This window comes from Coenobita brevimanus, chromosome 46 (genome assembly GCF_032717465.1).
Source record: "Coenobita brevimanus isolate Jiangsu-jjx chromosome 46, ASM3271746v2, whole genome shotgun sequence".
Taxonomy (NCBI): domain Eukaryota; kingdom Metazoa; phylum Arthropoda; class Malacostraca; order Decapoda; family Coenobitidae; genus Coenobita; species Coenobita brevimanus.
Window position 1 is genome coordinate 29062135 of NC_136999.1, and position 144179 is coordinate 29206313.

The following is a 144179-nucleotide window of genomic DNA, read 5'->3' on the forward strand; positions in this document are numbered from 1 at the left end:
CCTGAGCAGACGGTATAACCTCTTCTGGTGGTATTGGTCTATTAAGAACTGTCTCAAAATGCTCTTTCCATCTATTATTAATATCTCCATCTTTGGTCAATAAATTTCCTTCCCTGTCTCTAACTGGTATTTCCTTGCGTTTACCTGCATTACTACTCAGTTCTCTAATCGATTCATATGCTATTCTTTGACCCTGCCCATCATTTTTGTTTATTAAGATTTCAGTCTCTGCAACCTTTTCATCCACACATCTTCTTTTATCTCTCCTAGCTAACCTTCTTACTTCTGAATTCAAACTCCAGTACGCAGCTCTTGCTAATTCAATCTCTCGTTCATCAACGCATTGCATCTCACTCCTCAATTTAGCCTCACCTCTCTTTTTTATCATATCCCACGTTTCCTCTGATATCCATTTCTTTCTCCTGAATCTATGTCTCCTTCCAATCGTACATTCAGCAGTCTCATGCAAAACTTTGTTCACATCCTCCCACATCTCATCTACACTTCTCTCCCCCTCTTCCAACATTTCCAACACCAAAAACCTATGTCTGCATTCTAATCTGAATTCCTCCTTTTCTTCTCCTTCCCTTCTAAGCTTAACAATATCGTATCTACCAACACCAGATTTTTCCTTCTTCTGATTTTTAAGTTTAAACCTTATTTTTGCAATGCTGAGTTGATGGTCACTACCAATATCCGCTTCCCGTTTAATATGAACATCTAGCAGAGAACTTCTATGCCTCCTACTGATAGTGATGTGATCAATCTGATTTTTATATTTTCCACACGGCGACACCCAAGTTGTCTTGTGTAAGAGTGTGCCCCCGATGACTAATTCATTTGCTAGACAGAAGCTTCCAAACCTCACTCCGTTTTCACTCATCCTACTACCAACTCCCATCTTACCCATACATGTCTCAAATCCCTCATTTGAACAGCCCATTACTGCATTAAAGTCTCCAACGCAGATCAAAACATCATATCTAGGTACCCTTCCTACTCCTTCTTGCAACTTTTCATAAAATGTGTCTTTCCTTTCATCGAGTGCACCATTAGTAGGTGCATAACACACAAACAGACTGATGTTGCCATGATTTGATTTAAACCGTGCGTATAACAATCGCTCATCTATAGGATCCCACTCACATAAAGCCTTATTTGCCTTACAACCCAGCAACAATCCTACTCCCTGATAATGCATTCCGTCCTGTCGGCCAGATATCAATAAACGTATACCATCCTCCAAATCCAACTTATCGACTCCAGTTAATCTAGTTTCTGTCAGAGCACAAATATCAAGTCCGTAATTTTGAAAAACATTCACTAACTCATCGATTTTACCGTCATGATTTAGCGTTCTCACATTCCAGTTACCAATTTTAATTGTATTTTTTGCATTAACAAAGGAATTAGATTGTAATTGAGGCAACCGTGAGATTCTTAGCAACCCCTGCCCATTTAAGGGCTGCACGGGACTGGGGGCCATTGTTGTTCTTTCAGAGTCCATCAAGGTTTCTTTGGCTAACTTCCTGAACACCTCGCCATTGTGTTGCAGTCGCAGTAGGCAGCTAACTTGCCTGATTGCCCACACCTGAAAGACCCAGCTATGCTGTAGCCAGTCACGTGCCGGCATGCTTCCCAGCCATTTCACTCTCAAGGAGTTCCTCTGCCTGAGAAAGCAACCACCCCCCTGCTCCCAAGGGCTTTTGATCTGTGTAGGTAGAGGGCGATCACTCCCTCACTAGCCATATACAGTGTATATACAGTTATAATTAATTTTTATTTTGTTATTTTATTAATGTTCTTGTTTTATTCTAGTTTTTCGGCGCCATATAACATTGTTGCGGCGCCAAGTTACGTTCGGAACAATCAATCAATCAATCACTAAGAAGTGCTGTGGCAAGGACGTACTAGATTTGTTTCTCACTGCAACTAAAGAATGTGACTTAAACTGAAGAAAGGACGAATATCTTAACCAAGTTAAGGCAAAAGAAGTATAGCAATGTCAATAACTACAGTTTAACTGCTGATTGTAATTATAATGGTGTGATACTTACCTTAAAAAATGTCATTTGTGGGACGTAAGCAGTGAGAAGTATTTTGATATTAGGATCGTCAGTGACATCTCTGAGGGTCTGGTAGGGATGACTGATGTGTCTGACAGCCAGGTGGGACATCAGGTTACCAACGTAGCTTTGTGTTAACACCAATATCATCAGCATCCATACCCCTTGCACCACACGTTCCCACCACCACCACCCAGACGTCTTAGACATGTCTGTTTAGAACAAAAGCATTTAATATACTAACATCTAAAGCCGACACATTGAAAAAGGACAACTATCAGTTAGATCATTCAAGTTACCCGGTACCTTCTTGAAGGAAGATGCGAATACAGTTGAATATGTTGGTCTCTTGTCTGGGTGGGTGGTTAGTGTTTGGCGGAAGGCAAGAAGGAAGTAATAGCATGACAGTGATGACAGCCAGCAGTGCCGCCCCCACAGCCATCCACACAAGTGGTGACAAAGGCAGCAGGAAGCCCCACGGGTCCACTTCAGGGTGACCACGGGCAGCGAAAATTTTATACGGCGTCATAAACACACAAGGACTGCAGTGCAAGTACTTTTTGGTGAAGTCTCTGATGGCGTATGGCCCACCACTGATATCAGCCTCCTGAAACAGTAATGTTATTGCAGTAACTTGTAGCTAGTTGAACATGTGAGCTTGTCGATGCATAATACTCCACTTCCACTCAGTGGGATGATAATTCGTGGGTTGTGGGGATGACCTATTGAGCATTATCAGTATATACCCTGCATCATTTATTAATTTCCTACTCCTGCTACCACAACTGCACCCACACTAGCCGATTGAGTCGTTCCCGCAACACATAAGAACTGCCTCGTGAGTATAGTGAAGCATTATTTCTGGGTCACTTGGCGTTTTACTGAAATATTCACATTTTTAAAATGAAACGGTCAGGTGTGAACAAACATAAACTCTAAAACATCATCATTAGTAAATACTCTGTTTATCAGGAACTGAAACTAAAATGTACAGTTTTATTTTGTGTATACTGTAGAGCGCTGTATAAGCCATGATATTTTTATGTGTTATGCTGACGGGTATAGAAAACTTATTAATTTGGTAAGTGTGCATTTGAATTAAAGAAGACTGGATATTTGGTTAAAATGATAGTGAAAACAGTGTCACTTTCATATTCGTACACTCGGGAACAAAAGTCCTGTCACCTCTCCTGCTGCTCTCTCCATGGGCCTTAATAATCAGTCTGGTGCTTTTATAGCAACTGACACCGTTTACTTTATTTCGGGATACATCACTGTTATCGGTGTAATTTGCTTCAGATTAAAGGGACTAATTTTCAAAGACCATAGGCATAGAAACAAGAAAGATGACACTGCATTACTTGGAAATGGTATTCTGTTGTACATTCTTCAAGGAAACAATTAGCTCAGTTTCTCGGTATACCAACTGTCCATACATAGTTGTTGGGAGAGTTACATGGACTTCCTTATGTACATGTCTGTCTTTGAACAACCTGCCAGACACACCAGTCATACAAGAAAGAACGCTAAAAGAATAATATACACACGGCCATCAGCTGGTCTGTGGGCTGATTATATCAATTTGCCCTGTGATCTTAACATTCCAAAAATTTCTCTCAGAATCGAATAACTTCATTCTTGCCTAATCATCAACCCTTCCAGTAACTTTGGCTCAGATCAGAACAAGGCTGTTTCAGCTGTCTTTGCCCAGTGACCTTTCCCTTTGACTTTACCTTTGTTTTAAAAATAATCTCTTTGTCCTTAACCTCATCCCTGCCACAAACTTTAACACACATCAGATGAAAACTGTAAGTTAACTTTGACATGTAACCATGACCTTGAACCTATTTATCTAAATGAAAAAATAAAGGTTTCTCTAGGGTGATTCTCAACTCATCCACCAAGTTTGATCCAAATCAGATAAAAATTGTTTTTATTAGTTTCTTGACACACACACCCACACACCCACACTAGATGTGAGAGTGAGATGACGTGCCTGCACCTCGCTCCGCACCCGGCCAATCTTGGCCCTCAAATGGCTATACCTAAAAAGTATCTTTATATGAGTCAAGCTCTGTACTAGGTCCAATTACACAGTGTTCTAATATAAAAGAGGAAGGTTAAGTAAAAGTGTTGTTCCAATAACACAATACAAGGAAGTAGGCAGAAGTGCTGAACATGCAAATCAGCTGTTTCAGTGTTGACTGTTTCGCCTGCGACGGAGAGAAATGTAAAACTGTAAGTGGAAGCTTTCTGTTAGTGCCAGAAGATGATCACCATCTTTAGCAACACAACTTTGGAAAGAGTTAAGAAAAGGGACAAAGGTAGAAAGCAGGATGATGATTTCTATTAAGAACTGGTGGAAATGGAGATGCATAATAAGCTGGTAGAACGAATGTACAGATTAGAGAAGGCATTTCAGAGTGAAATTAAGAAGCAATTGCACATGCAGAAGGAAGAAAGTGAGAATTTAGTAAATGAGATTAGTGAGAAAGACACAACAATAGATGAATTATCAGCTTAGGTGGGTACACTTAGAAGGAAGATTAGTGAAATAGCAAGCACAGTTGTCAACCATGAGAGTATTATGGAAGAGTTCAGAAGTGATATAGAGACAATAAGGCAGGCAAGCACTCGGACAGATCATAGCAGTGATACTGGGGAGAAGATAACCCAGGTGAATGAAGTGATGCAAAGCTACAAAAATGATGTGGAAACCACATATGCTGAAATGGTGAAAGTAAAGAAAGACTTAGAAACAAGAGTTGAGGAAAAGAGCATTAAAAAGGAAGTGAAGAAAATAATCCAAAACAATACAAAATCGGTCAAAGATTCAGCAGACATTAACAAATCTATACTAATCATTGGTATAGAGGAGGAAGAAATAAAAAAACAAGATTTCGAGAGACAAAAAGGAGATGGCAAATGTAATGAACATACTGCGGGAAGTGTCAGAGGAAATCTGTAGTAAAGATATTGAGGAACACAAAAGGCTAGGGAAGTATGAGAGAAATAAATCAAAAGCCCCTGAACGTAACCTTCCAGAGTCTAAACACTGTGGAGGACATACTGAAAAATGCAAACAAACTTATGGAAAAGAGGATTTCAAAAATGTATGGATTAAAAGATGCCTAACTCAAGAGGAACTTGGATTACTAAAAAAGAAGAGGGAGGAGAAAAGAACAAAGAATGAGGGAAGATTAAAGGAAGAGAACACATTTTTTTTACAAAGAAATTTGATTGCAGGTTTGAAAGTGGTACATAAACAGGAGGGAATAAAAAGGAGAAAGGTAGTAGACCCAAGTCATGACAAGTATGTAAACATGATGATTAAGTTGATGTTTCTAAGGCAGATGAAATGGTATCTAAATTACTAGAGATGAATGATTACATCAAAGAAAAGTAACCACATATTGTGTGCCTAACTGAAAAAAATTTTACACCACGGATATCAAACGATTCACTAAACCTACAGGAATAAATTATATGGAGAAGAGATAGGAACTTAAAAAAAGGAGGAGGAATTATAATATTAACAAAGAAATATCCACAAGCCAAAGAAATAGAACTAGTTGTACCCTCACAGGTAGAACTGATCGCAGTAGAGATTAATGCGTCTGAAGGGAAAGTAATTGTTGCAAATTTATACAAGCCACCCAGATCAAACATTTGGGAAAAAGGCGAATATGAAGACCTGGCAGAGAAAACAATTCAAAGTTTAAGAGCATTACTACATACAATGGAGGAGCATTTTGAAAGAATTATACTAACTGGAGGTTTCAGTTCAATTATAAATTGGAATTCTCTAGATATAAAATGCCAGGAAAGCTTTTGGGACCAAAAGCTCCTGGACCTTGTGCAGGAGTTTTTCCTAACACAACATGAAAAAGAAAGCACCAGAAAAAGAGGACTTGACATACCATCAGTACTAGATCTTACATTTACTAGGAAAGAAATTGATATTGACAGTATAATGTATCACCCTCCATTCGGCAAGTGACCACGCAGTATTAAATTACAACTTGAGGATTGCATATGACGTAGTTAATAGTAATGAAAGTTACAGAAAGAGCCTTAACTACGAAAGGGGCAACTATCACGACCTAAAGAAATACTTCTTAGACACAGATTGGGAAAAAGAGTTTAGAGGACAAGATTTAAATGTTATATATAGAAAATTCAGTGAACTTTATGAAATAGGAGTCCAGAAGTATATCCCACAGCACAAAGAAACAAAAAAGAAAATAAAAAAATTGTTTAATACAGAATGTCAAAAATCAAAAGAAAAAATAGATTTGTTGTGGAACAGATACAGAAGACACAACAGTGACAGGGAATATAACAACTATAAACAGGCAAGAAATGATTATACAAGAATACGGAGGGAAGCCCAAATCCAGTTTGAGGAGGATGCCATAAATAAAAGTAGTGATCAACCGAAGCTATTTTACAGCTACATCCGAAGCAAAACCAAAATAAAAGATAAAATACAATCTTACAGATTAGGGGATCACCTTTACACAAGAAAAGGATATTTGTGAAGCACTAAATAAAAGAATTTCCAATCAGTTTTTACAGAAGGAAATAATTTTGAGATGGATGATATGGAACATGCATGCCCACACTACTACCAGCTCTACAAATATCAGAAAAGGTGAAGTCAGTGAATGTACAGCGAGGTTGGATGGTGAGGAATTGGAAAATGTGAGTACGTTTAAGTACTTGGGTAGTGTGATGAGTAAGGATGGAGGTTTGGAGGGTGAAGTGCTTGAAAGGGTACAGCAGGGAAGAAAGGTTGCTGGTTCTTTGAAAGCAATGATAAGAAACAGGGAAGTGAGCATGGAAGTGAAAAAGTTACTACATGACAGTATTGTGATACCAACTCTAACGTATGGAAGTGAAGCTTGGACGTTGTTGGAAGGACACAAGTCAAAAGTGAGAGCAGTGGAAATGCGTTATTTAAGAGGAGCCTGTGGAGTCACATGGAAAGACAGGCTGACGAATGAGGATAAAAAGGAGTGTTGTGGTGTGGATGTGGATGTGATAGGAAGCCTTATGAGGAACACACTGAGGTGGTTTGGCCATGTAGAGAGGATGGAGGGTGAAAGACTGGCGAAGAGAGTGTATGTGAGTGAGGTGGAGGGGGGAAGAGGGAGGGGGAGGCCGAGAATGAAATGGAGGAATGGGGTGGAGAGATATATGAGAGAGGGGTGTGTGAGTTGGGAGCAGGGCAGTGAAATGGCGGGGGACAGGGCGACGTGGAGGCGATTTGTTTGTGGCCACCCCAAACGGGATTGAGGCGTCTGGCACTAGATAGATAGATAGATAGATAGTAATACTGAAGTTTAGTAAATTAGACAAAGGAAAAGCAAATGGTCCTAATGAAACTTCATGTTGAGTGCTATATGAATGTGCAAAGGAGTTAAGTAAACCATTATTTTTGATTTTCAAGGAATCCTTGGGACAAGGTAAACTACCTGATATTTGGAAGAAAGTGAATATTTGTTTTCTTATTCAAGAAAGGGAATAGACAAAATCCACTCAGCTACCGAGCAGTATCACTAACCAGTGTTGTAAGCAAGGTATTAGAAAAGCTTATATGAAAACTTTGGGTAAAACATTTAGTAGAACACAATATGATAAAGGAAAGACAGTTTGGTTTCAGAAAGGGAAACTCATGTGTTACTAATTTGTTGAGCTACTATGATAGAGTGACAGAAACATTACAGAATAGAGAAGGATGGGTGGACAGTATCTATTTAGATTTCAAGAAAGCATTTGACACAGTACTGCACCAAAGACTTTTATGGAAACTGTACCATCAAGGAGGAATCCGAGGGAAACTGTATTGATGGATGCAAGACTTTCTCATAAAAATAGAAATGAGAACAGTACTAAGAGGAAATTGCTCATCATGGAGGGAAGTGACTAGCGGAGTTCCACAGGGCTTAGTGCTGGCACCAATTATAATTTTAGTGTATATAAATGATACAGACAGTAACACTAGAAATGAAAGCTAGCTAATTATGTTTGCTGCTGATGCAATAATACAAAGGAGAATTACTAACACAAACTCTTGTAAAGAGATACAAGAAGAATTAAATAAACTTCATGAATGGAGCAATACATGGCAAATGGAATTCAGTGTGGAGGAGTGTCATGTAATCAAGTTTGGTAAAAGTGGAAAAAGACCTGACTGGGACAAGAAGTTAGGAAGTAAAACCCTACACACATCAGAACGAGAGAAGGACCTAGATGTATCAATAACAGACTATCTCCGGCTGTCCACATCGGTGAGAAGGTACGTAACATGTATACACTGCTTGCAAATATGATAATAGCATTCACATACATAAATGAAGACAAGCTAAGAAAGATAGTAACATCATTCATCAAACCAACCCTGGAGTATGCATCAGTAGTCTGGAGTCCTTATCTCAAAAAACACATAGATAAGATTGAGAAAGTTCAAAGGGCTGCTACAAGATGGGTACCAAGCTTAAGGGATCTAAGCTACGAAGAAAGACTAGAAAAACTGAATCTACCTACACTCCAGGAGAGAAGGAAAAGAGGAGACATGATTATGCTATATAAATGCATATCGGGGAAGGAGATAATAGACATAAATGATTACATAACCTATCGGGATGCATCAGCAAGAGGACACTGCAAAAAAACTGAATAAAAAGAGAGGCGATAAAGACTTGGGAAATTTAGTTTCCCAAATAGGGGAGTTGATGAGTGGAATGCACTACCGCATGAAATAGTGTATGCCAAAACAATTCAGAAATTTAAGGATATGTACGATAAAAATGATTTAAGACACAGGACAGTACGAGCCTGACTCATTCCTGTAAAGATACAATTAGATAAGAACAATTGGGTAAGAACACACACACACACACACACACTCACACACACAAAATGAGGGAAGATCGTAAGAGGAGAAGAAGTTTTTTTTTACAAAGTAATAGGATTGCAGGTACGAAAGTGGTACACAAACAGGATGGAATAAAAAGGAGGAAGGTAGTAGAACCATGTCATGACAAGTATATAAACAAGAAGATAAAGTTGATGTACTCAAATGTGGATGGAATGGTATCTAAATTACTAGAGATGAATGATTATGTCAGAGAAAATGAACCACAAATAATATGCCTAACTGAAACAAAATTAACACCAGGATATCCAATGACATACTAAACTTAGAGGAATACAATATATGGAGAAGAGACAGAAATTTAAAAAAAGGAGGAGGAATTATAATATTAACTAAGAAAAATCTAAAAGTCAATGAAATAAAACTAGATAATATACCATCACAAGTAGAACTGATTGCAGTAGAGATCAACACATCTGAAGGTAAAGTAATTGTAGCCAATTTGTACATGCCACCCAGATCAAACACATGGGAAAGAGATGAATATGAGGACCTGGCAGAGAGTACAATTCAGAGTTTAAGATCATTACTACATAAAATGGAAGAGAAATCAGAAAGAATTATACTAACTGGGGATTTCAATACAAATATAAATTGGAATACTCTAGATATAATTAGCCAAGAAAGCTGTTGGGACCAAAAGCTCCTGGATCTCGTACAAGAGTTCTTCCTAACACAACATGTGAGGGAAACCACCAGAAAAAGAGGACTTGATGTACCTTCAGTGCTAGATCTAATATTTACTAGGCAAGAAAATGATATTGACAGTTTAATATATCACCCTCCACTCGGCAAAAGCGATCATGCAGTACTAAATTATAACTTCAGGATAGCATATGACATAGTAAACAGCAATGACAGTTACAAAAAGAGCCTAAACTATAAAAAGGGAAATTATCAAGACCTAAAGAAGTATTTCTTAGAAGTTGATTGGGAAAATGAGCTTAGAGGACAAGATTTAAATGCTGTGTATAAAAAATTCTGTGAATTTTATGAAATAGGAGTCCAGAAGTACATCCCACAGCACAAAGAAGCAGATAAGAAAATACAGAAATGGTTCAATACAGAATGTAAAAAATCAAAAGAAAGAAGAGATTTGTTGTGGAATAGATACAGAAGACATAATAGTGAAAGGGCGTATAATTATTACAAACAGGCAAGAAACGATAATACAAGAAGAAGGAGGGAAGCCCAAAAACAGTTTGAGGAGGATATAATAAATGAAAGTAGTGATCAACCAAAGCTGTTTTACAGCTATATCAGAAGCAAAACCAAAGTAAAAGATATGATACAATCAATTACGGACGAGGGAATCACTTATACACAAGAGAAGGATATTTGTGAAGCACTAAATAAGAATTTCCAATTAGTTTTTACAGAAGAAAAAAATTTTGAGAGGGACTATGTGGAACATACATGTCCACACATACTACCAGATATATAAATAGCAGAAAAAGTAATACAGGAGGAGTTAAGTAGATTAGACAGAGGAAAAGCAAGTGGTCCTGATGAAATTTCATGTTGGGTACTACGAGAATATGCAAAGGAGTTAAGTAAACCATTATTTTTAATTTTCAAGAAATCCTTGAGTCAAGGTAAACTACCTGATATTTGGAAAAAAGCAAATATTGTCCCCTTATTCAAGAAAGGAAATAGGCAAAATCCACTCAACTACCGACCAGTATCACTGACCAGTGTTGTAAGCAAGGTATTAGAAAAGCTTATAAGAAAATCTTGGGTAAACCATCTAGCAGAACACAATATGATAACAGAAAGACAGTTTGGTTTCAGAAAAGGAAAATCATGTGTTACTAATCTGCTGAGCTACTATGACAGAGTAACAAACACAATACAGGAAAGGGAAGAATGGGTGGACAGTATCTATTTAGATTTCAAGAAAGCCTTTGACACAGTACCACACCAAAGACTTTTATGGAAACTGTACCATCAAGGAGGAATTCGAGGCAAACTGTTTTGTTGGATGCAAGACTTTCTCATAAAAAGAGAAATGAGAACAGTACTAAGAGGAAACTACTCATCATGGAAAGAAGTGACTAGTGGAGTACCACAGGGTTCAGTGCTGGCACCAATCATGTTTTTAGTGTATATAAATGATATAAATAGCAACACTGGAAATGAGAGCTATCTGAATATGTTTGCAGATGATGCAAAAATACAAAGGAGAATTACTAACACAGTCTCTTGTAAAGAGCTACAAGAAGAATTAAATAAACTTCATGAATGGAGTAGCACATGGCAAATGGAATTCAATGTGGACAAGTGTCATGTAATCAAGTTTGGTAAAAGTGGAAAAAGACCTGATTGGGATTATAAGTTAGGAAATAAAACCCTATACACATCAGAAAGAGAGAAAGACCTAGGTGTGATTATCAATAACAGACTATCTCCGGCTGACCACATCAGCGAGAAGGTACGGAACATGTATACACTGCTTGCAAATATGAGAATAGCATTCACATACATAAATGAAGACATGCTAAGAAGGATAATAACATCATTCATTAGACCAACCCTGGAATATGCATCAGTAGTCTGGAGTCCTCATCTCAAAAAGCACATAGACAAGATTGAAAAAGTTTCAAATGGCCGCTACAAGATGGATACCAAGCTTAAGGGACCTAAGCTACGAAGAAAGACTAAATAAACTGAATCTACCAACACTACAGGAGCGAAGGAAAAGAGGTGACATGATAATGCTATATAAGTGCATATCAGGGAAGGAGAAAATAGACATAAATGATTACTTAACACATGGAGAAGCATCAGCAAGAGGACACTGCAAAAAACTGCATAAGAAGAGAGGTGATAAAGACGTAAGGAAATTCAGTTTCCCAAACAGAGCAATTGACCAATGGAATGCACTACCGAATGAAATAGTGTGTGCCAAAGCAATTCACAAGTTTAAGGATATGTACGATAAATATGGTTTAAGACACGGGACAGTACGAGCTTGACTCATTCCTGTAAAGATACAATTAGGTAAGAACAATTAGGTAAGGTAAGAACACACACACACACCAGTGCTGTAGTCAAGACCAGACACCTCGAGACCAAGACCAGACCCTCCGAGACCAAGACCAAGACCAGATCCTCCGAGACCAAGACCAGACCCTCCAAGACCAAGACCAAGAATTTATGTGTCTGCTGAATGAATGAAAAGTAGCTGCAGCCTGCAGGTGCTGCACAGCTTGTCAGTTTTTATGTGCGTCTCGGCCCCTTGAGTGAGTGCACTATAATTGTGGCGTGTGATTCTGAGGTTGTTTTTATCGTGCCCTGGCAACCTACCATTCAAAAGTGCTGCTGATTTCGTGTGTAATATGTTCATGCATAATAATATGATTCGTGTATAATATGAAAAGAAATCGGACGCACATTTTGAATGATAGGTTTCCAGGGTACGATAATGACAACCTCAGAGTCATGTGCTGTGACTATAGTACCCCAATCATCCAGTTGCAGATTATGTATCGATGTGATACTCAACACCTTTGAAACGGATTTAAGTTGATAATCGCACATGAGTTGAATGAGGTCGAGGAGTTTCTGGGAAGACAATTACCAAGAAGAATGAAAGAGGGAAGAGGGCAATGGGGATAATTCCAGGGACCAAAACTCAAGAGTATGGAGGGGGCCAGGGCCCACACCAGGACTGTGACAGTTTTGCTTCTTTTTCTGGTTAGTGTCAAACGTTTTCCAGGCACCCCAGGGCGCAGTCATAGCTCTCTATGGCCCTGAACACCGATGTTACGGCTTTTGAAAGTTTTTTAAGTTTTTAAACTTTTGAAAGTATGGCTCTGAAGTTATAATGTATGGTGTTACATACTTTGTCAGTGTCATCGTACTGATGAATAGCTGTATCTTCCACTTGTGAAAGGTGGTTTTCGGAAGACTAATTTTCGCACTTCTCACTTAGCTTTACCCATGCCCAAACGTTCCATAAACAACATATTCACTTTCGTTTCTCGTGAACAGTCGAGGATGACTACTCGTACCTATTTTTCAGGATAATTACACAAGAGACTGAAGGGGTTTAGGGATACAGAGGTAGAAAGCAAAAAATTTTCATAAATATACAGTAAAATATATGTTTTACTTCCATAAGTGCTCCAAATACTTTTTACGGTCGTACCCACCAACTGTTTAAGAGAACAGTTTTCGCTAACTTTCCCTCTTGAAAGAGGCCCTCAATCGAGTCTGCTCACTGTCCTTCTTGCTACTACAGATGATTTATCGGCCCCCAGGTGGCCACTCCCGACTTTAGTGGGGCTAGAAACGCCACTGGGCCACATGGCTATGGACCCCCGCTCATAGGTGAATAAGTTGTATGAAATATGAGAGTGGCTGTGAAACACCAGAAAATATTCTGATTTCTTCTGAAAAGGTCACAGAAGTCACTGCAGGCCTCCATGATAGCCATTTGGAAGCTCTAAAGCAGGGGTCGGCAACCTTTCCAGTGCGAGGGCCAGAGAAAGCTTCTAGGAGTAGCCTGCGGGCCGGAGTGCCAAAGAGAACCCAAAAGTGACAGTGTACAAAAATTTTATAGAAAGGCAAACCAGTGACTAGATTACAAGAATTTTATTGAAAAACATGCAAATCGTTGACTGCCGAAAACAGTTTGTGACAATATACAAAAAAAATATAGAAAAGCAGGCAAACCAGTGACTAGATTACAAGAAATTTATTGAAATACATGCAAATCAGTGACTGCAGAAAACAGTTTGTGACTATATACAAAAATTTTGTAGAAAAGCAAGCAAACCAGTGATTAGATTACTAGAAATTTATTGAAAAACATGCAAATCAGTGACTGCAGAAAACAGTTTATCAAGAGACATGCAAATTAGTGGGACAGTTGGTGCTGTTTGCCATGGAGAAGTGATTCAATTAGTTGGCTAGGCTGTTGCGGGCCGGATTGTTATATAAATATCAAGCAGGGTGACGGGCCATGAGTTCGGACTCTGCGGGCCGGATCTGACCCGAGGGCCGGAGGTTGCCGACCCCTGCTCTAAAGGGTCATATCTCGAAAGGTTGGAAGCCACTAATGTCTGACTTGGCCACCATCACTCCAAAATCCTGGTTACGCTTCTCTAAGGGAGGAAATATATATGTGCAAAATTTAATAAATGTGAGCAATGGAACATCTCGGTAAAATATTACTGCTTTCATTGCTTCATTGGCATGAAGACACAAACATAGGAAAACAGAAATTTTTGTGGTTACGTTGTCTGAGCGAACTAGCTAAACCCGTGGTGTATGTGTATGAAGGGTGCAGGGATTGCATACACCAAACAAGTATATGAAGTACACGGAGGTGAACAGAGCTGCAGACCTGCATACATGCAAACTAAGATTATCATTGCGAGAATGGCCACGTAATGCATGCTCTCTTGACTCACACGCACCCTATTGGTGCTTGCAGGGCTCACCTCATGCATCATTACCGTAGTGCTAGCCTGGCAGTATCTATAGACAGTACAACGCTGTATGGCACACCCTGAATCGAATCAGCCATGATTTTTCTCCATGTATGATCATAAATTCCTACCTTCCCCACGCCACGATCCACTTGGTAATGCTGGTCTCGATCTGGTTTCGAGCCAAAACTCCTAGACCAAGATCAAGACCAAAATCACATCAAGCAAGACCAAGATCAAGATCAAGACCGGTCTTGAGACCTACAACACTGACACACACACACACACACACACACACACACACACACACATGCACGCACGCGTAAATTGAACTTTCACTCTGTCCCGTGGCATTGACCTTTGACCGATTATAATCATAACTTGATCCCTTCGTTCATGCCAACAAATTTGGTTCAAATAAGATCAGCAATGTTTGAGTTTACCTTGCCTTGTCACCTTGGCATTTGACTGTTTCTTGTGACTTTGATCTTTGACTGATTGTTCTCAAAATCGAATATTTTTAATTTTCCCTTATCTTCAGTCCTTTTTAGTTTTTTAAAATAACAGAATGGAAGAAGAAAAAACAATTGAATAAAAGAAAAATAATTCATACACCAGATTACTGGTGTCCTCTTTTCATAAAATCTGTAACAGTTGGACTTGAACAGCTGTAGGTTGAAGTTTGCAGGGAAACAGCTCTGGGGAAGTGAGTTCCAGAGAGATGCAGTTCTGGGAATAAAAGAATTCTCATAGGAAGAAGTTCTGCAATATGGATGTGTGACATTCCAGTCATGAGCGCAACCAGATGCCCGTGTAGCACGAGGGAAGGCATAGAGAGGTGGCACAATGAATGCTACTTCATCTTACCATTTGCTATGAAAATATCTGTTTAATAATTCAAGGGAGGCAATATTCCTTCTTACTCGTAGGGGAGGTAGTTTATTTATAATAGCAGGGTTATTAATAATTCCAACAGCTTTATTGTAAATTTTGTCTAGTCGTTTTAATGCAACCTCTCCACATCTATTCCACGAGGATGAGTAATATTCAAGCTGAGACAGCACACGACTCTTATAAATTATAGGTAAGTGCTCCTCAGTGAAGAAGTTACGGACTCAGTACAATAATGCAAGTTTCTTTAAGGCGGTTTTAGCAAGTAATCTGACATGAGAGGTCCAGCTGAGGGGATTGTTAACCTGGAGCGAGCCAGTGCCGTTTTCAAACGGTCTGACATAATTCCGTGGCCAGTGCCACTGCCGTTTTAAAATGGTTGAATATAAAAAACTTCACTTTGACCGCATTTTTCAAGATATGCAGGTAAAAATTGGCAGGCATGTAAGGTAATTGGTCCTCTACCATCCCCAAGGATGTCAAGGCAATACACTCACTCGCTCCCCCCCTCCTGCTCGCTCTGCCTCACTCTACCTGTGTGCCTCACTCAGTGCTGTACATAGAGAAGGTATTTTGTAAATATTTTCATGTAAGTGTAAACTGTAAATATTTTCTTGTAAGTGTAAGGACTATATAGTGAAGTCAAGTTGTAAATACCTTCTTGTAAGTGCCAGAACTGTACGTAATGATGTCAGGTTGTACCTATCTTCAAGTAAGTGTAAGATAATGCGTTCACAGTGGACACTCAAATTGTGATAGATGCTGAAGTAATAAGTAATCAGGAAAGTGTACTGAACATTGCTATACCACCCCAGCATAAATACCTGAGTATACCTTACATAGAAAACGGCTTTCTCACGTAAGTGGTCAGCATAAGAGAGCGCTACACCTGTACACGAGTATGCAGGACTCAATAAAACTCATTTCCGAGCCTCGGTGAGCATTTTAATGGCGAAATTCGTTGTTTCCACATCAAAATCTATCATTTTAGGAAAAAAAAATCTAAAAATGGCTGGCACTGGGATGACCCATAGGGCTAAAAATAGCCAGCATGCAGCAGGTTAAGTGAGACACCGAGAATTTCAATACTTTTGGAGATGGGAGTATTAGTAGCACTGAAAATTGTATATGAATCTGGCAATATCTGTCTATTAGTAAATTGTATATATATGGTTTTACTAGCATGATATGAGAGAATGTTGTTTTGTCCCCATTTGTTGATTGTAGGTAAGTCTTGATTTATGGAAATGACTGTACTGAGCTGAGAGTTAGAGATATTAGACTTTGTAAATGGGTGTTTGAGCGTGAATGAACTGTGAAGTGTTGGGTCATCTGCATATGAATGGATGAGATTGTAGGTGACAGATAAGAGATCATTACCCCTTTAACCGCGGGCATTGTTTTGACCCGACTGGCCTCTCCCGCGGGGTTTCCACCAAAATGTAAACAAACCTTTAAACCTTTATAACTCTGCACAGAATAAGGCTAGAGCAAAAAAATAAGGTACCATTAGAAAGTACTAACCTTCAGCTTTGCAGTGACGTAGGTTTCATGACTTCGTGGGCTTTCACTGGATGGGCAGTGGCATTAGAAGTGACCGATCTAAAACCACTATTTTTCGCCCCACACACCAGTACCAAATGCCAACCACACTCTGATAATAATACTATAAACATATACAAACACTGCACATATGATAAACACCCACTCTGTGTTCACTGAGGTAGGTTAAAGGCACTTTAATAGCCAGCACTTCACTGCCGTGTCACACGCTCACTGACGTTTGGTTAAAGGCGATGTTTTCGTTATTTCTAACTTATATTACTATGTTACATATAATCTGGGCAATATACATTATATTTACACTGCACTTATTACTATATTGCGTCAATGTCGCATCACAGAATCACAGCAGTGCCACAGATTTTCTTATTACCATATCACTTATATACTGGCCAAATTTACATTATTTTCTAGGTAAAATATCCCTTATTACTACATTATACACTTATTGGTAAAGCACGTCACTGTCTCATCACAGAATCACACCAGTGCCGCAGAGTTTCTTATTACCAAATCACTTGTATACTGGCCAATATTTACATTATTTTCTAGGTAAAATATCCCTTATTACTACATTATACAATTATTGGTAAAGCACATCACTGTCGCATCACAGAATCACAGCAGTGCCGCAGATTTTCTAATTACCATATTACTTATTATACTGGCCAATATTTACATTGTTTTCTAGGTAAAATATCCCTTATTACCACATTATCCCTTATACAATTATTGGTAAAGCATGTCACTGTTGCATCACTGTATATCACTGCCATTGTCAGTATTTACTCAGAGAGTGGTACTCGGCAAAGCAGGGAGTCACACAGAGAGTGACTTGGCATTCCTGGCACTGGTGTGTGCTAATTTTTCTCGCCCGAGGCCTCCATGTGGTGTTATGACACACTCTGCAGCAGCCCTGTGACAACCTGCCGGCCGCGGTGAAAGGAAGTTTCACAAGTTGGTGCCAGGTCATGTACTTGCAGCACACAAGACGGTTAGGTTATGTATCAGAGTGTCGCCTCGGGGCCAATGCCGTCAATTGACCAAATCTTGCAAGCAGCTGCTGCACAACAGTCTTGGAGAACTGTCTTAGGGATGGTTGCCTTATGCCCCCGACTTATGTCTTGTAGAGGAGGAAGGCGTTGAGCATGCACATATCGAGCATATGGAAGCAAGCCTTCCTGTACCATCGGGTGTTTCTCTTGAGACAGTCTATCTCACTGATCATCATGTCAGACTTATCAACAAGTCTCATGTTGATATTATAGTCAGTGATGGCATCTGGCTTCATGATTGGCTCTCCTGTCCTGTAGCTGATCTTCCCAGTTCTCTGCAATTCCTCAATGTGGATAGTGCTGACCATATTCACGTCCTTCTTGTCATGCTACCTGATCGCCAGGAGCTTGTCAGACTTCTTCAGGTGCACATCTCCCTTGGATGAAGATGATGCTTCAGGGAAACTTGGCCACTCTTTCCTGTGGCTCTGAACAGTGCCGATGCTGTGTTCAGCCAGGTATTTGGCGAGTTTCGGTGCTGTATAGTAATTGTCATGTACAGCACATGATTCCCACCAAAATACTTCTCCATCAGCAACTTTACTACGGAGCCAGAGAAGCCAAGAGGGTCATTCCTGTCCACCCTGATTGTGCTAGCAGAGTAGATTATGAAGTCAGGGATATACCCCGTCTCACAGTCACACAGCACAAAGAACTTTATTCCAGAGTGGTGGCGTTAGCTGGGGATGTATTGCATGAATTTGAGACATCCTCTGAACAATACAAGGGATTCATCTATGACGACTTTTTGCATTGGACGGAAAAATCGCACAAATCGATCGTTGATCTTGTTGAGGAAATCCCTCACTTTCCACAAAGGGTCAGTTTGGGAACGGGTTTTCATTGTCAGCGAAGTGCAGATATCCTAGTAGCTGTCGGAACCGATCTCGTGATATGTACTTCCCGAATGTTGGGGTTGAAGTAATATCATCGACCAGCCAGTACTCCTCCAACTCATGTTTCTTGACATGGGGCATCAAGAACATGAGAGCAAAGAACACATACAGCTCTCTGATCCCTACAGGCAACAAAGACACCTGCTTTGGTGAGCCAATAGGTCCAAGCCCTTCTGTAGCACACTGAGCTGCATGCCTATTGGTCTCATCGCTGACAAATTGCATAATTTCGTCATCCATGAAGGCCAAGAAGTAGTCCACAAAGTCATCTCCGTTGTTGCATGGAAAGGCAGGCTGTATACCGGCGTTCGTCATGTCAAATGGTGGATTGTGTGGCTGAAAATCAGCACCAACAGACCACACAAATGCATCCACTTTCCCAGTTCATGGTTCAGTGGCAGTGTCAGGTAGAGTTGCACTCTTTTCCCGGTGAGAAGGAGTTGAGATGGAGGCAGTGGGTGAGGCAGGAGGTGAGGCAGGGGGTGAGCGGGAGGGGGGTGAGTGGACAGGAGCTGGACGGTGGGCAGGCAGGTGGGTTACTGACCTGGTGCGAGATGAAGCCTGACCTCGCTTTGTTCCCTGTTTATCACCCCGCTCTGCACTCTGGCTGCCATGCATCCCCTTTGTTCTAACTCGGCATGCCCTGCCTAACCTGCCTGCCCGGCCTGCCTTCCTTCGCTGTTCAGGCTCTGGCAATGCATATTCCTCCGATTATGTTGACTGAGAAGAGGGCACGGCAAAAGATGAAGCTGATGTGAGGGCAATAGGGCTAGGGGGACGGGAAAGTGGTGGGAAATGCTTGCTAGGGCCGGGTTTAGGAGACGTAGCTCTCCGCTTCACTCCCTTCCCACATGCTACACCCATTTTCCCCATGGGCACCTTCCCTTTTCCTGAGTAAGTTGTGGGCGGTGGGGGGGGAGACCTGAAAAATTTCATCACTGTCACTGCCCAATTGCTCACCCATAACAGGTTCCCCAGCAATAAGAGCATACTCATCACTGCTTGCAGTGATGGTATCACTCTCACTGCCACAATCCATTGTCGTACTCACAGTTTTATCGAGCTCCTTCCTAATTTCTGGGGTGCTCAACCACTTCTGCCTCGCCGTCAGGAGTTCCTTCTTCGGTGTAGAGGTCGAAGGCACACTAGCACCAGGATTTTCCAAGGACGAAGTGAGAGATGAGGACTCAGCACCATTATCACGCACAGAGCTGGACAGATACTGACTGATGCGTGTCTGGGCAGGGATGGGGTGGGCCCCAGGGGGTGGGAGGAGGGAGGTGGGGGAGGGCTGGAGTGAAAGAACTTGATAGCTACTCTTGCGTGAAACAATTGGCGTGTGGAAAAATTGCGCGGTATTCAAAATGTTCACGAACATTCCAGAATGGCACCTGCGGTTTGGTCCAGGTTTTTCAATGTCATTCTGGAATGACACCCGTGGTTAAAGGGTTAATATGAACCAGGAACAAGGTTGGCACCAAAACTGATCCCTGTGGCATATCCGTGTTAACTGAGTGAAAATCGGAATATACATCATCTATTTTTACTCTAATTTTTCTGTCAATGATATATGAGGAAAGCATAGGAACAAAAGACGTTAGTCCATAGGAAGAGAGTTTGGACAGCCACACTCTGTCAAAAGCTTTAGAAATATCAAGGGCTACTGCATTAGTTTCTCCATGTTAGTCAATTGACTGATGGATGATATGGGTCAGGAGATTACGTATGTCAACGGTGGATTCTTCGTGGTGTAAACCGTATTGTCTATCACTAATTAAGTTGTTGGATTCAAGACGTTTATCCATGTGCTTATTAATTAAAATTACAAATACTTTACCAAGAGAAAATGTGACTGCTATTGGCCTGTAATCAGAGGGCAGAGGAACTTCCTTTGGAAATGAGTGGATATTGGCTTCTTTTCCTGAAGCAGGAAATGAAGAGGTACGTATGCATAGTCTGAATAATTTAGTTAGAAGAGAGGCAAGTTCTGGGGAACGCTTTTTCAAGACAATTGGAGGAATTCCATCTGGGCCTGGAACTCTGTTGGTTGGTAAATTGTCTAGAATGGATTTTATGTATCTAGTCTGGATTGTAATTGGAACGATTTCGGGAGAGTCAAGTTCAAGTACTGGGACGTTCTGGCTGAGTTCCTGTATGGTAGAATTTCTGGCAAATGTCCTGGCAAGGATAATTCGCTTTTCCACGAGGGTCATTTGTAATGTTGCCATCTGAAGATTTAAGTGGGGAAATGGACGATGACTTTTTAAAGTTATCACTGAAAGAATTGAGAGTTGACCAGACGATTCTATTGCCATTAGGGTTGTTAAGTAGTTTTTGATGCTTGGTTTTGAAGAATGTTTGATTTAGTGAGATATAATGCAGCTTTTGCATGGTAAATTGAGAAAGTGATTCAGATATTTTTTATTTTAAGAAAGAGCGAATGACTTTTGGGCTGCTACTCTGGCATAGTTGCTATTAAACCATTTTGGAGAGTTCAGTCTTTTAGTGAAATGTTGACTTGATATGAATAAATCCATACCAGCTAGTATTAAGTCATGTGGGACAAGGTAGAATTGACATCACTAGAAAAGAAAGACTGCCATGGAATGTCAGCAAGATAATTTCTAAATCCATCCCAGTTTGCCCTGTCAAAGTGCCATCGGGTCACCCTGAGAGGTTCAGAACGTGGAAGGTGGGGAGGCTATCTGATGAGGCTTTTATGAGATTGTGGTCAGATGATCCAACTGGTGACAGTACTTCCACCCTGTATTGATCTGGATTATTTGTCTTGAATAGATCGAAGAGATGGGCATTATAGTCAGGATTATTGGTATTCTGGTTGGTTGCTTTACCAGCTACGTGCGATTAAACAATTCTGCAAACAGCTCATACTCTATACCAGCATCGTCAGTCCTGGCAGAATGCAATTACCATCCAACATTATGTATGTTAAAACTAACCAAAATGGTAATTTCGGTGCTATGGGCAATGTGAAAGTTACTCAACTTTCTGGATATGGAGTCAAATACACCGGGTTCTGAAGAAGCATTGGGGAAGTGATAGACTACATAGATATATTTGGTGATATGTAGATAAATTAGTTTATGCAGTGAGTAATCAAAATTAGCTGAAATAAAGTTTAAATGAGTATCAACTGCATATTCAGATTTTACAATGTTTGGTCAAAATCAGGGAACTGTTTAATTTGGACTTGTCCTGTGACCTCAGGCTTTGACTCAATGGATTTACTCCTTGTCTACCCCACTGAGGGGCGGTCATCTTGACGTGATGGTGGGGCTTGAAGCACGGCCGCCAGTGCCACCTACTCTGGGGGCCTGTCTGTCTTTGCAAGGTTCGGCATTTGTTGGCCTCATGGACCAAGCGCTCCCCTACATCATTGGTAGAGGAGACCTACAGGAGTTGATGCACATCTCTGCCCATTTTCCACATGAATGCCGTGTATGGCGTCCTGTGATGCTGTGTTCTGAGGTTTGAGCGATAGCAACATACATCATTAGTTCCCTGCTCTGGCTGGACAGGCGGCCTGGTTGAGCCCTACTAGGTCAATTGGCTGGTCCCTGCTAGGGTCAAGTGGGCACTGGGAGGCCTGGTGGCTCCTGTCATCCTGGAGTCACCCATGTCTGGGTCCTCCAGTGATTACCTGCATACACTTCCTCACTAGCTCTGGGGTTACCAGTGGCATATGTCCCTGGCATATGACCTCCCCTCGGTGGGTGGCAGGGTGGGGCAGTGAAGCATTCTTGTTGCTACGTATGGCTTTTGTAAATATAAATACTGTTGAAGGTGCTGCATCTGTCATCAGAAATTTTTCAGATTTTTCCTCCCTTACTGCCCCTCTGAAGGGGGGTCACCTTGACTCAGTGGTGGGGCTTGAAGCGTGGCTGGCAGCGCCACACACTCTGGAGGCATTCCTGCCTTTCTAGGGTTTAGCCTGTTAGCCTCTGGACCAAGCAACCCCAACATCACTGGTGGAGCAGGCCTGCTAGTAATGTTAGTCCCTGTCCATTTGCCATCTAGGACAGGACTGTTGCCTCCCCATGTGTTTGCCGTGTGTGGTGTCCTGTAACACTGGGAGATGGGAGTCCTGGAGGTTGAGTGATGCTCCACAGTGCACCCTGCAGCTAACAATACACCCCTTTTTTCCCTTATTCTGGCTAGATGGGCAGCCTAGTTGGGCCCTACCAGGTCACTTTGCTGGTCATGCATTGGCTAGGGTCAAGTGGACACTGGGGGGTGTGGTGGCTCTTATCATCCTGGAGTCACCCTTGTTCACCCATGTCCAGGTCCCCTGGTGGTTACCCGCATATACTCTCCTTTTACATCTGAGGTTGCTAGTGGTGTTGTCCCTGGCATAATACTTCCCCTTGTTGGGCTCCATGGTGGGTGGACGGGTGGGGGAATTTTTTTTTTTTTTTTTTTTTTTTTTTTTTTTTTAGTCATGCAAATTTTTGACAGCATTCGGTTGATGGCTCTGTCCCTGACCACTCTTCAATTGCATCTCTAGAGCCTTGCTAGGTCACTGGTGAGTATCCTCCTATGGTGCAGCATTCAGCTGGGACTAGGAGGCGTTCAGGTAGGTTGGTATGGCTCCAGGTTTGAGGGCAGACAAAACGGTGCTGGCGTCATATGCCAGATATATAGTCCTTAAACTCTACGTGGGAGGGTCAGTGCTAGATATTGACAATATTGAGTTACTCCATACCATAGAGTCAGCTTGTGGAAGGGAGCCTAAGATCTCTTCCCAGGGCAATGGGAGCTTATTTATTGAAGCATCCTTCTCTGAAGAGAGCTCCTGTTTACTAGCTGTGACCTGTGTCTCTGATGCAGCCATTTCATGTGTTCCTCATGACAGTTTTAACCATTGTAAAGGTGTCATATTATCCTGTGACCTGCTCCAATACCCAGATGCATGGCCGTTGGAGGAACTGTGGTCATCTGGTGTGGTGAAGATTGAGCACCTTCAGAAGAAAATTGATGGAATTTTGACCCTGACCTTGACCTTAACCTTTTTTTTTTTTTGACAATTGACAAATTAACTTTGACTACATCTGTGAAACTGGCATGGCTATCACTTCCTGTGAAACTGTATGTGCCAACCCTAGAGGGCTGCATCATCTGCCAGGGGTATGGACATGTTAGCCAATTTTGCCGCCATCTGCAGGCTGGCCTTCCTGGAGTCTGTATCTCCTGTGGCAGATCAATTCATACCAGTGACTGCCCAGGACCTCTCAAATGCTACCACTGTGTGGGTCCTCATGCTACAGTATATCTTCTAAAAACTGTCCTCACTACTGCCTGGAAAAGATTTTGTCAATTCGAGCACTTGAGAATTCTCAGGTTTCATTTCCAGAGACTAAGAGAGCCCAGACTCGCATCTCCCAGGCCAGGGTTACTTATGCTGTTTGTTGTCCTTTCTGGAATGCCAGTGCTCTGCCCTATGTCTCAGAGACAGCCTCGACCCACTCCAATGCCCACTTCATCAACTACTGCTTTGCGGGATGCTGTCCCTGTGGTTTGTACTGTTTGTGAAACTGATGTTCGCCCGTTCGCTACTCTGACTTTTTCTGCCCCCACTTCGGTGGCTGACGGTTTGTGCACTTCCATGATGGTGGCAGATGTACATGTTGACGTGACTCCTTCTTCCACCTTGTCCAGTATGTCCAAGGCTCCATCTGTATCCGTCAAATGTCACTGTGGTTCTTCAGAGTCCTCTGAGTCTGAAGACTGGCCACCTAAGGTCTCTGTTGTCGAATCTTATGACGACCTCTCTCCTGCTCCCTGTGCCCTGGAGGCTGAGGAGTATAGCCAGATGGAAGCTGCAGCTGATGGTTTGGTCTCCATTGTCGAGCATTGTGTCGACCTCTCTCCTGTTCCCTCAGCCCCAGAGGCTGTGAGGTCTAGCCAGATGGAAGCTGCAGCTGATGGTTTGCCTGTAGTCAGGTCCCCACCTAGGGATGGTGTTGGACAGACCATTGGTGCTTCAGTTCTGAAACATACAGTATCATCCTCACAGGGTTCTTATCCTGTGGACAATCCTTCCACTTCTGGGGCTTCTGATATTGGCACTGGCCATCCCACATCACCCAGGGCGGCCTTCAATCCACTTTCCCAGCAAAACGTTATTCCACCTCAGAGGAAGAGTGCTGTAAAAATTTTCTCTTCCTCATCCTCATGTATGCCCACAGATATAAAACATATGGTTGTGGGTTCCTGGTGCTGGGCAGTCTCTTCCCAAGGGCAAATACAGTGCAACTAAATGCATACATGAATACAATCAGTTGCAAACCCAAGGGATGCAATGGTGATAGTTGCATCCCCAGGCTCATCTGAACGTGAACTCGGTGGACTGTAGACTTGAACTGCCCTCCTGCTGTCCATCCTCCTCCTCTCTAGGGAATGGAGGTAGTTAAGGGACGTTTGTATAACCAGGCAGCTCCACCGCCCAGTCATATCGGTGCCACCACATGAAGGCATCCCTCTCCAGATCATGAAGGATGGTAAATCTCAGTTCACCAAAGCTCTGTACCATCACTCACTTGCCATTCAGAGGCAGGATGAAGTGCAACCCATGCCCAGGCAGGATTTATATAGCTTCGAACCTAGTTGCAAGATGGTGGCCACGAGAAGGCAATACATGCTTCAGAAAACAGAAAAACACACTTCTTCGTGACTAGCGGTGCTGGGTGGATGTAAACAGACCGTGCTTCATCTTTGGATTGCAATTGCTGTGAATCTGAGGACTCTTATGGCTTACCAATGCTGTGGCTGGTTATTGAAGGTACTGTGGGCATAAAAAAGTGATCGACAGACGAAGTGAACATTTGCAAACAGTCGTAGATTGAATGAAATAAAATACCTTCCCCTGGTCAGAGCCCTACAAGTTCCTGCCTGGTTCGAGCATGCACGGTTCGAGCAGAGAAGCAGAAAACGCCGGTAACTTTAAGGAGAAACTTAAGAAAAAATTTATACATCACACCATGTCACTGGATGAAATTCAGCGGTTGATGAAAGTCCAAAGTGATGTATTTAAAGATGGTTTGGACGTGTTTGCAAGGGAGAATAGTAGGCGTTATGAGAAACTTGAGAAGATATGCAGTGAGTTGAAGGCAAAATATGATGAAGTGGTACGTAGCCTGGAGTTTAGTCAGAAGGAACTTGAAGATCAGCAGCAGCTTGTGAAGGTATTGGAGAAGGAGAAGAAAGAAATGGAGAAGACAATTAAAACATTCGAGGATAAGTGCAATTACATGGAGGATTCCAGTTGGCGAAACACCCTACACTTCGATGGCATCCATGACACTCTTGGGGAAATCTGTGAACAGTCTGCAGCTAAAGTCACCAAGTTGCTGGAAGAGAAGATGGAGATGCCAGGTGTAGAATTTGAGAGTGCATCGAATGGGGACCTACAATGCCGAGTTACCGAAACCCAGAACCATTGTTGCCAGATTGCTCAGCTATGGTGACAGGGAGAGGGTTTTGAGGAATGCAGCCATGCTTAAAGGCACCAATGTATATGTAACTAAGACTTATGTGAAACTTCTCGCCAGAAAAGAATGGAACAATTACCAGCCCTCAAAGAAGCCAGAGCTGAAGGTATGGTGACATATTTCAATTACACCACACTTGTAATAAAGCACAGAACATCTCTTCTCTCTAGTACAGGACACCAATCCTCTCATGCCACCTTGCCTCCCTCAACTGATCCTTCCCATTTGGTGGTGTCCACATCCTTCTGTCCACCCTAAGACGAGTCCTCCAGGATCGCTTCACTCGCCCTCAGGCAAGTAATGATCAGTAAAACTTGTGCATCTTTATCATGGATGTGGATTATCTAGTAAATATATTCCCATTCTTATCAGTTGAGGACTTAAAATCTTTGTTTTCTGACATCATTGTAAACAACGTATCTATTGATATTTTAGATAACATTTGTTATGATCCTCTACCTAGTGATGATATTAGAGATATAGATGATAATAATCCAAGTATTTTTTATAAACAATTTGAGGAACATAAGTATCCCACAATCTATATATGTTAATGATACTGAACTTCAAGTACCTAATTATGACGGAATAAGTATGCTTCCATTTAATATAAGAAGTGTTCCAAGTAATTTTGACTCATTTATGGAAATGTATTATAGGTCAAAATTGTTTTTTGATGTCCTAGGACTTTCTGAAACACGATTGACAAAGGATATATCTCATATGTATTCTATACCCAACTTTTGTATGTATAATCAATATAGGAATAGGGAAGGAGGAGGAGTTGCTCTCTATGTGAACAAGAGCCTATATCCGTGTATATTCCCTGATGTATGTTATTCACAAGATTATTTTGAGTGTGTTGCAGCTGAGGTCAATGATGGCAAGGAAAAACATTTTATTGCTTCAATTTATAGACCCCCAAAAGGTAATGTGAATTTATTTATATCTACAATCGATGAATTACTCACTGTTGTTCACCAAAAAAGATGTAAATCTGTATACTTGTTAGGGGGCTTTATTATTGATTTACCAAGGTGTAATGATAACAGTGTATCTTTGCTTATTAATGTAATGTCTTCTTAATTTTGTTTTTCTGTAACAACTAAAGCTACTCGAGTTTATAATCAATCCTTTTCTTTGATAGACCATATATGGACATCCAATATTGAGAGAAACCTCGGAAATTATATATTAACTGATGACATCATTGATCACTTTCCAGTACTTTCTTACTTTAATTGGGAAATCAAATCAAATAATTCAGCCTATTCTACAGTACTGTAAATAAAAAAAAGATTTTTTAATAACAACAATAAATCCCAGTTTATGAATGATCTGATCAACGCTGATTTTAGTCCAGTCTATAATCAACATAATATCGATGATGCGTATGAAATATTCGTTAGAGCATTTATTGAGGTGTATGAGAAACATTTTCCTGTGAGATCAGTTAGTGTTAAAACTTCAAATGTTTGTCTGTATATTACTTTAGGTATTAAGAACAGTTTAAGAGAAAAAAACATTTGCATCGCTTGGCTCTAAAATGGCCTCATTCATACAAAGACAGAGATTGACAATATAGAAAATTTTTAAATAAAATGTTAAAGAATGCAAGATAGAAATACTATTTAGATTTATTAACATCTAGTCAAGGGAATCCCAGAGCCATATGGAATATTATTAACAATACACTTAGCCGTATAAAATATTTTAAAGATGATGTTAATATTGTATGCCCTGGATTTTATGGTTCTGAAGCAAATTATATAAACAATTATTGTTGATATCGTAGATAAAATAAAGCAAAAATGTCAGTCTTCACACCGGAACTTTTTAAAGAAATTTCTAGAAAACGCGACCTCTTTCTCTTTGTATTTAAAACCATTTGATGAACATGAAATCAGAGCTAATATTTTATCTATTAAAACTAATGCTTGTGGTTTTGATGATCTTTCTCCTGTTATCATTAAGTTAGGTACTGACCATATTACCAAACCATTGACATGGATGGTTAACATGTCTTTTAAGACTGGGAGATTCCCAAAGAGACTTGAAGTGTCAAAAGTCATGCCAGTTCACAAGTCTGGAGATAAAACAAATGTGATGAATAGAAGGCCAATATCGGTATTAAATGTGAAGAGCAAAGTTTTTGAAAGAGCACTTTTTATCAGGTTGTCAAAATATTTTCAAAATTTTAAGTTAATAAAAAATCAACATGGCTTTCTTGCAATTCACTCCACTGAGTCAGCAATAATTCAATTTGTAAATAATATTTACAACACGTTAAACAACAAAGAGGTCGGTCTAGGAATCTTCCTCGACTTTAGTAATGCATTTGATTGCACTGAACATAAAATTTTAATTACCAAACTTGAAAATTGTGGCATAAGAGGTCCTGCTCTGAGTTTAATTGAAAGCTATTTAGTAGATAGAATTCAGTACGAGTTTTATAATGGTATTTATTCTGGTCCTATAAATGTCCGGTATGGTGTTCCTCAAGGGAGTATCTTAGGTCCATTATTGTTTTGCATTTATATTAATGATATTGTAAATTCTAGTCAAGCCTTAAAGTTTAATTTATATATAGATGACACCAGTGCATTCATATCAAACACAAATATTGATTCTTTAGTAATATCAGTAAATAAAGAATTAGCAAAAGTACACGAGTGGATAGTATGTAACAAATTATCACTTAATGCAACTAAAACTACATATATGTTGTTTTCTTGTGGGACCTCGCAAGATATGCTATGGCCTGTAAGAATTGGAAATATTCTAATTCCTCGAGTTCATCATACGAAATTTCTTGGACTTGTTTTCGATGAGAAATTGAAATGGCATGTGCATATCCAACAGATAACTGCTAGAATTTCTAAAATATGTGGTATATTATTTTAGTTACAAATTATTTAAATAAAGAAGCTCTCTTATGTATTTATTACTCTTTGGTATATAATCATTTAATATATTGTGTTACTCTCTGGGGTGGGAAATAGAATGTTCATCTTAATCCAGTAATAATGGGTCAGAAGCGGGTTATATGATGCATTTCATTTGCTAAGAAATATGATCATACACAGCCTCTTTTTGATTAATTACAATTACTAAAATTTGAATTCGTATATAATTTCTTCTGTTGTTTGTTAGTTCATAAATGTATGCACTTTAGTTATTTAGAAGTTTTTTTTAGTTATGTTACCCATGCCTATAACACCGGGCATTCTCCTATGGATTTAAAACTTCCCCTCTCCAGACTTTCTCTTCTACAAACAATTGTAATTTATAAAGCACCCACCATATGGAACACTCTTCCACATAATATTAAATGTCTCCAAACTGTTCCCATTTTTAAAAGAACACTGAAAATTTTCCTTTTAGAAGCCCCCCAAACAATGTAAAATGTTCATTTTGTTTTATTTTGAAATGATCATAGGTTGTAACACGAAAGTTGGTGATTACCTTTTATTTATTGTATATATGATCATTGGTGTTTGATGTCACATGATATGATCGTGGTCTGTTGTGCTACCAGTCAGTAATGCCTTAAACTCTTGTATGTATCACTCTGTCTACCACAACTTGGTAGGCTTGGTCAAGTATTGTTTAGTTTATATGTTGTAAATCTTTGTATTCTCTTACGGCAATAAATTACTGAATCTGAAAAAAAAAAAAAATCTGAAAAAAGGGCCTTCCTTAACATCAATCCAAACCTGCTTGCTTATCAGATGTACAGTCCCGCATTTAATCATCATCCATTCAGTATGGATCCTATCATCCATTGGAACTGTTGGGGTTTACAGACTACCTATGAGGAACTGTATCATCTTGTTTCTCAGTTTACTCCTCTATGCATGAGCATCCAGGAGACCATGGTAGGTGATGCTGTTCTTTCCGGTCCTTCTGGCTCCCATGTCTTATATTCTGATCCTCTGCTGGGCCAAGGTTGTCATGGAGGTGCTTCTATCTTCCTTCGCCAGGATATTCCATACAGTCATGTGGACATATCCACTCTCAGCAGGTTGTTGCTGTCCGGATGTTTTTACATTGGCAGCATACAGTTTGCTGTTTTTTATCTTCCTCCTAGTGCTATTGTTGAAAAGGTAGATCATGAATGCCTTATTCGTGGTCTTCCTTCTCCCTTTATGTTAGGAGATATGAATGGTCACCATCCATTAAAGAGTAACAGTAAGGCTGACCCTTGGGATGTTATGCTGGCCTCTTCAGTGGAAGATGTGTTGAACATTTTAAACTCCATTAAGATGATATATTTCCATAGCCAGATTGGACCTGTTACTGCCATTGATTTGTCCTTATGCTCACCTGATGGTGTTTTAGATAATTATTACCTGGGATGTGTTGGCAGACCTGTTTGGCAGCAGCCTTTCTCCAATACTCTTAACTGCTAGTGCATGTGGATCTCAGTCTCGTCTTCCTCGCTGGCTTCTGGACATGGCTGACTGGCCACTTTTCAGATAATTAACTTCCATTTCCCTTTCTGTCAGTGCGGCTGTCTTACGGAGGAGTTGACTTATTTCACTGACGTGTTGCACGCTGCAGCCCTATTGTCTATTCCAAGAACGAGGGGTCAGTTTCCTCAATGACTGGTTTCTTGGTGGAACTCTGAGTGCAGTTCTGCAGTGAGAGCCAAACGAGTCACCTTGTCTCGACTTCGTCATCACCATTAGGATCCTCAATATTTCATGGCGTATCAGAGGACACTAGCTCATATGAGGCGAGTTTTAACGACCAGGCATTCATCGTGGAAAGGTTATGTTTCCTCCCTCAATTTGATGACTTCCCTCACTCAGTTGTGGAACTGAGTAAGGAAAATTCCACGAAAATTTACTCTTCCCTCCCCTTCTGTTTTATCTACAGCAGGTGGAAGTGTGGCTGATCCTTCGTTCTTGCAGAGTTGCTTGTTGATCATTTTGCCACTGTGTCATGGAAGGATGCAGATTCGTTTTGGCTTTTCATCATCGGCGCCTAGAGTCTCGTGGTCTCAGTTTTGCCTCTTCTAGGGGAGAGCCTTATAATGTCCTCTTTTCCATTTCTGAACTCTAGGCAGCTGTGTCGTAGTGCCATGAGACTTCTCCTGACTGTGATGATATTCATTATGCCTTTGTACATCACCTCTCTGATGAGTCTCTTTCGTTTTTGCTGTCATTATTTAACAAGATCTGGTGTTCTGGTGAGTTTCCGCCTTGATGGGGTGTAGCTGTAGTTATCCCAATCTCAAAGTCAGGTAAGGACCAGCTACAGGTGATGGATTATTGACCCATGTCTCTGACTTCTTGTGTATGGAAGGTTCTGGAGAAGTTGGTCAATGTTAGGCTTGTGTGGTTTTTTGAGAGAGGTGACTTCATATCCCCTCTCCAATATGGTTTTCGTAAACTGCAATCTACCTCTGATGTGCTGCTGTTCTTCGAATCTTCTGTGTGTGAGGCTTTCTCCACTAACCAGCACCAGGTCACGGTCTTCTTCGATCTGGAGAAGGCACATGACACTGCCTCGTGTCATGGCATTTTACTTTCTCTTCATGAGTTTGGTCTTCATGGGTGCTTGTCTATTTTTATTCATCAGTTTTTAATAAACTGTTTTTTAAGGGTCTGAGTGGGAGGAATGCTTTCTAATGCCTGTGCACTTGAAGATGGAGTACCACAGACAAATATCCTTAGTGTTACTCTCTTTGCTGTGGCCATCAACAGTGTAATCAGTGTACTTTCTGATAGTGTATGAGACTCACTATATGAAGATGAAGTCTCAATTTTTTTTCACTGCATGTAAAATGTCTTTGACAGAGAGGAAGTTGCAGCTGGCTATTAACAAAATTTCGGAAGGGGCTGAGTCTCGTGGCTTCCATTTTCCTTTAACAAAGACAATGACTATGCATTTTTGTCATCTTCTGGGGGTGCATCCAGACCCTGACTTGTATCTTCATGATCGCATAATATCCTGTGTGGACGAAACGCGGTTTCTGGGTCTTCTGTTTGATAGACAGCTAACTTGGGTTCCTCATGTTTGTTATGATAAAGCTCCTTCTATTACAGCTTTGAGTCTTCTGAGGGTTTGGGTTCATATCTTTTGTAGTGCTGATTGTCAGACTCTCCTCCTCTTGCACATGTCTCTTATCCTTCCTAAACTTGAATATGGGTGTGAGATCTACTCCTCTGCAACAAATAGCCGTCTCCGGTTGTTAAATTCTGTGCGTCAAGCTGGTGTACGTCTGGCAACTAGGGCATTCAGGTCAACCTCGATTTCGAGTTTGTTAATGGATGCTGGTGTCCTTCCTTTGGATTTGTCGCCAGTCATTGATGATGAAGTGTTGGTATCATCTCCACCGCATTCCGGACTCAATTTCTTGTACCATCATCTCCCAGGATTGCCAATAATCTGTTTATGACACTCGTCGTAGTTTCCTGAAGCCCTTTGGTTAAAGGGTCCTCTCTGTTTTGTTTGCCCTCTCTGTACCAGGATGGCAGATTGTCCACATTGGATCCTGAGGGTGGGCTTTTAGGCTACTCCCCAGTGGGACATTCTGTAGGTCTGTTGTTAGTAAAAAGGACTCGCTTCCATCTCAAGTGAGGAGTAGACGGTAGCACCAGTCGAACAGGACAGTACTCCCAAGGTGGATGGCAAGCTGATGATAGGGCGAGCTGGAGCTCCCGTTTCACCAACCCTCAGGACTTGATCCTGACCATCTCCCTTTGCTGAACATTTTCGGTGCTCTCATTTACACCGAGTAGGCCAGCATTCTCTCTTAATACCTCTACCTTCAACTGTCTACACCACACTACATGCACATAGGATATTACACCTTTTATTCCCACTCCCTTTAGCACTGGCTGCTGCATTATTACTGTCAAATGAGGTGGTACCTTGGATTTCCACCACCGGCAGTGTAGGGCTGGGGGCACAGGGTCCTCCTGGTCGCCATCAAGCGACTATTGCAATTTCCAGTCATGCTCGTCAGCAGAGAAATGAAGGTGTGACCTTTTTCTTTACCAATATTCGTGGCCTTAGCACCAACCGAAATTCAGTTCATTTTTTCCTACAGTCCATATCCCCTCTGGCCCTATTCCTCATAGAACCCCCTCTGGCCATATTCCTCACAGAACCACAAATCTTATCCTTTACAGAAATATCCTCATTTTGCTTTCCTGGTTACCACCTCCTCACAAATTTCCATAGCAAGGATGGCACCTGTTGTTATATCGAATCTCAATATGCAGTTGACACTGTTTTAAACTTCACTTCATCCAGTTTTGATTACTCATTGTATAAACTAAATTGTCTAAATACTACCAATTATATCTGTGTACTCTATCGTTCCCCCAATGATTCCTGAGAACCCAGTGTATTTGACTCCATATCCACACAGTTGAGTAGCCTTAACCTTGCCCTCAGCACCGAAATTACCATTTTGGGTGATTCGAACGTACATAACGTTGAATGGTTATTGTCTTCTGCTAGGACTGGCGATGCTGGTCTAGAGTGCGAGCTGTTTGCAAAAGCATTTAATTTCATGTAGCAGGTACAGCAACCAACCAGAGTACCAGATAACCCTGACCATAATGCCCATCTCTTGGATCTGTTCCTGACAAATAATCCAAATCGATACAGGATAGAGGTACTGTCACCACTTGGATACTTTGACCACAATCCCATCAAAGCCTCATTAGTTAGCCCCCCAGACTTCCTCATTCTGAAGCTGTCAGGGTGACTTGATGGCACTTTGATAGGGAAAACTGGGATGGATTTATAAATTATCTTGCTGATATTCCATGGCAGTCTTTCTTCTCTAGAGATGCCAGTTCTACCCAGTCCCGCATTTGCGACTTAACACTAGGTGGTATGGATTTATTCATACCAAGTCAATAGTTCACTAAAAGATTGAACTCTCCAAAATGGTTTGATAGCAACTGTGCAAGAGCAACAGCCCAGAAGACATTAGCATATAACTCTTACTTAAAAACATCTGAATCACTTTCTCAAAATAAAATTGCTAGAAACCATGCAAAAGCTGTAATAAATCTTCCTAAATCAAACTTTCTTCAAAATCAAGCATCAAACCTACTTAAAAACCCTAATGACAAAAGAATATTCTGGTCAACTCTCGGTTCTTTAAATAATAACTTTAACATCATCCATTCCCCCACTAAAATCTTCAGGTGGCAACATTACAAATGACCCACGTGGGAAAGCAGATATCTCCGCCAGTACTATTGCCACACATTCTACCATAGAGAAAGTCAGCCAGAACGTCCCAGTACTAGAAGTTGACTCTCCCGAAACTGTTCCACTGAAAATTCAGACAAGACACATAAAATCCATCCTTGACAATTTACCTACCAACAAAGCTCCAGGACCAGATGGAATTCCTCCAATTGTTTTGAAAAAGTGTTCCCCAGAACTTGCTTCTGTTCTAGCTAAATTATTCAGACTATGCCTACGTTTTTCTTCATTCCATAATTCATGGAAAGAAGCCAATATCCACCCAATTCCAAAGAAAGGAAGTTCCTTTGACCCCTCTGATTACAGACCAATAGCTGTCACATGTTCTCTTGGTAAAGTATTTGAAATTTTAATTAATATGCACATAGATAAACGTCTTGACTCCAGCAACTTAATTAGTGATAGACAATATGGTTTTCGCCACGAAGGATCCACCATTGACATTCTCAATCTCCTTACTCGTACCATCCATCAATCAGTTGACTAACATGGAGAAAATCATGCAGTAGCCCTTCCTGATTCATACCATTCATCAATCAATTGACCTACATGGAGAAATTCATGCAGTAGCCCTTAATATTTCTAAAGCTTTCAACAGAGGATGGCACCGTTCCCTGTTGTCCATACTCCCTTGCCATGGACTAACGTCCTTTATTCCTCTGCTTTCCTCATATCTCTGCATCAGAAAAATAAAAGTAGCTGATGTATATTCCAATTTCCACTCAATTAACGCCGGTGTGCCACAGGGATCATTTCTGACGCCAACCCTGTTGGTTCATATTAATGATGTCTTGTGTTACCCACAATCCCAACCATCCAAATGCAGATGACTCAACACTTCTTACTTCATTCACACTCAGACACCCATTTACAAAGTCTAATATCTCTAACTCTCAACTCAGTACAGCCATCTTCATAAATCAAGACTTATCTATGATCAGTGAATGGGGACAAAACAACCTTGTCTCATTTAATGCTAATAAAACGAAATATATATAATTTACTAATAGACAGATATTGCCAGATTCGTATATTATCTTTAGTGCTACTAATACTCCCATCTCCAAAAATATTTAAATTCTCGGTGTCTCACTTAACAATGCCCTCAACTGGACCTGTCATGTCAGATCACTTGCTATAACTGCCTCAGAGAAACTTGGATTATTGTACAGAGTCCGTAACTTCTTCACTGACGAGCAGTTAGCTATAATTTATAACAGTCGTGTGCACTCACAGCTTGAATAATGCTCACCCTTGTAGAGTGGATGTGGAGAGGTTGCATTAAAACAACTAGACAAAACTCAGGACAAAGCTGCTGGAATTATCAGTAACCCTGCTATTATAAATAAACTACCTCCCATACAAGTAAGAAGGAATGTTGCCTCCCTTGCATTATTTTACAGGTATTTTTTATGGCAAATGCTCAAACGAAGTTGCATCCATTGTACTACCTCTCTATGCCTTTCCTCGGGCTACGTGGGCATCTGGCAGTGCTCATGACTGGAACGTCACTGAGCCATACTGCAGAACTTCTGCCTATCAGAATTCTTTCATTCCCCGAGCTGCATCTCTCTGGAACTCGCATCTCCGGAGTTGTTTCCCTCCAAACAGCAGTTCAAGTCCAACTGTTGTGGATAGTTTATGAATGGAGGACACCAGTAATCATGTGTATGGATTATTTTTTTTACTCATTTGTTTTTTCATTCCTCTGTTCTGTTATTTTTTTTAAGTGTCCCTCTCTCTCTTTTTAGAACATGCCTCAACTCATGAGGGCTCTGCCCTTGCCTATGCTGACAGATCTAAGGCTGATACTTGAGTAAGCTTTGGTGTTGTCTTTCCTTCGTTTAGTAGGGGAGGTAGCCTCCCTGGTATTGCTTCAGTATATACGGCGGAACTGACTGCGATTTTATTTCCTCTCTAAATCATTTTTACTCTCCTCCAGTCTGATGTGATTTTTAGTGACTCCTGTAGTGCTCTGTCTGCAATGGTGTCTTTTAATGCATCTCATCCACTGGTTTTATCAACTTTGGGGTGGCTTTTCCTTCTAGGCCGTCGTGGCCGTCATGTGGATTTCTGTTGGGTTCCATCACATGTTGGTGTGGTGGGCAATGAGAGGGCAGATACTTTAGCTAAAGCTTCGTCTTCTCAATAGCACCCTACGGACGACCTTCCCACATCTGATTTAACACCTTACTTGTGGTATGCAATACGTATGTGTTGGCACAGACAGTGGGATGTTGTTGCTTATGATAAGCTAGAAGAAATTTTTCAGAGAGTGGTTGTGCCGAGGTTTCTCCCCTCCATACAGCGGCGATTGGAGGTGGCTCTTGCCAGTCTTTGCATTGGGCATTCTCGGCTCATGCATGGGTTCCTGATGAGTGGTGGGACTCAACCGTACGTTGATAATTGTCTTGTTCCCCTTACTTTTCGTCATTGCTGGTTGTCTAAGCTTGGGGAACCTCTGTCAGAGATTCCTCCATAGGCATAAAGGGGAAATGATGCCTACTGTCTGTACTCAATGCTTGGAAGAGCTTCTGCCGGTTTTACTGATGTTTTTAGTTTTCTCCAGGAGACTTGCCTCTTTCCACTTTCATAAATTGATTTTTTATAAACTCTTCTTTTGTTCTTTGCAGTGTTTTTTTTTTTTTTTCCTACAAGTGGGTTTCAACTTTATTTTCAATATGCAGTTTATATTTGTGGCATTATTTTCCTTGTTATCCAGCAACACATGACCCTAGCAGTTGCACTGCTAGATTTTTATTATATTCTATCAGTCAATCAATCAGTCCTCCTTTGTTGCCTCTCTGGAGCCCTTGCAGGTCCCTGAGGCCTATCATCTTTTTCTCCAGCATTCAACTGGGACTCAGATGAGGTCAAGTCATGTTGGTACGACTCTGAAGTTTGGTCCAAAGGACACGGCTCCAAAGACTTATTCATAATATATAGAGCTGAAATCCTCTGAGGTTGGGGTCAGAGATTCGATACTGACATTTTAATTACACTGCGCAATTATTTCAGCATGTGGCATGGAACCTATGATAGCTTCTCAGGGGGATGGATTCATCCTTGTTCAGGTCTCCTTCAAGAAGAGAGCTCCTGATTAATAGCTTTAGACCTCAGTTTCTGGTGCAGATGTTTAATGCATTCCTCATGATACTTTTATTGGATGTAAGGGTGTAAATTTTTCTCGTGACCTTCACCGATATTCAGAGGCACGGTTATTAGAGGAACTGTGATCTGGTGTGGTGACTTGAGCACCAGCAGAGGAAAATAATTGGTGTCTTAACTTGGACTCTGACTTGTTCCTAACATTTTAAGTTAACCTTACCTACTTCTGTGGAGATGGCTTGGCTGTTACTTCCTATGAAGCCACATATGCCTATCTCAATGAGATGTTTCCACTGTCAGTGCTAGGGCCATGTTACCCGATTTAGCTGCTGTGCACAGTAAGGCTTTCCTGGTCTCTGTGTCTCCTGTGTGCGGACCAAGTCATACCAGTGGCTGACCAGGACCCTTTAACCCTCTAGTTACCAATCAATGCAGGCTGCGTTCAACTGCGAGCGAGTACTTGGGACACAGTCCTGGGCACCCAAGGCCACACACTGAGAGATCCCCCCTTTCACCATGCTATTCCAGTGCACTCAATAGTTCATAAACAATTTATCCTCACACCTTTATTTATGCTTCAAATATCGTATTTTCTTCATCGTTTTCCTGACTAAATTTACTTGCTTATGGTGTTGCAAAAAAGATCAGCTGCATGTAAATTATGCCTTTTTTTTATTTCAGTTTTTTTCGAGTTCTCTCTAATAAATATAATGCTTATGGTAAGTGTTACTGAGAAAAAGTTATAGAGAATTTATTTGGCTACATTTTGGTGTATAAGGAATTATTGCAGATTAATTATGATCGATTATACGGAGCACAAAAGGAAATTATCTTACACTCGAGAAAGGCTTGTAGCACACTGACTGGGGTAGTGGGGTGACGCTGGGTGTGGGGTGGGTTGAGCACGGTAGAGGAATACACGGGGGACGCAAGTAGTGCTTTGTTCTCGGCCAGAAAAGGACACAAAAGCACTCCATAACCAAAAAAAAACGGGCCATTTCATTCGACACAATGGGGTCGAATGGTAATGAGTGGTTGAAATGTGCACAGACGCACCGTGCATCAAATGGTAACGAATGCATGAAATTTACGCCATACCCATAAACACCAAAGGGTTAAATGCTATCACTGTAGGGGTCCTCGTGCTGTAAATCTTAGAAACTGCCCTCGTTACTGCCTGGAGAAGGAGATTTCGTCCATTGGAAAACATGAGAAGGTTTCGTTTCCTGTGGCTAAGAAGAGAGCTCAGACTCACTTCTTGTAGCCCGGCGTTGATTATACTAGTGTCCTTTTCTGGAATGCAAGTGTGCTGCTCTGTGTCTCAGAAGTTACCTTGACCCATCCTAGTGCCCACTCCTCCAACTGGTGATTGCTGAATGCTGTCCCCAAGATTAGTACTGTTTGTGAGATTGATGTTCACCACCCTATACTCTGAATGTTTCTACCACCACTTTGGTGGCTGAGGGTTTGCTTCCTTACATGGTGGTGGCGGATGTTCATAGTCGCATGTCTCCTTGACCTGCCTTACCCTGCATGCTCGAAGTTCCATCTGTCCCTGGAAAATGCTACCATGGTTCTTCAGTGCCCTCTGAGCCTGAAGACCGTTCCTTAAGGTCTCTCTTGTGGAACCTCAAGTCAACCTCTCTGCTCTTTCCTCGGCCTTGGAGGCTGTAGGGTCTAGCCAGGTGGAGGCTGAAGTTGATGGTTCACTTGTAGTCTGGTCCCCACCTGGGTATGGTATAGCACAGACCATTAGCGCTTCAGTTCTGCTGCATACCATATCATCCTCACGAGGTTCTGGTTCTGTGGAATCAACTTCTATTTCTCAGGCTTCTGGTGATGATACTGTTGTCCTAATCACCCAGGGCGGCCTCCAGCCACCTTCCAAGCAAACTGTTGTTCCATCGCAGAGGAGGAGTGCTGTACAACTTTTTCCTTCTTGTCCTCACGTTTGTCTTTGGGTGATCGGCATAGGGTGTGAGTTTCTGATGTTGGGCAGTCTCTACCTAAGGGCCTTCCTAAGCATCAACCCAAACCCATTCTCATGTCAGGAATTGAGGAGCCCCACACCTTATCCTGATGCACCGTACACTATGAGGCATATCATTCAGTGGAACTGTTGGGGTTTCCGTGCCAGCTATAAGGAACAGTGTCCTCTTGTTGCACAATTTTCCCTTTTATGCATGTGTATCCAGACGACCATGGTTGGTGATGCTCTTCTTTCCGGTCCATCTGGCTACCATGCCTTTTATTCCAATCCTGTGCCAGGCCAAGATCGTCATGGAGGTGCTGCGATATTCCTTCGTGAGGTTATCCCATTCACTCTTGTGAACATTCCCACTCTCCTGCAGGCTGTTGCTATCGAGATATTTTATGTGCTACTGTACTGTCTCAAGGACAAATCTGGAATACCTTATTCGTGGCCTTCCTTCCCCCTTTCTGTTAGTAGGAGATAGGAATGGTCATCATCCACTATGGGGTGACAGTGAGGCCAAAATCGGTGTGTTATGCTGGCTTCTTTACTGGAAGATGAGGAGTTCGGCGTTTTAAAGTCCATTAAGATGACTTATTTGCATAGCCAGACTTGAACTTTTACTGCCAATGATTTGTCCTTGTACTCAGCTGTTGCTGTTTTAGATTTTCATGTGAAGTGTTTCCAGACTTGTATGGCAGTGACTATTTCCCATTACTCTTAACCGCTAATGAAGGTGGACTTCAGCCTTGTCTTCATCACTGGCTTCTGGATGAAGTTGACTGGCCACTTTCATGGAATCAAGTTCCATTGCCCCTTCTGTTGATGAGTTTGGCTGTCTTACTGAGGTGGTGCCATATTCCAGTGATATGCTGCACTCAGCGGCCTTATTATAAATTCCAGGAACAGGGGTCAGTTTCTGAAATGTCCATTTCCCTGGTGGAACTCTAAATTCAATTCTTGAGTGAGAGCCAAACAAGTTGCCTTCTCTCGACTTTGTCGCCATCGTAGAGATCCTCAGTATTTGTTGGCATATCAGAGGGTGTGGGCTTATATGAGGCGGGTTTCAGTGGAGGCCAGGCGTTTCTCCTGGAAAAGTTATGTTTCCTCCATCAATTCAATGACTTCCCTCGATTAGGTGTGGAAATGATTAAGGAAAATTTCAGAAAAGTTTACTATTCTCTCCCTTCCTGTTTTATCTGCAACAGGATCACCTGTGGCTGATCCTTTCACCGTTGTCACTGAAGTATACAGATTCGTCTTTTGCTCACCACCGTCAGCGCCTTGAGTCTCATGTCTCAGTTTTGCCTCTTCTGGTGGAATATCTTACAATGTCCCCTTTTTTCTCTTTGAACTCCAGGTAGCTCTGTCGCATTGCCATGATTCCCCTCCTGGTTGTGATTATATTTCTTATGCCTTTTTACATAATCTCTTTGATCAGTCTCATTCATTTTTGCTGTCATTGTATGATAAGATCTGGTGTACCGATGAGTTTTCGGCTTGTTGGGGTGTAGCTCTACTTATCCCCATACCTAAGCCAAGTTACGACCTCCTACAGGCGAATTATCGACCCATTTCTCTGACTTCTTGCATATGTAAGAATTTGGAAAAGGTAGTCAATGTTAGACTTGCGCAGTCACTTCTTATCCTCTGTTCAGTATGTTTTTTGTAAAATATTATCTACGTCTCATGCCCTATGCTCTTTAGAATCTTCTGTCTGTGAGGCTTTCTCCACTAACCAACAGCAGTTCATGGTCTTCTGATCTTGAGAAGGCATACGACACGGCCTGACGTCATGGCATTTTACTCTCTCTTCATGAGTTTGGTCTTCGTGGGCGCTTGCCTATTTTTATCCAGCAGTCCTTCACTAACCGTTTTTTATGGGTCCAAGTGGGAGGAATGATGTTTAATGCCCATGCACTAGAAGATGGGGTACCACAGGGGAGTATCCTTAGTGTTATTCTCTTTGCTGTGTCCATCAATAGTGTAATCAGTGTACTTCCTGATGATTGTGTACGAGGCTTACTGTATGTAGATGACCTTTAATTTTCCGTCTCTGCATCTAGAATATCTCTGATGGAGGAAATTGGAGTTGGTTCTTATTAGAATTTCAGAGTGGACTGAGTCTCGTGACCTCTGCTTTTCTTTAACAAAGACAGTGGCTTTGCATTTTTGCCTTCTTCTGGGGGTTCACTCAGGCCCTGATTTGTATTTCTAGGGCCCGAGAATATCCTGCATGGGAGAGACTCAGTTTCTGGGTCTTCTATTTCATAGACGACTAACTTGGGTTCCTCATATTCGTTCTGTTAAGGTAGCATGTATCAAAGCTTTGAGTCTTCTGAGGGTTTTGGCTCATACCTCTCGCGGTGCTAACCGTCAGACCCTCCTCCTCTTGCATAGGCCCCTTATCAATCCTAAACTTGAATATGGGTGTGAGATCTACTCCTCTGCAACACAATATTTCCTCTGCAACACATTCCCGTCTCCAGATGCTGGATTCAGTGCATCATACTGTTGCACGTCTGGCAACTTGGCAACCCGGATATCGAGTTTCTTGCTGGATGCTGATGCCCTCTCTTTTCAATTTACGTCACCAGTTTTTGATGATGAGATGTTGCTTTCATCATCACCACCTTCCTGATTGTTCCCTGTGCCCTGGTCTCCCAGGATTCCCCATCTACTATTAACACTTGTCCTTGTTTCCCAAATCCCTTTGGTTACAGGGTCCAGTTTGTTATGCTAGCCCTCTCTGTTCCATGACTGGCAGTTTGTCTACATCGGATCCCGAAGGTGGATTCCTGGGTATTCCGTCATGTGACATTTTGTAGGTCTATTGTTAGTCGAAATAGCTCACTTTAATCTCATGTGTCCCTTTTCTCACCTTTTAGAACATACAGTATGTCAACTCACGAACGCTCTGTTCCTGTCTATACTGACGGATCGAAGACTGATACTGGAGTAGGCTTCTGTGTTGTCTTCCCTTCTTTCAGTCTGGGCGGTAGCCTACCTGGTATTGCTTCAGTATATATGGCTGAACTTATGTATGCTCTCTGAATCATGTTTGGTCTCCCCCAATTTTTTTTAGTGGCTCCCACTTAGCTCTGTCTGCATTGGAGTCTTTTAATTCATCCCATCCACTGGTTTTATCAATTTTGGTGTGGCTTTATCTCATTGGCCATTGTGACCGTCATTGGATTTTAATTGGGTTCCCGCGCCTGTTGGTGTATAGGGCAATGACAGGGCAGATACATTAGCTAAAGCTGCATCTTCTCGATGGCCCTGCCAACTACCAACCTTCCGATTCCAATATGACACCTTCCTTGAAATACGTGAATCGTTCTTGTTTGCAGAGACAGTGGGATGGTGTTGCTCATAATAAGTTATAAGAAATTTTTCAAAGAGTGGTTGTGCCGAGGGTTCTTCCCTCCAAGCCTCGATGATTGGAGGTGGCTCTTGCTCTGCCTCGCATTTGGCAGTCATGGCATACGCATGGATTCCTTATGTGTGGTGGAATAAAGCCATATTTTGATGATTGCCTTGTTTCTCTTATTGTCCGTCACTTGGTGGTTGAGAGTCCAAGTCCGGGGGAACTACGTCAGAGATTCCTCCATAGGTATTTGACGATGGATGGTGTCTACTGTCTGTCCTTGAAAATTGGTGGAGCCTTTGGCAGTTTTACTGATGATTTTAGTTTTCTTCCGGAGGCGGGCTTCCTATACCTCATACCAATTAATCTGGCCAGGCATGTATGGCAATACTGTTCCTGCCGAGATTCTGATTGGCTGGAGGTGTTTGTTCGATTTCGTTGTTGCTAAAACTGATACTCTCTTTATTATCAGATGTGATACTGAGTTTGTCGACAATACAATCGTCAAAAGCAATAAGATCCGTTATATACTTAACAACAATGAAGTTTTCGTAGGAAGATAGAGATATTGAGTCAACAAAGTATTATAACAGTCCAAGTCAAGGTTAACATTCGAACAATTCCTTTAAATCTCCGACACTCCGTAATATACCAGAAAATTAAGGAAACCTGCTTAATCTGAGCGTTGGTATAACACTCATTTAAATTTTAAAATCACTTCGCATCCTCAAATCGTGCCACAACTCTGAATAATTAAAATTCTAATGAAAAGACGAGTTCTGCGAGGAGGGAGGTTTGAAAAAATCGCGAAAAATCAAAGTAGGCTAAAGGAAAACCATTTCATTATATCCTCTATTACAGTTGTTTTAGCAACAACGAAATCGAACAAACACCTCCAGTCAATCAGAATCTCGGCAGGAACAGTGTTGCCATACATGCCTGGCCAGATTAACTGGTATGAGGTATACCACTTTTATAGATAATTGATATTTATTAAATTTTCTGTTGTCATTTTATTTACTTTATTTCTACGAAGGAATATTAACTTTGTTTTGAGTACGATTTTTCTTTTTTGTATCTTTTACCTGGTTGTCCGGTGGCATATGACCCGGGCAGCTTCACCGCCAGATATTTATTATATTTAATCAATCAGTATGCCTTGTCTAACTCTCAACCCTTCCTGGAAATCTGGTTGAATTAAGATCAGACATGTCTGAGTTATTTTCTTAACGTAGTCATACACGGGGTGGACTCTGACCTTGCCTGCAGAACTTGAGCTTTGACATCTGCGGGCTGATTGAGGAAAACAAACTTATATCTCAGTGGTAGAGTTAACATTAATGCAGGTGCTAAAAGAGATCCCCATGAAACTTAATGTTTTTGGATTCGTGGCTGTAGCTGAGACCAGGCAACTCAGCTGTCACTTGAGCTGGGAAAACTTTTTTTTTTTTTTTTTTTTTTACGCGAGACTATCTCTGATATCTCGAATGCGGTTAGCCCTTTCATTTCAACCTAATTATTAACACTCATTTAAATTTTCTATATTTTATTGTCTCCTTTATTCTCACGTCATTTTCCTGTTCTCACCTGGTGTCCAACGACATATGACCCTGGCAGTTATCCAGCCACTTATATTTTGGTCAATGAGCCAGGTAAAGTTGGAGGTGGTTCTCATCCAAAATTCGATGGTGGAGTATAGGTCAACGTACAATAGTGTTTTTTTTTTTTCGTGATAGCAAATTTGTCCTCGTGGCGTGAAGACCCCTCAGGATGCGTGACCACCGATTTTAATGAATGGCTGAACAATGAAAATACTGGAAGAGCAAGTGAGAAAATTTCAGGGGTTGATGCGATGTATTTATAAATGATAACATATTGTAATGAAGGTGCACTGGCCTGTTCATAATAAGCAAAAAAAAAAAAAAAAAAAAAAAAAATCTGCCAGGTTGCCCTGGTATGAAGACTTGCTCCAGTGGGAGAGAAAACAGGCCGTGACCATTACCTTACATAAGACAAATACTGTTGAAAAAGTATGAGTAATCCATTGTAAAGTAAATCTCGTGACTGTTGTTGGTAATGTACTTGGGATAATAATGGCTGCAAGAGTACGTCAGGATGCCACTTAATGACTGTGCTGTAAAAAAAAAAAAAAAAAAGGAACTGGGTGCTTAATGAATAACTTATGTATGGTATTTATAGGACTGGAAAAATAACATGATAAGAATAACAGAAAGAAACTCTACAGTGTATTAATTATTACTGATTTGATGAGAACTACTAAATATGGGGAAGTTTTAATGGTCATTTCGATTGTCTATATGTTGTGTGACACAATAATAACCAGTCCCATACATCACGTTCTTTAGATGAAGGGCCCTGAGGCTAGGTCGCTGTACTCAATAATTTTTACATGTGGGTTACTGACCCCCATCTCACGTGACAGTAGGTATACAGCGCTTCAACTAATAGGGATTCTTGTTGGATGTGAACAACTATTTTCACCCCAATATGCCCTTTAAAACTACTGTACTATTGCCACGAAAAGCTACATTCCACTTCCAGCCTTGCTTTAACCTATAACGTTGTACTAGTTAGGCTAATTAAAACTAACAACGGATGAAAACTAACTGTTTAACAAACTAGACAGACTGTGGTGACTCTGTACCTCACCCAAACTACTTAACAGTTATCAGTTACTGAGCAGAAGGGGGAGGAACGGACCTTTTGACGGGAAATTGTACTAACATATTTTTTTCCCATGTAACTGAGTTAAAATCACGGGTCCCTGCCCGGAGGGTCTCGGGGACGAGTATTGTTTTCACTTGGTTTGTCTGTTTGTTTGTTTGCTTGTTTGTTTGTCCGTCTGTTAACAACCTTAAGCAAAAACTCCTGGTGCGATTTACATTAAGAGTACAAGGGTAATGGGTTATGACCTCCTGATCTGATTACAATTTGGTCCAAAATGGGCCAAGGCCCAGGCTGTACGGCCAAAAATGTAATTAAAGAAATGGGGAAGGGTAAAGATTTGTTTTTCACCATAACTCCTTTCAAATTCGTCATACCTACATGAAACCAAAACCTAAAGGTGTATTTTTCAAATCTGCATCCTATATCATGCCCCGCTACATAAGGGGGATAATCCCCCAGTTCGCAGTAGAGTGGGTGAATGTCAAGTGGTTTGGGCCTAAAATTTCAAATGGGCATAAAATCGTCAGTTTTCACCCGGTTTACTCCAGATCTGATATGTGACATCTTTGACAAGATATCCTGTTGTGTTTATACCTCAACACTGAACTAACTGTCGGGGACGGGTTTGCTGTGCCTTGGCACCGCTTCTTGTTGAATGTTGAAACACTCACCTCCCTGAATACCTGGCCTAACACTCCAGACCAGGAGCCATCCTTCCAGCGCGTACCCCACTCCCTGTCGTCTGGCCTCACATACGAGTACCTGAAGTTATTCGGATGGCAGATTGTTATGGGAAATCTTTCTGAATTTAATGGACATAAGTATAACGAAGATGTTTCGTATGAAATAAGTGAGAGAAATTTAATACAGTACATGCTATTACATTTCTATGAAAGTTTCAAGTCCTGCTTAAGAGTACCATATCGGTATTGGAGTGAGACTGGAATTTTTTTTTATATCGCCATGGTTGTTCAGTATGGGGTAGTGAGAGTTATCAGTCCACATTGTAAGAAACTAGATAAATTCATCCTTATTTTTCGTTAGGAGGTATTAAACACAGATGGTGGTAAGACTGATGTTGTCACACGTTACATCGAGACCAGAGACCCACGACTTCATCAAGCCACATGCAGAAGAGAGAGAGAGAGAGAGAGAGAGAGAGAGAGAGAATGGCCAGATTCAAGAGCTGCTTAACACAAGTAACCAGGAGCCCAAATGTTTTCCTTGGTCATTCATTTACTGTTATATATCGTACACAAGAAGGATGGCCGGCACTATTAAGGATGCACTACACTAATACCATACGACTTGGCTACTTAGACGGTGCTTGAAGTGCACAGATTTTCACTCCTTGACATTCTCTGAGGAGGATGACAACTGTAAGTGAAAATCCCTTTCAGGTGAATGTCGTCCCATCACGAATACCTCATGACCCTATGGCAGTGTTGCATTTCGTGGTTTCTTTCCTCTCTGATCTCAGAGGGAAGGTGAGGTTCGTATATTCAGACAAAGTGATACACGTCATATTGTCAAAAGATTCGAGATACTCCAAGAGGAAGTAATGGCAGAAACTTTTTTTTTATGACAGACTTAGTCTGTGGATGGCCCATTAACTCAAATCCCTCAGTTCTTCCCTCCCCCAACCTGGGTTCGCTCTCACGTGTTATTTATTTATTTATTTACTAATTTGTTTATTCATTGTCTGCCTGCCACTGCCCCCGCATATGATCAAAAGAGGCTAAAGGGACAGGCTTACGATAACTGTTTTAAGAATTTTGCGTAGTTCATTCATTATATTTATGTATCATTTCCAGGTACAGTAATGTTATATTTGTAATGGGTATGGTACAGATTACAGAAAATTCTGACATATGAATGGCACTATTTGTGACAGAATTGTAAATGCTATATACATTAATGGAAGTGTAGCTGTATCACTTATTTTTCTTACTTTCTGGAGAAAAAACATATGAAACAGACGAAGCAGTTACTAAATTCTTGAAATCATTCAGTCCGGGTGATGCCTTATTTACTTTTTCTTGCTGCTGCCACATGATTTTAGACAACATAGGAAAGACATCTAATGCTGAAGACGTTTGTTAAGGCTAGAGCTAACCCATCCAGTACAAAATGCCTATCCTAACCCGGATAAAATAATCGGGAGAAAGCGGGGATATATAACGAAAATGATGATTTCCAGATTCAGTGGGTTAAACTAGACTAGCAGTGTGACCTACGTGAAATTAATCCTTTTTGCGAGGAAGTCCACAACATTATGTATGGGTCCCGTAAAGGTGAGCCGCTTACCCCCCGGCACTGTGGGGTCGTCCACCATCACTGCTACTTGTGTGGGAAGCTCTTCTTGTGATACCACCAGATGCGGCCGGTGAGGGAACCTAGAATGGAATGATACCTTTAGCTTTTCGTGTTGGATTTTAGTGCTTACCATTACATTGAGTTATGAAAGAATATATTTGTTCGAATACTTACACTGAGTTGGCCCATACTTTCGACCGTTTTCAACTTATTTCACATAGTCCAGTGGCAATGTAAGACCACACAATGGCTCTACATCCTTTCCATATCACTTCTTCGAAAAGTAATGCCATACTTGAGTGCTAACCTACTGGTACAACTCAGCAGTGAAGATGGAGAGCTGGCAATATTTGGCCAAGTTAAGAGCAACATGATTAAAATTGCGGCACCTGTATTAACCCCTCTATGGCCTTGCATTCAGAAGTTGACAGGCCCCCCCTGGCCGGCGCCAAGGTCATTTTTTCGTTTCGAAAATCGAATACTTTTCTTTACCAAAGTGAAGAGAATCATCTGGCGCACTTGGAAATGTAAATTTTACCTTCCGAACCCCATCCTGCGATTCGTAATGAATCGTGGAAAAAATCGCAAAATATCCGTGTATACACCGTTGAAAACTATGCAAAGGCACAACGAAACATTGCACTAAGACATATCCATATATTCAACAAAGAAAAAAATGAATGTTAAAAAGGTTTGAAATGACTTGATATACGTAATACAAACAAAATCAGTCCATAATATGAGAGCTTTCATAAAAATAATTATTATGAATTTTTTTCACACATTTTTTGATGTTTATTGAATTCACGCTAGTACAGAGCTAGTTTTTTTTTTGTTTTTTTTTTCGGGTGGTGTAGTTTGTGTCTTAATGGAGCCAAGGGATGGTATTGTTTGTCTCAAATTAGTTAAGGGTGCTCCTTTGTGCGTATAGGCTGAACCGTAGTGGCCCAAATTCGATGCAACCAGCGATTAGCACCTCGCAAAAGGGGATTAGTGTGCAGGGAAGGGAAGGTTTTACATCTATCTATTCACCAAGAGAACATTTCACACGTTGCTGAAATGCTTGTGCAAAGCAAGAAATTTGTATCATGATCATATTCAGTGCATATTATGTGTACTTATAAGATCAGAATGTCATAATTTTTAATTGTGTTCCACTTTTTGATGTTTATAATGTTTATTCCTGTAAGGATTTTTATCATACTCTAGGAGGTATGGTGCATGTCGAAAGAAAGGAGGATTATATCTTTAGTCTATTTCGAGAAAATGGGTGCACCTGTGTGTGTTTAAAGACAACCCTCCTTGTCAGAAAACAATAAAGCTAGAGATTAGCACAGTGAGCTAGGGAAGGAGGGGTAGGGAATGGCGAGGTTGTACAGGTTACTTAGAGTTGTTATTTCAGTAAACAAGGAAATGACTTTTTCCTGCAAATACAAGAAATACATGAGACGAAAGCAATACAAGGAAAGAAATAATGACACAAAGAAAATGACTGAAAAATAAAAACAAGTTATCTTTTACATTTGTAGGGTTGTAGGTTGTGCCTTGTAGAGTTAGCGGCGGCGAGGGCGAGGGATGTTTTATCTCTCTACCCTCCATTTGCAGGTCAAAAGTAAACTCTGATAAGTAGTCACTGTCGGGGAAACACACTTTCTCTCTTTTCTTTACGTATTTACTTTCTTATTCTTAATTACACTAACACTTCCTTACTCGATCATATACTACTGCACTTCCATAGTTATCACAGATATATACTTAGTTCTGTAAATAGTTCCTTAAACATTATTTTGTGAGTATTTACGAGTTTGTCTTTTCACACCTAATATTATAAGATGGTATGGTACTCAGGGAAGCAGGGAGAGCAGAGAGCTACCTGACATCTGTGACACTGCCAGGTGGCGAGTTTTCACTCTCACAGCTCACAGGATGGTGAGAGGCCACGTATGGATGAGGGAAGTGGTGGTCGTGGTGCAGCGAGGAAGGGGAAATCTCGCAATGTGCTCCTGCTGCAATTGTTCACGTGGTGTGCTTGCCTTCTGCACAGCCTCTTTTGCAGCAAATAATTGTTTTGCCACCTTCTTGACCAACGGTACAGCAGTCTTACAGGAAAAAGGTGCTGCATCATCTGTGTCGTCTGGGTCGCCATCATCATCCAGAGTTGGAGTCTGGTTCCACTTGTCAGTATAGTCATCTGAGGGGTCGTCAATGCAGATTCCTCAATCGTCTCCTGAACCGATGTGGTCATCAACATTCTCTCCAACCTTGGGGAAGAGTTCAGCCCCAATTTCAGGGCTTTTAAGGCCCTGGCATGAGCCAGAGGGGAGCTTTGTGATAGGGGGTGCTGGCCTTGAGGAGAGCAAGACGAACTTCCACTCATGACCGACCTACGAGCTGTACTAACAGCCTCAATGATTTTCAGGGTAGACTAGGCCACTGTCAACATCTCCCAGACTTTCATTCACTTCCCAAATTAGTTTCCAGCTTTCTACAGACTGCCATTGGCCACATAACGGTAAAACATCATTTGATGCCGACAGCCATTTAGGGGATAAGAAAGAATAAGAATTACTACCTGGATGTGGGCTGTGTCGATGAGCTTGGGTTTGGTCACTTTTAACCATTTTAGGATGAGATTTTTGCCATTAGTAAAGAAAGAGAATCCTAATCACTAACTATTTACACATAACCCGTCTGCCCTACACTAATTTCTTTGATGGTCCAGTGACCACAAATGACAGGAAGTGGAAATCTCTAAGTTACATGGATTGCAACATAAGATGACTGAGTGACTGTGATTTCCAAAGACAGTGAACATAGAAAGTCTCAGAACAAAGTGCACACCTTATGATGATAATTCGAAAGACAAAATCTGCGCACCAGAAATCGTCGAGACATTTTAGGTACTTAACTTTAACTTAATATGCAGTGTATCGTAATAGAGGTCATTATACAGGGTGTCCATAGAAATGTGTCAATTTTCAGGTTATTTTGGGTTTGTTTTTAAGTTTAAAAAGAGCCATATCAATATGGATCCAATTCTCAACCATAATGGAGCTACATTTTTTTATTTCAAGGAAAGAGAAGTCAAAGTCTAGAAGCTCATAAAACTGTTTCCTGTAACAAACAACGATAGCCAAATTCAACATCCGTTCATTCCATTATACCTGAACACATTTTCCTTTTAAGACTGGAGGTCATAGGCATGCAGTTCCAGAGATGACATGCTGCATACATGAAAGATTGGGAGAATTGGTTAACTTTTGACTTATAAAAAATAGACAGAAAATGGGTGAGTTTTCTGCTAGATAGGTGAAACACGCTTGCCGTAGTGGTGGAGAGATGCACGCAGACAGTTCGGAGAGGCAGTGACCACTGAAGTAATGACTGAACGGAGATAAAAATGTAAGTGTTGTGAAGAGACAGATAAAGATGTAACAGTGTGGTGATGAGACAGAAGTTGAAAGAGGTCAGAAAGATGACGACAGTTACTAATACGAAAATCCATTGATAATCTTATGGGTTAATAACCATACAGACAGTTTTATCGATATGGCCATCAGCAACTGTACCCTCATATCGGTTAAGAAGTCAGTCCGCATTGGAGGAGAATTTTTAACTCAATATTGTCCCTAGAAAAAAACTGAAATTTGAAGACATTTCCTAGAGCACTCTGTAAATGCAGCAGCAGGGCATGATAGGTTATAATTTTTCACCTAACGTGGCTTACACTTCCCTAACATAACAGATTAACCTGTATGATTAACAAGCTAACCTAACCTTTTTCTAACAAAACAAACCTAGCATAACCTAGACTTTTGTTGATAAGAAAAGATGCAAAAATGGTGCACAGGATGAAAATCAGCTACGACATTGATGAAAGTAGCCGAGCATTATCCTCTGTTTCAGAGTTACAGTATATTTTATCCTGTGTTCCAGAATTCTAAGAGGGTACGTGGTCTTATTATATCATTGTAGATATCACCTAATGACTAATTCATATGAGGAAAACTTTTGCTGTATAAATGGCTCAAGCCTAATCGTATATCAGTTGAATCCTAATCGTATATCAGTTGAGTCCAAACTGTGTATCAACTGAAGTTTAATCGTTTACCATTTAATCTTAATTGTATAGCAGATGAAGCTTAACTGTATATCAGTTGGTACCCTAATCATATCAATTGAAGTCTACCCATATATCAGATGATGCATATTTGCTTAACTCTTAGCCACCGGCGGTTTCTGGTCATCACCCACTCCTTGCAGGAGATATCCGAGATTTTGGCAAAAACATCCTTATTTCAAATCCTAATATCTGCCAAACTCTTATAGCTAAAGAAAAAAATAAGTATACATAAGATTCATCAACCCTTCCTCTTTCAAATGAAAGAATCCTGAAGTCTTCAGGTGGTCCCGTCGATGAGTAAGTTTAAGTTAAAGATGACTGGTTTTCTGTGTTTTGGCGGACTAATCCAGTTGCGTACCACTGCCAGAGGCCTTGGACTCGCGGGCTAGCGCTGGCAGTGCTGACCTGAGGGGTGATTGTAACACTGCCTAGCCTCTCGGAATATTCCAATCATTTTTTCGACTTTACTCACCTTCATAAGAATAAGTCATCACCCCTTCCTTGTGGCTCCACATAGGGTTTTCCGCTCGTCTCATAGTGCCACTATGCCCCGTAGATGTATCGGAAAAAAATCAATCAATCAATCAATCATTTCCTGTGGCACCCTCGGGGATGCATAGGGCCTCGATGAACTCACACCACCACATCCTATCTTGTGCTAACTCCTCAAGATCTCCCCAACACTCATCTCCAGCTTCCCGTCTCATTGTCCTCACCCACGTCTCTTTTGGCCTTCCTCTACCTCTCCTACCAAGTGCCACCCACCCTGGTGTACCTCGTACTATTCCCTGTCTCCTGTACACATGTCCTAGCCACTTCCATGGTGAGAATCTAACATATTCATCGATCGGCTGCACTCCCGTTATTTCTCTAATTCTACTATTTGGTATCCTTTCCCACCACTTAACTCCTAATATTCTTCTAAGTGCTTTATTTTCAAACACCAAGAATTTATTTTCCATAGTCACTGTGCTGTACCAAGACTCGTGTCCATAAATTAAGATACTCCTAACCATTACCTTATAAAGTTTGATTTTTGTATGCACAGAGAAATTGTTATTATTCCAAATATTTTTAAGCATTCCCATTGCCTGATTAGCCTTCTTTAACCTTTCCTCGAATTCAAAGTTCAAAGAACCATCCTTGGCTAAATAAGTACCTAAATATTTAAACCTATCAACTTGCTTTACAACCATACCTCCAATTACACATTCCTGTGCATTTTCCATATTCATATTGATTATTTCAGTTTTTCCACAATTAATAACCAAACCCACCTTGCGACCTTCACTCACCAAACAGTCCAACACTCTCTGCATCTCTTCTGGCCCATCACAAATCAAAACTATATCATCTGCATAATCTAAATCCAAAAGTTTCCTGTTTTCTGTTCCAACGCGTTTCATAATGTAATCAATGACCAATATAAATAGTAAAGGCGATAGAACACCACCTTGAATTACTCCGGACTTGACTTCAAACGAATCACTCAGACAACCATCAACCATCACTTTACAAAATGTGTCCTCATGCATGTTCATAATGACCCTCACAAACTCGGGTATTCCATAATGTCTCATGATCTTCCCCATAGTCTCTCTCGAAACACTATCAAAAGCCTTTTCAAAATCAACAAAACAAAGACTTAACGGTACTCTCATTTCATTAACTTGCTGCATCAAATGCCTAACTATAAAGATCTGATCATTGCAACCACGTCCCTTTCTAAAACCAGCCTGTTCATCCCTCAGAATACCCTCAACCACCGGCTCCAACCTATTTAACAACACTCTACTGAAAACTTTCAAAGCTATCGGTGACAAAGAGATTCCCCTCCAATTACCACATTCACTCAGGTCTACATTCTTCGGAACTTTAACAATTACACCATTCTTCCAAACTGATGGTAGTAACCCCGTCACCCATATTTTATTGAATAGCTTGGTCAAGATCATTATTAATCTATCCCCCTCCACTTTAAACATTTCCGGAAATAAACCATCCTCCCCTGGTGCCTTATTATTCTTTAACTGTTTTACTGCTTTCTCCGCTTCTGCAAGCCTCAACTCTCCTGTTTCTATATTTAAATCTTCCTGAGCAGACGGTATATCCTCTTCTGGTGGTATTGGTCTATTAAGAACTGTCTCAAAATGCTCTTTCCATCTATTTTTAATATCTCCATCTTTGGTCAGTAAATTTCCTTCCCTGTCTCTAACTGGTATTTCCTTGCGTTTACCTGCATTACCACTCAGTTCTCTAATCGATTCATATGCTATTCTTTGACTCTGTCCATCATTTTTGTTTATTAAGATTTCAGTCTCTGCAACCTTTTCATCCACACATCTTCTTTTATCTCTCCTAGCTAACCTTCTTACTTCTGAATTCAAACTCCAGTACGCAGCTCTTGCTAATTCAATCTCTCGTTCATCAACGCATTGCATCTCACTCCTCAATTTAGCCTCACCTCTCTTTTTTATCATATCCCACGTTTCCTCTGATATCCATTTCTTTCTCCTGAATCTATGTCTCCTTCCAATCGTACATTCAGCAGTCTCATGCAAAACTTTGTTCACATCCTCCCACATCTCATCTACACTTCTCTCCCCCTCTTCCAACGTTTCCAACACCAAAAACCTATTTCTGCATTCTAATCTGAATTCCTCCTTTTCTTCTCCTTCCCTTCTAAGCTTAACAATATCGTATCTACCAACACCAGATTTTTCCTTCTTCTGATTTTTAAGTTTAAACCTTATTTTTGCAATGCTGAGTTGATGGTCACTACCAATATCCGCTCCCCGTTTAACATGAACATCTAGCAGAGAACTTCTATGCCTCCTACTGATAGCAATGTGATCAATCTGATTTTTATATTTTCCACATGGCGACACCCAAGTTGTCTTGTGTATATTGCAATGCTGAAAGAGTGTGCCCCCGATGACTAAGTCATTTGCTAGACAGAAGCTTCCAAACCTCACTCCGTTTTCACTCATCCTACTACCAACTCCCATCTTACCCATACATGCCTCAAATCCCTCATTTGAACAGCCCATTACTGCATTAAAGTCTCCAACGCAGATCAAAACATCATGTCTAGGTACCCTTCCTACTCCTTCTTGCAACTTTTCATAAAATGTGTCTTTCCTTTCGTCGAGTGCATCATTAGTAGGTGCATAACACACAAACAGACTGATGTTGCCATGATTTGATTTAAACCGTGCGTATAACAATCGCTCATCTATAGGATCCCACTCACATAAAGCCTTATTTGCCTTACAACCCAGCAACAATCCTACTCCCTGATAATGCATTCCGTCCTGTCGACCAGATATCAATAAACGTATACCATCCTCCAAATCCAACTTATCGACTCCAGTTAATCTAGTTTCTGTCAGAGTACAAATATCAAGTCCATAATTTTGAAAAACCTTCACTAACTCATCGATTTTACCGTCATGATTTAGCGTTCTCACATTCCAGTTACCAATTTTAATTGTATTTTTTGCATTGACAAAGGAATTAGATTGTAATTGAGGCAACCGTGAGATTCTTAGCACCCCCTGCCCATTTAAGGGCTGCACGGGACTGGGGGCCATTATTGTTCTTTCAGAGTCCATCAAGGTTTCTTTGGCTAACTTCCTGAACACCTCGCCATTGTGTTGCAGTCGCAGTAGGCAGCTAACTTGCCTGATTGCCCACACCCGAAAGACCCAGCTATGCTGTAGCCAGTCACGTGCCGGCATGCTTCCCAGCCATTTCACTCTCAAGGAGTTCCTGTGCCTGAGAAAGCAACCACCCCCCTGCTCCCGAGGGCTTTCGATCTGTGTAGGTAGAGGGCGATCACTCCCTCACTAGCCATATACAGTGTATATAGTGTATAGGCTACACTCACCATAAAAAAAAAAAAAAAATAGCTCTTTATTTTCTGTACTCACTTGTTGCATCAGTTATAATAATTTCCCTCCATTATGGCACTTATATTTGCACTTGACGTCACAATTATGGGTAATTGTACTTTGAGAAGTAAATGCTTTGGCTGTTTCATGCAGTATGTTTGAGTATGAGATAATTACTTGTACAGAAATTGTGACTAATTTTCCCACACACTTGCTCAGTCACTGCACCCTTTCCCCTTCGCGGGAGTTGATGCAATGAGCCCCATGCATGAAGGGAGGGAATCGGACGGGGAGGATAAGAAAGACGTCACCCTACACTCTACCAGTGCCATGTACAGACTAAGCCATGTATCAGTGTGGTACCATGGATACCTACCTACCCTATGCCTGTCACAAAAAATGGCTGCGAGTTGAAAGGGCGGCAGGAAGGTGAGTGTGGTATATGCCGTCAGCTGGCGGTGCTCCACGTCCTGAATCGTGACGGCTGTACACGGCAGCCGGAGGATAGGGGTTAACAGTTGAATCTAATCGTATATCAGTTGATACATAATTGCATAACAGTTGAAGTCAAACCGTATACGAGTTAACGCTTATCAGATGAAGCGTAACCGATCATTAGTTGAAGCCTAATCGTTCATTAGTTGAAGCCTAATCGTATATCAGTTGAAGCCTAATTGTGTATCAGCTGAAGCCTAATTATACACCAGCTGAAGCTTTATAGTACATCACTGAAGCCTAATCATATATCAGTTGAAATTTACTTGCATATCAGTATCCTTTAAGAGGTAGGGAGCCGAATTACAGCTGTGCTCACGATCTGGTGTCGAATCACAACTGTGTTCACGGTCTAGTGCCATGCTCACCTGTTTCTACTGTCCTCAAAAATATTTCTTTGGTCATGTGGAGAGGATGGAGAATGAGAGAACGACCATTGAATCTGTGACGAAGGATAACATGGAGGATGGAATGGAGACATATATGAGAGAGGGCATGATTTGGATGAAGGTAAAGTAAATAGGCAATACACAGGGCGACGTGGAGGAGATTTGTTTGTCTCTTTACATTTAGGAATTATTTCCTTTAGCAACAGATAGATAGGAAGGACAGTGCTATGTAAAGATAAGTTTTTGCTTTATGTAGCTAGATGATTCCACTGTATAGGTACATTATTACTGTAACAGGTAAAGTGTCTATTTATCTAGGTAAATTTTTAACTGATAAAATAATGTTTTATGTAAGGTATGTATTTATTCATATGGGGTAAAGATTGCATTAGACAGGTAATTTTTTTCTTTCTACAGGTATACACCATGTACCGGACAAACCTGGGGATAAATCACTTACTTCATAAACTTTGAAGGGAAGAGATGGGTGGTGGGGGCAAGAACCAGGCCTCTGTCAGCAGTCCAGGTGGCCACTCGTTCTGGCAGAGTAGATGAATCACTGTACGGCAACGACGAGTACAGATTCAATCTGAAAATATCAACAAAAACAATGGCTTAAGAAATAAAAAGAAGACCATTTAGTATTAATAACACCAAGAACAGCAGCAAAAATAGAAGCAATGGCGATAGTGATGATGATGACATTGATAATGATGATGCACATTGGTTTCTTAGTCAGCTTCTTCACTCTTAGTTATTCGCACAGAGTACTCCTTTCTCCCTTTATCTACCATGCACTTCTCAGTTTACCAACCATTGAAAAATCAGATGAACAGGCAAATCTCAGGATTGTTCTTTCCCCACTCATATCAACAATACTTCCAAGCACCTTCTTTTCTGTGTACTCAATGAGGCTCATTTGATCATTCTTACCAGTCTGACTGTATCACTTTTATTTGTGTAATTCTTTAAACTTCAAATATTATAACCTTTACTAATCCTAATAAACATCCTTCAGTCGCTTTCCATTCTCCGTTCCCCCTTGCACCCCAGAACAACCTAGTACATTATTTTCGCAGGGCCATTGTGCACTCACTTATTAAGTCCCCTGTCACAAACACCCCACAACTTTTGGGTGATAATTCCACCTAGTTCACCCCAAAACCTGTCCTTCTTTTCAGCAACAGTATATCAGAACAAGGTGTTTACACAGTGAACCGTACCACTTTCACCGATTTAAGGTTGAACTTGACATAAAATACACCTAATTGAGGCATTAGCCGTCTTTCATTACTCTTTTCTGTTCATCGTTCTTTAATCATGCAACTCTTATTTTCATCCCACAAGCGCATGCAAATAAGCTATAGACTTCACATCCACTTCCCATAAATAATGAAATCATGATACTTGAAGATGTAGAAGTGTTCTTATTACTGTTACGCAATTATTGCGCGTTTATGTTAGTTATATACCAAATTAATGCACCTCGCTTGAAATAGCAGTTTCAGCTAATTTACCAGGATGTGCGAAAATCTGCAGGCACCAGGAAAACTCCTGTGTGGGGCATGACTACATTTCCTTAATTAGTGTAACATACTCAAACTTTCTAAAGGCTAAAGGTGGTTTTTCAAAGACAAAAAAATAAAAAACAAACTCTGAAATATGGCAAACAGGGATCAAAATGTGGTGGAAGGGTTTAAATTGGATTAAAAGGCTTACCTAAATGTTGTCAGATCATCACTGATAATGGCGATGAGTGAGTCAGTGCGAGAGAATGTCTTGTGAAGGTGGTGGAGGCGGTGGAGGCGGTGGAGTGGGAGACGAGTGAAGGCGAACAGCCTCGTTGTCTGAATCATCAGCAGGTGAGTCTTGAAGGAGGACTCAGCGAAAGTGGACAGGAAGTCTGGGTCGTCGGTTACCGCTACCACAATCACGCACCAAACCACCTCTCTCAGCTGAAAATGATACCAGCTTAAAATGAAAGTTGTTCTGAGCTTCTCATAGTGCACAGTTTTTATTGGTTCTTAATTTTCTGTGTCCTTTTTACGAAGTTTCACACTGTACATGAATAGCTTTTCAAGCGTATTTCAAACCTTTAAAAGTGTTGCAATTTGACTTCTTAACGAACTGAACTTGGAAACCATTTCGATTAAAATGTCGTAATGATACATGATAGAAGAGTTTCTAAGCATTATACAGTCACAGTCGGTAAAGTTGACCAAATTACCTCTGCTCTTTTGCACCCTTTTTGCCCAGCTCGTCATAGAGAGATGGTATTGGTTCAAAATGTTGAGTTATAGACGAAAAGACAGGCGCAAGTTGATGGTAAAAGAGGAGGAAGTAAAATGGGTTGGCAAAAGATCAGTCTAGCTATCTAACTACAACCAGACACCTTAATACTGTAAGAGGTGGCCACAAACAAATCGCCTTCATGTCGCCCAGTTCCCTCCAGTTTCGCTGCCATCTCTCCAAATTACACCTCCCTCTCGTATACCTCTCTACTCCATCCCTTCATCTCCTCCTCGATCTTCCCTTCCCTCTCCCTCTGTCTCACTCACATACACTCTTGTAGTAAATCTCGCACCCTTCACCCTCTCCATTAGGCCAAACACCTCAGCCCCACTGCAGAGGGTCACCTTGACGTGGTGGCGGGGCTTGAAGTGTGGTTGGCGGTACCACCTACTTTGGAGGCGTGCCTACCTTTGTAGGGTTCGGCATTCATCGGCCTCATGGACCAAGCACTCCCTACATCACTGGTGGAGGAGGTCAGCTGGTAATGTTAGTCCCTGTCCATTTGCCATCTAGGGCGGGACCGTTACCTCCCCACGTGTTTGCCATGCATGGCGTCCCGTAATGCTGGGAGACGGGAGCCCTGGGGGTTCAGTGATGCTGCACGATGCATCCTGCAGCTAGCAATACACCTCTTTGGTCCCATATTCTGGCTAGACGGGCAGCCTGGTTGGGCCTAACCAGGTCAATCGGCTGGTCATGCGTTGGCTAGGGTCAAGTGGGCACTAGGGGGCCTGGTGGCTCCTATTGTCCTGGAGTAACCCTTGCCCAGGTCCCCCGGTGGTTACCCACGTATGCTCCCCTGCTACCCCTTAGGTAACCTGTGTTGTATGGCCTCCCCTTGCTGGACTCCATGGTGGCTGGGGGGGGTGAGCAAATGAAGTTTTAAAGGTTATTGTGGTTAGTCTTGTGCCCCGACCTGCCTGTCTCCCAGACCTTAGCGGCAGAGTATCTTCTCAGCATTCACTTGTAGCCACTCTGGAGCCGTTCCAGGTTCCACGTGGCTCCACGAGGGATTAGGCCTCCTCTGCCTTGCCTCCCCAATCTGGTGGCTTCCATAACAGGGGTCACAGGCAGGGGTCAAGGAATGTACTGGCCTTAAGGACCCCCATGTTAGAGATTTGGATATTTTGATTGTTCCATCTCCTGCACCTTTTTTCAAGTTCTTAGTCGTTCGTGGCCATACTGGGGTACACCTCAGAAATTGTGATATTTTTCAAACATATCAAGAACTGGTTGCTGCTTGTGGTGTGGCCCCTAAAGTGGTTCCACAGGATGACGGCAGTTTGTTGGTAGAGGTGTCTGACCCTTCTCAGAGTGCAACTGTTCTATCTTTATCCATGCTATCTGGGCAGTCAGTTACTTGCTTCCCCCATGCTTCATTGAATCATTCTCGTGGCATCGTCTGTGCTAAGGAACTACTGATTTACAATGAGACATGTCTTGTTGAAGAGTTGTCTGCCCAGAATGTAATAAAGGTTGAGAAGATTAAGAAGATAAATGGTGACCTTGTGCCAACTCCATCCTTGATTGTGACTTATGATTCATTGAGCATCCCTGCTGCTGTTTTTAACGCTGCATGGTACCAGCACAGAGTTAGGCACTATGTCCCTATGCCTTAAAGATTTTTCCACTGTCAGCATTTGAGTCATATTGGCCAAACTTGTAGGCATCTTGCCCTGGGCCTTCCAGGAGTCTGTGCATCATATGGTTTACATGTTCATGAGGGTGTGGAATGCCCTCGTCCTGTATCTTGTGTCAATAGTGGTGGTAAGCAAGCTGCTTTTTCTCAATCATGTGATCGTTTAAAAATGGAACATGAAATTTTGTCTCTCAGAGCCACGGAGGGGCTGAGTTTTACTGAAGCTAAGGATCATGTCATGTCTATGTATGTCCGCCCTGGTGTGTCTTTTGTTTCTATTCATTCTAGATCAAAGCCTGCTGTGCACCATTATGGGACTTCTGCTCCTCTCACTAATCTTTCTCCTCGTTCCTTGTCCGACACTGGATGTCCTACTGCTCCTCTTCATGGTCTTCCAGAGACTCCGGTACCTTTGTAGTCTGCATCCCGTCCAGCTGCTGCTTCTGTACCAGCTGATACTCCTGTACTGGCTGCTACTCCTGTACCAGCTGATACTCCTGTACCTTCTGCTACTCCCATATGGACTGCTGCTCCTGTACCATCTGCTCACCCTGCTACTGGTGTTCAGTCTTCCTTACAGTGTGCCTCTACAGTTTCCAGTGTGTCCTTAACCCGCCGCGTCCCAGAGATGTGAATTCACGTCCTCACATGATGTGCACTCATATCCCAGAGACGTGAATTAATGCGGCAACATTGCAAGGTCCCTAATTTGCACAATTTTCAATTTTCATGAGTGATTTCGCGAGTGATTTTTGGCACGTATACACGGGACACCTTCCTCTATTCCTCTACAAGATGCCAAGCAGAGACAATGCCTTACACCGCATAACCTTTCCCCCCCTCTGCACGCCATTGTCTCGGCAATTCACCTGTTACCAGTGACCTGGCCAATAAAGACATTCAGGGCCAGAGTGATTCCCCAATCGATGACAATGTGGAGGACTATCTTTACATAGCATTAGAGGAAGAAACAGTCAGAAATGATGATCAGGTAATGTGGGATAAAAAAGGTCATGAATGGTGATGAGTTATTGAAACAATGTTTATAGTGCCTATATTACTATTTGAAAACCAATATACTCTTGTACTACATGTAAATTCGTACCAAGTAAATAAATAAATACTGTTTATGAGTGGATAAAATAGTTACCCTCCCATAGAACTCGTTTTCTTTGGTGCCAGCCTGTTAGAAAACCCAATCAGGTAAGGAGGTACTCGTACCTAGATCGAGTATTTTAAACCTCAGGTGAGCGATTTCTCTATGAATTTTCGATGTTTCTCACCAAAAGCGGATGTTTGAGCCAAAAAAAATAAGGTCCAAAAATGTCGGGACTGGGGCGTACCACTGCCCAGAAAACGTCGGGATAGGGCGGGTTAAGTTCTGGCATAGAGATGTCTGCTAACCTCAAACGGGTGAGCAGTGAGGAATCTTTGGGTGATTCCCCTCCTTCTAAGGTTCAGACTTCTGTACCACATGAGAATTCTGAGGGAGCTCTTCGCTCGGGAACCGGGGCGGTAGTGGTGTCTAAGTTGGTGGTTGTTCGTGACGATCTTTCTAGGATTCCAGTCCTTACCTCTTGCTCAGGTGTGGTGGGGTCTGGGTCTTTAGATACTCAAAGGGCTCAGTTGCTTGCTCCCTCTGACCCATCACCCGGCACCCAACCTTTGGTTGATTCGGCTGGGGAGGGTCTGGTTGGCCCCGAGGTGCCAGCTGGACCCCCACATGGGAGTGTGGACGGGGCGAGTGGGTCTACCAGGAAGGTCTCTGTGCCTTGGGCTGATTCTGGCGATGGGTAGGACGTGTCTTGGGGTAAGGGTCCTTTCACCCATGGAAACTCTAAATCGGCATTGTCTTCTCGGTTGGTAAGCAGAGCTCCACACCTAGGAAGAAGGGCTTTCACACCCTTCCCAGTGAGGTTGTTACATAGCCTTGGTGTTTCTCATTTCATATTATTTAATACTAATCAGTATGGCTCAGTCAGAACCAATCTGTCTTCAATGGAATTGTAGAGGTGCCATGGGAAATTGAGGGGAATTGCAGTTAGTATTCTCTGCTCTGAGCCCACTCTGTGTCTGTCTCCAGGAGACAGTGGTGGGGGATAGACTGTTTCCTTCTATCAGGGGGCATGAGGTCTTCCATGGATCTCCTGGCAGTCACAGCGGTGGATGTGCCATTTTGTGCTGATCTGTTGTCTCCTTTATTTCCTTTCCGATACAGTCTCCCCTTGAAGTTCTAGTGGTACAGATGCACTTTGGGAGGTGTTATACCATCTGTTGTCTGTACCTTCCACCTTCTGTTCCTGTTATGCATGCTGATCTGCAGACCCTTATCAGTCAACTTTCACCCTCCTTTCTACTCCTCGGTGGCCACCATCCTTTGTGGGGTGACTCACTTTCAAATCCCAGGGTGATCTTCTTGCCTCTTTGGGGATTTAGATTTGGTTGTCCTAAACGATGGGAAGCCGACCCATTTTCATGTTCAGACTGGCATGTATTCTGTCAGTGACCTCACCATCTCCTCTGACTATGCCCTTGATTTTTTTTGGGAGGTTTTGGATGATCTGCATGGTAATGACCATTATCTTGTATTGGTCCAGTCTACTCACTCTGTTCCTGCAGTCCGTATGCCACGCTGGTGTTTGGATAGGGTCGATTGGTTTCTATTTGAGGAACTATGTGTATTTGCCTACAGGGTTACTGATTTTTCAACTATCGATGATGCCAAACGTTATTTTACTAAGACTCTTTTCTCAGCAGAGGTACATTCCATCCCACGGACTTTTGGTGTTTTTTCTCAGGGACCTGTGCCATGGTGGAATGATGACTGTTCTATAGGAAAAGGAGCTTACAAAATGGCTGCCTGCTGGTATTTTGCCAATTGTGATGCTGTTTTTCTTAAAATCCAGTATCGCAAAGCACGTACTTACTATAAATGGGTCATGAAGAATGCTTGTCGTAACTCATGGAGGTTGTATGTTTCCACAGTTGCGTCCTCTGCTCCAAAACCTATGTTTGGAAAAAAGTGTGCAAGATTTCTGGTAGGTTTTTGCCCCCCTCCCCACCGGTGATGCGGCTTCATGGAAATTTTGTGTCTGCACCAGAAGCGGTAGCCTCTGCTCTTGCAAATCAGTTTTGTGCTATCTCGAAAAGGCTGGGTCTGTAACCATACTATATTATTGTGACTATTGTATTATAGTAACCATGCTATATAATTAACAATATAACCATACATTCATAGAGTCTTGAACCTGTGTACGTGATCAGTTCAAGAATGCAAGTATCAGCAAATTTAACAGACTGCAGTGCAAGCAATAGCCGGCTTCTGTTTCGCCTTGGGGCAGTTGGGGCTGGAAACCAAAGAGAGTACATCTGTACAGTTCTCCTTTCATAAACCTCCATTGTTTATCTTCCAAGATCTTTGGATTTAAATTAGCAGGGCTACGAAAAGGGAGGTGGAACAAACTGGTAGCAGAGGTGTGTCGGATCTCCTTTTCATTGCCTACATACAGTGATTCCTTAGTGACACAACCAAACTGTTTGTGCAGGTGTTCTGTTCTGATCTAAACTATTTGTGGTGTTCAGTTCTAGAAATCCAGTCAACACACTTGCAGCATGCCTCGACGTTCACCTACCACATGTTTGTGTTCCCTACTGTACTTCACCGAAGCTTAAACCGACACCGGTGTTCACCTCCTTCATTGCCAACACCTGCAAGCACTCTGTAAGCCAGTTATAGTTCTCACACCTTTCCTGTTTTAGAAACTTCACCAACCACCAAACCTCACAGCAACCCCAACCGCCTCCCTCTCATCCCACCTTCAACTCCACTGACCAAGCAAAAACGCCCAACAACCAGTCAACCCACTATCTCGCCTGGCAATGCAACCCCCACCACCTCACCCCCTCTCCCTGGTTGTGTGGTGAGTCTCTCAGTGATCACTACGTCATCCTCTCCTCTCCAGTCAACATCTTGGTGGTGATCATCAGACGCTTCAGGTCGCATCTCATAGGCCGACTTCCCCTTGTGATGTCATTCTCCTCCACCACCTACCTCCCTTCCCTGGGACAGACACCTCTTGTTCAAGTACCTTATCAAGTTTTCTCAAGCCAGCCAGACTTCCCTTCATTCTACAGTGTTTCGGTATTCAGTATATGTAAATATATAGTTTATTTTCTTCTGCCCATACCTTGACTTTATATTGAGATTATCCTATGGATTTTCTCTACACATTGTGATTCATATTCCCATTCGTCTGCCTTTATTCACTGTCTTGCATCTCCTACATCTACCTTACTTTTCACCAACCTCACTAATCACACACACCTCATACTTCCTTTTCATCACCCGTCATTTTCTTCCATATTCTCCTTTATTGTACATATTTCCCGTCATCATCACTGTAAATATTTCACATTCTCATAATTATAAGTTTTCATACTTCACTACATGACATACTTCCCAAGAACTGATCTCACTCCTGTTTACCAACGACTAGAGACTGAAAGTGAGGAGGTTGATCGCGGTGATGTAGATACCTTTTGTCTTTGTAGTGGAAGTTTGTACCCAAACCTTCTTCTTCTGCTCATACATCACTTACCACTGAACTCTCGCACACTACTACTACTACTACTACTATTACTACTACTACTATCACTACTACTACTACTACTACTACTGTTCTTGAGAACCCAGATAATATTCTTCCAGATAAAATAAATCCAGATACACCATCCACTCTAAATGATTCTCTATTAATTCCCTCTACCCCTTCTCCTCCCACTTTCCCTGATTTTCTTACCTCAACAACTCACTTACCGACTCGAACACAAATAACTACCATTACTTCCCCTACCTCTCAACCCAGTACTTCAGTTACTTCCACACTTTCCCAACCTCACACTCTTCCAACGATGGCGAATCTCTACAGTCCATATATTTGGACGATGCTAACTGCCCCAAATTCACTAGAGAGGATAGCTCTGTATCACTCTACGACTTCCTCAGAGAGGTCGAAACAGACATTCGCAATCGACAAATCTCAACTGAACCCCTGAAAGTCTCTTATCTTAAGGGTAGGTTACACCAAGGCAGATCACAAATAGGAGGCGCGATTCATGCGGGCATTTCGAGGATTGTCAAACATTTGATTCATTCCACTAGCAATTAATTCAGCTCTGTTGCAAATATTCCAATGCTGCATCTCTCACTGGTTTAAATAATCTCCTCAAACAAATGGAAGGGGATATGAAAATACCAGTACAAGATGCAAAACTGTTTGAGGCAGCTGCTGTGATGAAAGCTACAAGTTCTGAGATGTGCCAGTTGTTGCGAGACACTCAGTGGATAACAGAAGTTAATGGACAGCCTATGATTACCCTAGACAGTTTTGGAGATTTGCTTGGTTACCTTATATTTATGAATCGGTTAGACGACCGACAGTGGGAGATAGCCCTACAGATTGGTTTTAGTCCAGGAAACAAAATTGTTAACATCTCAAAGGCAAACCAAGAAAGATCAGAATAAGAAATCACTCGTCAGGCCAGTACTCGCACCTCAGCCTCTCAGTCCAAGGACCACACTACGAAAGTATTACACACTTCCACCACTTCATCGGATTACTCACGTTTGCGGCTGACCACGAGATGGAAACCTAGCACTCGTTCTCACCCACTACTGATCACCAGCCAATGGTCATGACCAGTCCAATGTGCGACGGGTCAAACAGTCTTCGGTTGTGTGCTGGCACAGTGGTAACACCGGTCATCGAGAGTCCAAGTGTTACCGCAAACAAGGACAGCATCGTTCACAGGGGCGACAGCGCACACCTTCGTGATCCCGTCATCCTACATGCAAATATCACAAGAACAGTACAACTCACTCTACTGAGGAGTGTCGTTACCTTAACCCCTTATGGGCGGGCAACTTATCAATTATACCACCGTGTGTGGCGGCATATTTTCGGAAAAATAAAGTATCAAGGAATAAGCCTAAACATGCAAATCAATGAAAATGGGTGAAAAACGAAGGCAGGAGGTGTTACATGTGTGGTAATACGTCTCTGCTGGCTGTGGGAGGAGGAGGGGAGGAGTGAGGGAGGAGAGCAGGCAGGCAGCTTGTCACCAGGCGCGGTTGGGGCGAGGATAGCAAACTATTCACTCATTTGCTTTTTCTTCACCACTGAACACTATTTTCATATTTATGTTTTCTTTACATTATTCATTGTCTTCATAATCTTATGTATGTGTTTTCTGTTTTACTTGAACACTTATAACAACATAACTTATGTATATACTATTTTACTTGAACAAATATAACACTACAACTTATATCTATCTATCTATCTGTCTATCTGTATATACAGTATAAAGATAGATAGATTTTATATATATATATATATATATATATACAGTGGAAATGAGTTATTTAAGAGGAGCCTGTGGAGTCACGTGGAGAGACAGGCTGACGAATGAGGATATAAAGGAGCGTTGTGGTGTGGATGTGGATGTGATAGGAAGCGTTATGAGGAACACACTGAGGTGGTTTGGCCATGTGGAGAGGATGGAGGGTGAAAGACTGACGAAGAGAGTGTATATGAGTGAGGTGGAGGGGGGAAGAGGGAGGGGGAGGCCGAGGATGAGATGGAGGGAGGGGGGGGAGAGGTCTAGGAGCGCGGGGGGGGTGAGTTGGGAGCAGGGCAGTGAAATGGCAGGGGATAGGGCGACTTGGAGGTGATTTGTTTGTGGCCACCCCAAACGGCATTGAGGCGTCTGGCAATATATATATATATATATATATATATATATATATATATATATATATATATATATATATATATATATATATATATATATATATATATATATTCTATTTTACTTGTTTCAAGGCTTGGGAGAGTAGAGGGAAGAACAACAGGTGACAAGGATGTCTCATCACCCAATTTCACCAATAAATTAGGACCGATAATGGCTGGACATTACGTAACGTCACCCACCTCCTCATGCACGAACGTTAGGTAACGTCGCCTGCCTGTTAGGGGTTAAGGGCTGCCAGTCGGGGGAAGAGGAGTGCCCGTATCAGAAGAATGTAACATAACAACAGATACATCCATGCCAGAAGAGTGTAATGTAACAACAACAGATACGCCTGTACCAGAAAAATGTAATGTAACAACAGAAGATCAACTACCCATTTGCCACGTAGGGTCTATAACTTCTTTAGGCTTAGTTATTCTAGGATGGAGGGAAAGGGTACAAAGCTCGTTTTTCATGGACACTGGATCTATGGTAAATTTTATCTCTGATATCTCTCTAGACAGTGTTAGGGAAACAAGTAAAAAAGGTCGGGATCTTCAAACCACCTGACATTCACCTATGTGGTGTGGATGGCTCAGAGTTTAAGGTCAAGCGAAGAGTCATTTTAGAGGTACAACTTGTTAAGCCTTAACACCTTTTACCGCAGAATTATTTGTAACAAACGATCTCAATATGCAGCAGATACTCCTAATGGCTTACCGACAATAGCTCAACACTCAATTGACCTATTACCTGCTTGTGGTGATATACTATTGATATTAAAGGATTCTCAGTATATAGCATGGAACACCTACGTCCTGTACCCTCTCAAGCAAACTCGGTTATTCAGTCTCACATGGCCCCACCACTACCTGAGAGTAAAATGTGTAATTCCACCATTACCCGAGAGTAAAGAGGTAAATCCACCACTACCTGAGAGCAAACAGGCATATTCACTAACACCTAATGATACACCTTCTAAGCATTCAGTAGTGGATCATGACAACCCCTCTAACAGTGGCACAATAGCCGACTCAGACGTGTCTCATTTACCTACTTCACATAGTCTGAATGATGTTCTACAATGCGTGGAGATGAGGCCTGCAGTAACAAATCAGTGCACAATTTTGTTACCACTTGAGTTTACCAAAGTCTCTGTTCGTGTTGTGGGTGCGAAAGTAGGAGTGGATGTAATAAAACTACCTGAAATGTGTTGTGTGAATGCCTTAACGTATGAGTCGGCATTGTGTACTGTGTTGGAGGATAGCTTGTGTTACCTGTTCTTGTTAAATGTCACTAACGCTCCACCGAAGCTTAAAAGTGGTATAAAGATTGGGGACTTCCTGGTTTACCCATTGGCCGTAAAGGTGTGCCAGGATATACCATTCGCCATACCTCGCAAAAAAGATGATGATGATGATGAGCCACTGGAGTGTATGCCATCAACTCTAAGGGATCTGCTACGACTCTTTCACCTGACCTGTGTCAAGGTATCTCGAAATGAATGGATCTTGAATTTGGCTCTCTCTTGTATTTTGTTTTTCTCTTGGAAGGAACAGTTTTGCGGGCTCATTGCCTTTGGTTCCTTCTTCCCCACATAAAAAAAAAAAAAGTATATCTTCCGGCAATGTTCCACACCATAAAGATCAATTAGTCAATCTATTGCAGTCTTATCGAGATGTTGTAGCCTTACCCGGAGAACCTATTGGAAGGACAAACTTGGTTAAGCATCATATAGACTTAGTGCCAGGTACTCAGCCTATCTACATACCGGTGTACCCACTGCCTCACAGTTTGAGAAAAGAGGCGGACGAGATAGTTCAGAACATGTTAGATCAGGACATTATTGAGCCCTCTGTCAGTCCATGGAATAGCCCACTTTTCCTAGTTCCAAAGAAGGGCAGCCAATCTAGACCAGTAGTGAACTATCGTAAGGTAAACTCTGTTACCATACCCGATTGTTTTCCATTGCCGGTCTTAACCAATTTGTTAGAGTCACTAGGTGAAAACAATGTGGGTTTTACATCCCTAGACCTACATGTACTCAGTGGCTAATGCAGTGGTTTCCAACCTTTTCTAATTCTCGCCCCCCCCTCACTGAATGACACGTTCCCTGCCCCTCCTTCCTCAAATACTCTATTTTACTGGCATATGTCAATAAATATCATATATTCTTAATCTATGAAATTGTTTATATATTCATATAACTAGATTTCTTATTCATATCTGAAATATTTTCTCCATATTTAGAAATTACTGAATTCCATCATAATTCATAGTTTTCAAATATAATTACCCTCTTTATCAAGCCTTTGCGCCCCCCAGGCAGCCTTCGTGCCCCTCTAGGGGGGAGCACCCCACAGGTTGGAAACCATTGGGCTACTGGCATGTAGAAATGGAAGAGTCATCTCACCTCATAACAGCCTTTAGCACCCCTTCTGAGCATTTTCAGTTTAAGGGGCTTCCTTTCGGATTAAGGAATGCCCCCTTATTATTCATGAGACTCATTCATTCAAACTTCAGTGGCATGATTGACCACTCTCTTTTTGCTTACTCAGATGACATCATTGTGGTAGCAAATCCATCCCTGAACATTTTGCTAGGCTTCAACAAGTACTTGAACGCCTTCAGATGACCTGTTTGAAGATTAAGCTCAGTAAATATGACTTCCTAAGAAAGAAAATTAAATTCCTAGGACTTGTAGTTGATGCTGAAGGCATTCATACCACTGAAGATAAGATCAAGGTGGTCATCAACATCCCAGAACCTACCAGTACAGGTGATGTAAAGAGTTTTCTTGGGTTGAGCGGTTACTACCAACGATTTATCAAAGGATATGCACTGATCGCCGCTCCTCTGACTGAGTTACTAAAGAAAATGTGCCTTTTGTGTGTTCTAAAGATCAGTCACAAGCTTTCAAAGCATTGAAATTTGCCCTTGTAAATGCCCCAGTTTTAGCATTCCCTGATTATACAAAACCCTTTCTTCTGTGCACAGATGCATCAGGCGCATGACTAGGTGTAGTTTTCATGCAACTAGATCGAGCATCAAGGAAGCATGTAATAGCATATGCTATTCGCTTCCTCAATTCCGCTGAGTGTAACTACAGTGTTACTGATTTGGAAGCCCTGGCAGTGGTCTGGTCCCTGAGACATTTCAGAGATATAGTATATGGTTACCCAGTGCATATCCAGACAGATCATCTCCCTCTGTGTGATCTGTTCAAAGGATGGAACCCTACAGGTAGGCTAGCCGAATGGTCAGTCACCATCCAGGACTCCAGTCAAACTCTCCAGTATGTGCCAGGGAAATCAAATGTAATCTCAGTTGCACTTTCATGCCATGTAGGAACGACAGTCACATCATTCCATCCAAACAAAACTGGTAACACCACATTAACACCAGAGGTTGGTCAAAACTGCCAGCACAAGGACCCTGTATGCTCCAAGGTACTTTATTTCCTAGAATCGGGAGATAATTCGACCTTACCTACTCTGCCAGTGCCAATTGATGAGTCCATGGTAAGAGATGGTATCTTGTACAGGAAAACATTAATTACAGGAAAGGAATTGCCAAATAGGGAAGTACACCAACTCGTTGTCCCTACTGACCTAATACCTGCGGTACATCAAATCGTTCATGACACTCCTCATGCATCTCATCCGAGCAAAGATCGGTGTTTGAGGCAATCACGTCTCGGATGCTATTGGTTCAACTATGTGTCAAGAGATTAACGTACACTGTGACTCTTGTATTTCTTATAACCGCTACAAATCATCAACCGGGTCACCTGCACTGCACATACAATATTCATTCCATCATGCCCGTGGGAGACTACAGTATCTCTATCGACCTTCTTAACCTTCCTCTTGCAGAATCTGGCACAGAATATTTATTTTTAGCAGTGGACCACTTCTCAAGCTACTGTGTCCTGGTGCACATCTCAGATAAGACTACAAAGAATGTGGCGAGTGCCTTCATAGACCAGGTAATTTGCCCATTTACTACACCAAGTACAATTATTACAGATAATAGTACAGAGTTTTACAACAGTCTTCTGGATGAAATTTGTAAACAGCACAAAATCAACAAATGCAATGTTGTCCCTAACCATCTAGCTTCAAATGGCCTCGTTGTGTGCCATAAGTGAAAAGTTTTGGAGTGTCTAAGACATCTAGGATCACATAGTGCGTCCTGGGATGAATGGATAACCCAAGTTGCTGCCTGTATAAATAGTTCCATCAATGCATCTATTAGTGAATCTTCCTTCTTTGTCTTATATGGGTTCGATAAAGACCTCCCCTATTCCATCTTGTCCTCAAGGCCTGATCCCATCTATAATATGGATGACTATGTGAAGGTGAAAATGGCAAATTTCCAGAAAATCCATCATTATGTAAAAGCAAATCTGGCTTCATTTCAGGAGAACGTGTTGCAATGCCAGCATAAGTCTACCATGCCTACAAATATCAACATTGGAGACCTAGTATTTGTTTCTTCATTTAGGTGCATATATAAATTGGATGACAAATTCACAAGCCCCCAATGCGTGATATCTCGACAGGGTAACAAGTTTGGAATACAAGAATTATCAACTAGAGATACCAAGTGGATGCATGCCGACGATCTTAAGCGTGCACCGCGAGGCCTCGTTCTGGAAGAGTCACATGCCCAAAAATATATATATATATATATATATATATAAATGTTCCCCACCACCATTGGCCCTCCTCTTCTTTCACTGATCCACTTGGTGAACAAGCCTACACCTTTTCTATCCTTAATGACCTAGAGCAGCTTGTACAGCACCCTACCCGTATCCCTGACCGCCTTGGAGAGAGCTCCAACATACTTGATATCTTCCTTACAACTAATCCTTCTCCTTACACTGTTAATCTTTTCTCTCCGTTGGGCTCCTCCAATCATAACCTTATCACCTTAACCTGTCCTATCGCTCCGGTACGGCCTGCGGACCCTCCAAAAAAACGTTGTCTCTGGCACTTTGGAGCTGCGGATTGGGAGGCCTTCAGGCAGTACTTCTTTGATTTTCCCTGGAATAATTATTGCTTTCATGGCCAGGAGCCATCTGGGTGTGCCTTGCGCATTATGGAGGTTATTCTCTCGGGCATGGAAGCATACATTCCTTTCTCATATCCTTTCACTAATGCAAGAAAGCCTTGGTTTAATCACGCCTGTTCTAATGCTGTCCGCAACAACGAGAGGGCCTATAAAAGGTACCAAAGCCAACCCACCCCAAAATCACATATTTTATACGTTTCTGCCTGGAATCGTGCTAAGTCTGATCTTCGCGCTGCTAGAAATAATTTCATCCGTACTAAATGCTCTCAACTCTCCAAATCGAATTCTTCCCGCTCCTTCTGGCACCTTGCTAAAAACCTTTCTAACAACTTTACCTCATCATCCTTCCCTCCTCTTTTCTACTCTGATGGCTCTGTAGCTATTTCTTCTACTGATAATGTAGATCTCTTCGCTCAGAATTTCTCCTCCAATTCCACCCTAGACAATTCCGGTGCTGTTCCTCCATCATTTCCCCTCTCTGACTTCCTCATGGCTGACATCAACATTTCTTCAGCTGATGTATTTTCTGCTATCACTGGCCTTCATACTAACAAGCCATATGGGCTTAATGGAGTCCCTCCTGTTGTCCTCAAGAACTGTGCTTCTGTGGTTACACCCTGCCTAGGCAAATTATTTTGCCTCTGTCGGTCAACTTATACCTTTCCTACTTGCTGGAAGTTTGCTCTCATTCAGCCAGTCCCAAAGAAGAGTGACCATTCCCAACCCTCAAACCATCGTCCAATTGCTTTACCATCCTGTATCTCAAAAGTTTTTGAGTGAATTCTTAATAGAAAAATCTTTCCTATCACAACCTTCGTTCTGATCGTCAGCATGGGTTCCGTCAGAGACGCTCCACTGACGATCTTCTCACCTACCTTTCAGACTCCTGGCCATCCTCTTTTTGGGACTTTGGCGAAAGCTTTGCCATTGCACTTGACATCTCAATGGCTTTCGATCGAGTCTGGCATAAATCTTTAATTTCCAAACTCCCCTCTTTCGGTTTCTATCCTTCTATCTGTGCCTTCATCTCTAGTTTCCTTTCTGGTCGTTCCTTAGCTGCTGTTGTAGACGGCCATCGTTCTTCTAGATCTATCAACAGTGGTGTTCCTCAGGGCTCTGTCCTATCACCAACTCTCTTCCTTTTATTCATCAACGACCCTCTAAGCTGTACATGTAACCATATCCACTCACAAGCTGATGACTCCACCCTTCACTTTTCAATTCGGTTCCTGCAACACCCATCTCAGCTGTTACTTCAACAAACAAGGGATGAGGGTATGGCACACCTAATGTCTGACTCGGCCGTATCTCTGACTGGGGTAAAAATAATCTTGTTATTTTTATTGCATCAAAGTCTTAGTTTTTACACCTATCAACCCAACATAATCTTCCACAGGTGTACCCACTAATGTTTAATAATATTCAGCTTAATCCTCCATCATCCTTGAACATGCTTGGGGTTTCATTTACTCAGGACTTGACTTGGAAAGATCATATTACATCTCTTGTAAAATCTACTTCCAAGAGATTAGGTGTGCTAAACCGACTCCGTTCCTTCTTTACCCCTGCTCAATTGTTGACTCTATACACGGGTTTTATCCGCCCCTGTGTGGAGTACAACTCTCCTGCGTGGGGAGGTTCCCCACATACAGCTCTTCTAAATAGGGTGGAGTCAGAGGCTTTTCATCTCATTAACTCTCCTCCTGTTACTGACTCCCTTCAACTTCTGTCTCTTCGCCACATTGTTGCATCTTTATCTCTTTTCTATCTCTTCTTCAATGGTCACTTCTCCTCTGAACTGTCTGCATGCATTCCTCCACCTCTACGACGGGTGCGTAGCACCCGTCTAGCAGCAAACTCTCATCCCTTTTCTGTCCATCCCTCTAATCCAAGAGTTAACTGTTACCATCTCAGTCCTTCATTTATGCAACAGGTCAACTCTGAAACTGTCTCCGTCTGTCTGTATTTCCTGCTTCCTATGATCTCCAGTCTTTCAAATGCAGTGTTTCCAGGCATCTCGAAATAATCGGATCTTGAATTTGCTCTTTTGTATTTTGTTTTTCCATGGAGGGAACAGTAATTGCGGGCTCGTGGCCTTTGGTTCCTTCTTTCTTACAAAAAAAAAATACTCCCAAGGTGGATGGAGAGCTGATGACAGGGAGAGCTGAAGCTCCCGTTTCATCAGCCCTCGGGACTAGTTCGTGCTTATCCCCCTTTGATGAGCTTTTTCAGTGTTTTGGAAACACAGAGAGTCATCCAACATGCTCACCAATACAAGTTTCTCTAACTGTCAGCACCAAACTACATGCACAGTACACACTACACTTCCTTTTCAATTAAAAAAAAAAGAAAATGGCGCACCCATACCGTGCCTCGCAATCCCCAAGGGGGGGGGACCATAAATGCCACCACCATCAGCCCCTCTCCTAGTGACGACTCTTTGAGCTGCCTGGATCCACTGTCTGATTCACTTCTTCATTTCTGCAACATTTGCGGCCTTTCCTGTAACTTTCTGTCTGTCAAACACCACTTTTCCTCCTCTAAACCTCACCTTCTCTTCCTTACTGAGACTTAGCTGTCTGAGGCAACTGACAGCAAACCCTTTTCTGTATCCTCCTGCTTTCTCTATACTCATTTCAAAGCCAAAGGTGGATGTTGTGTATATGTAAGCAACGACCTGTCTTGCTCTCGTGTTCCTGAACTTGATTCTTCTGAATTCTCTACTCTCTGGCTTCGGCTTTCCTGTCATTCTCTGACTAAATATATCTGTGCTGTTTACTTATCTCCTAATTTTACTGACTATCAGAAATTCTTCGACTATCTTACTTCTACGATGGAACACATTCTATCCATTTCTCCTTTCATTGAAATCTCCATTCTAGGAGATTTCAATGTTCACCAGCACCTTTGGCTCTCCTCTCCTTTCACTGATCCACCTGGTGAACAAGCCTACATATTTTCTATCATTAATGACCTAGAGCAGCTTGTACAGCACCCTTCCCATATCCCTCACTGCCTTGGAGAGAGCTCCAACATACTTGACCTCTTCCTTAACCCGCGCCGTCCCGAGGACGTACTTCTACGTCCTCACGTTTTGTCACAGCTAATCCCGAGGACGTACTTCAACGTCCTGCAATTGCAAGATTCATAATTTCCACAATTTTCAATTTTCGCGAGTCATTTTTGGTACGTATACACGGGACACCTGCCTCAACAAGATGCCAGGCAGAGACAATGCCTTACCCAGCATGACCTCCTCCCCCCCCTGCATGCCCTTTTCTCAGCAATTCACCTGTTATCAGTGACCTGGCCAGTATAGCCATGTCATGCCACGGTACGAAATTCAGGGCCAGAGTGATTCCCCAATCAATGACAATGTGGAGGACAAACTTTACATAGCATTAGAGGAAGAAACAGTTAGAAATGATGATCAGGTAATGTGGCAAAAAAAGGTCAGGTATTAGTGAGTGAAACAATGCTTATAATGCCTATATTACTGCTTGAAAACCAATATACTCTTGCACTACATATAAATTCGTAACAGTAAATAAATAAATACCGTTTATGATTGGTGTGAAATAGTTATCCTCCCATAGAACTCGTTTTCTTTGGTGCCAGCCTGATAGAAAACCCAGTAAGGTAAGGAGGCTCTCCTACCTGTAATGAGTATTTTAAACCTCAGGTGAGCGATTTCTCTATGAATTTTCGATGTTTCTCACCAAAAGCGAAAGTTTTAGCAAAAAAAAAAAAGGTCGAAAATTGCCCGGGATTGGGGGGTACCAGTGGTCGAAAAGTGGCCGGGACGGGGCGGGTTAAAACTAATCCTTCTGCTTACACTGTTAATCTTTCCTATCCATTGAGCTCCTCCAATAATAACCTTATTATCTTAACCTGTCCTATTGCTCTGGTACGGCCTGTGGAGCTGCGAATTGGGAAGCCCTCAGGCAGTACTTCTTTGATTTTCTTGGAGTGATTATTGCTTCCATGGCCGGGAGCCATTTGAGTGTGCCTTGCGCATTACGGAGGTTATTCTCTCGTGCATGGAAACATACATTTCCTTCTCATATCCTTTGACTAATGCAAGAAAGGCTTGGTTTAATCACGCTTGTTCTAATGCTGTCCGCAACACGGAGAGGGCCTATAAAAAGGTACCAGAGCCAACCCATCCCTGAATCACATCTTTTTTTTATGTTTCTGCTCGGAATCGTGCTAAGTCTCTTCTTCCCTCTGTTAAAAAGAATTTCATCCATAATGAATGCTCTCAACTCTCCAACCCGAATTCTTCTCGCTCCTTCTGGCACCTAGCCAAAAACCTTTCTAACTACTTTACCTCATCATCCTTCCCTCCTCATTTCTACTCTGATGGCTCTGTAGCTATTTCTTCTACTAATAAGGCAGACCTTTTTGCTCAGACCTTATCCTCCAGTTCCACCTTAGACGATTCCAGTGCTGTTCCTCCATCACTTCCCGCCTCTGACTTCCTCATGGTTGACATTAAAAACATTAAAATTTCTTCAGGTGATGTATTTTCTGGCATCATTGGCCTCAGTACTAACAAGGCATATGGACCTGATGGAGTCCCTCCTGTTGTCCTCAATACTGTGCTGCTGTGCTAACACCCTGCCTAGGTAAACTCTTTTGCCTTTGTCTTTCGATTTGTACCTTTCCTTCTTGGTGGAAGTTTGCTCTCATTCAGTCAGTCCCAAAGTAGGGCGACCCTTCACAACCCTCTAACTATCGTCCAATTGCTTTAACATCCTGTGTCTCAAAAGTTTTTGAATCTGTTAACAGAAAAATTTTAAAACATCTTTCCAAATACAACCTTCTTTCTGATCATCAGTATGAGTTCCATCAGGGACACTCCACTGGCGATCTTCTTACCTACCTTTCAGACACCTGGTCATCCTCCTTTCGGGGCTTTGGCGAAAGCTTTGCTATTGCACTTGGCATCTCAAAGGCTTTCGATCGAGTCTAGCATAAATCTTTAATTTCCAAACTGTCCTCTTATGGTTTCTATCCTCCTATCTGTGCCTTCATCTACGGTATAGCTTCCTTTCTGGTCGTTCTGTAACTGCTGTTGTAAATGGCCATCGTCCTTCTCCTAGATCTATCAAGTGATGTTCCTCAGGGCTTAATCCTATCACCAACTCTTCCTTTTATTCATCAATGATCTTCTAAACTATACATCTAATCCTATCCACTTGTACGCTGATGATTCCACCCTTCACCTTTCCATTCGGTTTCCACAACGTCCATCTCAGCAGTTACTTCAACAAACAAGGGATGAGGCTATGGCACACCTATTGTCTGACTTGGCTCGTATCTCTGACTGGGGTAAAAATAATCTAGTTGTTTTTAATGCATCAAAGACTCAGTTTTTACACCTATCAACCCAGCAAAATCTTCCACAGGAGTACCTACTTACGTTTAATACTATCCAGCTCAGTCCTGCATCATCCTTGAACATGCTTGGGGTTTCATTCACACGGAACTTATCTTGAAAAGATCATATTGGTCTCGTGTAAAATCTGCTTCCAAGAGATTAGGTGTGCTAAGCCAACCGTGCCTTCTATACCCCTGGACAGTTGTTGACTTTATACACAGGTTATATTCGCCCCTGTTTACAGTACAACTCTCTTGTGGGGGAAGGCTCCCCACATTCAGCTCTTCTCAATAGGTTAGAGTCAACCTCTGCCTCTTCGCCACACTGTTGCACCTTTATCTCTTTTCTTTCGCTACTTCAATGGTCACTGTTCCTCTTAACTGTCTGCTTGATCCCCTCCACATCTGTGACGGGCGTGTAGCACCCGTCTAGCAACAAACTCCCATCCCTTTTCTGTCCAACTCTCTAATGCAAGAGTTAACCGTTACTCCCAGTCCTTCATTTATGCAAAAGATTAAATCTCGAACTGTCTCCCTCTGTCTGTATTAACTACTTCCTATGATCTCCAGTCTTTCAAACGTAGTGTCCATGCATCTCGAAATGAATGGATCTTGAATTTGGCTCTCTTTTGTATTTTTTTTTCTAAGAAACGTTTTGCGGGCTCAGCCTTTGCTTCCTTCTTCCTCACACACACACACACACACACACACACACACACACACACACATATATATATATATATATATATATATATATATATATATATATATATATATATATATATATATATATATATATATATATATATATACTGTACATTAAAGTGTCCCAACCTTGTGATATTGATTCGATCGGCTACTTGTGTCTTGCCCAGAGGGGATATGGGTAACATAGCTGTATCCTTTTTTACTTCATCTGATGATATTTAGAGGTCCCGACATTTGACCACTTTTTTTTTTCTTTAATTAACAGATAATGGCCACGCCAAGATCAGATATCAATGTGTGGCTTCTTGAAAAGTTTCCAATATCTGCACTGGGTAAATCTTATTTACCAAGTAATATGGATGTGTTACTCCTTTTATCGTCACCACATCCAAAAGAAGACAGATTCACAAAGCATCAAGGCTGTAATAACGGCTGTCTTTGAAGTGTGGTCTACAGTCAAGTCGAATATGGCAACTTTCTTCATTCAAGCTTCAGCTAAACTGAGATCTTTGGTTAAGAGGTACAGAAACTTACAGAAAAATAAAAGCAAGATTGCAATGACTTACAACATGCAGCGGGAGGTATTCTTGACTGATATGGAGGATATTTTTTACACTGCCCACTCAGATGCTCTGAATCGGCGGGATATCCCTGTTGATGACAAAAAATTTATGATATATCAAAGGTCTGAAATAAATGAATGAAAGAAAATGTGACATGGCGGTGCAACAACAGAGGTCATATACCGCCGAACACAAACATTAAAATAAAGTCTAAATATATAAAAAACGATAAAAAGTAAAAAGAAAAGCGATGCATAAAACAGATCAGCAGTATAAAAGAAACAACCAAAACTAAAAGCATGGTGGATAGATGTAGGATAAAACTAGATCAATTATCATTAAAACACTAACAGAAATATGGTAAAACCTTACAGCTTGTGAAGAAGGCCAGAACTCAGCATAAAGGAGAAGGTGCCTCCCCCCCATAGTACAAGCCTCTTCTCGAAGCACCAGAAGGCACGATCCGTCGCTGGCTTGGCACCTGGAAAGGTACCGCCGGCGAAGGTCCCCACCGACGAAGGTCCCCGCCGACGAAGGTCCCCAAGACTGAGATATTTGACAAGAAGATGCCGCACAGTCAGAGGAACCAGACATTCATCACAGTAGGGAGGGGACGCCCTCTCCTTTAAAAAAACCATGAGTCAGCCTAGTGTGGCCAAGCTGGAGACAGGCCAAATCTGTTTCCCACTGTCAGGACAGTACCACATACTCCCCAGCACCCAGGTTTCGATGAATGCTGGGGAGTTTGTTTTCTCGTGTTGCATCCCACCTCCTTTGCCAGCAGAAACGGGCAGCCTCCACAGTGGGAGCACATAAATCCTCAGATGGGACATGAAAATGAGGAGAGGAAAGGTGAGAGGCAGCAGCTCTAGCCAAAGGGTCAGCACGCTCATTGCCCATGACCCCCATATGTGCAAGGATCCAGTACAGTTGTTCAGAGTATCCTCGACTATATAATATGAAGAGCCACTCCAAGACAGGCAGGACTAAGGGATACGATAAGAAGCCACGAGACAAAGCTTGTAGGGCACTGGCTGAGTCACTAAAAATGGCAAAAGAAACCAGAGGAGGACTAAAAATCAATTCAACCTCAACTAAAATGGCAGTAAGTTCAACGGTAAAAAGCAGATGCAGAAGGAGGAAGACTCCCACCACGGCTAAAATCACGAAAAATGACACCAAAGCCTGTCCCCACAAGGGATTTGGAGCCATCAGTATATACAGGGATTGAGTCACTGTGAGCAGAGGCATGTTCCAAAAAAATAAGACAAAGCTGCATGTGGGGAAAGAGAGGCCTTCCTCTCAAAGAAGTAATCACATGGTTGTACCTCTGAGAGAAGCCAGGAAGCCATTTGGGGACAGGCATAGGGCAAACAAGGGAGGACTGGACACCCAACTTTCCCACGACAGTCCCTGCTCTGTACCCAAATGGGTGTGGGTAGTGAGGGTGGTTGTCATAAAATAAGAGAAGAGTGACCTCAGAGACAGCTTTACAACTCAGTGAGGCTGGAAGACGGTGAAGGCGGTGTCAACACTGCACCATCAAGTACCGCTGACAAAGATCCAGTGGCAGTTCATTCACATCAACAAACAAACTTTCAATAGGGGAAGACCAGAAAGCCCCAGTCGACAGACGAATCCCAGCATGGTGGGCCGAATTTCGTGGCCGCAGCCATGCCTCAGTAGCAGAAGAGACTTGCTCCTTACTAAGGCACGGTAGAGTCAGAGCAGGATGGTTCTGTCAGCGTGCCAAGACAAGTGAGATAGGGTCCATAGGAGAGACAAGGCACGGAAACATGACAGTCGTAATGAACTTATATGAGGTACCCACGTCAGTCTCCTGTCAAAAGTAAGGCCAAGAAACCTTGTTTCATCCACACATAGCACCCTGTGGCCATATAACGGGGCATCTGGGTCAGGGTGAATACCTCTCAAGCAACAGAAATGCAAGGCCACCATCTTTGTTGGGGAGAAACGGAAGCCATGCACGATGGCCCACCGAAAGACCCTGTCTAGAGCAAGCTGCATGCAACGTTCAGCTACGGACATTCGGGAAGCAGCACACCACAAGGCCAAATCATCAACATACAGTGAGGCTGAGCTGACACCCCATCTGGAATTTAAGACACAATACCGTCCAATGCTATAGCAAAAAGGGTCACACTGAGGACACTTCCTTGAGGCACCCCTTCCTCCTGAGGGTACGAAGGAGACAGGGTGACACCAACCCTAACCCTGAATGAACGGTCAAGCAGAAAATTTAATACAAATAGGGGCAGCCTGCCACATAACCAAAAGAATAGAGGTATTGGAAGATACCAAACTGCCATGTAGTATCATATGCCTTTTCTAAGTCAAAGAAAACGCACACCAAATGCTGTTGCCTAGCAATAGCATCACATGCTGCAGTCTCAAGACAGACTTGTGCATCTGTTGTTGAGCGACATTTTCGAAAAGCAGACTGACATGGAGAGAGATATTTATTCCTCTCTAGGAAGTACATTAGGCATGTGTTGACAATTTCCTCAAATAATATACATGAGCATGATGTTAAGGCAACTGGCTGATACTCCAGAGGACTGTAACCTGCCCTCCCCAGCTTCTGGAATGGCAGGGCAATAGCCTCATGCCAAGAGGAGGGAAGATAAGATTCCTTCCAGATTCTATTTAAAAGGCTGAGGAGAAAAGACAGTGCATCATCATTTAAGTGCCGAAGCATTGCATAGGGAATATCATCCGGCCCTGGTGAGGTGTCTTGATAAAGGGAAAGGGCAGATTGGTGTTCACGATAAGAGAAAGGGAGGTTGCAGGACTCCACATTCCATGAATGAAAGTCCAGCACCCTTGCCTCCTCTACCTCCCGTTGTCTGGCAATAATTGGTGAGCTAGTATCTCTCTGACTGACTGCCGCAAATGCAGATGCAAAAATATCTGCCACTGCTGCAGGGTTACCAACAGGCTCACCATTAGACATCTGCACGGGGGACCTGCCTTGAGTGAATTTTCCCGAATATCTTTCACACCCTCTTCCACACTTCAGACGCTGGCATCTTTGAATTTACAGATGACACATAAGCCATCCAAGAGTCCCGCCTAGTTTGTTTCAGTACCTGACGAGCCTTAACCCACGCCCTTCTGAACTTGACAAGATTATGCTCTGTCCTGCATCGACGATAACAGGAGAAAGCTAACTTCTTAGCACGGACAGAAAACTGCAATCCTCATTCCACCACGGGACAGGTCGATAGAGATATGTGCCAGAGGTTTTAGAAACAGCATGAAGGGCAGCAGAATGCAGATGTGAGGTAAAGAAAGAAACAGCCTTATCAATATGGGGAAAGTCTTCAACTGGTACATTAACAGAAATCAGAGAAGAGAAAAGGGACCAGTCTGCCTTATCCACTCTCCACCTCGGTAGATGAGAACAAGGAATAGATACTGCTGCAGTAAAGAGGATAGGAAAGTGATCACTTCCATGGAGATCCTCCATAACCTCCCAGGTAAAGTCCAGGAGACAATCAGGAGAACAGAGAGGTCAATTGCAGTAAATGAGCCCGTTTGGGGGTGGAATGTGTAGATGCCCCAGTATTGAACAGGGCAAGATCCTCACCGTCTAATAAGGATGCCAACAAACTCTGCATTGGTTAATAAGACAGTCACTCCACAAAGGGTGGCGACCATTAAAAAAAGGGCATAGGTAAACTGGCCAAGAGGTTCTCAAGTTCCACCCTGCCAGCTGCTGTGTTGGGCAGTAAATAAACGGAACAAACTGTATACCAGCGGTGGGCATATAACCGCATGGCAACACACTGGAGGTCAGAGTGGAGGTGGACTGGCCGATGAGGGATGTCAGCCCTCACCAAAACAGCACTACCCCCAACAGGACCCTGGCGATAAGTAAAAAGCATCGTACCCAGGTGATGTATGGGGAATGGGAAACTCTGCAAGAGTCTCCTACAGATACATGCACAAAGAGGAATAAGTCAGGAAGGTCCGCAGTTCCTCCCAATTACCATGCAGCCCTTGACAATTCCATTGTAGTATACTGGCTGAGAATGCCACAGTACCCATAATGAAGAAGGAATCAAGATAAGGGGCGAGACAACCTTGCCTCCTGAGTGGGTTTGGATTAATGCTTATGAAACCCCTTTGGAGGAGCCTGTGCAGTACCAGAAACCCGCACCCTCTGTCTAACATCCAAAGGCAAACGTGAGGATGAGGAAGTAAGTTTTACAATGCTCCTTCTTGGAGTGGGCATACCAGTTTGTTTGGGAAGCAGCTTGGGGGCCACCTTTATAGATGTAGGACAGCCAGTGCCCCCACCGAAGCCCCTGAAGTGGAAGTAGAGTCCACAGGACTCGAATCATTTGAGGAAGTCACCCTATGCCTCAGATCTGAAGCACCAATGTGTTGTCCAACAACATCCCCAGGTGGGGACTGGACCAGATTGATTGATTGTAGTAAAAACTGGCAGCGCAACTGCTAAGGTCATATGCCGCCGGACAACAAGCTAAAACACTTGGCAAATAAATTGTGCATAGTTATTAACTTTTTCTAGAAATAAAACACTGAAAATAATAAAAGAATAGTTAAAAGAGAAAACAATTTCTTATAAAAGTGAAAGGAGGCCCGCCTCCTGAAGAAAACCAAAAACATCAGTAACAACGCCATGGACTCCCCCAAGCATCGAGGAGAGACAGTAGGCACCATCTACCCCTGTATGCCTATGGAGGAATCTCCGACGCAGGTCCCCCAAACTTGGACGCTCGACCAGCAAGTGACGGACAGTAAGGGGAACAAAGCAATCATCACAGTACGGTTGAGTCTCACCACTCATCAGGAACCCATGTGTAAGCCGAGAGTGCCCAAAGGGAAGCCTACAAGAGCTACCTCTAATCGCTGAGGCATGGAAGGGAGAACCCTTGGCACAACCACTCTCTGGAAGATCTCTTTCAGCTTATTATGAGCAACACCATGCCAGCGTCTCTGCCAACACACATGCATTCTGTCCCGCAAGTAAGGCATTAGATCAGATGCAGGAAGCGGATATTCTGTTGGGGGCTGTTGAGTAGCCGCAGCCTTGGCCAATGCATCCGCAGTCTCATTGCCCACCACACCAACATGTGCGGGAACCCAGCAAAAATCCACTCTCTTCCCCTGACGACGAATGAGGAACAGCCACTCCAAAATAGCTAAAACTAAGGGATGGGAAGAGTTAAAAGAGTGCAGGGCCAAAAGCGCCCCTTGAGAGTCGCTAAAAATAGTAAAATAATTGCCAGGATGAACAAACACCAACTTCAAGGCTAAAATGATGGCTGACAACTCCGCAGTAAAAACTGAGGCAACCAAAGGAAGACTATCTCCACGGCTAAAATTGGGAAATACCACTCCAAAACCAACACCTGATGAGGATTTAGAGCCATCAGTATACACAGGCACAGAACCACCATGACTAGAAGAATGTTCTAAAAATAACCTTAAAAGACACTGAGGAGCGACAAAATCCTTTGAACCTGCAATAGGCCTGCAGAAAGTTACCTTGGGCAATCTCCAAGGCGCAACCCTCGGGATCCGAACAGGACTGACAAGTACTGCCGATAAACCAAACCCCTCCATTATATACTGAACCCTATAGCCAAATGGACGAGGCATGTGAGGTGTCTACTGTAACACAAAAGACAAGACTGTTTCGTCACACCCTCACAGACAAGTGAGTCTGGAAGGCGACGAATCCGGAGCCAGCACCGTACTGCAACAGACTGACGCAGTAGATCTAAGGGAGGCACACCAGCTTCCACCAATAAGCTGGGAATTGGAGAGGACCGAAAAGCCCCAGTTGCAAGGTGAAGACCAGTACGATAGACAGCATCTAGAGTTTTTAGTCTTGATTCTGTGGCAGAGGAATATACCTCACAGCCATATGACAGCTTAGAGGTTACAAATACCTGAAACAAATGCAAGAGTGTCCTTCGATCAGCACCCCAAGAGGTATGGGACAGAACCCTCAATAGATTGAGAGCCTTCATACATGATGTTTTAAGATTTGCCAAGTGTGAGACCCATGTCAAACGACAATCAAAAGTCAGGCCCAAGAATTTCGTCTCTGTCACACAACGGAGTCTCCTGCCACAAAGCTGGAGGTCAGGATCCAGGTGTACCCCTCTCATCCTACAGAAGTGCATAGCCACAGTCTTTGAAGGGGAAAACCGAAAACCCTTGGACGTGGCCCAGGCAGAAATCTTGTCCAAGGCAAGTTGCATCCGCCGCTCAATAGCAGACATGCGGGAGCCAGAAAACCATATAACTAAGTCATCCAAATAAAGGGATGAGGATACCCCAGCAGGCACAGTGTCAATGATACCATTAATGGCCACTGCAAACAGGGAAACACTTAAGACACTCCCATGCGGTACACCTTCCTCCTGGCACAGTGGCACAGAGAGGGTAGAACCCACACGGACCCGAAATACATGATCAGTGAAGAAGTCTCCAAGCAACACAGGCAGGCGACCACGTAAACCAAAGGCATGAAGTTGTTGGAGGATGCCATGGTGCCAGGCAGTGTCATAAGCCTTCTCAAGGTCAAAAAACACAGCCACAAGATGTTGCTTGGAGGCAAAAGCTTCACAGATTGACGCCTCAAGCCTGATAAGGTTGTTTGAAGTGCACCGTAATTTACGGAAACCACTCTGCGATGGAGAGAGAAAGCAACCCTTCTCCAGAAACCACATAAGCCTGACACTGACCATCTTTTCGAACAGCTTGCACACACATGATGTTAAAGCAATAGGGCGATAAATGGACACTTGGGAATGGTCTTTACCAGGCTTGGGAAAGGGGAGGACAATATCCAACGTCCAACTCCTCGGAATAGAGCCCTCACTCCAAACCCTGTTAAAAAGGTCCAATAAAAACTGAAGTGAATCAGGTGGAAGATGATGCAGCATAGCGTATGGAATATCGTCAGGCCCAGGAGCAGTGTCACAACACTCTGAAAGGGCAGCACGTAGTTCACGGAGGCTGAAATCTAAATTATACAGCTCTCCACCACGAAAGCGAAAGTCAAGACCCAGCCTCTCCTGATTCCTACGAAAGGTGGCAAATGGCTGAGCAGGATCCTTTGTGGAGACAGCATAAAACTGATCTGCAAAAGCAGAGGCTACTGCATCTGGTGCAGACACAAGTTCTCCATGAAGGCGCAACGCCGGAGGGGAGGGGGGCGAGAACCTACCAGAAATCTTGCGCACCTTTTTCCACACCACAGACATTGAAGTTGAAGATGTAATTGTAGAAACATACGACCTCCACGAGTTACGGCGAGCATTCTTCATGACCCATCTATAGTGAGCACGTGCTTTGCGAAACTGTATTTTTAGAAAAACAACATTACGATTGGCAAAATACCGACGATCAGCTGCTTTGTAAGTTCCCTTTGCTATGGAGCAGTCATCATTCCACCATGGCACAGGTCTCCGAGAAAAAACACCAGAAGTCCGTGGGTTAGAATGAGACCCTGCTGAGAAAATGGTCTTAGTAAAAAAACATTCGGCATCATCGATAGTTGAAAAATCAGTAACCCTGTTGGCAAATATGCATAGTTCCTCAAAGAGAGACCAATCAGCCCTGTCCAGACACCAGCGTGGCAGACGGGTTACAGGAACATAGCGAGTAGGCTGGACCACTACAGGATAATGGTCACTACCATGTAGATCATCCAAAACCTCCCAAGAAAAATCAAGGGCACAGTTCAAGGAGGAGATGGTAAGGTCAATGACAGAATACATGCCAGTCTGAACATGAAAATGGGTCGACCTTCCATCACTTAGGACAACCAAATCTAAATCCCCAACCAAAGAGGCAAGAAGATCACCCCAGGGATTTGAAAGTGAGTCACCCCACAAAGGATGGGGGCCATTAAGGTCACCAAGGAGTAGGAAAGGGGGTGGAAGTTGGTTGATAAGGGTTTCTAGATCAGCACATATAACAGGAACGGAAGGTGGAAGGTACAGACAATAGATGGTATAGCACCTCCCAACGTGCATCTGTACTGCTAGAACTTGATAGGGCGACTGAATCTCAAAGGAAATAAAGGGGACATCAGAACGGCAAAAAATTGCACATCCACCGCTGTGACCACCAGGAGGAGATGCATGGAAGGCCTTATACCCCCTAATGGAAGGGAACTGTCTGTCCCCCACCATTGTCTCCTGAAGACACACACATAGTGGGTTCAGAGCAGAGAATAATAACTGCAATTCCTCCCAATTTGCCATGGCACCCCTACAGTTCCACTGATGACAGATTGGTACCGATTGAGCCATAGTGATTAGTATTAAATATTATGAACTTAGAAAGCTATGTAGCAACCTCGTTGGGAAGGGAGTGAAAGCCCTTCTTCCTAGGCATGGAGCTCTGCCTCACCAACCGAGAAGGCAATGAAGATTTAGAGACATGTCCCGCCCATCGCCAGAATGAGTCCGAAGCACAGAGACCTTCTTGGAAGACCCACGTGCCCCGTCTGCACACCCATGTGAGGGTTCAGCTGGCACCTCGGGGCCAACCGAACCCCCCCCAACCAAATCATCCAAAGGTTGGCTGCTGGGTGATAGATCAGAGGGAGCAAGCGACTGAGCTCTATGAGTATCTAAAGACCTAGGCCCCACCACACCTGAGGAAGAGGCAGGGACGGGAATCCTAGAAGGGCCATCATGAACACCCACAGACTTAGACGCCACCACTGGCTGGGTTGTCGAGCGAAGAGCCCCCTCAGAATTTTCATGTGGTACAGAAGTTTGAACCTTAGAAGGAGGGGAGTCACCCAAAAACTCCTCACTCCTCACTCGTTTGAGGTTGGCAGATGCAACCTCCATCCCTGCACCAGAACTTAAAGCATTAGAAACTATAGTGCCACACTGTAAAGAAGAGTGAGCAACAGTAGCAGAGCGGGCAGATGGTACAGGAGCAGCAGTCGGTACGGAAGTAGCAGCTGATACAGAAGTATGAGAGACGCTGTTTTTTTTGGATATGTCAGGACAAGGATGCACAGGAAGGACATTGGGAGTTTTGGATGTGTCAAAGCAAAGTGTAGCATCGACTCGGGTGTTTGTCACAGGAGGAACCGGAGGAACTGGGATGGGGGAGGCACTCCCAGACGCTGGAAGAACCACCGCAGAGGGGACACCCCCAGAGAAAGGAGGCACCTCCCTGGAGGAAGCACAGCTGCTTCCAGGCTGCACTCCCTCAGTGGAACCCCCCGGGCGAGAAGGCCGGGAAGTAGAACCCCGAGAATTTGATGGGGCATTGTGTGATGGCAGGGGTACCTGCCGGGTAGCTTTATGGCGAGACAACGCAGCAGCAAAGGTAACCCCAGGGCGAATGAACCGCTCCCTTACCCTGGCCTTTGCCTCAGAAAAGGAAATTTTCTCCTTCATTCGGACAGAAATGATCTCGTATTCATATTTGTATACTTCGCAATCCCTTGAGGAGGCTGCATGTGCTCCTCCACAGTTCAAACATTTAGAGGGTTGAGAACAATCATCTATACCATGAGAAATACCACCACAATTTCCACAGACCTCAGGAAGGCCAGACACTTCCCGCCTGCAAGAACGGCGGACGTGACCAAATCTTTGACAATAATAACACCTTCTAGGTCGGGGAACATAAGGTTTAACCTTTACCTTCCACCACGCAGCAGTGATAACCTCCAGCAAGGTAAGACAGTCAAATGTCAAGATAAGAGTGGGCGTGGGGGTTAAAACCCCATCAACCTTCTTCATAATTCTCTGTACTCCTACAACACCCTGAGGAGCCAGCCCCTCTAAGAGGGAAGAATCAGAATACGAGATCAAGTCACGAGAATACACAACCCCTCGGGACTGGTTCAGGACCAAATGATGAGAGGCAGATATAGGATAACCGGCGACCACAGTTAGAGACTGGATGCGTGAACTCTCCTGTTCATTCTTGGCTTCTAACAATAGAGAGCCATCACCCTGCAAAGACACCTTGGGGGTAAATCCACATGCTGATACTGGACCACTGTGAATCTGAAAACAATTCAGGTTCCTGAAAGAAGTACCACTATCCACCTTAAGGACAACGTATTTTGTGTAAGCGTTATTAGCAAACAAACCAGGTAACACCTCTATAGGAAGGGCGCCTTCATTTGCAATTTTGGCAGATGACCCTTGGGGTACAGGGTCATCGGCCAGAGAGTGACCAGGTGATGCCATCTCGTGCGGCTGGTCACCGACCACGCGAGTGGTTAAAGGAGTTTGCAAGGTATCCATATACACATGCTTTACACAAAATGGCACCAGGAGCCAAGGGAAACCGCCTACCAGGGAGTGAGGGGACCGAGCGCGATCTGATGGAAGCGGGGTACCTCGTCCCCAGAAAGTGTCCCAAAAAGGACACCCCGTGCTACGAAAGTTTGCTCCCACCAGTGCAAAGACCCCATTCCCCAACACCCCTCAGCCCAGACACCCAACCAACTAACTCAGGACAGCACTGACGCAATCCCTCTGGAGGGCGGAACCGATGACCCATACGGGTAACCTACGTTTCGGGCAGCGCTTAGTCAGACCCCTCACCCACAACCCTACCCGCATGGGAGACCCTGCCAGATGTCGTTACATCCACGGGCAGGCTTGTGGGATCACCGGAGCACGCAAGCCCCCCACCACGACAAGGTGGCTACCCACCGGGGGGGGGGGGACTGGACCAGAGCTGAATCATCAGCTTCAGCTGTCACCTGGCTAGATCCCTGAGCCTGCTGGACAGAGGGAACAGGAGAGGTGTCAACAGAAGGGTCAACCACAGAGACCTTAGGAGGCCAGTCTTCATGTTCAGAGGACTCTGATGACCATCGGTGATGTTTTCCAGGTACAGATGGAGCCTCAGGCATACTGGCTATGACGGGAGAAGGACTCTAGTCAACATGGACATCTGCCTCCACCACAGAAGTGTGCAAGTCATCAGCCACTGAAGTGGAGGTGGAAACAGTCAGAGTAGGGAGTGGGCGAGGTTTATTTTCACAAACAATATGAACGACAGGGACAGCATCCTGAAAAGCACTAGATGATGAAGTGGGCACTGGATTGGGTCGAGGCCATCTCTGAAATATAGGGCGGTGCACTGGCATTCCAGAAAGGATAGAAGCATAAGTAACACCGGGCTGGAAGAAGCGAGTCTGGGCTCTCTTCTTAGCCTCAGGAAATGAAACCTTCTCAAGTGTTCGAACTGATAATATCTCCTTTTTCAGAAAGTAGCAAGGACAGTTTTTAGAAGATGAAGCATGAGGGCCCCCACAGTTATGTCATTTAAGGGGTCCTGGACAGTCACTTGTATGACTTGGCCCACCACGGGATACAGACACCAGGAAGGCCAGCCTTGCACAGCGGCAAAATCGGCTAACATGTCCATACTCCTGGCAGTGAAAGCAGCACTTTGGGGTTGGCACATACGGCTTCACAGAAAGCAAGAGCCATGCCAATTTCACGGATCTAGGCAATGTTAATTTGTCAGTTGTCAAGAACAATGTTGGAATCAGGGTCAAAATCACATCTATCTTTTTCTGAAGGTGCCCAACCTTCACTACATCAAACGACCGCAGCTTCATTAACAGTTGGTCCTCTGAGTATCAGAGTATGTCATGAGAGAAACTACTCCTTTACTTTGGTTAAAGGTTCCATGAGGAACACAAGTAACAGCAGAGCCAACAACAGAGGTCAAATTCACTAGGTGGGAGCTGTCTTCTGGGGAGGACACCTCAATGAGAATCCTTCCATTCCCCTGGGATGAGATCTTAGGCGCTCTTCCACAAGCCAACACAATGGCACAGTGCAGCTTGAATATATCAACATCTAGGACTGACCCTCCTATGAGGGATCTCAGCACCAAATATTTAGCGTATGAAGTCGGCACCAGCTCTTCTCTGCTCATCCCCAAAAGCCATACCTACCCGACATGGCCGCTTCCTAGTCCCAGCTGAACGCTGGGGCAAAGGAGGACAATCACCAGGGGCATGGTAAGGCTCCAAGATGGCAATAAGGGAGTTGCCAGGGACAAAGCCAGAGTCGTCAACAAAACTTTGTTTATCAGCAGCCATGTGCTTCTACAGAAACTTCATTCACCCACCCCTCCACCCACCATGGAGCCCAACAAGGGGAGGTCTTATGCCAGGGACAACACCACTAGTGACCCAAGAGGTAGCAGGAAAGTATATGTGGATAACAACCGGGGGACCTGGGCGAGGGTGACTCCAGGACATATAGGAGCCAACAGGCCCCCCAGTGCCCACTTGACCCTAGCCAGCAATGACAAGCCGATTGACCTGGTTGGACCCAACCAGGCCACCTGTCTAGCCAGAATAAGGGACCAAAGAGATGTATTGATAGCTGCAGGGTGCATCGTGCAGCATCACTAATCCCCAGGACTCCTGTCTCCCAGCATTACAGGACGCCACGCGTGGCAAACACGTGGAGGAGCAACAGTTCCGCCCTAGTTTGCAAATGGGCAGGGATTAACATCACCAGCAGGCCTCCTTCAGAAGTGATGTAGGGGGTGCTTGGTCCACGAGGCCTACAGATGCCGAACCCTACAAAGGTAGGCATGCCTCTAGAGTAGGTGGCACTGCCAGCCATGCTTCAAGCCCCACCACCGTGTCAAGGTGACTTCCCTCAGCGGGGCTCAAAAGTCTGAGTCACAAGGGAGTTATATGGGTACTGAGGACAGCAAATTCAATTTACCTTAACAAAAGAGGGGTGAAAAGGAATTTTCTCTAAAGCAAGCTTACCAGTGACAAGCAGAAGAGGTCCTAGCTGTTAGGGTCACAGAGGAGGCATTCTGTGACAGAAGCTGGACATCATTAGCTGATGATGATGAAGCTGTTGCTTGTGGACCATGCCCCCCGAAAGCTCCACGAAATGGTCACATGAAATAGAGTATTAGTGACCTTAACCTGACAGCTACCTGGGATCGTGAGGACCTTTCTATTCGGAAGGTAACAACAGCCTATGCTGCAACTGCAAAATCCATGGTTCCATCAGAGAGCACAGTCCACTGCTGCCACCAAAAGGTTCGGTCAGTCACAGGGACCAAGATTGTTGGCTGTCTCAATCAACTTCAGCCTAGACTGCTGCTCCACTGGGACCCGAAACTACATCCTGATGTCGGATGCAACTGCAAACCATTTTATTGGATAGCTGTTTTCCTGACTGGAGATGACATGGCTAGAGCTTTTGGGAGTACCAAAAATAATGATAGGAACAAGACATAAAGTTGCAAATGCAGCCCATCATGCTCTCACCTCAGCAGGGATTTAGGGTAAGACCATAGGCCTGGTGTTTGACATAACAGCGTCAAACACAGGGCTAGTGCAGGGGGCTTGTGAGGGTTGGAGGAGTTGAGGCAATCTCTTCTGTGACTGGCTTGTTGTCATCACTTTCATGAAGTTCTCCTCAAGGATGTCTTTGTCGTGTGCCTAAGAAAACAACCCAGCCTTGAAATCCCACTTTCAAGAGATTCAAGGAGGTTTGGCCATAGGTGAACCACCCGCACACTAAAGCCTTACTAATGACGATTCCTGCCTCTCACAAATGCAACTCAATGTAACGGATTTTCTGCACAATAGCCTGAGAACCGGAAACCATCCTCAAGAGGATTATGAAGAGCTACTTCGATTGAGCATCATGTACCTCTGCAGACACTTAGAACACTACAAAGTTTCGACCCCAGAGGCATATCATTAGGCCAGGTGGATGGCAAAAGCTATACTGTTTTTTTTTTTTAATGCAAGGAAGAAGAAACCAAAGGCCAGGAGCCTGCATATTCTTCCATCCAAGGAAAAACTAAAACAATATAAAACAGAACCAGATTCAAGATCTGTTCATTTCAAGATGCCTGGACCCACTATGTTTGAAAGACTGGAGATCACAGGCAACAGGAAATACAAAGAGAGACAGTTCAAGAGTTGACTTGTTGCATACAAGGACTGAGAGTAACGGCTAACTCTTGCATTAGAGAGTTGGACGGAAAAGAGATGACCGTTTGTTGCTAGACGGGTGCTGCATGCCTGCCATAGTTCTGAAGGGATGCAAACGGAGAGTTCAGAGGTGCAGTGATTACTGAAACAGTGAGTGCAAAGAGATAACGATGCAACAGTGTGGCAAAGAGACAGAGGCTGAAAGGAGCCAGTAAGAGAAGGAGATTTGTTGAAACGAAAAGCCTTTTGACTCCACCTTGTTGATAAGAGCTATATGTGGGGAGCCTCCCGACACAAGAGAATTGTATTCTACACAGGGACAAATAAAACCCGTGTATAAAGTCAACAACTGTGCAGGGGTAAAGAAGGCACGACGTCTGCTTAGCACTCCCAGTCTCTTGGGACTGGAAGTAGATTTTATATGAGAGGTAATATGTTCATTCCAAGATAAATCCCGAGAGAATGACGGCTGAAGTATGCTTAAAGATGATGCAGGATGGAGCTGCATATTGCCATAAATTTGAGCTTACTCCTGTTGGAGTTTTTGTCAGCTTGATCGATGTAAAAACTGAGTTTTTGATGCAGTAAAAACAACATGGTTACTTTTACCCCAATCAGAGATATGAGCCAAGTTAGATATTAGGTGTGCCATAGCCTCATCCCTTGTTTGTTGAAGTAGCTGCTGAAATGGGCGTTGTGGGAAGCGAATGGAAAGGTAAAGGGTGGAGTCATTAGCATGTAAGTGGACATGGTTAGATTTACAGCTTAGAAGGTCGTTGATGAATTAAAGGAAGTGAGTTGGTGACAAGACAGAGCCCTGAGGAACACCACTATTGATAGTTCTGGATATCGGTGGCTGCCTACAACAGCAACTATAAAATGACCAGAAAGGAAACTCGAGGTGATGGCACAGAAAGAACAATGGAAACCGTAAGAGGGCAATTTGGAAATTAAACATTTATGCCACACTCGATCGAAAGCTTTCAGTTGTCAAGTGCGATGAGAAAGCTTTAGCCAAAGTTCCCAAAGGAGGATGACCCGGAGCCAGAAAGATGGGTGAGAGCGTCCCATATGATGCTCTTTATGAGTCTCGTCTATATGTCATTGGCATGAGGCTTCAGTTGCCACCAATGCACCAAAAAAAATATGTCAGTCTTTGTATAGTGCAGTGTCGGCACCCTGACAAGGCCATTGTCAACACAGCTTACCAGGTTATGCTCCATCACCTGTGGTATATCCCAAAAGACTTGATCTGTCTTGCACTGCTTGATGACTGAGTTAATGGCGATGAGATGCGCGAAATAACGGCCAACTTGAGGAAGTGTCAAGGGATAGGACTGAAGCAGGTGCAAAGCAAAGGGCTCCTAGTGGATGCCCATCTGAGTCCATGGTTGACAAGCCTGTTCCAGTCTCTCCAAGTTGAGCTTACTTTCGTTGCCAGAGACCCTTCAACATGGCACTATGACGATAACTTCCGTCTTGCAAAGAAACGAGCAGAAAACCTGAAGATGGTTAGTGATGCAGCAGAGAGAGAGGCACCGCCCTCATTGAGAAGTTCACAAGCAAACCTCATGCCGTGACGAGGAAGACCTCCAATTCCTCCTACGGACTGTCCATTTCCAACGACGGACTATGAAGTGGAAGGGAACGATGGCTGACCTCATGAAGGAAGTGTTTATGAAAAATATATTAATGCTAGGACGATGTTAAAGACTTTTGTTTATTTCATTTATTTCTAAGAGTGTCAGTTCTTCCATTAAGTTTGGCTAAAGCAAAACTCATGAAAGTATTGTGTTATTTGTGTGTCAGTATCAGTTGTTTCATTTCTCTGACAGTGAAGAATTGAAATGAAGTATTTACTCATTGGGACCTTTAATTATCCTTCAATCTTTCTGAAATTTTGCGTGAAGTCTTCTGATGGGGAATATCAACGAGGCTCAACACGACCAAGATTGCATCTCGATATTTTTTCCCACCCTTATGTGCTTGGTACACCCTGCTCTACATAAATATACACATACCATACACTGTATATATATATATATATATATATATATATATATATATATATATATATTTATAACCATATATATTTCTATATACTGTCACGGGGTTTTTATAATATCACGGTAATTTTGAAATATATGCTTAAATATTATTTAAATTGATAATAATATTCAATAATATTGGAGAGCAGAGACAATGATTGTCTTGCTACATCAAGCAACGATTACTTTACGCTGATTTGCTAAGATTCTCTAAGAACGAGAATTTATAAACTTTCTCAACAGTACTCAGCAGAGACTAATTACTCACAATTGCTGAATTACTGTACTGTTAGCCTCTGGAGAAAGTTACATCACCCCTGACAATAAATAACTAATACTAATAATAATAACATCAGGTTCTTGCTGATGCATTAACTCCTGGCACAACGGATTTTAAGTTAATACAACAAGACTGGTCTAAGTACCAGTTATGAATAGTAAATGTTTATGCAAGCTAGGAGCTGTATGGAAAATAAGCTTAATTATGGAGAAATGAAACAAGATTTTTACTCTACATTAAGCTCAAGAAATAGAACTGTTAAATTTATTAATCTCAAAAATAAATTTAACATTACATTTCAAATCAAATTAAATGAGACGCACTCGCTCACTCACACAGAAGCTAAATACTTACGCCTAGGAAAAACACCTTAATTAAACTCTTAAACTACAAAATACACAAAAGAAATACCAGTCGATGAATACTATGTATCACCACTAAGGTGGGAGTACTGGGATTAACTGTACTAATGGAGCTTGGGGTGCTAGCTGACCTCTCCACTTCTGAGCACAGACCCTTTCTCCGTCACAGCAAACACAAGACTGAATTCAAATCGTGGGAAAGAAAGGCGGAGTACTAAGCCGTAACGGTCGAGTAAGCAGCAGCGCCCAAAACACTCGCTCATCGGAAGCGCTAATGTCTCACACAGAGACGATCACGTATGACAATGAAAAACTGATTTGACAAAGCTTCCGTCCGAATGAGCGGTTAACTGAACGAAAAACAGTGAGTTTTCCACTAATAGTTCGTGGCTTCTCACAAAATGGAAATGTCGCGAATTGATTCGTGACATTATGCCCCATGAAAATTAAATCTTTCTTCCTTCAGAAGAAAGATTTCAATATACATACATATAAATCCTAACTCAGTCACACAAGATTCACACTGTGGTGTGTGTGCTATCCTGCTACAGGAGAAAATCGCAGTCGCCAGTGAGTGAAAAAACCTCGTATTTACGTTAATAGAAGCAAGCTTGAGGGAAAAACTCCGTGACGACGGTGAAAATCCTGTACTCAGGTCAAACTGAGCGAAAATTCGCTACATTTACACTGACAACTAATTGTTGTGTAGCGTGGTGTATGTAATACACGGTGTAGGTGTGACAGTTGTAGTGTAACTGTACCTACGTGTAAAATGACACAGTAAATAATATGGCGACGAAGGCAGAGGAGAAGAGGCGGCAGCGTGCGGCAGACGATCAGCTGGTCCGCACAGCAAACTGCTACACCCATTGCTGAACCTGCAAAACCAATTGAGGTGGAGCATCAAAAGTGTCAATGAGACAAAATTCTGATTAAGTTACAATTACTCTCTCTGCCTAGCAGTCAGTGCTACGACGTACATTCGAGGTCGCCATTAATTATAGCACACAATTATGGTCGGCAAGTTGAGAATCCTTGTGCAAACTCGGGTCTTCCATAGCCTCGAACTGCACACGGGTCCTCAACCTCTGCCTTAACCTACAGTTCTTATATTAATATCGGGAAGCTGAGAATCCTTGTGCAAACTTGGGTCTTCCATAGCCTCAAGTCGCCTCTGCGGAGTTCTCTCTTCCCCCTTAACCTACAGTACTTATATTAATATCGGAGAGCTGAGAACCTTGTGCAAACTTGGGTCTTCCATAGCCTCAAGTCGCCTCTGCGGAGTTCTCTCTCGAACTTCCCCCTTAACCTACAATACAATACTTATATTAGTACCGGGAAGCTGAGAATCCTTGTGCAAACTTGGGTCTTCCATAGCCTCAAGTCACCTCTGCGGAGTTCTCTCTCGAACTTCCCCCTTAACCTACAATACTTATATTAGTATCGGGGAGCTGAGAATCCTTGTGCAAACTTGGGTCTTCCATAGCCTCAAGTCACCTCTGCGGAGTTCTCTCTTCCCCCTTAACCTACAGTACACGTGTATGTACAGGCCCTGGACATACTGTGTCCTGTGGGGCCAACAAGTGAGACGTCAGGTCTACACTTTTGACTGGGAACCAGGCTAGTCCTTGGATTACTCAAATCTCTGAGGATGCCTATCACGGGACCCAGCATACAACAACTGCCCATGTTAGTCAGCAGTTAGTAGGCGAGACATCAGGTCTGCACCTATGTTATCACTTCCCTTGATGTATCTCACAACAAGGTTAAACTGCTGTAGATACAGTGTCCAGCGTGTCAATCTTGCATTAGCCGTCTTGGTCGTGCTAAGACTAGTGAGTGGCATATGGTCAGTTTCCAGAACAAATGATGCCCCAAATAAATAATAATAATATTTTTTAACACCATCAACCACAGCCAAGAGTTCCTTCTCAACAGTACTATAATTCCTCTCGGCGGGTTTTAGCCTACGGCTGTGGTATGCCACTGGGAAGATTCCACCTTCCGATTCCTGCATCAATACGGCACCTACTCCATCTTGTGAAGCATCAGTGCGCAGTATGAAAGGTTTGCTGGAATCAGGCAACTGCAAGATAGGCTCCTTGCACAACATATTCTTGAGGGTGGCAAAAGATCTCTCTTGCGCTTCTCCCCATTCAATGGTGTTTGGAGCATATTTCCGTAGCACTTCGTACAACGGTTGGGCAATGAGAGCAAAGTTGGGGATAAAACTCCTATAATATCCCACTAGGCCAAGAAATGCCCTAACCTGTTTCTTGGTCACGGGTCTCGGGGCTTCTTTAACCTTCCTGATCTTGTCACCCTGACACCTGCAGTGGTTGTTGCCAACAATATGACCGAGGAACTCCACCTCACTGTGAGCAATCTTGCATTTGCTAGGCTTCACAGTCATGTTGAAACTCTGGAGTCTATTGAAGACAATTTCCAAGAGTCTGAGGTGCTCCTCCAATGTGGCGGAATGAACGAGGACATCGTCAACGAACATCTCTACTCCTACAATACCATGGAGCACTTGTCTCATGGCACGATTGAATACTGCTGGGGAATTGGTAAGTCCGAATGGGAGGACTTTATACTGGTACAACCCCCTAGGAGTAGCAAAGGCAGTGAACTGACGACTCTCAGGATGAAGGGGAATCTGGAAGAATCACTTCGCTAGGTCAAGCTTCGTGAAATATCGTGACCCTGCCAGCTTGGAGAAGATGGCAATATGGTCACCCATTGGCTCAGCATCCACTTTGGTGATTGCATTGAGCCTTCTATAGTCGCCACAAATCCTGACTCCACCATCTTTCTTGCGGACTACTACCATCGGACTACAGTAAGGAGATGAGGACTTTTCGATAATGCCTGCAGTCTCCATGTCAGCAATTTCCTTATCTACTGCACCCTGTAGTCGCATGGGGATCGGATATGGCTTAACCTTTATAGGAGCATTGCTGGTCAACTCAATTTTATGACACGCAACCTTTGCAAGTCTAGGTTGGTCTGAAAAGACATCAGCATACTGACAGAGCAGTGACCATAAGGCATTCTGGTCCCCTACTGCTAAGTCAGGGTTAAGTGAAACATCTCCGACAGTCTCTTCCTGATGGGACTGAGCGGTTAAGGGCTCGTCATCATGGTCATCAGCTGGTATCACCGCAGCTGCCCCGGTTTCTTCCAGTGGCTGGTCAATATCATCAGTTACTCGTAGGCCAGTCTCCTTGGGGTCTGACTCATGATAAGCTTTCAACATGTTAATGTGGAACCTTTTACGAAGATTCCCCATCTGTATTATGTAGTTGAGGTCTGAAATGCGCTCTACTACATTGAATGGACCCTTCCACTGCGCCAACAACTTGTTCTGGGCAGTGGGGAGTAATACCAAGCATTTATCGCCTGGACTAAACTTCCGAAGCTTTGCCTTCTTATCATAATAAGCCTTTTGAACTTCACGCGCCTTGATCAGTTCTTCCTTAGCTAACTCGCACGTCGACTGGAGGCGGTCAGCCAAATCAAGGACGTAGGTGTAGGTGGTCTTGACTTCAGGGTCGGGTTCTTCATCATCCCATAACTCACGAAGGACTTGAAGTGGGCCCCGGACCGACCTCCCATACACCAGTTCAAAGGGTGAGAATTTCAATGAATGCTGTGGGGCTTCTCGATAAGCAAATAGAAGAGGAGCAATGATCATCGGCAATTCCTTTGGCTGTTCGGCGGTCATGCGCCTCAACATCTTCTTGAGAGTTCCATTGAACCTCTCACACAACCCGTTACACATGGGATGATACGGCGTAGTTCGTAAGCCTCGGATGGACAGCAACCTGAACGTTTCGTTCATCATTGCCGAAGTGAACTACCGAACCCCGGTCGCTTAAGACCTCCTTAGGGATACCTACATGACAGAACACTTCAATTAATGCCTCAGCAACAGTGACGGCCTCTATATTCTTAAGGGCCACGGCTTCAGGCCACCGTGTGCTGAAATCAACTATAGTGAGGATATACTTTGATCCATCACTAGCCCTAGGACAGATTGGCCCAACTATGTCAACTGCTACTCTCTCGAACGGTTCAGAGATTATGGGCATTGGCTTCAATGGCGCAGGATGGACACGTCCCCGGTCAGTGGTACGCTGACACACATCACAGGAACGTACAAGCCTCGTTATTTCCCGTCCCATTCCTGGCCAGAAAAAGTCAGCATGGATGCGGTCAGAGGTCTTCTTTTGACCCATGTGACCTCCCATCGCCGAACAGTGACCTAATTCAAACACTGCTCGGCGATACTTTGCAGGAACGACAAACTGCAGTCGAACCTCACCCTGGGGTGTCTGTGACTCACGGTACAGCCGTCCTCGCTTACGAAGGAACCTGGCTTGACCTCCCGTGAATACTTGATCACTTTACCCTCCAGCTTCTTGCGCACTGAGGCAAGTGTCGAGTCAGTCTGTTGCTCTTGGACAACATCTTGACTACGAATCAGATCTTGCGACGTTGCGGCAGTCAGGCAACGGAGTGACGCGATTTGGAGCCTTGGCCATGGCTCGTGTTATCGATAGCCGAAGTCTGAGTAGCAACATCTACGGCACAACTATTTTTGATGCCAGGTATGTTGCCTAAGATGAGGTCAAATAAAGGTTCTGGCATGACAACTGCAGCTGTCAAGCCAGTGAAAAATGGAGACGCCACCTGGATACGTGCCTCAGGGAACAATCTCACTGATCCATCAATAAGTCTAACTTGGATCTGTCGACCTGTATACTCATCAGGCCGAACTAAACTCTGCTTAACAGAGCAACCTGAGGAGCCATTGTCCCTCAGGACATTTACAGAAACACCTCCCACAGACCCTGGCTGAACAAGAAAGGCAGTGTTGCTGGTGGAAGGGTCTGAGGAGGTAGCAGCCAGTCATTCATGAGACTGCCGGAACAACCGATGCCGCAAACGTGGCACCCTGGGAACTAGGTGTCTGAGGAGAGTTCATGGTCGGAGGGGGACTTGTAAAGTGTTGGGAAGTACCTGTACTGGTAGAGATGGCACCACCGGGTGCTTGTGGAATAAAGGCTGCATTTGCCTCCTGCCTCCGATACACTAATTGACCTGACTGAGGGTTACGTGGCTTGTCCTTGTATTGCTGCTGATGCTTGGGAAACTGCTGCTGGTTGGGGTGCTTGTTGTACCGCTTCCACTCAGATTTCTGAGTGTTTTGCCCCTGGTCCTTCTGTGGTTTGCTTGGACCTTGACCATTACTCTGAGAACGGCCTTGGTGCTGGGATTCAGTCTGAGACGGCTTCCCAGACTTAGCAGTATCTTTTCTGCTCCAGGTGTTTTGCTTACGAGCTTGATACCCGTATGCAGTAAAGAATGCGTCAGCCTTCTCTGCCATTTGGCTGGCATCTTTCACCTGGCAGATCTTAAGCTGTGCTATGAGCTCAGCAGGCCACGACCTCTCTAGCTGTGTACGCAGCATAAGGTCAATTATCCCTCACGCGTGGAAGGAGTTTCATCTTTTTCCATCCACTCATTTAAGTAAGCTGTGAGACGATCAAGGAACTGAACAGCTGTCTCCTTGTCTTGGAGACGAGCTCGCATGAACTGAACTTTGGCGTCGTCTACTGTGAGACCATACGCCTTAATGAGTGCAGCTTTCATCATCTCATATGTGAGATTGTCTCCACGAATTCTGTGGAGAATATCGAGGGCAGGGCCCTCAAATAAACTAAGAAACTGAAGCCGCTTAGCTGCCTCATCCAGTTGATATAAGTCTGCCATGTCCTCAAAACGAGCTATGTACGGCTCGATTCGCTCGCTTTCCTTGTATGAAGGAAGCTTGATGCGTGGGGTCGCCAGGACATGTGCAGGAAGAACGCTCGTGGAGCTTGGACCAACTGCACCAGACGTGTCTGAAGCCAAGGAATCTCGCTTGAGCTTCAGCACTTCAAGTTCATGTTCTCGCTCTTTTTCTAACTCGAGCTCGCGTTGTTTCTGCTCGTGTTCGCGCTGTTCTCGCTCGTATTCGCGCTCTTTCTCACGCTGCTCTTGTTCATAAGCACGCTCTCTTTCACGTTCCTCACGCTGTTCTCGCTCGTATTCGCGCTGTTCTCGCTCGCATTCGCTGAATCTTACGCTCTTCACGGGCATCATTCTCGCGCTGCTGCTCCTGATTATGCCGTGAGAGTATATACTCTTTAATTTCGGTTGGGTCCGAAAGACCCATATCTTTGGCTTCCTGTAAAAATACAGTAGTAGCCATGGCGCTAATTTATTAAGCAAAACCGAAATTGAGTACTGACTGCTTAGCGACGAATACTAATAAACACAAGTAAAGAGTACAGACACAAACTAGTGGTGACCAGTCTTATCCAGTTAACTGGCAAAGAATAAATAAAAAATGTAAATGACTGGGAAGACTCAATAATAAACACAATGGGTACGGCGACTTCCCAGGAGCGAATAAAATCGTCTGGCGTTACCAAAAATAAACTAGAGTTAAGTACTCTATGAATTGATAAAGCAAAATTCACTTGCTAAATTAACGGTAAACACCAGTAAGCTTGTGCCTATAAACTTTAATGATAAATACCTAAATATGAATGAGTGAGCACTATCTCGTGAATAGCTTTAGAGCTAGGAGTTAATATCCTGGAATGAGGTCGCCAATTGTCACGGGGTTTTTATAATATCACGGTAATTTTGAAATATATGCTTAAATATTATTTAAATTGATAATAATATTCAATAATATTGGAGAGCAGAGACAATGATTGTCTTGCTACATCAAGCAACGATTACTTTACGCTGATTTGCTAAGATTCTCTAAGAACGAGAATTTATAAACTTTCTCAACAGTACTCAGCAGAGACTAATTACTCACAATTGCTGAATTACTGTACTGTTAGCCTCTGGAGAAAGTTACATCACCCCTGACAATAAATAACTAATACTAATAATAATAACATCAGGTTCTTGCTGATGCATTAACTCCTGGCACAACGGATTTTAAGTTAATACAACAAGACTGGTCTAAGTACCAGTTATGAATAGTAAATGTTTATGCAAGCTAGGAGCTGTATGGAAAATAAGCTTAATTATGGAGAAATGAAACACGAGTTTACTTTACATTAAGCTCAAGAAATAGAACTGTTAAATTTATTAATCACAAAAATAAATTTAACATTACATTTCAAATCAAATTAAATGAGACGCACTCGCTCACTCACACAGAAGCTAAATACTTACGCCTAGGAAAAACACCTTAACTAAGCTCTTAAAACTACAAAATACACAAAAGAAATACCAGTCGATGAATACTATGTATCACCACTAAGGTGGGAGTACTGGGATTAACTGTACTAATGGAGCTTGGGGTGCTAGCTGACCTCTCCACTTCTGAGCACAGACCCTTTCTCCGTCACAGCAAACACAAGACTGAATTCAAATCGTGGGAAAGAAAGGCGGAGTACTAAGCCGTAACGGTCGAGTAAGCGAAACGCGCCCAAAACAATCGCTCATCGGAAGCGCTAATGTCTCACACAGAGACGATCACGTATGACAATGAAAAACTGATTTGACAAAGCTTCCGTCCGAATGAGCGGTTAACTGAACGAAAAACAGTGAGTTTTCCACTAATAGTTCGTGGCTTCTCACAAAATGGAAATGTCGCGAATTGATTCGTGACATATACGTATATACTATATATAGATTATATATATCATATACATATGTACGAGTTTATAGGCCCCTGTCTTATATATATATATATATATATATATATATCATCTCATCTCATCCCATCAGCCGTTTTTGTGTCCACTGCAGGACCGGCCTATCCCGACCAAAGTGGGGACGATAGAGGCAATGGATCTCTACCAAGTGGCTTAGGCTGTGTAGTATGTAGGGTGAGAAGTGCTTGTAAGTGTAATTGTAGTGTTGGAGTGGCTTTGGCTGTGTGTAGTCTGTTACCAAGTGTAATAGGCCCACGCAAGCTGACTTGGTGCAAGGATACTTTAAAGTATGTGACACTGGTTCAACCACAGCACCCCTTGTGTCCACCAATGCAGTATGTGGCCTAAAGAATGCTCCCAAAGTTTAGTACCCTGGCGGGGTGCTAGCCCTCGTTCTTCAGTGTACGAAAATGCACACTTTATCACTGTACCACAGAGGCTCCATATATATATATATATATATATAGTAATCCCTCCACTATCTGACGTAATAGAGCCAAAAGCATGTCTGGAAAGTGGTTCCATCCAGATAGTGGGCCCCAGCCTCCTGGACTTGTACTTAATGACTCTAACCCAGCCTAACTTTGAAAACCCCCTAAAGAACTCCCTACCGGACATGCATAGTACCTATTAAAACCTATTTAAGACCCTATTCACACCAATAATGAACATAAAGCATGAAATAAATGAAAAGGAACAAGGGAATGAGGAATCAGAAGTGGTTATAGAAAACATTTAGCAGTGTACAGGGTACTTATAGCACGTCTGTTGCCCCCTTCTCTAAGGCTTTGGCAGTGGTGAAAATGCTCTTGAAGCACGTACAGTAGTCCAGCGTTGTGCTACACTTACAGTAATTCTTTGCACTGTGAGTTATAATTGTTTAACACTGCACATTCTGCTCTTAACCCCTTAAGTCCTAATCGCATCAATTGATGCGATTTGAGTTTTATGCCAAAATGCCTAATCGCATCAATTGAACACGGCCTGTAAAAAACTGCGGAGCGCTTGCTCCACCCCGATTATGACGTACATTGCTTCAGGCCAATGAGAACTCGCCCCTGATGTTGCGTGAGGGGGGCACCCCTCTCTCGGCTGCCTCCATGCCACCCTCTACTCCACTCCCTCACGCCCTCCTTGTCCCCCATCACTCTCCCACCCCTCCATGCAACTGCATCTCTCCTCCCACAGCAACCTGTGTCCCTTCCCACCTTCTCTTGCCCCTCCTCCCTCCCTGCTAGCCTCGTCCCCCCCCTCAAACTCCACCCCATCTCTCCCTCCTTGTCTCTCACTACCCTTCCAACTCCCAGCAGGCCCCCGAGTGTCAGGCCTGATGAACGTACCTGTTTCATGCTATTTTCACACCTCACTGTTCATTTCTCACTTTGTACCTACCAGTTTCTGTACGTGTGTAGTTGGAGAATGCTGTATGTTGTTCTACATATGACGCACCTTATTATTATTTATTTTTAATTCTCCCTACCTGCCCAGATTTTCACCTCTGAGTAGTGTCCGTCTGTGTTAGTTTTTGAAAGACTATGAGGCCTTGTAGGGCCACTCCCCACACCTGTTTCATCTCCCCACACATACAAACCACCTGTTTTCATGGCTGGTGTGATAAATTCCAATGAAATGGAGAGTTTCCACAAGAGAATGTGGCTGTTGCCGAAACTGTATTGATAAGTGTGATGAAGTGTAATGATAATGTGATAATTGTAATGGTGTGATAAATGTGTAACGAGAAGTTGGGACAGTAAAATGAGAAATCGGAAACAAATTATTGCTTTTTTCCCCCCTTTCTAATGCATGCATTTATAGCATTATTCAATTTTATTTTGATGTCCTTGGTGGTTATAAATATTTATATGCGTCTGTGTTAGTTTTGGAATGACCCTGAGGCCTTGCAGGGCTACTCCCCACACCTGTTTTATCTCAACACACCTAAATACGCACCTGTTTTTATGGTTGGTATGACAAATCCCATTGAAATGGAGGGTCTCCACCAGAGAATTTGGTTGTTGCTAAAATATTTCTTCCCAAGTACCACCAAGGCCTTGTAGGCCTACTCCCCACACCTACATATACACCTGTTTTCATGGTAAATGTTACAGAACACACTGAAGTGCTTTCTTTTCATGCGAAAAGCTGGTTATTTCCAACCCTCGTACCTATAGGCCTAATCTCCACAGCATACTTTATCTCCACACAGTCTAGTAATCTCCCCACACCTACATACACCTGTTTTCATGGTTGGTTTGACAAAACAATTTGAAATGACCTGTTTCAATAAGAAAAATAGGTAATCAAAATTTTCATGTTTTCGATTGTTTTCGAGGGGTAACTATCATAAACTTTTCTTGAACTTTGACGCGCGATTGTGCGGTAACTATTAGGCCTACGGGGGTACGGATTGCGTTGTCAGGTGTGTAAATTCTTCCTCTTTAGCCAGAACACAGTCAATTTGCCCTTTGTGAAAGTCGCCAAAACACCCCCAAATTGCGGTTGTAGGAGGTACCCTGCCTGAAACAACTGTGGTCTTAAGGGGTTAATTGCACCACGCCAGTTGAATCCACCAGTTTCAACTGCCAGTTTGCACTCCGCAGTTAATCCTTTGCACTCAAAGTTCTAATTTCTTAACACTGCACAACAATGTAAATTCCCATGTGGTCTAGTGGTGAGGTATTGCGGTTTATTCACTGTTTATTCACAAAAACGAGCACCTGCGGCATCCATTGCGATAAGCATCTACTCATGATGACAGTTAGGCGGTAACTGGTGGTGAGGCGGGAGCACGGTTGCCAGATCAGAAATCGGCCACATTACCAGACTCCTAAATTTTCATTACCAAATTCGTAATGCAAGCATTTATTCTTCACTAATTATATGAGGCTGCGTATGCGAGTTTGTACAAAGCACCACCCAAGCCGATCGTGTGTTTTCATGTTATATCACTATTTTGACCCTTCTTTTATATCCCAGGCATGTCGCTTGCTGCAATTTTGAACTAGACATAAGGTTGAAAGTCCTCCAAAATACAACACTGAAATCGATTTGTGAGGTGAGGGTGGGTGACAGACCACCAGCGCGGGCGAATTTGTGCCAAGCGACACCAACAGGGTGAGTCACTGCTAATCCTCTTGCTATACACAGTTAGCTATTGTTAGCATCTAACAATTGTTATGAATATAATTTTAATTTATGTACTAGATTATTAAGTAAATTTTGCAAATGCTCTGACATGGTAAATAAGGTCAATATTGTTTCTCATTAACCCAGAAACTCTTATGCTAATGATAGGGCTACGTGCCATTTTCAGCGTTTCCAGTGCATACTGTTGGCGGTACTGTGAAGGCCCAGTTTTACCTCATATGTCATTCTCCGCGTACAAAAGCTACATTTTTCCTTTTGTGTGTGTGTGTGTGTGTGTGTGTGTGTTCATTGTGCTCTTAATGTCTTCTGATAGTGAGTATGTTGATGACCCTACTGCTGGGCCTTCAGGGGTGCAAGAGAGCGGCCCTGCTGAAGGCTCCAAGTCTTTTAAAGTGGCTGTTTTTTACACCCACAAAGCTCGAATTGGTCTTATGGATAAAGCACATGGTGTCAGTGTGGCTGCTTTGGAGAGCAGTGACAGGCATAGTGATGATGGTGATAATGGTGCAGCTAGCGTGCCATTATGTGAGGCTGCTGGCGATGGTGATATGGCTCCTGGTGCCATAGTTCATCGTGGTGAGTGTGATGGGTTTGTTGTGATGATAGTGATGATGCTGGTGATAATGTTGGATGTGTGGCACTACCTGAGAGCACGGGGTGGTGATAATGCACGTGGTGGCCTAGTGCATTATCACCACCCCCTAGTGCATATTTGATGTCTTTATGTCCATTAACAACTATGTACTGAATGGTTTTGTGATCATGAACTTTGAGTGAAAATTCTGTCGCAATAGGAAAACAGGTGTTTTCTCTTGCTCTAATTGGTTTATCCAAAATCTGTTTATATATATTCTTAATCTGCATCCTTTCCTCTTTACTATGGTTTTTTAATGGAGTCTCTAGCATTATTAATAACGGAGTTATACTTCGCTGAAGTTGTATACTAAAAATCGCCGATTTTCGGTATTTCGAAAAAACCTATAATTTCGTATATTTGCATATATTATTTTCAGTGACTAACAACATGGGCATATTTGGCATACTCTACCCTTCATTATGGTCTTTGAATGAAGTCTCTAGGCTTAAAAACAACGGAGTTATGATTGTTTCAATATTCGCAAACTTTAAACGCGATTTCTGGCTTTTTATAAAAATGTCGCATGGTACAGACTCGCACGCGCGGCCTCATATATACAAGTTGAATATTAATCACTCTCCTTATTAAACAGCATATTGATTATTTTCACGCTATGTAGGCTTGCAGATTAATCTGAGAGAGCAGACAATCTACCATCTCCATCCTGTGTATCCTTATACATGAGAAAAATCCGTTTAGTAATGCATTATTCTGATTCATTACCAAACGAATTTTTCATTACCAAATTGGCCCACATTTGGTAGTGAATAATACCAAATGGCAACCCTGGGGAGGAGGAAGGAAAGGGTGAAGGGGCCGTGTGTGAACACAGCTGGCCTGTTCAGCGCCGTGCGGCAATTTCAAATTACGGGTGGGAAAAAATTCGGATGTTTGGGGGATTTTTTTTTTTTTTTTTGGGGGGGGGCATTTTTGGGTTCTGAAGGTCCAGGCCCACGACGTCCGGTAAGTGGGGAGTCCAGATAGTGGGCGTCTGGATAGTATAGGGATTAATGTACACACACACACACACACACACACACACACACACACACACACACACAAACACATATATATATATACAGTGAGCTCGCTCCGAACACGTTCTCACCAAACGCACTCGCAATTATACGTGGTTAGTGCTGGGATATGTATAAGACAACATAAAATTAAAGAATCATTACAAAAACTACAAATATACGCAAGAGAGGCCATTGGAAGGCCAAATCCTTGAACCTCAGCACATTGCGCACGGTTTGTTTTGATCACGTGATCATGTGATTCACTGTACTGTTTTTCCACAGTACTTTATTTGTAAGTTAAATATTTACATTGCTGTTCTGGCAAATTTATGTACAAGTTAAAGTACTATTAAATAACGATAAAGCAAGAAATAGTCTTATAACCAGTTTACCTGATAAGCATTGGAATATTGTCTCTCTTATTTGTTCGTTAAAGATTTGCTGCTTTGATTTTCCAGAGTACTGTATTTGTAAGTTCAATATTTACTGTTCTGGTATGTAAGTCAAAGCACTTAAATAAAGTTAAAGCATTAAATAAAGCCTTGTAACCAGTAAACCTGATTTATATGATTACCCATGATCGGCAGGTTCCGAGACAATTCTCCGTCAAGTCAATTCGCCGTTAGACTATTCCCCGTCAAAACATAGACGATTCCCCATTAGGTCAATTCGCACCCTGAACGATTCCCCGTCATTCTATAAATATACTCATTTTGCCTTTCAATTATATTCTAGCATCACCCACAACTGTCTTCATTAATGACGACGAATTGCCCTGGTATTGTTGTGATGGTGAATTGACTTGACGACGAATTGTCCCGAAACCAATTGGCATCGGAATGTTGCCTTGTGTTTATGTATTTGTGTGTTCAAGTTTTGCTGTGCAATACTGTATTTGTAAGTTATAACTTTAAATAAACCTTCTAACCTCTTAAAGTGCTTCATATTGATTACTAATGGCAGATAACAGCAAAACACCACATATAGGGGGTCTAGGAAGCAAAATAAAGAGTAGTTAAAACTTACGCGGTTTCACACCAAACACTCCACGGTTAGAACGAAACCCTCGAGTTACGGGCGAGCTTGCTGTATATATATATATATATATATATATATATATATATATATATATATATATATATATATATATAAGTACCTGAATATTATATATGTTATATATGTATATATATAACCCGCAAAAAGATGTTCTGTCAAAAAACAAAGCTGAAGGAAAGAAAGCCAAATACTTCAGTCCGTCTATTACAGAAAACAGATTACCTTTTGTTAATACAGAAAATGTGAAGATTTGTTGCAACTGTACCAACACTACATGTAAGATTATGTGTGTAGATCTACGTTTCGTACAGTATGACACCACTTACCTTCTTAGCTTTGCCAACTGTCTGGACAAGATCATTCTGAGTCATATTCTCGTCTTGGCCATGAATCTTGCTCCCAAAAACTGCCAGTCCCCAGGGCACTTGCAGCCTTGGCAGATCCTATACCAGTGGAACACATTATTAACCATATCCTTCTTTTCTGTCTGGCCTGCTACTGATAGAACCACACCCTGGATACATTCAAGTGTGGCTATTTGCCATACTCTTTACACTCTAATTTGGCCTAAATTTCCGTTTTTTGGAGGTTATATCATGAAGGCCAGTGGCAGAATAGGCCAATACTAGGGCTCTGTAATCTCTTCATAGCATCTTTACGTGACTAACATCATTTCGAATGTCAAGCTCGGGTTCCAGCTCAGTATTCAAGATGTAGAGATTTCAGTTTTTGGCTGTTAAAATAAAGCGAGTATAGTGACTCTAGAGAAGGGGTGGAGGCACAATAGCCGGTCTGCTTTCATCTACAGGAACTATCCCACTCTTACAACTTGAATACTTAAGTTGTGGTTGTATGCAATTTGGTGAGCTTTAGTTATGAAGTAGGAACAAGCCTCCTTGTTTATTAGCCAAAACAGCCCTCAAGTCTGACTACAACTGGCCACCTAATAGGTTAAAAAGGGCTACAGATCTTTAATTGTTGAATATAAACCAACTAGAACACCAGTTGTTTATTCTCATTGTAATGTCCATTCGTCATGTGTTATGTAGGGTGTAAAATGTATTTTCTGTGATATATGTATTAAATACTGTATATGAGAAGAAGGTCAGTGGATGTTGTTGTTGGATATTTCTCCACACTTGGTGGGGTACGGGCAAACAAAGAGCCCGTCAGGGTAGAGCTAACAGTGCCCTTGCTGATTTATCTAGGGAGCGGGTAATTAGTCACTAGGGATAATAGAGTGTTAAAAGATGAGTGAGCAATGATGGTGGCTGCTTCACTGAAAGCATTATCATACTGGGCGCGGGCCACATTAGGGTGGGATGTGAGCTGGGCAGTGGCTGGGCAGTCAAGTAAGTAATGTATTAGAGGCTCTTCAGCCCTCTCAAGGCAGTGGGGGCATGGCTTTGGTGCGGTCCCGGCGATCTGACTGTGACAGGGGAATCCCAACCGTAATCGCCGGAGCCGCACTAACACGTAGTTAGGCACTCCAGGCGGAGGCAGGAGCGGTAGGTAGGTCGTGGCTGTGGCATACCACAATGCAGAACGAGAGCCCTCCTCAACACACAGTTGATGATTCTCCCAGGACAGCTTTCAAATAGTGCCAGCCAGGGTGGCAATGGTGTTAGAGGTGCTTGGGCGGAGTGGGAACGTAATTCCCGGGAGAGAGCATGCTAAGCGTGCCGCAGCATCCGCCTGTTCATTGCCAAGGATCCCAACGTGCCCTGGAATCCAGTGTAGGGTGATGGTGGTGCCTCTGTTCGTGAGGAGGGAGGTATATCTCCGTTAAGAGGTAAACGTTGTCGCTGCAGGAGAAGGAGTGCAACCCCTGAAGGGATGACAAGGAGTCTGTGTGGATGATGATCTGCCGTTGCTGGTTAAGCTGTGCGTGGCGTAATGCCCCGAGTATTGCAACTAACTCTGCCTGGAAGGCAGAGACCTCAGGGGAGAGTCGCCAAGATTCAGTATGGTGCCCTAGAACAAAAGCAGACCCGGCAGAGCCATCAGCGCACACAGATCCATCTGTGTAGTATGTGGCGGATTCAGGGGAGTCGAGAGCAGCCATCCTGCTGAGGCCCTCCTGTCGAAGAAGGGCAGGAATGGAAGCACGTGGGTAAGCTTCAGTGGGGCAGTGAATTTGATATGGAAGAGGGGCCCATGGCGGTGGATCGGAATATCCAGGGTAGGGGGAGTCGGGTTCCCTACAGATGTCAGGGGCGGCTCCAAGGCTATGCACCAAGGCGGCAGTGGTGCGAGCCCAATCGTGCTCTGGATGAGGGTCACATGGGCGGCTCAAGAGGCGTCTGAGTAAGGCTGAGACTGGAAGATGCGGCCGTCGTTGGACTAGCTGGAGGGTGGTAACTGCAGCCCGGAGAGCAATGCGATGCTCCAAGGACGGCAAACCACCCTAAGCCCTTAGGTTTGCAATCCGGTTCCACCGGGGAGCTCCCAACATGACTCTCAGGGAGTCGTTTTGAAGGACTAGCCACCTTGTGGATGGGGGGGCAAGGCCGGTCAGGCATATGGTGCTGTAGTCTACAAGGGAACGGACCGCATGAACGTAGAAAGTTCTCAGGGCCTTAAAGGATGCCCCTAGGCTGCGTTGTGATAGATACCTCAGGGCAGCAGTGCAGGTGGCAGCACGCTCCCGCAGGTATCTGACTTGTTTCTTGAAAGTTAGCCCACTGTCGACCCAGACCCCCAGATATTGGTGGAGAGTGACGATGGAGAGCTGGTGGCCACCAAGCAACAATGGGAATTCTGGGGGGTGTAAGCCAAAGGTTAGGCATTTGTTTTTTCTGAAGTTGATCTTCAAGCCCAGCTCGGTGCACTTTGCATGAAGTTTGGTAAGAGCAGAGAGGGCTTGAGCGTAACAATCTCTCATGAAAACTAGGGCCAGGTCATCGGCATAGCAAAGTAGAGTCCCACTGTCCATAATCGACTGTAAGGAGTCCCTCAACTAAGACACTGAAGAGCAGCAGGCTTATGATGCTCCACTGAGGTGTGCCATTGCTATGGTGGTAGAACGAGGAGAGATGTCCCTGGAATCTGACCCCCGCTTGATGGCCTGCGAAGAAGTCTCCCACCCAGGTTAGCAATTTACTCCCTATTCCTCTCTCAGCTAGAGCAGCCTGGATGACGACCGGGTTAGCCAGTTCAAAGGCCTTCTCAAGGTTGAGGAAGACAGCCATTCCCCTTCCCCCTCTGAGCTCCCCGAGGAGGGATGCTAGGCAGTGGGTGGCACTCCTGCCACGGTGATAGGCAAAGATCCTCAGGTGTAGTGGGCCCAGGCGCCAGGAAAGGCGAGCTCGCACCACCCTATCCACCGTCTTAGCAACACAGCTAAGAAGAGAGATTGGGCGCATAGCGGAGGGATCGCGAGGTTTAGGGATCGGGTGGATGATGGCTGTCTTCCACGACCTTGGTAAGCAGCCCTCAGACCACAAGAGGTTGAGCAGATCAAGAAGACAATCTTTCCCACAATCTCCAGCATGTGATAACAGAGAGTAGGTTAGCCCGTCGAGCCCCGGACCAGTGTCTCCTCTGTGCTGCAGCGCTCTATGCAGTTCCCTGCTGGTGAAGGGAACATCAGCGGGGTCAGGCCTTTCACAGGTAGCCTGAATTGCTGCAAGACGAGAGGTAGACAACTGCTCCTGCTTGTCTCTAACGACTGCGGAAGATTGTGGGAAGCAGAGCGATCTGCGAAGTGTTGAGCGAGACAGCTGGCTTCAGCGGCTGGGTCAAGGTGAGAGGGTGGACAGGGGGGACGTGGGTCAGAGATAGACCGGATTCTCCTCCACATCTCCCTGAGAGTGGAGTGAGAGTCTAAGGTCCTGCACCATCTGATCCATACCTCCTCTTTCAGGTGGCGTTTTTCTGATATGACGTGCTGGGTAACAGCAGCAAGGTATCGGCGGTGTGGGGATGTGCAGCGCCGCCAGTATTGCTTTCGTGCCGCGTTGAGTTGGTGGTTAAGTTCCCTGACCCTGTCGCAGTAGATCCAGCTATCTTGGTATCGCTTCGCGGATTGTCACTGTTGCGGGATGGCGATGGAGGGAGCCTGTGCAAAAGCACTGGCAACTTGAACTACTCTACCCTCGAGGTCTAGGGCGGGAGGAGAGGCCTCGAAAATGGTGGTTAAAGCTCTGGCAAAGGCAGCCCAGTCAGCTTTGCTGAGGTCCCACCTCGGTGGGGGAGGTGGGGGCAGGGGGAGGGGCGTGAGTGGCAGCCTGATCTGTATTGCAAAGTGATTGCTCGCTAGGCGCGGGTGGAGCGACCATTGTGCCGAGCCAGCAAGGGGGGTGGAGGTGAATGACAGATCCAGGCGTCCTCCCTGAATGTGGGTGGGTTCTTGAATGTTGTTTATTAAGGAGACCTTCCATCTCCTCGAGAACGAGTGAGATATGCCGTCCTGCCTCGTTGGATGAAGGGGCGATGCAAGAATGTCATGATGGGCATTAAAGTCGTCCCCGTTAAAGACAGAACGTGAGGCAGCGTGGGAGAACAACTCTCCCACATCGAGAGTGCCCCTCTGGCTTTTGTAGACATTGTACACAGTTAGTGAAGAGGATGCCAGGTGTAACACAACACCTTCCACCTCTACATCTGGTCCACAAAAAGGCAGGGGGCCACAGACAGTGTGGGAGATGTGATCTTTGACGAGTATGGCACATCCTCGTGTGACTCCGCGTTCGTAGGGAAGGAGATGGGAGGCGTATCCAGGTAGCCGAAAGGAGGAATTGTCGGAGAGTAAGGTCTCCTGCAGGAGAAAGACGTGGGGCTGATCCCAGGCGACTGCCTCCTGCAGGAGGGGGAGCTTGTGCCTGATCCCCAAACAATTCCACACTATTAGGCGGATGTCTGTGGGGTTTGCTTGCAGGTCACGGGGGCCAGGGGGCTGTCGCCCGAGAGGGAGGCCGGGGCCTCGACCATCATGTCGACTGCCACTGGTGCCAGCACTTCCTCTGGTGGAGGGGGTGGGAGACGAGGCTCCTGAGCCCCCTGGGATGAGGCAGCGCTGAGTAGAGGCCGCGCCCTCCGTTTTGGGCAAGCCACCCTGCGTGGTAGGGGTCTGGTAGTCTCTGGAGGGGGTGCAGGCTGAGGTGTGCTGCTCCACTTCTTTTCGATGGCCCGATTGATTATCCCATCAATTGTGGCTGAGACTGGGGCTGTGGAGCACGTTACTCCTAGGCATTAGCTGATCCCCACAGCTATGGCCTCGGCTATTTGTTTCCCAATGGAGTGGAGCTCCTCGAGGGTGAATACAGGCTTCTGCTGAATGGGGGCCTGGGGGGGACTGTGAGTGACCACGGCTGATGGGTGCTGCGATGGCGAGCTCGGACAATGTACCTCCGCAGACGTGACGCCCTGGGTGAGAGCAGGTCTTGGGGGGACTGCTGTCTTGTTGCATGGCGGTAGGCTCGGCGTGGTTGGCAGAGGAGGGAATTCTGCCTCATTGGTGGTTGGGACTTGCTTTGTGGGGCGGCGCTGTTGCCCCCATATGAAGGTGCCTGGAGGGGCTGGAGTCAGGCTGATGGCCTGCTGCTCCTGTACCCATGCCACTTGCTGCTCGCGCCCTTGCAGGACTCTCTTCATTCTGGCTGGGCAGCTGGGGTGCCAGGCATGGTGTGATCCCGAGCAGTTGGGGCATCGGGAGGTCACTGGCTGCTTTGCTTTCAGCTTTGCCAGGCACCGCTCAGTGTCATGGCTAGCGCTGCAAATGCCGCATACTGGAGAGCGGTGGCAGTTCGCCCTGTGGTGTCCATATCTTTGGCAGCAGTAACACCGGAGTGGCTCTGGCGTGAAGGGGCGCAGGTGAAATTCGCCCCAGTTTCCTAGGTCGAGGGAAGGTATTAGCAGGCCTCTCAGGGTGACTGTGACCTGAAGTGTCTCTTCCCACATACACTGCTTTAGGCAGCACTGGCCTCCTCCACTAGGGGGTGCTGCAAGAGGATCCCCACCGGCATATGCCTGGGGTACCCCATGACAGTGGCCTTGGTGAGCTGCTTGCCCCTTTGCAGTTCAACGATTTTCAGAGGTGGGGCCTCGTCCTCCGCCAACGCCTTCAGTTGCATGTAAGTCTCCTCATCCCGGGGGATAAGGACGCAGCTGTCGTCGCAGAAGTAGCGGTTCGTGACGGCTAGCCCCCTTAGGTAGCTTTCGAGGGCTTGGACCGTGCCGTAGCTGGTCGTGAATCCCGGTTGGACTGGGACACAAAAGGCCGGGAAATTGGAAGGGGGTGGTGAAGGGGGCCAGACCGAGACTGAGGGGCGTGGTGCAGGAGGGGGCCTCTGAGGTGCTGAGGGGCATGGTGCAGGTGGGGGCTGCTGAGGAGCAGTCAAACGTAGGGCCGGGATCCGTTCGTTTCCCTGTGTCACTCGCGGTTTCTTATGCGACACCAGGGTCCAGCCCTCTTCGTCAGGAAAGCTGGCAGAGGTGGTGGCAGCAGGGGCAGGCGGGGCGCCTGGGGGGGGCAGTTTCCTTGGCAGCAGTGGTGGCCGTCTCAGTGATGCAGTCGCGCGTGCCAACACCCGGCTGGACCTTGGCAGAAGGCTGTGGTGCTCTTGCAGGAGGACGGCAGGGCGGCAGCTTCTTGGTGCTGGAGGAGCCACGTGTTACTTGGGGGGAAGCCTGGGAGCCTGAAGAGGTGGGAGCTGAGGCAGGCGTAATCCCCTCCATGGCTTCGTGGATTCACGCGATCTTAGCTCGCGCGGACGAGAACATGGTGGGAGCAGCATACCGTGAGCGAGCTGCAGTCCCGTTAGGCCTGGGAGCGGGGGGAGCAGCGGGGGGGGGGACCTCGGTGGAGGACGAGGAGGAGCTACTGGTGGAGAGCTTACGCTCTCGCTTCTCCCCGGTAGCAGGCTTGGGAGGGGGTGGCCTCGAGGGCGGGGGGGGGGGGCGGGAAGGCCCCTGGGGCCTGGAGGTGCATGCCACCTTCATGGCATAGGCACCAGGCAGCACAGATAAGCGTTAAAGCAACTCGACACACACACACACACACACACACAACAACTAATAATAATTAATTTACTACAATGTGCGCTCAGTCTGTCTGTTGGGCTGACGGAAACAAGTCAGTTCAACAGTAAACAGATGAGCAGAATTGAAGTAAATTAATTATATAGGTATTTAATTTAATCTCAACTTGAGCGAATCTATCAGTGTGAACAAATTTGTTAAATAAATTAGAACATCTAGACAGACTCACGCAAGAGAAAGTAAATTAAATAAAGAACACAACGGTAGTGATAGTTAGTTTAGAAAAACTAGGTTATGGCAGTCACAGAACTAATTTGCAATGCAAATTAATTCCTCAGACAGACCTAACAAGTTAAAGTAAACTAAATATAAGACTGAGCAAGGGGAAGTGAAGAGCACACTACTGTAGTGATATTTAGTTTAGAAAAACTATGCTGGGGCAGCCACAGAACTAATTTGCAATGCAAATTAATTCCTCAGAAAGCCCCAGCAAGTTAGAGTAAACTAAATATAAGACGGAGCAAAAAAAAAAAAAAGAAAAACAACGAAAAAAAAAAAAACTCGGCCAACGAAAAACTCTACAGTGACGGGGGTGAGGGTTCCCCGCCCTCTAAAGGACGCCGAGGGAAGCCCCGTCACTGCCCCGTGAGGGACTTGCCTATCCCTAGCCCTAACAGAAGATGCCGTCCTCACCGTTCCTATAACCAGGCCCTAAAGGCCCCCCTTCATGGAAATGCCCTGCGGCACTCCTTCAGGGTTCGGCGTCGTACTACGGTGAGGGACACTAACGGCAGGCCGAGAAAAACACGCGAAAGAAAACTCCCTAGAGCAAGAGCAGGTCTCTTAAAAAAAGCAGGGAGAAACGCTGAGCTGTGGTGAAAACACACACACAGCTCAAGCAGCACCGGCAAAAGCCGATCACAGCTCCAGTGTCGAGCAGTAGTGATGAAGAGGAAGCAAGCCTCCAAGACAACACCACAACAAGACAGCGTGGAGATAGAGACAAGGCACTAAGCAAGGCCTGGAGAGCTGAGAGACAGGTGTTAACAGCACGACTGCAGCAGCGCGAATGAAGGTCAGTGGATGTATTACACAACTGAATATTGTTCTTACTAATTCTCCTTCATATAAAATGACAAGTGATAAGGCAGTATAAAAGGTGAAGGAAAGGGAATTGTGAAATTAAGAACATGTGATGACTGGCTTTCAAACAGTTCAGTGAGAGTATACAGACACAGTAAGAATACTTACAGATGTTCATGAGAAAGAACATATACGTCAATACGTTTAAGCAAAGATACGTGACAGCAACCCACTGTCACGTAACTCACCTCCAAATTTCCTCAACTGAATTACTTTTACAACGGAGTTTTTCCCTCCTCATCCCAATCTGAATATAACAAAATGTTACTGGACGTTTTAGGAGGTCTCTCAAGTACGAGTACATAGTGTATATAATTTTATGAATGAAATATACAGAACACAGTATCAAGAAACAATTGGTATGGGGTGTGGCTTTAATATTCACCATTTTTCCTTTTAAAATTACGAATTATTTACTATTTATCTATCACTCTATATATAATTCCTCTCTCTGCTATTGCATCTAATAATCTCCCCATCATTCCTTCATCCTCCAATAAAAATGAGTTGTTTTCTGCTTTGTCATTTCTAATTAGATAAGACTTGTTGTGATCAGCCATTTCTTACGTAATTTTACGTAATTTCTCTATCTGGATATACATCAGAAATCTGTCAATCAGTCCATCATACTGCAATAAAAAATTGGGTGTTTCCTCCTTCTACTTGGCCATATCTCTTTTGACATTAGGTTGACAAGAAGAATATGATTACTGTTTTTTGCTCTACAGTAACTTGGCCTATGTTTTCGTCCTTTCGCAGCTCATATCACGTACCTCAGTGGCAGAAACAGCCTACTAAGACTCTTCACCTCTCCACGGCACTTCTTTGTGACAGGCATCATATTCTAGTGCTAAGGAAGTTATACAGAGTATTTTTTATGGAGACATGAAAATTTTAGGCTGAGTCCGTAGAGAAGTGGTTCACCGTTGCAATGGACATAGGTTCGAATCCTGGCAAGGGCAGGGAACAGTTTAGAGGATTTGAATCTCATTAAGGTAGACTTTGTTGATCTGCCATAAGACCCGCCGTCATGTAAAAACACCGCCACTAATACCAATACACCAGTCCTGTATGAGACAGCCCAAGCATGTGTTCAGTATAGACGGAGTTTGTTAGCGCCGAAGCGGTGTCATATGGAGGTGTATGGTACGTCGGAGGACTGCTGGGCCTAAGGGAACCTTCTGTTAAGCCTATGTCCAGAGTCCTGCATACAAAAAAGAGGGAATAGTACATAATGTAAAACTAACCCTGGACACGAGGGAGGACCAGTACGAGCCATCTGTCAGCACAAACACGGAAGAGCGACTGCATGACTGTGTGGCCAACATGGCGTCCAGTGCGGCATGAAGCTTACCAGCAGATTGGCTGAGGTCTGGAACAAGCGAAACTGAAGTAGTAGTAGTAGCAGTAGTAGTAGTGGTGGTAGTAGTAGTAGTAGTAGTAATAGTAGTTGTTGTTGTTGTTGTTGTTGTTGTTGTTCTAGTTGTAGTAGTAGTAGTAGTAGTAGTAGAAGTAGTAGTAGTAGTTGTTGTTGTTGATATTGTTTTTGTTGTTGTAGTAGTAGTCATAGTGGTGGTAGTAGTAGTAGTAGCAGTAGTAGTAGTAGTAGGGGTAGTAGTTGTTGTTGTTAAAGTTGTAGTAGTAGTAGTAGGGGTAGTAGTTGTTGTTGTTAAAGTTGTAGTAGTAGTAGTAGGGGTAGTAGTTGTTGTTGTTAAAGTTGTAGTAGTAGTAGTAACAGCAATAACAGAAGTAGCAGTCGTAGTATTAGAATTAGTAATAAACGCAGTAGTATTAGTAGTAGCTGTTGTTATAGATGCAACAGCAGCAGCAGAAGCAGCAGCAGCAGCAGTAGTAGTAGTAGTAGTAATAATAATAGTAGTAGTAGTAGTAGTAATAGCAATAGTAGTCGTAGTAATTGTTGTTGTTGTTCTAGAAGTAGTAGTAACATTAGCAGCAGCAGTTGTAGTTCCTGCCCCAGATCCTGCAGTGGACTGCACAGGCTTAAGTTGCCTATCTACTGCAGGTCACCTCCTCCCCTCAGGGGATAGGGAGGACTGAGTAACGTTTGTACAAACTGGAAGGCTGGTCACTCAGCTATATCGATGCAACCACGTGAAGGCAGCCCTGTCCGGTACCACAACAAAAAGATACCGTATCATGAAATTGAATAGTTTAGTATCTTGCATAGGCCGATCCGAAAAAAAAGCTCCACTAGAAACTCACCTGGGTGTATCTTATGCATTGCATGGACCGCTTTGTTGCTGGTGTGGGCATGGGTGTGGCAGTGTGAGTAGTGAATGAATAAGTGCTTATGGGCCCTTCGGGCCCCTTGCACTTGCTCCTATGGAGGGCTTTCGCTTTTATGTGCTGTTCTAGTGTAACACTGTCACTTGGATTTTTTGCAGTTCACCAAATGATCATGTCATTTGCAGCTTCGGGAATGGAACCCAGTTTATTTTTGTTCTACTTCTGGCCAAAAAAAATCTACGGAGATCCCTTGCCGGGCTTCGGGTGCAGCGTTTTTTGGTAAAACTGTGATCGCTCATTATATATAATAAAAGTTTTTCAATCGTGATGGGACCTAGCATTTTCACATCAGCGTATTTTGTGCAGTTTTTGTGCCAATTTTGTTGCAATTCGAATGTGTAGTTTCAGCAGCCCAAAATACACACACACACACACACACACACACACACACACACACACACACACACACACACACACGCACGCGCGCGCGCCTACTGCTATAGTATATTAGGTAAGTTACGCAGGGAAGATTATAATAATGATTGAGCCATGTGGAGAGGATGGAGGGTGAAAGACTGACGAAGAGAGTGTATGTGAGTGAGGTGGAGGGGGGAAGAGGGAGGGGGAGGCCGAGGATGAGATGGAGGGATGGGGTGGAGAGGTATGTGAGAGAGGGGGGGGGTGAGTTGGGAGCAGGGCAGTGAAATGGCGGGGGACAGGGCGACTTGGAGGCGATTTGTTTGTGGCCACCCCAAACGGGATTGAGGCATCTGGCAATAGATAAATAGATAGATAGATTGAGCCGTCCCCACAACACACGAAACATCGGCTGGCAGAATGGAAGAAGAGGGCTGTATACGGGCCATACTGTGTATCCTACGAAGCATTACAAAGCTCAGGTTTGTGTGATTCATTTAGCCTGCAAGATGTTGCCAAAAATTTTTGAAGTTAAAAATTAATGATGGGTGAATAGATGCTAGTTCATTTAAGCAGAACTGTAATAGTTTGCCAGTTTTGCTATATATCTCTTCTTGTTTTTATTCTTTTCTCCTAATCCGTTTTATGGTAAAGTGTATTTGGATGATTACAAAAAATAACAGTACAAGGAAAACACTTAACAAAGAACACAAAGGAAAGCAAACAGCAACAGACCATATGGTCCTTTCGAGGATTCTTTTACAGAGTAAACTATGACTACGAGACCTAATTCTACATGCTGAGGGATTAGGATAGTAAAGCAAAAAGGCTTCCCAGCCTCCAAACCCTTCAGTTAAAACTCACAGGAAAATGTGAGAAGGACCACCATGCAGCATGGACAAACTGACGTGGAAATTTCATGGGAAAGATTGAAAGGGAAAAGTTACATTCTATAATATTGTTATGAAGGGAGATTTGCCAGTTAGGTAGTCTCGTACCTTCGAGACGTTTCTCGTACCGTAAGTTCCGGTACGAGTCATCAGAGTTGCCAGTTTGCCTGTTGTTTGTGAGCGTAGTTATTTCGTAAGTTAAACATTCATTTATTTTTATGTTCTTTTTCTTTATAATGTTTTATTTAAGTGATTGCTTGTTAAATTTTGTAATTTAAGTTCGTATGGTAAATGATTTTGAGTGTTATGTAATGTGAGACAACTCTGCATGTTTTGATGTGTCTGAGTTGGCAATTGTTGCCCGTCAAGAGTATACTCGTAAAATGTAGACATTGCTCGAATAATGCAAGCTTATATAAGATGGGGTAGAGATTATTACAAGTTGAGTCGGGTTTCAGGTCAGTTTGAGTGAAATGCAGTCAGTTTTGGTGAAGGTTGTATATTTTTGGTACTTGTGAAAACAGTGGCAAACAGTGACGTGTTATTGAAGTTTGTATATCATTGGAACTTGAGAAGACAGTGAAGTGTATTTGTAATTACTGTCAGTGAAGATTATTTTCAGTACTTGGGTAATAAGTGACGTGTTAGCAAGCATTAAGTGTACTGACTGTGAAGTGTTGTTAAACATTAAGTGTAACTGCAATCGGTAAAGTGTGTATAGCTCCAGTGCTTGTGAGAACAGTGAAATTGAAAAGCATTAAGTGGATTTACTTAGAAAATAAAGACAGTGAACTTTAAGAAGCCAGTGTTTATTTTCACCTCAGCTGATCTTGTGTACTGCACATCTAAAGGCTGACCATAGGAAGAACAGCTCACTGGGCAACGTCCTTTCTGTACTATACTACTGATGTTGGAGCCTGTGGCAGTGTGGGGACTGGGACGTAACAATATTTTGTCCACAAGCTACCAGTTTGAATGACGTGAATGTAATAGGGCAAAATGAGTAATCAATAAATAACTAAGGCATAACATTGTGTACGGGCACGTTGAGTTAATGGGATGTCTGTAGACATACGTGTTGAAACTGCACAGAGTGGATATTGCACAGTGTACATGTTCAGGGACGGTGCAGCAGCCTTGTCTGGCGCTTTCAAGGTAGGTGGCAGTCAATCAGGCCCCTACTCTGCTCATTCCGTGGAGACAAGGAACTTTCCCATGTGGAACAAGTACCCATGTTACCTCCTGAAGCTGTGACCCCTGGTACTTTTAAAAAATCCCGATTGTAGTCACTTAACTAACAGGGAACCTCAGTGGTCCACAGCCCATAACAGGTCGAAAGTAAGAGTAAGGACCGTTAACTCAGAGCTACCCATGCAGATCCTAGTCTGTACTTATACTACTTTATTTACATTTGACAAATTGATGAATATATAATTATGTTATGTGACTGTTAAGTATACGAGGTGTATTGTAGACAGAAGGGGAATGAACTTGCGCATAGCAGGTAAAAACAAGTCTGTTCCAGACTTTTACGACTCTGTTGAAAAAGAAATATTTAGCTTCATAGGACTGGAAACTCTCCCATAATTCTGCAGCCATTAATCCACGCCAATGTGTTATTCAGGAGTGAATATATTTATCTAGGAGTTCGATAAAAGATACTTATCTTTGCGATTTTTAAAGGTTGATACTATATCACAGTTCACCACATTTGTGGGTAATTTGTTCCATATATTTACAACTCTGTTAAAGAAAAAATGCTTAGCTTCATGTGACTGAAATCGTTTACCAATAATTTTATGATAATTACCTCGAATGTAGTTTGAGTGATCAACTGTGAAATATTTATCGATGACCATATTATCGTGTCCTTTTAATATTTTGAATATTTGAATCAAATCTCCTTGTGTCCTGAATTCAGTTAAGGTGAAGATATTCAGGGCTTCTAAACGTTGCTCGTATGGTTTATTGCTCAATTTAGGCATCATCTTTGTCATACTTAGCGGTACTCTTTCAAGGTTCTCTATATCTTTTTTGTAACAGGGCAACCAGAACTGGACATAATACTCTTAGTGTGGGCGAACTAGAGAATTATATAAGTTGAGGGTGATAATAACTGATTCATATTCGAATGCTCTACCAATGAATCCGATTAATTTGTTGGCTTTCTTAACAGCCTCCGTACACTGTTTGCGTGGTTTTAAGATCATTGGCTACTATAATTCCTAAGCCTTTTTCATGACTGACATTATTTAGTTGTATATTGCTCATGGTGTAATTGGCTTTTCCATTTCAATTTCCAGTGTTTACTACTTAGCATTTAATATTAAAGTCCATTTGCTAGGTTTGGGCCCAATTAAACAGTCGATTGAGGTCACTTGGAATTGTCTGCCTCTGTAAAGATGTGTCTTCTCTATTACCAGTTTTAGCATCATCAGCAAATTTAATTATTTTACAAATTAAACCCTCATCTATATTAGTATTTCCCTGTCCCACATTTCCACAGGCACCGACAGTAGTAGTTCAGTATAGAAAGGAAGTTGCCAAATGAGTTGTTCTTCTTATGGTCAGCCTTTTGGTGTGCAACAACGAGATCAGATCAGGAGTTGTAAATAAACACTGACTTTTGAGTTCGATGTCTTTATTTTCCAAATATTTACACTTAATGCTTGCCAGCTTCACTTCATTGTTTTCACAAGTACCAGTGCTATAAAATCTGCACCGACACTGAACTAAACTCAAACTGAACTGAAACGAAACTGACTCCCTTATGCTCTTCGACCTCCTTATATAGCCTTCCTGTGTACTAGAATTCTCTACTACGTTCACGGTAAAACAACAGTTATCAACTCGAGGACATCCACAATTTCGAGAGTTTTCTTACACTATATAACACTCAGAATGTTTTAGAATACAAATTGAAATAAAATTACATAATTTAAGTCACATAAATAAAAACATTCTAGAGAGAAAGAGCATAAAATTTAATGCATAATAAAATACCTTCGCTCACAAATAGCAGAACTGGCAACTCTCATCCATAAATGAATAATATGAGATATACTGAGATCCTTCCAGTACTTCCTATCTAGGAAATCCGTTTCTCAAACTACCCGCTCCCTAGTCCTTCATTGTACCGACAAAACTACACAGTGTATACAAACATAATCCTGAATCCAAACTAAACATTTAACTATACACAAAATATCCTTCAAAATATCATGTCTTCTCCTATGCTGCTTCCAACGACATCCCTGCTCCTCCACACAGTCCACTCCTCTTGGAATGACTTGGTCGTCTTCCTGAGTCACTTCCACCCTTGAGAAACTGTCACCATCATTTTGTATTTCAGGTCCTTGGTCCTCCTCAACATCCTCAGCTGGGATGAGCACGATTCCTCGAAGACGTCCCAGGAGTACTGTCCTGGCTCATGGTACAGCCACAGACGATTCACGTGTTCGACCTTTGGGTGAGATTTCCTGTCTCCCCGAATCCGGTACGTTATGTCTGTTACGGGGCCCAACACATTGTAAGGCCCATTCCATGGGCTCTGCAGCTTCGATGACTGTCCCTTCTTCCACTGAGGATTGCATAACCAAACTTTGCCAGAAGCTCACCTCACTAGGCTTGGCATCATACTTGCACTTCATCACCTCTCCTGAAAACTTAGCTCATCGCACTTGATGATGTACCTCAGCCAGCCTTTCCTAAATATGATTCACATAGCTGGAGGTGTCTGTAGGCAGCACTTCACATGGTGGTCTTCCTAATAACAAGTCAATGGGTAAACGTAACTCATGACCCACCATCAGTTTTCCAGGGGTGTAGCCGGCAGACTTGTGGGATGTAGACCGATATGCTTTCAGCAATGCAGATAATTTCTGGTCGCATTCCATTTGTCCCTCTACTCAGTACTTGACCAGTTCTTGTCCCAGGGCCCCGATGAAATTCTCCACCATCCCATCTGACTGTGGCTTAGTGGGGTCGTTCCGGTCTTCTTGATCCCCAGTAACTTGCAGCACTTGTGGAACACTGCAGATTCGAAGTTTCTTCCCTGGTCTGAATTAGATCTTGTGGCATCCCAAAATGACAGAAAACTGGTCAACCAACACCTTACCACCAGTCACAGCCTCTTGATCAGGGATAGCATAGACTTCTGGCCACTTTCTGAAGTACTCCATGGCAAAACATATATACCGCTTTCCTCTTTCAGTGAGTGGCAGAGGTCCAGCAATGTCCACGGTGACTCTTTACATCAGTGCACCCACTTGGCACAGCTGGAGAGGGACACAACCACGTTTCTTGGGTCCTTTCTTGGCACAACATACATAACAGGCCCAACACCACTCTTCAACATCCTGATGCATGCCAGCCCATTAGAACTTGTGTCACAGCCAGCTTAGAATCTTCTTCACTCCCAGGTGCCCACCAGTGATCTGGTTATGAGACTCATCCAAGACTCCAGACCTCTTTTTCTTCGGAACCACAATTTGCCAATACTTGTTGAGGTCATTAGGTGTCCTCCACTACACTCCAGTGGTCCGTCTTTCAAATGATGAAGGTCCCACTGACTCCAGTAGCTCTTAGTCACAGAGATGAATCTGAACACCTCTTCCCAAGATGGTCGCACTGTCTACTGCAGCCACTCTAGCACTGGTTGTAAATCTGCATCCTCCATCTGCATCCTCTTCAGGTCTTCTTCAGCTGACACTGGCCCTGTTACTACAATATCGCTGCATTTCTTGCCAAGATTCCCATTCCTGCTACACTGCTTGCCATCAGTTCTTCCGTCTTCTTGCACACTGTCAACCAAGGTTCTCTTGCATTTCCTCAATGGTGGGGCTTCTTGGGAAAAACTGGCTGGTTGTTGTCTCCTGTCACCACCCTTTACTATTTACCCTCATCCTTCTCGTCTTCTGCAGCTTTCTTCTTGCCGTCCTTCTCATGTGGACTATCATAGCTGAAGTGTCCCACCTCACCAGATGTCCAACATCCCTTTGTTGCAGTCGTGGGTTTCCATGCACTGTTCCATTCTCACTCCTTCTTCCTTTTTGTGTCCTGGCTTCCCGCGGAGCCAGTAACCTCCTCCGATCTTCTCCTGTTCCCTCTTCCATTTGTAGCAGTCCCCTCTCCTATGACCTGGCTTTTTATAGTACCAGTCACTTCCTTCAAATTTTTCCACTTCCCATACTTGCCCCTTTCTTGTCTTGAATCACACACTACGACCTGCCTGAAAAGTGGACGTCCTGGACCTGACGAAAGACTCAAATTCTAGAGCCCTGGCTAGTGCTTCTTGCATGCCTCTTGGTTGTGCCTTCTTCAATTGCACTTTCAACTCTGCACTATCAGGAGCATCGATGAACTGGTCCCTCAGAAGAATAGCCAACAGGTAAGATGCTGTTCCAGGATACACCTTGTATGCAATACTTTCCAGGTCATGAGCAAGCTGCTGTAAGGATTTGCCTCTGCCCCATACACGGCTCCAACATCTTGCTCTGTACACCTCAGTCTGGTACATGGTCCCGTATCTGCGCTCCAGCACTTCTACTAAGGGCTGATAACTGTTCCTCTCCTCTATTGGCATCTGGCCCGGAATTTCCATTGCGACATGCTGAAGGCTAGTAGCCAGCTGCACTGCCCTCTGTCTATCATCCCAACCATTTTGATCAGGATGTAACTTATTCTGCACACAGTAAGTTTCCCAGATACTTTGTCATCAAACTCCTGAGGTTTCTTTTTAACTGGACCCTCATTATAGCCATGCACTTCACTGGTTTGGGGCCTAAAAACTGGGGCATCACAATTAAGCCCAGGACTCAAAACTCCTACATTCTGATTACTCAACCCTGTAATGCTATCTTTAGATGCTTGGGATTCAAGATCCACCATACACTGTCCCATTTTTTTCATATGCTTCCTGAACACTAATCTCAGGCTCAGCAGCGCAATAGACTGTCTCTACAGTCTCAATTCCCTCACTGATTATCTTCAGATGATCGTCTACGTGCTTCAGCTGGTCATCTACATGCTTCAAGTGGCCGTCTACATGCTGCCTGCACTCAATTATATTATTGCTTTCTTCATACTTCTGCTGGCGTAGCTCAGCACTTACTTCCTCCTTAAACTGTTGCTGTACTTCATTTCCCCCATGAAAGCATCTAGCTGTCCTTGCATTCTCATTTGTAATTGTCTCTTGTGCTCCTGTAATGCCTATTGAAGCTGTTCATACCATTGTTTCTGTTCTTCACACTGTGCCTGTAATAGTTCTTCGATTTCATTCTTGAGCTCTTGCTGTTCTTCACTTCGTGCCTTTAGCTGTTCACTCTGTGCTTGCAATTGTTATTTGATTTCTTTCTGTCCTTCATTCTGTACTTGTAATTGTTTTTTGAGTTCTTTCTGTCCTTATTCTGTGCTTGTGGTTGAACACTTTGTGCTTGTAATAGCCTCACGATAGCTGCCAGACATGCCTCCATGTCTGTACACCTTCTGCCTCCATGTCGAAAGTTTGACTCACTGCAGCACTTTTCAAATGATCCATACTCCTAACACCATTGTTGTGTCCCTGTCCCACACTGCCACATCCTCCAACAGCAGCAATTCAGTATACAGTAGGAAGGACGTTGCCAGTGAGTTGTTCTTCTTATGGTTAGCCTTTCGATGTGCAACAACAAGATCAGCTCAGACACTGTAAAAAAATACTGGCTTCTTAAGTTCGCTGTCTTTATTTCCAACTAATTACACTTCACTGTTTTCACAAGCACGGGAGGTATACAATCTGCATTAACACTGAACTAAACTCAAACTGAACTGAAACGAAACTGACTCCCCTAGGCTCTTCCGCCTCCTTATATAGCCTTCCTACGTTTTAGAATGATTTACCTTCTCGGAAAAACAAGTTACCAACTTGAAGACCTCCAAAATATTGAGAGTTTTCTTACTCTACATAACACTCTAAATGCTTTAACAACCAAACAGAAATAAAATTACATAATTTAACAATCACATATATAATAATATTATAGAGAAAAAGAGCATAAAATTTAATGCATCACTTAGAAGAAAGTTGGATGTGTTAGCCTTGAGTGAAACGAGGATGAAAGAGAAGGGTGAGTCTATGCTTGGAAGCGTGAATGCAAGATTGTCAGGTGTTGACAGAGAGATGGTGTGGCCTTGTTAATGAGTGCGGAAGTACGGCAGTGTGTGATTGAAAGGAAGGAGGTGTCATCGAGACTGATGTGGGTGAAAGCAAATTTTGAATGTGAGTTGTGGGTGTTTGTGAGTGCATATGGGCCTGGTAGTGAAAGGGATGAAGAAGAGAGACAGTCTTTCTGGAATGATGTTGATTAGTATCTACAGAATTTTGAAGCGAATGTGAATGTGGTAATGATGGGAGATCTGAATGCTAGTCTGGCAAATGTAGCCGTTGAAGGTGTAGTTGGTATGCATGGTGTGCCTGGGAGAAGTGAAAATGGGGAACGAATGATAGGGATGTGCGTTGAGCGAAAGATGGTGATTGGAAATGCCCTGTTTGATAAGAAATATTATAAGTCTACATGGGTGAGACAGCAGGGTGGAAGGGTTGTTGATAAAACATTGATGGACTATGAGGTTGTGTCCAGGAATGTAATAGGAAGATTGTTGGATGAGAGAGTTCTGAGAGGGGAGGGTTGAGGTACGTCTGACCACTACCTGGTGAAGGAGAAGTTAAGAGTAAGAGATGGGTGAGAGCTAGGAGAGTTAGGTGTGGCAGGGAGGTTGTGAAAGTGAGTGAGTTGGATAATAGAGAGAAAATGATGGAGTATCAGGAGAAATTGAAAGGTGAGTGGAAAGCGGTGAAAGATCAGGAAAATGGCAGTGTGGAAGAGGAATGGTGGTTGTTTAAGAGTGCTGTGGTGGGGTATGCAGAAGAGGTGTGTGGTTTGAGGCGTGTGGGTGGCAGTGTAAGAAAAGGGAGTGCATGGTGGTGCATGGAAGTAAGTATGGCTGTGGCTGAGAAGAGACATGCATATGAAGTGTTGCTGCAGAGGAAGGATGAGGTGTCATATGAGAGGTATAAAAAAAAGAGGAATAGACCAAGAAGGGCTGTGCGTGATGCTAAAGTGGCAGTAGATGAGAGGTGGGGGTAGGTGGTTGACTGAGAACTTTCAACAATAAGAAAATGTTTTGGAAGGAGGTGAAAAGGGTGCGAAGGGGAGAGTCCGGGAAGGAAGAGCGAGAAAAAGCAGAGGATGGAAGGATGTTAAATGAGATGGATGCAGTAAGCAAGAGATGGGCAGAGTATTTTGAAAGACTGTTAAATGTAGAGAAGGAAATGGTGGCTGAGATTGTGGCAGAGGGAAGGGTGCAAGGAATAATTGTGTTGGGAGAGTCGCATGATTCATTGATCAAAAAGGAGGAAGTGCAGAATGCAGTAAAGAAGATGAAACAAGGGAAAGCTGCAGGTATGGATGGGTGTGCTGTGGAATGCCTGAAGGGTGGTGGAGTGACTATTGTTGACTGGTTAGTAAGAGTGTTGAATGCGTGCTTTGTGAAAGGTATGGTGCAGTTGAGTGGGTAAGTGCTTATGTAGTCCCGTTGTATAAAGGCAAGGGTGATAAGTATAAATGTACTAGCTTCAGGGGTATCAGTCTGTTGAGTGTTGTAGGTAAGGTGTATGGCTGAGTCTTAATTACGAGAGTTAGAGAGGGTACAGAGGAGTGTTTGGTGATGAGCAGTGTGGCTTTAGGATAGGGATGGGATGCATGGATCAGGTGTTTGCTGTGAGGCAAGTGTGTGAAAAGTATTTGGCGAAAGACAAGGATGTGTTTTGCATTCATGGATTTAGAGAAAGTGTATTATAGAATTGATAGGGAGGCTTTGCGGACTGTTTTAAGATCGTATTGACTTGATGGTAGACTACTAAAAGGGGTGAAATGTTTTTATGTAAATAGTAGTGTGTAAGAGTGGGAAATACTGTTAGTGATTGGTTTCCCGTGAGCGTGGGGCTGCAGCAGGGATATGTGATGTCGCTATGGTTGTTTAATATTTATATGGATGGGGTTGTAAGGGAGATGAATGCAAGAGTTTTAGGTGAATATCTGAGTCTGGTGAATGTTGATGGTGGAGAGTGGAATCTGAAGCAGCTCCTGTTTGCAGATGATACTGCACTTGTGGCTGATTCAGAGGAGGGATTGAGACAGTTGGCAGAGGAATTTGGAAGGCTGTGTGAAAGGAGGAAATTGAAAGTAAATGAGAATAAGAGTAAAATGATGAAGTGTACGAGGTTGGTAGATGGTAGGAGGATGAATATAGTTTTGAATGGTGAGTTGCTTGAGGAGGTACAGTGTTTTAAGTATTTAGGGTCACATGTTGCTGTGGATGGAAGAATAGATGCAGAAGTGAAGTTTAGAATGAATGAAGTGGGAAAGGTGCTGGGAGGAATGAAAAAAGTGTTTAGATGTCGTTTGCTTAGAATGCATGTAAAGAGAGGGCTGTATCAGGGTGTTGTGGTACCGACTGCATTATATGGGGCTGGTACATGGAATATGGGTGTAGCAGAGAGGAAAAGTTTGAATGTAATGGAGATGAGTGTCTACGGAGTATGTGTGGAGTGACACATACGGATCGAGTGAGAAATGATGAAGTGCGAAGGAGAACTGGAGTTGTTTGGGAGATGGCTGATCGAGTTGAGCAGAGGGTGTTGCGATGGTTTGGGCATGTGGAGAGAATGGATAATGAGATTGGGGAAAAAGATAACTGGATCTGATGTGAGAGGTGCTGAGAGGGAGACCATGAATAGGATGGATGGACAGTGTGAAGAGAGCGTTGGATGCGAGAGGGATGGCTGTTGAGCAAGGAAGAGTGGCTGTGGGCTGTGCGTGACAAAAATAAATGGAGAGAAATTGTAAATGAATAAATGATGATGCAGCCCTGAGGGGATATTCTCCTACATTTGGTCTGATCAGCTGATCAGGTCAGGTGCGGGTAAGGGAATGGGTCTATAATGATGTGGCAGGGGTAAACCAGCTCTGCTATCGGGCCCTGCTGCGGATGTCACTGATTGCACTACACAGTTGACCTTTGTGCGGTGTGGTACGGTGAGGATCTGTCCCTTCTTCCCTCTGGGGTTAAGATGCAAATGAATGTGTTTGAGTGAATGAGTAAATTGGGAGTGTGTCGTCCTGTCTCGGCTACCTCCTTTCCTAGATAGATAAACTTAAATAACCTTTGGTCACAAATAGCAGGCTAACTGGCAACGCTCGCTCATAACTGAAAAAATAGGAGAAATACTGAGAACCTTCTAGTATTACCTATCTAGTAAATCCCGTTTCTCAACGATATCATTTAGATATATTAAAAACAGAATAAGACCCAATACTGAGCCCTGTGGCACACCACTAGTAACTTCTCAGTTGTTTGATTCCTTACCGTTTATTACAACCCTTTTTTTACGTTTTGTAAGCTAATTATCGATCCACCTGGGCACATTGCCTCTGAATCCATGCACATTCAATTTCTGAAGTATTCTTCTGTGGGGACCTTTATCAAATGCTTTTTGAAAATAGAGATATACAATGTCAACAGATCTGGTTTAATCATATATACTAAATATCATAGAAGAGATCCAAGCGTTTTGTAAGGCAAGAGAGATATATCAGTCCTTAAGAGCTATTAAAATGTACCTGAGAACGAGTTGCATTCTATATATCTTTACACACCATAGCTGAAGATAAATATTTTCCACATGTTGCAGAAAAAAGGCATATCAAATTGCTTGTATCATTTGCAGTTTTGTGTTTATACTTCTGTGCTCGAGGGGTGGTACAGTCTTGGTCATCAGTAATCGCCTCATCTCGAGTACCCCGTGCCTCAGGCTGGCTCCTTTATGCGCGGCAAGTCACAGTGGACTAAGAGCGCCTGAAAGGGAGGAGACAGAGAGAGAAGCAAAGGTGGGTGGGGGGACAAGCGATGGTGCTGGGGTGGAGTGAGGGAGGGGTGGGTGGGTAAGTAGGGGAGGACGAATGATATGCGAAAGTGGTGGTCACATTATTTGTCTATTATCTCTCATTCAAGGCATGATATAAAGGAGCTGGTGTTTGGTAGAGAATGCTGCATTACACAACAAGCTTTAGTATGGTGGTGATATCAAGGCCTGGCTCGTGAGAGATATAACTGACGTGACAGATCAAACTTTAGTGCAGAGCCTGAAGTTTCCACCACAACACACTATTGCCTTGACCGCCAATTTGTAACAAGATGTTTTTTGTCGGAGGAATATATCATTCAGAGGTGATGAGAGAATGTTGGGGTTGTTGGACAGCCATTCCAGCCCATACTGACATGGAGTCCAGGCAACAGATTATGAGAGATATCGTTATTGTATCCACCCTTGTCCACAGACATAAAATTTATTTATCTTTTTTTGGCACAGTTATTTTCAATAGCCATTTTATAATAGAGATGTCATAAAAAAGTTGACATGATGGTGACTGTATAGAGAGAGTGCAGACCGTGAGGATGATCATATTTACTGTAGACACAGTCATGTCAGAGGTTGCATGTCATAGTTGCAAAAATCAATTACATATCAGGGTAGAGGACGCTTCTTACACAAACATTAAGGACATCAAAGCCATCCAGATTCCACTCCTCGTCCGAAGTCAAAATAAGTGGATGAACACAAATATCTGGTACCATACTAATGTTTGACCTGTCAAATCAGTATATTTCTCTCACGAACCAGCCCTTGATATCACCACTCTAATGTTTGTTATCTGATGCCATTATGCAAGGTGTATTGCAGTATTATCTGATGAATATTAACTCCTTTATATCATGCCCTGAATGAAAGAAAATAGACAAATTACACAGTGTAACAAACTTAAACGTTTTTTTTTTAATATAATTTTATGCTATTTCTGATCAATGTCAGTGTGCACATTCCAAATATGCTATTTGTTTTTGTGTAAATCTAGAATTACAGGAATTATGCAACAAAATATGTATTGTACAAGGACAGGAACTGTAACTTGTTACCATTTCGAATGTTGAGAATGTCAAAGAATTTTTATATTTCCGGGTGAATATTTTGAAAATAACAAGAAAATGAGCAGACAGTAATTACTCATCATAAGGAATGCAGGGCACAAAGTATCTAGAAATGCACCTTTGATCTTGACATTCTTCTGTAGCTGTGACGACAATCGCGCAACAATCCCCAAACGTAATCGCCCATCATCCCCTCGTTCCACCTGCCCTGATATCTGGTTTCCATCAGCAGAATGTCCTGGTGGAATCGTTTGCCATACACCTCGCTGACTGCACCCAAAATGCTTCTGAAGAAATCAAAATGGGAATGCAAAGAGTGCAATTTAATTGCAATTCTGCATCCAAGCCGGTGGAACGTGCCGATCAGGTCATTCACGAGCTGTGTGGAATCTGGTCTCCTCTGGTTGCCAGGAAAACCTTTTTACAACCCCTCTGAAAGCATTCCCAGTGTGCTCTTCGTCATCAGTCAGTTTGCCCTGGAGTTCACGACTTGCAAACATTCTTCGACCTTGCAGCCTGGCGAATATCCCAGCCATCACCATTGCCATGATCAGCTTGGGAAACAATGATCAAATATGCAGAAACGCATCACCAAATCTTTGTCAATGGCATTCACGAACTTTTTCACAAGACCAAGTTTTATGTGTAGCAGCAGTAGCAATACCTTCTGTCTGGAGATCAGTGGAGCTCTCAGGACATTGTACGAGCCCGGCGTGAGACTCTCTGAGAGGCCAGTCTTTCCTCACGAAGTATAGCACTGTACTTCGTATAACTGCCATGCATTCCAAGTAGGAACGAAATCATTTCTAAATCCCCACAAACCTCCCAGTTGTGATCTGAGTACTTAATCTTTGTCAGACAAATCTTCACATTCTCATAGCCTTCTTTCATGTCCACAGAATTTGCAACTGGAATTGATGGGAGTTCATTGTTGTTATGCAAAAGTACAGCTTTTAGGCTCTTCACGGAACTGCCTATGAAGAGTCGCCATTCTGAGGCCTTATAATCCACTCCCACGGCTTGGAACAAACCTCTAACATCAAAACAATAACACAACGAGGTTTCTTCACAAAATTTGAAGAAGGATACAAATTTGCCATGGCGATTCCAATAACTCAGCGTGCAACTGAGATCTAACAAGTTCCATTCACCTAAACGTCACGCCAGCAGCTCAGCATTGGACTTGGTGAGTCTTAAATCTCGGACCAAGTCATCTAGTTCTTGCTGCTTGGGAAAGTGTGGAGTGTCTCCGGAACATTCTCCAAGATACGAGTCATCACCATCATTGACGATGTCCTCATGGTCAAAGACAACTTCCGTGTCTGCAGGAGGGACAGGAATCGCCAGTTCATCATTATGAGGCACTGGAGAAATCGAAGAAGGCAAATTTGGATATACAATGTTCTTTCTGCTCTTAATGCTCTTCTCACCACTTGTATCAACCATGCAAAAAATCATCGTGGTGACTCGAAGGCTCTCGCCACACTCTCGAAACTGCAAAAGGCATCTTTGTCGCTCCTTGTAGCCGAGCTCCAAGCGTGGAGTGACAGTTACCACAAGCGTAGTGCGGAGCCCAATCCTTATCTTGATTGCCCACTGCCACACCAAAATATGTTTTGTATGCACAAGCAAACTTGGTATCAAGGTGGAATTTGTGTTTAATGGTCTTCGGTCCAATATATTCTCCCTATACATGACACAATGTATCGGCTGATAGCTTGCAAGAACGTCTACTGGTCATTTTCATCAACAGAAAACCTTTAGGAACAGCTCAAAAACACGTTGACCAGCCAAACCAACAAAGTGAGACTAGCTCATTGAATGAGCTGACTCGATCCACATTGCGTGATGCAATAATGGTCATATCAACGACATCTGCATGGATGGAGATGGTGTGTGTGTGTGTGTGTGTGTGTGTGTGTGTGTGTGTGTGTGTGTGTGTGTGTGTGTGTGTGTGTGTGACGTGGTAAGCGATACATCAGCCATTACATCAGTACACAGTAACAAGACTGGAAATAAAACAACTGCCAATTGTTGACAAAGACCTAGAGACAGACAAATGAAACTTACACCATTGGAATCAGCATGGAAAACTGAGTCTAACAAGACCAAAAAATCTGAATAAAGAAATTCATTGTTACACAGTGTTATGTGACCACCACTTTGCATCTCATTCTCCCACCCTACCTATCCTCCCTCCCCTCCCTCACTCCACTCCCACACCATAGCTCATCCCCCGACCCACCTTTTCTTCTCTCTCTGACCCCTCCCTCTCAGCCCCTCTTACTCCACTGTAGCCGCGCATAAAGGAGCCAGCCTGAGGCACAGGGTACTAGAGGATACAGGTGATTATTCATGACCACTGCTGTACGTGACCTGCATATTTTGCTTCTTAGTGTAATACTTCCATTTTCCTTTTTTCCGTCATGGTAAAATGGTGTATTCTAACAATAATGTCGTTTCCCTCTTCATGGTGACCTTGCACAAAGCTTTAAGACTGCAAGAATTGTATATGCATTTGGCTACTTAGTATACTGGAGAGATGCAACACTTGAGCCAGGACTTGGACTCTGTTGATATGGGTAGAATTATTTAATTTGAATACTCCTTTCTGGAGGCAACGGAGCTACTTTGCAAGAACTAGTTTTTATTTTATATCTTTATTACTTATTTTATCTTGTTTATTGTATGCTTTTATTCTCTCTTCAATGTCGTGTTTTAATGTATGTCCGGCGGCATATGACCCTAGCAGCTGTGTCAAAAGTTTTATTTGGGCCATTCAGTCAGTTTGAATGCTTCAAGGCATGCACTGAGTATAGTCAGTTACAAATGGACACCCTACCACAGCATCGGAGAAAGCAAGCATGGACCATGAGGCAGGACACAGCCAGGCCAAGCCACAGTCTTCCCACAGCAGCTTCCATGGCCACTACACCACCACCAGCATGACTCAATTCTGTAGCATGAAATGTTAGTTTAAAAATACCTGTTCACAATAGCATATTTTACTGGGATCCAAGTAAAATGTATACCCAAAATTATAGTGTTTTCACAATCCTTTACATATGCTTCGCTCCCATGTCATTAGCATTTAACTTCATCAGTTCAGTGGCGTCTTTCATATTTTATCAGTGCCACTCTAGATTACATAATTCTGTCTCAGAAAGATCTTTTGATTTATTGGGGTAGAGGCCTTTCCTAAGATGTAACAATAACATGCTATTAAAATCCGTCCTTTGTTTCAGTGATAAACTGAACAGTTTTCATTCCACACATTATTTATATAGCTCCATCCATACTTTCACTCCGTTTAATCTGCTTTCCCTAATTCTCAACCATCCTTGCCATACAGTATGTTCTGTACCTCTTTCTGTATCCCCACTCTGTTTAGTCTGTCCTCTTCTATTCTACACCATACATTCCGTAAAGCCTGCCACACATACACGACTCAAGGGCTGACCGCAGTGTGACTCAAGGTCGTGTCTTAGTTGGCTCCCACGCCTCCCAACTGGCCTCGAATCTGCTCTGCTCATGACTGCCTAACGACCGCATCAGGACTGCCTCACAACAGGTCGTGATATCCTCAAGAATGTGAAAAGATCATGAGGCAAGCACGAGGTGATGGAGCTACAAGTCTTCTCATTTGAAATTTAACAAATTTTTGTCAGCCACGACCGTGACACGACCGCTTACGAACGCAAGACGACTGCACGATGCATTTGGGGAATGCACCCCGACCCCCCACGACCCCCCACAACCGACCCATGGGGTGAGGCATCACACCTGGACCACCAGTGACATCCAGCATGGGGTAGGGCATCACACCTGGACACCAGTGACACCCAGTGTAGGGCAGGGCATCACACCTGGACCACCAAAGACACCCAGCGTGGGGCGGGGCACCACACCTGGACCACCAACGATGCCCAGCGCATCGCCATGGACCTCTACTGTTCTAGTCAGCTGATGAGTACCACGCAGTCATAACATTTTGTTTGTTGGCGACAGCAATACGACACGCAACGACCGCATCACAACGCATCCGATTGAGCTATGATTGCTTCACAACCGAAGTACGACACTCCTGACTGCGACGCAACTGTGACACGACCTTGGGCAAGTCGTGAGGCGGCCACGATTTTTTAATATGCGTTTTAAATATCTTGAGGCCTGACGAGTCATCTCAGTGGCTCACAAGCGCCCTAAAGAGTCTGGGATTTGTCGGCAAATCAAGGGACAATCGATGAAAAAATGCTTTACGACCTTGAGTCGCACCGTGGTCGGCCCTTGAGTTGCTTGTGTGTGACAGGGGCTTAAGTGTTTCCAGTCCCTTTCACATGCTTTATCAACTGTTTCCATCAGCAGCAGCACCAATAAGCAATTTCTCAATTACTGTGGAAAACTACCATGTTCATCAAACCACACCAAATTGAGTTAGTCTGACATTTTACTGTGTCAGAATTATGTTCATGAATCATTAGATTATTTGGCACATATCTGGATTTAGCTTTATCTTCTCTGACACGTTTGGAAGGGTAAGTTTCGCATGTCAGCAACTGGTCTTTTTCTTCGGCATAATATTGACATATTATTACATCAAAAGTTCAGTCCCGCATAACAACACAACACTTTACAAAGTACTACACCAGGCTACACTTCGGTACATTATACACTACTATAAAGAAAAATAAAATACTCAACACCACACCATGATTTTTGTTCTGTACGTATTGTAATTATGAACTGAATGCACCACACCACATTACATCACATTACACAACACTATAGCACACATTACAACACATTTCAAGACACCAAAAAAAAAAAAGCATTGTGCACTGCAACACACACACACACACACACACACACACACACACATCTGTACAACAGGCAGCACATACCAATACCGTATACCACACTACATAAGAACACCAGCTCCAAATCCACATCACACAGTACACCAACAATCATACACACACCATCAATATCATATCACACTCAATCACAGCACACCACATCATACACACCATCCGCCACACCTCATAGATCTTGGCATACTACATACTCCACAGCCCACTCAATCCATTAACTACATGCTTTATCTTATCGTAGTTGTAGTATTAATAGTAGTACAGTGCTAGTATTAGTATTTATTAAAGGAACAGAGAGCATGGGAAGCATTTAAGGTAGTCTGCCATGGCTTCCTTGGTAACACACGGACACTAGATTACCAAGAGCGTGTCGAGAAGTTGTTGCAGGCTTATCAGGATATGGGGTGCCGAATGTCTCTCAAGATTTACTTTCTCCACTCCCACCTCAACTTCTTCCCCCAGAACCTCGGAGCAGTAGGTGACGAACATGGGCAAGGTTCCACCAAGATATTACTAAGATGGAGAGCAACTACCAAAGCAAGTGGAACCCCATCATGATGGGGGACTTCTGTTGGATGCTCCTGCATGACATCCCGGAGGCAAAGTATACCAGATCGTCCAAAAAAAAATCACTTCTGACTGTCTGTAGTACTATGGTGTGTATATATGCATATATCCAAGTAATGGTAATATTAAGTTCTGTCAGTGTTCTGTGTCTGTTTTGTTTCGTTCTGTAATATGCCATTTTAATATATGAAATAAACTCATTATATTATAAATATATGCATTATAATAAAAAAAGGGATATGTGAAAGCAAAATAACTAGAGGTGAGAGCAAAACTGTTTAGAAATTTGAATTAAGCATATCAAAATTAGTCAAAAACACCTATTCACATGCTTGCTTCAGATTTTTTCTTTTTGTAAACCATTGTAATATATAAACCTCTGCCCTAAGTGCTATTCACCCTACCCGACCTTGACCTGAGTAGTATCCTGTGCGATACTAGTAACCCATATGTACGCCTAAGAATTATAATTGCCCAGAGTGTCTGTGTTCGTGATATCTAACCCTTCCACTGTAGAATTTAGTAATACACATGTAAGGTTGTTGCCTTGAGTTTTTGTGTCCTGCCTCTCTCCTATTTGTCTAAGCTCCGCAGCCCCTTCCTGACGGCGCCACCGAGCACCGGGGACTGCAGCCCTCGGGATCTCCAGACCACCACTAGGACCCCCTGGTGGGACCTCCCTACACCCAGGTGCCGGAGATCATCCTCCATCACGCGCCTGAGCGAGTTGTTCAGCAGTTATTTGGCCCCAGCCCCGAGGGCTGTACTCCCGCCCCAAGCCGCGAAAGCAAGGGGCCTTTTGCCACCCGCAGCCCCGGACGAGAGAGGACGCCCCTACGCATGATCCCGTGGCCCCTGCACACAGAGGGCCCCCTGCGGAACCCAGCCGCAGCAGTAGGGAGACTGGGCCACTTCCGCCGCCCTTGTACCTGACCGCCACAACGCCCAGACTCAAAAGGAGTGACAGTGAGAGAACAGTTTCCGTGACTTAGTGACACGAAGGCAGAGCAGTGAATTAACCACATAATGGAAGTCAGTGCGAGAAACACCAGTGACGATACAAAAGGTGTGGAGTAAAAAAAAATAACAGTGAAACCGAGAATATGGTCAAACAGTGAAATACGGGTCTATTACAGTGATTACACTATCATCTAGTAACACTGCATCACACTTAGATCAGACACCGACCCCAGTGCTAAAGTAATACAGTAGTTACAAACAGTGAAACAGTGTCACCCACTCCACAAATATCTGACCTGGACTTCCTGCAATAATAATATATAAACCTTCGCCCTAAGTGCTATTCACCCTACCCGACCTTGACCTGGGTAGTATCCTGCGCAATACGAGTAACCCATACCTAGGCCTAAGAATTATAATTGTCCAGAGTGTCTGTATTCGTGACATCTACCCGTTCCACTGTAGAATTTAGCAATACACATGTAAGGTTGTTGCCTTGAGTTTTTGTGTCCTGCCTCTCTCCTATATGTCTAAGCTCCAGTCTAGAAAGAGAGCCCAGCTACACACTAGGCGTTATAGGGACGGGAAGCCGACCCTAAAACAACTAACATTACAAACTATATGTGTTTCTACCGTGTATATCTCGCATTACGGAAGAGGAAACCACAATGTGCTAGAGTTGAGGCTCTGCTGTACGAAAGAATGTGAAACTCACGCCCTATCGCTCAGCCGTTTCAGGGTTAAAATGCGGAGAAAGTCTCGTATTATTTTACATTTTTCGTCATGAATGCTGAAGAAAAAATGTCCCATAAAATGCAACTTACAGATAATGGTAATGTCCAAATCACGACTGCCATGAAATCAGAAAAATAAACATCTAAAAAGATATTATTCTCCACATTTATTTCTCTATGCGGATTATACGTACGCGGGAAAACCTGTGAGCGCTGTAAAGTGGATGGATCCATACGATACTACAGTCTGTCAGTGCAAGCAGATTCTTGTTCTATATTTGGCAAATATTCCAGCGAAACAGATATCCTGGCGGCTTTACATCAAGAAGAGGACAGTTAACAGATAGATAAGCGATACAGAGGATAGATAAGGACACAGAAAAATTGCCAAATGGAAACCAGGACAGACAAATTATTGCCTGTACACAAGAACAACCCCTAACCACTTGTGTTGTTAAGAAAGAAATTAATCTGCCGGTATTCAGTTAGTGAAACAAGTGCAGTTGTTGTAGGAAAGCTGGTAATTTTTAATCACACGATGAAAATCGCCTTTTTAAATTATTATTATTGACCTAAAAAACGCTTAACTAATATTATCGCAAGATTTTTTTTTTTTTTTTACACGATTAACAATGTTTGCGGGGCAGGCACTATTTCCATCTCCTAACTCTCAAACAAGTGAACATTGCCAGACCCAGGGAGTTTTGTCCGAAACTTAAAGTAAGCGAGTCATCACCTGTTTGGGTGATCGTGCATGTATAGTCAGGGAAAGTTCCGCATTACCCACCTTTCGAAACACTGGTGTGAGACAGGTGAATGTGAAGCGGTAGCCAGACCTCATATGACTGGTAACGGTGAGTGTGAAGGAGGGGGAAGCGGGGGACTGGGGGCACAGGAGGGTTTGATGGTAAGTTGGGAGTCACACGTAAGCCTGCAGTGTATGAAATGGATAGTGTGTTTGAGTTAATTTATTAAGGATAGATGACAGTAAGAAACAAATTACCAAGTTACGTAGATGTCTGTAGTGATAGTGTTGTCAGGAATGTTATGGAAGTTTGCTGGGTTCGGACAGAGTTTTGAATGCTTTCGTTCCCTCTCGACTTTAACAAGGGACGTTTCTCCAGGAGATATTCGTAATGATATATCATATATTTGTATTTTGTGCTGACTCGAAAACAAAGCCTGTCCCTCCCTTCCCTCTCTCTCTCTCTCTCTCTCTCTCTCTCTCTCTCTCTCTCTCTCTCTCTCTCTCTCTCTTTCTGTGTGTGTGTGTGTGTGTGTAAATTATTATCAATTTGTTTAATTATTAATTTATCCTCTGTCATCCCACCATAAACATCCGCCTGCAAACATTTCCAGTGTTATTCTAGTAGTTATTCATCTCGAACTTAAGTCTAGTGTAGTGTGTAATAATAATAATAATAATAATAATAATAATAATAATAATAAAAGAACAGTATATATGAGCAATTAACAGACTCTTCGTGTTCGTTTAGACAGAATGACGTGTGAAGTCCTAATTATAAGATCAGTCTCTGTAACAACCATTCTTATCGAACATTAGCCTACACAACGAAGGCAAAGAAGCGTACTTCTGACAGTAAACATGTATTATATTATGCAGTAATATATACAGACTCAGACAACAATGTGATACCATACAATCAACATACCGCTATTGCACTTTGAGAACATGTCGGTCGCATTATCAATGACGATTGATACATTGACGAGCAACTCTCTAAAGTCTAAACCCTCCCACCCCCGGCCACCCTTCCTCCCACTCACAGTTACCAGACATACGGGGTCTGGCTGCTGCTTCGTGACTATTTGTCGACCACCAATGCTCCGAACAGTGGGTAATGTGGAACTTTCCCTGACTGTACAATACCAGTATCTGCATTTTCGTACACCGTCATTTGTTAGTGTTACCTGTCAAGTCACTCGAAGCTTCTGGGCTTTACATTGCCCAAGACAGCTCTATCAAGTTAAATTCTCTCTCCACACACCCGACCCATCAACACTATGCTGTTCGTTCATATAATTTTGATGAGTTTGAACCCATAAATATCGTTTCTATTTTCCTTATTAATAATGAAATCCTCAGCTAGACATGATTGATTACTTAAATAATTCTGACTTTGTTTCGATGTCTCACATATTGCGTCACTTTTTTTTCTTATGCCCACATTTTCTCTATCCACCTATTGCATTTACCCAACTAGTATTTTCTCTAATGAAAGTTTTGTCCCTTGCTTAATAAGACGTATGGAAAAAAAAAAAACTCCATGAGATTAGGTTACAACATGGAAAAAGGATAACAGTGTAACTTGTTAAATGTGACGAGAATAAATTGCAACCTGACACTGAAGTTGGAGAAATCTTAGTGTGACTATGACTAAATGGACGAGCCAGGGCCCACTCCACCTCTAATATACAGTGTTCATATGTGTGAAGACGTGTGGGCTCCTAACTAATTATGTGAACATTGTTTTTTTTATTAAGAGTTCTCCCACGATAATACTGTGAATCATGTATAGTCAGCTGTTTATTAATGTAGTTTTATTATTCATCACTGTACCATATATATCAGTAAATTATTATTCTCATATATTTACGTTAATTTAGTTCAATATTCTCCCAGTTAACTTGTATGCTCTTGTTATTAGTTTAGCATAGTCATATAATTTTCCTATCATTCGCTAATAATATCAGTGTTGTTATTTAAAATGTCTTCTATTAATCTCTACATAATTCTATAACATTACTGGAGACATCTTACCCGGGAAGAGACAGGTGTAAGTGAGCAGATGACTCTTGTTTCCTCGTCATGACTCAGATGCTGCCAGAATGTCATGAACTGGCACTGGCCGCCGCCTCTGGCCAGATGTACTGAGAAGACTGTGTTATGTGTACACAGCTGACAGTCCCCTAATTCAGCGTAGTCATGGCATTGGGTAACACACAAAGCAAACTCTCTTATCTTTCCTCCAAAATATTTTAAGCGAGATAGAGATCTGCTAAAATCTGGGAGCATCCAGTAGTAATTCGGAGACATTATAACGTGAAATCCCGATGCTACATCTATAGGTCTACATCTCACTAATTTTCACTTCACTCAGATCTTAACATTAGCATTCCCAGCGACATCCGTACTGACATCCGCCTCTAAAGATCTTAAACAGTGTCACACTAACCATCGCATACTGAAGCAAGATTAATAGCCACATCACTCCATATCTCAATAACGATGGCTATGAGTCATTCATGTAGTGTTGTAGTGCACTAGTTTGATTGTGAGTGTGTGTGTGTGTGTGTGTGTGTGTGTGTGTGTGTGTGTGTGTGTGTGTTACAGGATTTTGCTCTTCTATTACAATTTTATCAATTATTTCTTTAAATCTAATACATGGTTCCAAAAATCAACATAATTAGAAAACAATAGACCCTTTACATGCTCTTTATTTATTTATTTATCAAGTTGCCCAATACTGTCTGTCCCTCATATTTTTTAATATCTATGGTGTACAGCCAACATTCAAAGGCATTTATCTGAACTGTGTTAACTGTTTCCGCCTAGGGATTTTTCTTTTTAAATTCCAATCTGCCTCTTTTCAACATTTTCCTTTTTTTTTTTTTTTTGTCCTACAGTATATTCCACTTTCCATTTTTTGACTTCGT